This window comes from Cryptomeria japonica, chromosome 10, assembly GCF_030272615.1.
Source record: "Cryptomeria japonica chromosome 10, Sugi_1.0, whole genome shotgun sequence".
NCBI lineage: Eukaryota > Viridiplantae > Streptophyta > Pinopsida > Cupressales > Cupressaceae > Cryptomeria > Cryptomeria japonica.
Window position 1 is genome coordinate 295,387,287 of NC_081414.1, and position 126,026 is coordinate 295,513,312.

Sequence of the window (126,026 nt, forward strand, 5' to 3'; positions counted from 1 at the left end):
TTGGTAGCAAATGTTACAACAAGAGGAGCGAACACCAGAGCAAATTTGATGTGAAATGTGATGAGGGAATATTCCTAGGATATTCCACCAAGAGCAAAGCTCTCAAGTGTTTCAACAATAGGACTCAGAGAATTATGGAAAGCATCAATGTAAGAGTTGATGAATCATCTGAGAAAACTGAGGAAACTTGCAGTGAGCAAGCGGTGAACGAATCGGTTGCAAACTTTTGGGAACCGGTTGACAGCCAACCGAGTACCAGTAACAATGTTCCTACACCAGCAAATGTAGATGCTGATACTAATGGAGATGAGGATGAAGAATAAAAGCAAGAGGAATCCATCAAGACCATTCCTCGGTATGTCAAGCTGAATCATGATCCTAATCAGATCATAGGAGATAAGCATGCAGGAATCCTTACAAGAAGAAAGGTTAGAGAAAACTCATGTATGATCTCTGAATTTGAGCCTAAATCATTCAAAGAGGCACGTAAAGATGAAGACTGGATCAAGGCAATGGAAGAGTAACTTGACCAGATAGAGAAAAATGGTACATGGTCTTTGGTACCCAGACCAAAGCATAAAAATGTCATTGGTACCAAATGGGTCTTCAAAAATAAGCTGAATGAGGATGGCACAGTTATTAGAAACAAAGCTAGATTGGTATGCAAAGGATATGCTCAAGAAGAAGGAGAAGACTATGGAGAAACCTTTGCTCCTATAGCCAGATTGGAAGGGGTCCGTATGCTTCTTGCATATGTAGCTTTTAAAGGTTTCAAAGTATATCGAATGGATGTAAAATCTGCATTCCTAAATGGTGTACTTGAAGAGGAGGTGTATATTGAGCAACCAGATGGGTTTGCCCTATCTGAAGACAGTGACATGGTATGTAGGCTACATAAAGCCCTATATGGACTAAAGCAAGCACCTAGGGCATGGTATGAACGTCTGCATTCCCATCTTGTGAAGATTGGATTTGAGAGAACAAGTGAAGATAGCAATATCTACTTGAAGTTTGAAGGAGATTAGATCCTGATCTGTGAGGTATTTGTTGATGACATTATCTTTGGTGCAAATGACAAGATGAGTGGTGAGTTTGCAGATGAGATGAAGAAACAGTTTGAAATGTCACTCATAGGAGAGATTAAATTCTTCATTGGACTACAAATCCAGTAGTTGAAGGATGGAATCTTTATCACTCAGTCCAAGTATGTCAAAGAGGTGTTGAAGACCTTTGGCATGGAAGATAGCAAACCGGTTGGTACACCGATGGTGACTAGTTGTAAACTATCCAAAGAGGATGACTCAGTATTAGTTGATGAGAAGGAATACCAATCAATGATTGGTAAATTGCATTATGTAGTGCATAGTAGACCGGATATTGCACATGCAGTTGGCATTACTGCAAGGTTCCAGAAAAGCCCAAGAGAATCCCACTTGGTTGCAGTCAAGCGGATTCTTAGGTATCTGAAGGGAACTGTTGACTATGGATTGTGGTATCCATATAGCAAGGATTTCAACTTGAAAGTGTTCACAGATACTGATTGGGCTGGTAATATAGATGATCAGAAGAGCACAACCAGTGGTGCATTCTTCCTTGGTGGTAGACTAGTCTCATGGATGAGTAAGAAGTAGAGTTGTATCTCTCAATCTACAACAGAAGCAGAGTATGTTGCAGCTTTCATAAACTGCACTCAGAAAATTTGGATGAAGCATGTATTAAATGGCTTCAAAGTTCCTATATTTGAACTGGTAAGTATATTTTGTGACAATAATAGTGCAATTAACATCTCCAAGAATCTGGTTTTACATTCTAGAACCAAGCACTTTGAGCTTAAGTTTCATTTCTTAAGGGAAAAGGTTAAGAACAAAGAGATTGCACTAGAACATGTTTCCAGTAAGGAGCAGATAGCAGACATATTCACCAAGCCTCTCCCAAAGACTACATTTATGTACTTAAGAGGTGAATTAGGGGTGTTGCCCCTTCAGGAGGTAAACTAAAAGCATATGCTCCGCATTAGTCAAGTAGTGCATAGTCAAATTTATTTTGGATTGATGTGTTGAAGGATGCTACTCCTCAGGGGGAGCAGCATAATGGAATAGGGAAGCTTGTGCCTCCACTTTGGCATTGCTATCAAAGGGGGAGAAGATGTGAAGTGGAGAAGATATCTGTAGAAAATGGGGAGAAGATGTGAAGCGGAGAAGATATCTTTGTTTATTGCCATCAATGCCAAAGGGGGAGATTATTGGCATTATGTGAACCGGTATGTGGACATAATGATATTGTAAGTTGTCATTGATGTCAATATGCTGAAGAAGTGAGAATCGACATATGACAGAACCGGTAGAACACTGTGAACCGACATTAGTGCCAAAGTGAAGCGGTGTGCTTGTTCAAGGTGAATCAGCATATGGTTATGGGAACCGGCACATGGAAGCGTTGTATGACTACCGGTTGGTAGTCTCAACTTCAGGGTTTCCGATTTAAGTGCTTCAAGCCTGTGTGGCTCAACCGGTGACATTGTGTGATGAATTAGCATTGTAATGAAGAATAGATCATATTGCCACGCCAACCTTGTGCGCGTGAAGGATCTTGCATGAAGGAGATTGTTCCTATCTACCTCAGGAATGTGTGAAGTCTGTAAAATGGTGATAACGTGTGATGGGTTATCAACCACCATGAAATCGGTGAAAATGGATGATGGAGAATATCTTGAGATTGGATCAAGACTGTTGCAATTAATGGAGTGTTCTCAACGGTCAGGATTGAACCATTTGAATTCCTTAACCTAACAGGTTTAGGGTTTAGGGTTTATGCTACTGACCTATCTGTTTTCCTATATGGTCGATGTTGTGTCTCTTTCTGAGGTCGTTGGCAAAAGTTGTGTGTGTGTATCCAAGAGAAGGGATACCTGATTCTTGTCGGACCAAAAGAAGAGAAGTGATACCTACAGAGTGTAAGTGCAGAAGGTGAAGAGGAGCTTAAGCAGATCTGCATTGGTATTGAGTGTTGTTACCAGATCATTGTAATACCTGTTGATCTCTAACCACCTCAATAGTTGGAAAATCCCTTAATAGGGTAGCCTTAACCGGCTTGCTGTAAATCCTTTAACAGGGTAATTCAAAGCTATTGAGTTTGAAATCCTTTAGCTATTGAGTTCTTGAAATCCTCTAACAAGGTAACCTTTAATAGGTTTTAACCTTTAATTGAGTATTGTAGCCATCCCTTAACCGGGTGATCTTTAACAGGATCGGTTCCTAGCAGAATCTATTGTAATGTCTTTAACCGGACAAGGCTCCTAACAGAGCAAGCTTCGAAAGAGTTCAAAAACAGCTTGTAGGTATTCATCTCCACCGTGGTTTTTCCCAGTTGGATTTCCACGTGAAAAATATGTGTGTCATGTGTGATGCTTTTATCTTGTGATGCTTTGCTATTGTTTGTCAAGTATATAATGGTTATGTGTTTTATGCTTGTCAATAAAACATGTTGAACTAGCTGTTATTATGATCTGATAGTAGATTACCTGTTTATGCATAAGGGATAAATGGTAAGGTAGTCTTGAGTTGAGTGAAAAGCTAAGTGAGTAACCGGTTAATGCTTGTCTCAGTCAATCTTATCTTTACCAGTTGCACTGTGTTTCAAATTGGTGTCACTGTTTGCCAGTCATTTGAAGTGTCTGTTGTTAGACCAGTTTAGGACTGTATTTTTGTCTATACTGATTCACCCCCCCCCTCTCAGTACCGAGTTAGTACTATTAGTTCATCATTGAGTTATCACATGGACCTTTAATGGAGCTTCCTCAATGGACTTTGTTATCAGGGATGCCCAAACTTCTTTAGGTGACACACATATGGGCCTACGTAGTTCACACATTAGTAATTCTACCTTAGTTCCTTCATCAAGAAAGATAATAAAGGGAGCAACATATCATTCAATCAAGGAATGACACAACTACAATCATAAGGTAAAGCCTCACACATTTGAGGTGGGTGACTTAGTTCTCAGAGAAAATACTAAAAATCAGCAAGATGAAGAGAAAAAGGGAAAGTTCGAACCAAATTGGCTTGGTCCTTACACCATCACATTAGTCTATGGATTAGATGTGTATCAGCTCTCAACACCATATGGGGAACCTTTGGAGGATCCTATCAATAGCATGCACCTTCACATAGCTCTTCAGAATATCCTAATCCAAAAATATAAAAAATAAAATAAAAAATTGAAAGAATAAAAAAAATCGTTACTTGGTGAAAACTTGGCAAATAGGCACCTTGTGACACAAAAAAATGAAAAATCGAAAAAAGTAAAGAGAAATAAATTCGTCCAATGGTGAAAACCACTTCGGTGGCATCCTGGGCAAGTACCGTGGTGAAAACCAGGTTACTAATGCCATGTGTAGAGACATTTCTCCTCCCTCCTTCAAGATTCAATCTCATCCTTTCAGCTTGCACACACTCACAGCCTATCCATCCATAATAAATTTATCCATTCCCATCATGGCTTGTTATTGATCTACCTAAGATTGGTTAGCCATTCATAATAATCCTCCCTTTTCACCCCTTTCCATCCATAATAAATCAAGTCTAATCTATAACTGGGGCAAAATCCTATCTAGTGATGGAAGTGGTACCCTGAGCATCGCATATTTTGAGGAGCATCATTTTTTCATTCCTCCTTTTTGCGCATAATTCACAATAAAAGGTCATTTGCATCGCCAATTCGCAATAAAGTTCCTTTCTTCTTCACAATAAAGTATCAGTTTCATGGATTCGGTCGATTTTAGATGAGACACAAGCAGTTGTGGCCTTTCAACAAATCAAATCTTTTAACAGACTTTGGCAACAACATGGTTTTCAACATGATCTATCCTTTATCAAGATGACAACATTGTGACCAAATCAAACATGTTAACATATGTGGCAAGAAACACAAATAACTTGAAGATTTAATTGTGTGGTGACATATCTTTTAGCTTTTCCAGGATGTCTCTGACTAGAGATTCTATCTCCAGGATGTCTTTGACTAGAAAGGTGGGGATGAGATATGTTCACCTCCTATTGTTTTGATGTATGTAGATTGTTTCTTAGTAATGCTATGACTTGTCCAAGGATATGAGGACATTGTGAGTCTAGTATGAGGTGGGGCATTCCTTGTTTGTGACTGTCTGATCTCCATGCAAACGGGTACAATGGCTTTCTAGGTCGAACCTATACCTCGATTGTCATAACCTATTTGCCATAATAAAGCTCAATGTTGATAAAGCACAAGAATCTCTTTCACTTCCATATCTTCTACCTTCCATTTACCTTTCTTGATTGACCTCCATCATCCTTCCCTGTCCATGTAGCCCACTATCACATGACTGAGTATAGTGACACACCAAAAATATATGTATTTCATGTAGTCTCCACCTACATCATCACATGATAGCATATTTCATTTCATACATACATATAGATATCACAATCACATCGCATCTTGCATATATCATTGGTTAGTATCTGCATTCTCATTTACAACATAAAATGCCAAAATAATAACACATCATGCATCTCATCCTATACATAATCATATCATATCACTATCATACATCTATCTATCATATATTCACATTTACATCATGCATGACATATTAAACATAAAATAACAAAAACATGTTGCATTTCATCGTGTACATATTTGCATCCATATCATAAGCATCATAAAATATATAGAAGCATCACATAGGAAAACATGCATATAGTTGTCGTAAGGATAGATCATCTCATATATATCAAAAAACAATAAGTGTCATGATACAATGATGTCAATGTCATATAGGGATACAAAATCACCCAAAGGTGTCTACATCATCATACAAAAACCAATACAAAATGGGATCCAAGAGAGCTATGATTGAATCTAAGCTCCCGAAGGACCAACCCCTGGATCATCTCATCTATCCCCTCTTGCAGACCCTGCAGGACCATGTTTCAACAAAGCAGTTAACAATCTTGTACTTTCCCAAATCTTAGGCATATACATAATGTATCTCAATCCCATCACCTTGATCGCGACGTGGTCCCCAGCAGTCAAATTTGTTCGTAACTATTGTGTCACAGGCAATCACTCTCTAGAGTCAATCTGGGGTAAGTACTCCTGCATCCAATCAAATCAATCGTGTCAATCCTAGTGGTACTCAATTTCATCACATAGTGCTTCTTCTTATCCTGTACTAGCCTAGTGGTACCTATGTCCATCACATGATATTGCTCATCAGGCTCTATCCTAGTGCTTATGTCTATCACATGGTGTTGCATCCTAGTGTATATGTTTGTCACATTGCACTATATCCTATCTTGCTAGAGCATTCACCGGATTTTATCAATTTGACGGCTTATCCGACACTCAGCTTAGCAAACCTACCTATTTTAGGGCACTTATTGAGTAAATCCTCTCAGCAACTTATCCAATTGGCAACATATGTTTATCACATAATTGTCAATTCTAGCCTTGTTTTTAGTTGTCTTCCCTAAGGCACCTATTTGAGTGAATCCTCTCAGCAACTTATCCAATTGATAGCGTATGTTCATCACATAACTATCAATTTTGGCCTTTTAAGACATAGACACGATTATGTTGATTCCTCTTGGGTCAGTCTTTTTCCTGCGTGACCTTGTCATCCTATTTTGTCAGTCCTTTTTAGCCTTTCTTTCTTATTGTAGCGTCCTAAAATTGCGACAATTGCAATTTCAACTGCATTTCGGTCTTCACGATGGCGACGCAACACGCAACCTGAATGGAGACCCCGAAACCTGTTTTTGACACTGAAAACTGCATTTTCTTGCACCCTGGCCTGAATCTCCTTTGCACCCTGCTGTCCCGGGAGATGGGACCAGAGCACCCAGCACCCTGGTCCCTGGGTCCTATTTTGGGCCCGGTCTCTTTTGGACTTCGGGTCTTTATGTTTGCAAATTGGAAATTATTGTTTCTTGGTCGGCCTAAGGTCAGGAAAATCAGTCTATCAGCCCTAATTGACAAGTATATAAACTACATTTTTCTCTCTCATTTGGCATGAAGAGGAGGATATGTGTACAAGCGTGGAAACTATACTCAAGCATTCAAGCATTCAAGCATTCATTCCAAATCTCCATTCAAGGCTAAGTGTTGCATTCAAGACAAGGATTCAACCATTGAAGAGGAGATCACTTACTACATGCTACATACAACATACTACATACAACAAACAACAACATCTATACCTTCGCACATAAGGATACAAACATCCTTACAACAAGGTATTAGTACTTGTTTTACATTACAGACATTTACATTTTACAGCATTTCTCATTTCTTGGTTAATTCCAAAACCGGGGTTTGACCTAAAGGCAAACCCCTAATCCCTAACCCCCCAATCGTCTTCGCTTTTCTGTGTGTAGGTTGCAGGTACGCGGCTGAAATTGAAGATCTGGAATCCTTGTGCAGAGACGAACAGATCCCCCTTCGTTTCGCGGATTTTTCGGAGGACCGTGGCGCTGGGCGCCATCGTCCTGACAACTTTTGCTCAAATTTGCAGGACAGCGCCGTATCGACATTTTACTGCTAATTCCAGGTCCGCAGCTTCATACTATATCCCTATCTCAGTTTATAAGCGAATCTTTGTCACTTTCTATGCATTCCTAGCTTAATTCTTCTATCAACATTCTTTACAAAAGAGGGTAGCCTTGCTTTCTTAACCCTTGAAACACATTTAGCATCCAATCTTGCATTGTGTGGGATTGGATCTTGTGGGTTTCAACCCCTCTTTTGAATGTAAAGTCTCTCCCCTAAGTGAAAACCATCAACCCTAGCAACCTCCCTTCTCTCTCCTCGGAGTTGGAAGAGGGGAGAGCAACTAGGGTTCGATCACGATTTTCCGCTTTACATTTTGGTGAACCCGACGTGAACATCCTTTCTGATTATTCATGGTTAGATCTGAAAATTGATTCCTTGATTTCCATGTTTGATCTTTTGCAAATTTTAGAGGTTAATTGCATAAAACCCTAAAATTTTCTTTTTTTCAGTAATTGAGCTTGTGAAATGTTTAATTATTAATGCTTGTTTCAGATCTGCCCTTCTATTACAAATTATCAATTCATATTTGTGCTTTAATTTTGAAAATTAAGTGGTTAAGTGTCAAAACCCTAATTTTTGAAACCCTCTTGATTCAACCTTTGTCCGACAATTTCACTGATCAAAACATCTCCAAATCAGCTGTAACTTTGGATTCCGCAATAAAATCACAATATCTTTCATCCCTGAAAATTTGGAAAAAAGTTGCGAGGACCGTGTGCACTCCGAGCGCCATCGTCCCCGACATTTTTTTCGAAATTTCGGGAGCTAGATCTTACTGTATTTTTCTGCTAAAATCCAAAATTTTGGCTGATTTTATCAATTATAACACTTTCAAAATTACAGTCAAAGTTGGTCTTGTGATTGCTTGGTTTAAGGCTCCTAATCATTCAAAAATTGTTGAAATTGAAGTTTGGTGTCAAAATTGTGGTCTTACTGTCCTAAATCTGAAAAGTGTGTTTGCATTCATCCGAAATTTCAGTGCTTTATTCAAAATTCTTGCAATTTGTGACTTTTGAAATTAAGTGCTTAATTACAACAACTTTGATTTCCGCTTTCAAAATTGAATTTTGCGTGAAATTGAGTCAATTTTTAAATTTCAAAACTTGCATTGCTTTTGACATTCCCTCTAAAATCATAAAATTCAAAATTTCAGTTTCCCTCTCTTTTTCAAAATTCAAATCTTGCATTTTTCGACAATCTTGGTAGGATTCAATTTTGAGATTGCAACTTTAATTTGGCCTATCTACAGATTGTAAAATCACTCAATTTTTTCAGATTAGCTCTAAAATCATCATACCTTTCATCCCTGCAAATTTCGAAAAAAGTTGTTGGGACCGTGTGCACTCCGAGCGCCACGGTCCCTGACATTTTTTTCGAAATTTCGGGAGACTGTCGTGATTGCATTTAACAGCTTAAATCCAGAAAATTGGCTGATTTTACTGAAAATTGCTACCTCTAAATTCAAAATCTTCTCTCCCTTTCTAGTGCATGGTTTTACAACAATAAGCCCTACTTACACTATTCCCGTTAGACGAAGCCGTAGAATTAAGTCTTTCCGAGGTTTAATTACCGAGGAGATGGAACCTAATTTGAGTAGTCTTTTTAACGAGGACATGGGTAATTCCTCTAATCCTCCTAATGATGAAGAAGCTCTCCATGAGGTTTCTGTAGAACAACTTTCGAAATTGGATAACCAATTTGATGATTTTCACCAATGGATGTCTCATGAGTATCCCGATAGTCAAGCTCTTCCTTTAATTGAGGGTCTAAAACGTATGCTTCAAAGTGATAAGAATGGAATTGATATCTTGCGTGGTATTGCACACATTGTGGATTCGAATGTGATGCCTATAAAGAGTTGTGCTGAAACTTTAGGTTATACACAACCTCCTACACAAGTCAATCATTCTATTCCTTTGACAACTTCTGTTGCTAGCATGCCTACCTTTACATCAAACATAATGACTACTTCTATACAAGACATTCCTCCTGTGATCACCAGTCATGGGGGCAATCCCCCTTCTTCAATTAATCCTCTTCCTTCATATAATCCGACTTCTTCATTCATTCCTTCAATGAGTGTCCCTATTACATCTTCACAAATGAACATGACGCAAGGGGGCAATTCATTTAACCATTCCATTCCTCCTTGTAGTGTTCCTCCTGTCCAATCATCTCCTATGATTAACTATCATAGGGTCCCGCCACCTTACTCTCTACCATCTTTCAATAATATAACACCTCCATCTCAATCTAACACATCTAATATGAATTCTTCGACTGAAGCGACCATTAACAATCTTGCACAAACTATCTCTTCTTTACAGCAACAAATTGCCTCTATGAATCAATCTAAGTTTAGTGTGCCCACATTTGATGTTGCGAGCCCACTTTCTCTTGACATTGTTCGAGCTATCCCTCCTAAACATGTTGAAATCCCGCATTTGGAACTTTATAATGGTAAAGGTGATCCTCTAACACATGTTAAGACTTTTCAAACAATATGTACTGATTTTGCTTATGACCAAAGGTTGCTTGCAAAACTGTTTACTAGAACATTAAGAGACAAAGCCCTACAATGGTATTGCTTGTTGCCTTCTTATTCTATTACTTCTTTCGAACAACTTGCAAATGCTTTCATTCAACAATTTCAAAACAATATAAGTCCTAAAGTTACTTTGATTGATTTAATGCATTGTAAACAAGGTGTTAAAGAAAAAGTGACTGATTTCAGTGGTAGATATAAGCATTTGTATGCTCAAATTTCTTTTCCAGTGCCTGATAATGATATTCAAAGAATCTTTATTTCTAATTTACAAAAAGATATTCGAGACAAACTTCTGTTTTCTGAGTTTACTTCTTTCCAATAGTTGTGTGCAACTCTTTACAATTATCAACTGACTGTGAGTCAAATGGAACAATCACATCCTATGGCTCCGAGTGATAAGGGTGATAGCAGTCAACAACCATTTGGGAAGTTTAAACCGAACAGAGATTCCATCAAATTCAATGAAAACATCATCAACAACAATGTGAATGCAGCATCAGGTGTGCCTCCTATTTCTAAATTTTTCAAGAAAGAAAGAAAGTATACTCCTTTGAATGAATCATTGCATAGTATTATGAATAAGTTATTGGAACAAAATGTGCTTACTCTTCCTCCTATAAGGCAAATTGATCCTGCAAAGATTACTTCACCTTATTTTGATAACAAATCTTTTTGTCACTTTCATCGTCAGCCTGGGCATGATACTGAAAAATATTTTTCTTTAAAGGGTAAAATTCAAGATTTGATTGATAATAATACTATTTCTGTTTCTGGAGTGAATGATAAAGGCAACACATCTGTAGCTCCTCCTAACCAAAATCTTCAGATTTTTACTGATCCATTACCTTCCCATACCTCTAATGCGATTGAGGCTAATGATTCCTCTCTCTCATCTGCTGGTCTTGTGTCTATGACTCCGAATGTGGTTAACTTTGTAGAGCAGCAAGAAAACCCTAAAGAACCTTCCATCACATTTGATTCTAGTGAAACCATTAGAGCACCTGATGGTCCTTTATACATAGTTGCAAAAGTTAAGAATACACCTTGCCGTGGAGTGCTTATTGATCCTTCGTGCATGGTTAATGTTATTACTGAAGAATTTCTTTTTACTTTGCAATTGAATCAAGTGATCTATGACAAAACAGATGTGATTGTGAAACTATTTGATGCATTTTCTTCTCCTGCAATTGGTTCTATTACATTGCCTATTGAGGTCCATAACAAATCTCTTGATGTGAACTTTGCTATTATTCCTTCATCCAAACAATTTCGTGTGAAGCTTGGCTATCCTTGGCTATCTTCCATGAAAGCTATTGCTTCTCCTATTCATAAGTGTTTGAAATTTCCCCATAATGGTGAAGTTGTTACTGTCAATCATAGTCTCTTTAAACCAGCTGAAAGAACTTCTAGTGTTCCTATTGATTACTTTTGGCCTAAACAATTCCAATCTCTTCCTCCGCGAAGTGATCATCTTTTCAAATCTTATCAAAAGTGGAAAACAAATATGATCCTATCTTTAAGCGAACCTAGAACACCTAAACTTGATATTCCTATCGTTCTTGAGAAGGAAGTTCTTCCTTTGAAAGATAAAACTAATGTCTTTCCTCAAGAAGATTCCCAACCCGTTCCTATGGATGTGACTATGTCTATGCCTAATAAATCTTCTAAAAATAGACCTATACCTCCTCGTCATGATGGATTTGGTCTTCTTCCTAAACCAAAAATTCCTCCTTTATATGGAGCAGTTCCTCCTCCTTCCTTTTATAGAGAGAAGAGACCTTCTTCTTCTCCTATTATCCAGCCTAAGAGACCACAACCTAAACACCCAAGTGATAAGGATGAGAACATTCCTCCTCCTCAATCTTCTCCACTTCTTACTAAGACTAGACGAAATCGTTCTGCACGTGAATGCCGACGAAAGCATCGTCTTAGGGCTCAAGCAGCTGCTTCTCAAACTTTGCAATCTCCAAAAACACCTTCAACAAGCATTATTCCATTTTCTCCTCAGCCGGAAATTGAGCCTAAATCTCCTAAACATAAGATGCATGATGGTCTTGATCCTGTGCGAGTTAAAGATCCTATTTTTATAAATCTTGATGATGATCTTGATGAAAATGTTATTCATGATGAACATGTTACTCCTCTTGCTTCTGATAGTGAATATGAACTTGTTAATGTTGATAACCATTTATCTAATGAATTTTCTAAAGCACTTATCCTAGCTCCTATACAAGAACAACGTGGCTCGGGACATGAACATAGCCCTTGTTTGGATCTTGTGATAGCTCCATCTGTTGTGTTGGATGTTCCTCCTCTAGCATGTTCCCTGCCTTCCCGAAACATTGATCAACAAGATCGGGGGGTAGATGACGTGCTAGACTAGTTACATTAGCATAGCAGATTCTCTCCTCCTCTCTTTTGTTACTTCTTCTATATGTTATTCTCATTCTTCTATTTGTTGTCCTTAGTGTTGTCTACTTGAGGACGATGCAAAGCATTGAGATCTCTTTTGGTCTCTCTCATGTTGACTCAAAAGACACATGTGTTCCCTTCTTCTAGGTGACCTTCCTTGATTGGGGAATGAAGAACAATTATGCATACATACATATGATATATATACATGACTTATCACACAGCATATTGACCCCGAGGAAAGCGAAGTCACCTTGTGCTTTGTGTTTTGTGTCTATTATCCTTGGGTTTATCTCACACTTGGGGGCTAAATCTTTGTGATAACGTGCTCCTTTCCTTTCTCATTTCTTATGTGTATCACTACGTTAAAACAATCACCCCCGTTGAGGCGTGTGCGATCGCTTTAACGTAGGGGGGCATACACCCTGTCTATCCCTTCAGGATACTTGAAAATTTCTTGGCGAACTTAGCTTTGCCTTGAAAATTTTTGGTATTTCTTTTTGCATGACTCATAGTGAGGGAACCTTACTACTGACAGTCATGGTTCTCCCTCGTGATCTTCCCTTTTACTTTGTCAATCGAAGTCGTAAGATCCTTAGTCCACTGGGGGCTTGGTGTATCTTGCCTCCTTGACGTGGTGAAAGTCTTTCAATATTGTTTCCTTGTACTTTACCGGAAGTATGAGCATACATACTCCTGCTAAAGTGGGGGCTAAATGTAGCATCCTAAAATTGCGACACTTGCAATTTCGACTGCATTTCGGTCTTCACGATGGCGATGCAACACGCAACCTGAATGGAGACCCCGAAACCTGTTTTTGACACTGAAAACTGCATTTTCTTGCACCCTGGCCTAAATCTCCTTTGCACCCTGCTGTCCCGGGAGATGGGACTAGAGCGCCCAGCGCCCTGGTCCCTGGGTCCTATTTTGGGCCCGGTCTCTTTTGGACTTCGGGTCTTTATGTTTGCAAATTGGAAATTATTGTTTCCTGGTCGGCCTAAGGTCGGGAAAATCAGTCTATCAGCCCTAATTGACAAGTATATAAACTACATTTTTCTCTCTCATTTGGCATGAAGAGGAGGATATGTGTACAAGCGTGGAAACTATACTCAAGCATTCAAGCATTCAAGCATTCATTCCAAATCTCCATTCAAGGCTAAGTGTTGCATTCAAGACAAGGATTCAACCATTGAAGAGGAGATCACTTACTACATGCTACATACAACATACTACATACAACAAACAACAACATCTATACCTTCGCACATAAGGATACAAACATCCTTACAACAAGGTATTAGTACTTGTTTTACATTACAGACATTTACATTTTACAGCATTTCTCATTTCTTGGTTAATTCCAAAACCGGGGTTTGACCTAAAGGCAAACCCCTAATCCCTAACCCCCCAATCGTCTTCGCTTTTCTGTGTGTAGGTTGCAGGTACGCGGCTGAAATTGAAGATCTGGAATCCTTGTGCAGAGACGAACAGATCCCCCTTCGTTTCGCGGATTTTTCGGAGGACCGTGGCGCCGGGCGCCATCGTCCCGACAACTTTTGCTCAAATTTGCAGGATAGCACCGTATCGACATTTTACTGCTAATTCCAGGTCCGCAGCTTCATACTATATCCCTATCTCAGTTTATAAGCGAATCTTTGTCACTTTCTATGCATTCCTAGCTTAATTCTTCTATCAACATTCTTTACAAAAGAGGGTAGCCTTGCTTTCTTAACCCTTGAAACACATTTAGCATCCAATCTTGCATTGTGTGGGATTGGATCTTGTGGGTTTCAACCCCTCTTTTGAATGTAAAGTCTCTCCCCTAAGTGAAAACCATCAACCCTAGCAACCTCCCTTCTCTCTCCTCGGAGTTGGAAGAGGGGAGAGCAACTAGGGTTCGATCGCGATTTTCCGCTTTACACTTATCGAGAGATTGTCTGCGATCTTTTCAAACATTTTCATCCAATCTCTCAAGGGGGCATATCATTCCCATCATGGGGTAACTATGTATCAGTTTATCTTATCTTCTTTGAGCCAACGTGACAAGCTGCATCATCTCAAAGAGGGGCAAAATGTAGACACCTAAAATTGTCATGTCTAATTAAATAAATATTTTTATTTATTTGATTATTTTATCCTAAGTCTTCTATTAATTAAATAAATTCTTATTTATTTAATTAATTCATTAATCCTCTTCTAGGCCTTTCCTCATTTAAATAAATACTTTTATTTATTTAAATCATCCTTTTCCTAAATTAAATAAATATTTTATTTATTTAATTGATCCCACTTCCTCTATTAATTAAATAAATCTTTATTTATTTGATTAATTCATTAGCCTTTTTTCTACCCATGACACATGTCATTCATCTCTTAATTCTTCTCTTACCTAGCCCCTTTATCATTTTATTATTTCTTCTACCTACCCTTTAATCCTAGCCGACCATTTATCTTTACACCTCTTAATCTTACCCCTCAATTTCTTACAGTGTTCTCTATATAAGAAGATACTCTCCTTCATTATCAAACGTAATGAGCACTCTAATCATCTAATCAAGGTGTCTAATCAATCTTATGCAATCAAGCCTTCTTATGATCAAGCTATCAACCATATTTTCGTTCTTTGTTGAGCTCTTGTCTACACATAAAATCTGAGAGCAAGTATATCAAGCAAGATCAATGGAGATAGGAAGACAATGGAGATTGAAACCCTACTAGACATGTGAATGGTAATATTTCTTTATTTTTGTTGATTTCCATGTTCTTAGGTATCTCTATTGGTATTGATGAATGTTTCATTATAGGACCTAGATTGTTTGTGGTTGAATCTTTATGGTTTTACAATAGTTTATCATCACTTTTCACCATATACACAAACCATTTAGGTCAGAAAAGCCCAGAGGTAGGCGGAAGGATGTTTTGGGAGTTTCCAATTTGAAGTTATTGGAAAATGCAAGAAAGGAAGGATGGATAGAGGTTAAGAGGAAGAGAGAAAAGAGAGTTAAGGATGAGAGTATCAGCTTGATCATTCACTCTCAAGAGAAGGGGGAGTTTAATTAGCAATGTATTCACTAATCTCTTAATGGATCAGTTAATTTATGTGACTGTAGGGTGGTGGCTCGCTAGTTGTAGCCCCACCTAGTTTAGGCCAATTCAAAACCCGATTTCTCAATAAAATCAACTATTACCAACCCAAAAAAATTGTAAAAAAATATTAATTAAATAATTTTTTTCTTAATTTAAAAAAAAATTAAATAGAAAAATATTTATTAATTAAAATTTTATTCAATTCGGCTTGTTTATGGGTTGTTGAGGGTTAATCCTCAGAGTAAGGGTGGATCAATTCCAAAGTGGACTCCACCAGAAAAGGGGTGGATTAAGATAAATTTCGATGGTGCGTTGAGGGGCAACCCAGGGGTCTTTGGAGTTGGGGCTACTGCTCGAGATGATTGGGGCAATACTCCGGCCATTAGTGCTAAAATATTGGTGGATGGTTCAAATAACATTGCTGAGTGTCAAGTGGTGTTAGAAGCCATTCTCATGGCTAAGAAATTGGGATTGAAGAAACTCCATTTGGAGGGAGATTCTCAGATTGTGGTGAATGGGATAGCTCGAGGCCAAATGGAGCCGTGGCACTTAGACAAGATGGTTTGAAGAATGAAACTTTTGTTGGGTGCTTTTGAAGATTTTAAAGTGTCTCATGTCCTTCAGGAAGCTAACTTGGAAGCTGACAAACTTTCAAATGTGGAAGCGAATGGCTCCTTGGAACATAAGTTTAAATTGTTCGAGGACTTTAGAAATTTTAGTTCTCATGATTTTGATTTTGGTTAGATGGCTTATTTTAGAAAAGTGAACCCGATCTTGTTTGTGAAATGACCATTTGTAGCCATAGACCTGTGGGAAGTAATGATCCTCATGGTGTGTGAGCTATGACGTTACTGCAAGTGGCCTAGCGGTGATGGACGATGATGGAGGCAATTGGTGTGAGTGATTGGTGATGATGCTTAGTTTTCTACAATGCGTGTGGAGTAATCATGACATGTGATGGTGGTGGCTTTTAAAGGCCTTTGTGTTTCGTCCTCAACATTTTGTAGTGGTTGTTTGGTAGTTGGTGGTGTGATTAGGTTTTGGAGTAGTTACGAGCCAGGATGGAAGCTAACTTTTCTTTGATGTCGGATGCGCAAATGCCTGCGTTTCATGGCCTGATCTCGAGGAATAGGTTGATGAATGTCTTCAAAGTGGATGGAGAAGATTTTTGGAGGGCTGTGAGGTTGTTGTTTGGGGAAGAATTCCTGACGTTGGTCTAGCGGCTGAGAACAAACCTTGACATTTCATCGTTGTTCGTTGCCTTGGCTTCGCAAGTGGGGAAGCCGGCAGAGGAAGTGCAATGAGTTACCTCTCTAGTGTTGAGTCCCAAATGGGCAAGTGGCTTGCAAGAAGTGGTGGATCGAGCTGCCATTGGCAAGGGGCTGAAGTTGATGGAAGGGTCGTGGCGGAGGATTGGAGTGGTTGGTGGGGCGTTGCAGCCATTTGTATTTTGGTCGGCTTCCCAGCTGGTTGCATTGTAGATGGAGGATGCAAGGAAAGTTTGGGGTGAGATTATGGAGTTTGTGCGTAAACTGGGGCCGACTGAGCGAGTAAAAATTTGAGGGAAGGTGACCCCAATTCTATCTGAGGCCCCTCTAGATGAGGATGGGAGGCCTCTAGTCTGACATCAGCTTCCAAAGAAGTAGACGAAGGTGGTGGAGCGTGGATCTCTGAGTGGTGGCAAGCCAGGAATAGTGCTAGGTGGAAGGAGCATGTTGTAGGAGGCAGGGCCCAGCAGGGCTATCCCAAATTTCTCAAGGGATGAGGCTTTGGGGTGGTTTGGTAATTAGGAATTTTGGGTCAATCGGGGCCTCCTTTTGGTGGGGGTTGTGTATGTAAGGGGCCTTTTTTGTGGTTGTTGGCCTTATTGGGGTGGTGTCTAGTCAGGTTCCTTTTTGTAGTAGGGGCGAGACCCCATGTTGTGGCAGACTATCTATCTGCTTTTTGGATGTAAATCTTTTCTATTTTAAGCAATATACTATACTGTTATCGATCAAAAAAAAAAATTATTCAATTCTACTTTCAAAATATTATCACATTGGTTAATATTTTTTATATTTATGTCATTTTCAATTTTTTTTCTTTGTTACCCCTAGACACCCTTTTGCTAGTTTGTTGTATAATTCATAGTTTAAAAATATTATTGTGTAGTTCCTAAAATGTATCATTTTGTGAGTTAGTCAAGTAAATTATTTTGAATGGAGAAGTTGCAAAAAAAAATGCTTTTCAGTAAAAGAATTCTTACTAAGCTGACAATTTTTTACAATGTTATTGGTTTAATCCCTTCAATTGAAATAGGATGTACACAAAATCATAGAAATTTATATTTGGTTTACGAGCTTGATTACATTCTATGTTGCCAACATGTAAGATCTAGGCCCCATGCTCTGCTTGAATTGGTCCAAGTCTAGGCTTTGTTACCTCCTACACACCCAATCAACAACAATACAGAAGAAACATTATAAGCCATTTGAAAGCAGGTTATAGCCCTCAAAAGAAGTATAATTTGAGGTTGGAATTATCATTAGAGTTAACATTGATAATAATATAACATGAAGAATACAATAATAAAATTAAAAGAATAATGAACTCATAATGTAATAATAATTAGAATATAGTAATATATTAATTAATAGAATAATGAAATAATAACTAGAATATAATAATGTAGTGCTTACAATCCAATAATACAAAGAAGAGTTCATGCCTCCATATCAAGATCTTGTATGTAATAAGCAAATAGAAATAAAGAGAAATATTCATGTAAAGGAAGAAACTTATAGAAATGCTTTTGTTATAAAAAAAAAACTAAAAAAATATAACTATTCATTTTTTTAAATAAAATTACATAATTTAAAAACACATCAAATTTAAATAAAAATTATAAAAATTATAAGTTTAGATACAAAATAATTATACATCAAGAAATAACTAATAATTTTCAACAAGGAATAATATCTATGCATTTGTATTAGGATACACGTGTAAATGTTTGTTTACAAAAACATGTATAAAAATTGTTAAGTCTTAACTTCCAAATACATGTCACATATATCATTATCAAAAAATGTGAAATCTATTTCATCTGTCCCTTGTATTATGTCTATGTTGAGTACATTTGATATGAACAATTGGAACAATATGTATGTGTGTGTTTAGATGTATGCATATGCAAATTCACTTCTCCGAACACTACATTTTTCATTATATTAAATTGATATCATACATATTTTCTTTACTACTTTTATCCTACCATAATTAGTAATTTAGCCTAACATTTCTAAAATGCAAACACAAAGCATATCTTCCTATCGGCATAACCATTGCACCTTGTTGGAGTGCAAGTGCTAGTGGAATATGTTTCCTTGTGTTTTGTGTTGTTATTGCCTTATGTACTAAATCTTTATGTCAAAATGTAATTTCATGTTTCTAATCTTGTATATTTGAACATGTGGAAATGATTTGTGCTTTTTATGTGTATTTTGTGAATTTGTTAATTTGATATTATGGTGGTCTTTACAGTTTTGGAAAGGAGTTTGGATTTGTTTAGATGGTTTTCTCAAGAAACTTAGAAGTGTAGGGATTTTCTAGGGTTCCAACTATGTAATGTCTAGTTGCAATAAGGGAGCTTTTCAGGTATCAAAAGGATAGAATGTTATGTTGGGTATCATGCACTAAGTGTCTCTAGGGTTGTTTGCATATATTTAGAGAAATATTATTTCCTGTGAAAGTTTTCTCTTAACACAGTTGTTGACATCAATGTGAATATTTAATAACAAGATAATATTTTAAAATATTATAAAAATTGTAATACTCATATGTTCTCTACATCCAGGTTTATGTAATTCAAATTTAAATAATAAGGCATGCTTAGTTGTGTGTATCACTTGTATGGCGGTGTGTTTTATGCCTAGGTCAAGGATTTTACATCTCTATCTTTTATTTTAATTTTTGTTAATTACATGATTCAATAATCCAATGGATAGGAATTAAATTGAGAATTATATGAACTTCCCCATCCTCCAAAATAACTAAAATTGTTAATCATTAGTTGTAATAAGTAGTTTACGTTTCATATATGCTACTCATAATTCAATATTATCAACTAGGGATCCATCTTACACAATCATCAACGTCACATATTTAGAGGATTATGTTCAATGTATCCACACCTTGCCATTGCATAAGAAAAAATAAATGGAATTATTTGTAAGGGTTTATAATATTGCTATCACTTATAGATGCACATGTGTAAGGTGTATTGTAAACTATAAAAATGTCTATTGTAGATATGCATATATGACTTAGTTATAATCTTTGGGACTAAGCAATGCAATGTGGGTATAATTGTTGTGTGTTATTTTTGGTTGTTCATTTTATTGGGTTCAATGCCTATTAATGTATACACCTGGGAACACTTTTTGATGAAGGGCAATCCCCCTCATACACACACATGCTTTGATACCATATGATGTAAAGACTCTTTGCTGCAAAAAAATACATAACTCATAACACACAACATAATAAAATATTACAAATAATTACCAATTTTATTAAGAAAAAAATTTGTAATACAAATTACATAAATGGCCTCTCATGGCCTTCTCACTATTCATTTCTATTTCTCTCAATTTTCTTGCAAACTCTATACAACTTCCTCTACCTTATGTTGGAAAATTGAGTTGTGTTGTTGTGTTGTCATTGATGTCAAACTTGTTCAAATGTTGTTCAGTTGTAGATGGTTTGAAAATGAGTGTTCAGATGCTGTTATGTTGTTTGGTGGTGATGCTGAGTAATTATGAGGTGTTTTCAGAAGGCTAGTGTAGTGGAAGTTGCAATTTGTAGGAAAGAGTATTTTTTGTCTTTGTGGAATAATGCTCCGCATTCCTTCGTTTCTTGATGTTGTTGGCCTATAATTATGGATATAATGTATATGTTCTATAGATGTTGCACTATCATGTTTCCATGTTCTCAATTGCTTAGTTGATGAAGTTGGTTGTGGTAGTTTGTTGACAATGAGGTTGTCAAGTCCGAAGAATGGTTTGCATTTCTCCTCCATGTTGATTCAAGTGTTGCAAATTAGAGGATATGTTCATATGGTTCATGCAATGTTACAGTTCATAATTCTAGAGTTGGTTTGATTGACAAGTGAACTTATGTTGTTTTGTGTTCAGTGTTGTCAGGCAATGTATTATTTGTATCATATACTTTTGGTCTAGATATGCTTTAGAGGTTGAGTAATGATGTTGATATGGGTCTCACCATGGTATGTATATATTTGCATTGAGTATTTTGCATTGAGATATTTTTGGGCCAACTAGTTAACATGTTTCATTGTTTTTCTACACGTTAATTTGATGTCATTTTTAGAGGGTGTTATAATGTATGTGCTTTGTTGGAACCAAATTAGGAAGATTTGTTGTGATGTATTTGGGTCCCCTTTTATCTCCTAGAGTGGACCACATTTTGAATTATTGGTTTGAGTGGTTGGCTTTGTGTAATTCATGTATATTTTATTTATGGCTGACCTAGATGAGGGTATTAATGTATAATCTTGTATAAATGAATATGAAGATGTGTGATTTGGAGTGTTGATCATCATGAATTAGATGTTATTAATGTAGTGAATACTCTTAGGGGGAGTAAAGAAGGTTGTGGTTATCCTTGTTAGAGGGAATGTTGTAGTTATCAGTTTTTTACTCGGAAGGAGGAGAGAGAATTTTTACAATTGGGGAAAGAGTTATTGTGTGTTCCCTTTGCCCTTGATGTCAAAGGGGGAGAAAGATACTCTAGTGTCATAAAATTGTGACCCTATCAATTTTTGACTGCATTAGGGTCCTCACACATGCGATCTTGAATCATCTAGCCTGATCAGAGATCGAAGATTGCTCAACTTGCGAAAATAGCTTCTTCCTTGGCCTCTGCATCACCCCGTCCGCATTCTTCCCTAGAGAAAGGGGTAGGAAAGGGGAATGGCGCCACTAACCCCCCTTGGACAGGGGCATGGCACCCTTTTCCCTGCCCTATTTTGGGGCAGGACCTTTCCTAGAGCATGCATCGTGGGTTGTGCCTCGGGCGGGAAACTCCCCTGATGTCGGCCCGTGACGAAATTCAAATCCACCAACATGTATTTAAGGGGGAATTCACTCTCTCATTTGCATAGGTTCAATAAGTTGAAGTTGGATAAGATTGGAGTGTGTACAAGCGATCAAGCATTCAAGAGCATTCAAGCATTCTTTTCTAGCATTGGGCATTCTCAAGTTTCCCTTCAAGGCTAGGTGTTGCATTCAAGTCAAGGATTTAACCACTGAAGAGGAGATTTATTTCAACATACAATTCCACACAAGCATTTCTATCAACATTACTACTACAACCTCCCTTGAGGTGATTTACAATTCAATCTTTCATTTACATCTACTTGCAAGTACTTTCTTTCATTACTTGGTTAATTCCAAAACTGGGGTTTGACCTAAAGGCAAACCCCCAATCCCAACCCATTTTCCTCTTTTTTATGTGTGTAGGTTGTAGGTACGCAACTGTACTTTCAGATTCAGGCTTCATTTGCAAAGGCAGAAAAACCCTTTTCGTTTCGCATATTTTTCGGAGGACCATGTACATTCCCGCCATGGTCCGGGCAACTTTTTCTCAAATTTGCAGGGCGACTCGCCTTGACATTTTACTTCCAGATCCAGGTGCACAACTTCATCCCATATTTTGATCTCAAGTTATAATCAGTTCTTTGTCACTTTTGTACTACATAGCAATCAAATTCCTTTCAAAATCAAACAAGGAAGAGGGCATCAACTTAGCATTCCCAATTCATTCAGAATTCAATCTACCATCTTTGTGTGGAGATATTGATTCTAGTGAATTATCTTCTCCCCCTTCCTAATGTAATGGTGAAAAGTGCTTGAAGGATAATCAATAGTGAAACTCTCATCTCTCTTTGAGGGAAAGGGTAGTTCTCCTCTTGATCTATCATTCACCATTTTCCCACCATTACATTTTGGTGAACCCGACATCTTGCATGCTTTATTTTGAACAAAAATGCATATTTTTCATTTACAAGTTTCAACTTTCTGCAAACTTAGTGGTTAATTCATTAAAACCCCTAGTTTTTAAATTAAAATTGAACTTGTCATTTGTAAAAATTGCTTTTGGTTATCTTAGATTTGAAAATTGCTTTGTTTGTCAAATTCAATTTCCTCATTGTCTTGTTCAATTTGCAATTTGCAATTTACAAAATTAAGAGGTTACTTGTTAAAACCCTAATTTTCAAATATCATCTTGAACTTGTGCAAAAATTGGATTTCAATTTAATTTTTTAGATTTCTAATTGTTCTCAGATTTGTCTTCAATCCTACAGTTCAAATTTTCAATTTTCCCCCTTTTTCCCAAAATTCAAATTTCAAAATTAAGTGGTTAGGTCATCAAACCCTAATTTTTAAAATTAATTGGATTTTTTGTGGATTTCAAATCAATTTCATTTACATTCAGATTTCTAAACATTTTCCAAGGTGTCCCTATCCATTAGGTTTGACCATTTTCAAAATTGCAATTCAATTCCTCTTTTTCTTCAAAACCTTAATAGGGTCCTATTTTCACATTTGTGTCTTCATTTCGCCCATTTAGAGATCATAAAATTTGCCAATTTTTTGGGGTTAGCTTTAAAATCATCATAATATCCATCCCTGAGTTTTTTTTTTAAAGTTGGTCGAACCATGTGCGTTCTCGCCACAGTCCTCGACTTTTTTCCCAAAATTTTGGGAGACTATTATGACTGTATTTACTAGCCTAAATCCATAAGATTGGCTGATTTTATCAATTTTTGATCCCTCTGGAATCGGAAATACCTTCAAAATTCAACATTTCAACTTTCAAGATTTTTTTAAAAATTAAATGGTTAATTATAGTCTGCCCTGATTTTAAAAATTCTAATTTTAAAATTCCAATTTCCTTTCATTCTTGGAAATTTTGTCATCCTCTTCCTCCAACAAAGTTCAAATTATGTAATCATTATTATTTTCTCGAATTTTGCATTGCTCAATTTGGTAAGCTTTGTTATACAATTCAAAATTCAAATTTTCCCTCTAGTGCATGAGTTTTACCACTATTAGTCCTACCTATCCTATCCCTATTAGACGAAGCATTAGAATTAAGGCATCCCAAGGTTTGATTACCGAGGAGATGGAGCCTAATTAGGGTGACTTATTTAATGAGGATCATGCTAATTCTTCCCATCCTAATCATGTGCCTATTGATGGATCTCATGATGAAGAAGAAGCTTTAACTAGGGTTTCTTTAGATCAACTTTCTACATTGGATAATCAATTTGATAACTTTCAACAATGGATGTCTCAAGAATACCCTAATAGTGAAGCTCTTCCATTAATTGAAGGTCTTAAGCGCATTCTTCAAAGTGATAAGAATGAAATTGATATATTGTGTGGCATTATACATATTGTGGATTATAATGTCATGCCTATCAAGAGTTGTGACAAAACCCTAGGTTATTGACAACCTTCAACACAAGTCAATCCTTCGATTGCTTTGACTACTCCTATGACTAGTATTCCTACTTTCACATCCAATATCATGTCTACTTCAACTAAAAATGGCATCCCTACAACCATAGGTCATGGGGGAAATCTCTCTTCTTCATTTAATCCTCTATCGTTACCTATGACTTCCATGCTTGTTCCTATTATTCTCAACCAATCAGTGTGACACAAGGGGGCAATTCCTTCAACAACTTTATTCCTCCTTTAAGTGTCCCTTTTCCTACCCAATCATCACCTATGCCTACTTATCATAATGTCCCACCACCTTATTCTGAGTCCATGCCTTCTTTCAACAACATCACACCACCTTCTCAATCACCTATGTCTAACATCAATTCTTCTACGAAATGACAATTAACAATCTTGCTCAAATTGTGTCTTCCTTACAACAACAAATTGCTTCTATGAGTCAATCCAAGTTCAGTGTGCCCACCTTTGATGTTGCGAGCCCACTTTCTCTTGATATTGTTAAAGTCATTCCACTTAAACATGTTGAGATCCCTCAAATGGAACTCTATAATGGAAAAGGTGATCCTCTTATGTATGTCAAAACATTCCAAACCTTGTGTACTGTTTTTTCTTATGATCAATGATTGCTTGAAAAATTGTTTACAAGAACACTGAGAGATAAGGCCTTACAATGGTATTGTGCTTTGCCTTCTTATTCTATCACTTACTTTCAACAACTAGCAAATGCTTTCATCCAACAATTTCAAAACAACATTGGTCCTAAAATCACTTTGACTGATTTAATGCATTGTAAACAAGGTGTTAAAGAAAAAGTGATTGATTTCATTGGTAGATATAAGTATTTGTGTGCTCAAATTTTTTTTCATGTACCTGATAATGATATTCAAATATTTTTCATTTCTAATTTACAAAAGATCAGAGAAAAGCTTCTTTTGTCTGAGTTTACTTCCTTTCCGCAGTTGTGCACAACACTCCACAATTATCAACTGGTTGTGAGTCAAATGGAGCAATACACTCCTATGGCTCCGAGTGATAAGGGGGAGAGTGTTCAACAATCGTTTGCAAAGTTCAAACCAACAAAAAGCTACATCAAGTTCAATGATCCAATCAACAACAACCATGTGAATGCTACAACAAGTGTGTCTTCTATTTCTATTTTTTTTCAAAGAGAAAGATAGTTTACTCCTTTGAATGAATCTTTACATAGCATTATGTCTCAGTTGTTGCACATAAATGTTATCAAACTTCCTCCTATAAAACAAATTTATCCTTCCAAACTGCATCTCCTTATTTTGATAATAATTCCTTTTGCCAATTTCATCGTCAACCTGGTCATGATACTGATAAATGTTTTGCATTGAAAAATAAGGTTCAAAACTTGATTGATAACAATACTATATATGTGGCAGGTGTGAATGACATAGGGAATAAATCAGTAGCTCCTCCTAATCAAAATCTTAAGATTTTCACTGATCCCTTGCCATCTCATACCTCTAGCGTTATTGAGATTGTGCCTAATTCTCTCATTTATATGGCTCCAAACTTGGTTAATATGGTAGAAACACAAGATACGCCTAAGGATCCCTGTATTACATTTGACCTTAGCGAGACCATTAGAGCACCCGATGGCCCTTTATACATAGTGGCGAAGGTTAAGGATATCCCTTTCCGTGCTTCCCTGATTGATCCCTCTTGCATGGTTAATGTCATAACTAAAGAGTATCTTTTCACTTTGCGATTGCATAAACCACTTTATGATGCTTCTAATGTGGTTGTGAAGTTATTTGGTGGCTTCTCTTGTCCTACCATTAGCTCTATCACCCTTCCTATTGAATTCCATACTCAATCCATGGATGTTGACTTCATTATGATACCTTCTTCTGAGAAATTATGTGTGAAGTTGGGTTATCCTTGTCTATATTCCATGAAGGGCTATTGCTTCTCCAATCCACAAATGTCTTAAATTTCCTCACAATGGAGAAATCATAACTGTGAACCATAGCTTATTTCATCCATCCGAAAGAAGCCTCGGTGTTCCTATTGATCTCTTTTGGCCTAAACAATTTCAATCTCTTCCATCAAGGATCGATGCTCTTTTTCAATCTTATAAAAAATGGAAGAACAATATGATCTTATCCTTAAGTCAACCTAGATCGCCAACACTTGACATTCCTATTATTCTTCAAGATGAGGTTCTTCCCCTCTCGGATATATCTAATTTCCCTCCTAAGGAAAATTGTCTACCTACTCCTATGGATGTGACTTTACCTTCTCTTAAAAAGAACAACAATATTCCTCCTAAGGTTAGACATATACCTCCTCCTCATGATGGGCCTGGTCTCCTTCCTACACCTAATATTCCTCCTTTCTATGGCGCAGTTCCACCTCCTTCCTCTTATCGAGAGAACAAACCTACCTCTCCTATTTTTCAACCAAAAAGACCTCAACCTAAACCTTCTACTATCAAGGAGAGAAATGTTCATACTTTTGCAGATGTTCCTCCTCCTTCTCAGCCTTCCACTAAGACTTGATGGAATCATTGTGCGAGAGAACACTGACGAAGACATCGTGTTTGAGCTGTTGAAGCTATCCCTCGAAATACTCAATCTCCTCGGACTCTGACAGTTGACATGATTCCCTTTTCTCCTAAGCAAGATGTTCAACCAACATCTCTGAATCATAAGTTGCATAAAACATTTGATGGTTTTACTCCTATTTGTGTTCTTGCTCCTCTTTCTTTTAACTTTGATGAAGAAATGGGTGGAAATTTTATTCATAATTGCAATACAACTCCTAATGCTTTTGATAGTGAGTATGTTGATGTGGACAAACATTTATTAGATGAGTCTTCACAAACCCTAATCCTAGCTCCTCGGATCGAACAAAGTGACTTACAACATGAGCATAGTCCTTGTTTGGATCCTATGATAGCTCCATCTGTCGTTCTCGATATCACTCCTCTGGCATGTTGCTCACCTTCTCGAAAATAGTGATCAACAAGATCGGGAGGCAGATGTCATGCTAGATTAGCGATACTAGCATTGTAGATCTTCTCTCTCTCTCTCTCTCTCTCTCTCTCTCTCTCTCTCCTTTCTTTCTCTTTTATGACCATTCTTCTATGTGTATCCATGTTCTTCTATTATTCCCTTAATGTCTACTTGGGGATGATGCAAAGTATTGAGATCTTCTCTTGGTCTCTTTCATGTTGACTCAAAAGACATCCTCTCTTCCCATTCTTCTAAGGTAGAGTCCTTCTTTGGGGAATGAAGATTATTATATGCACATACATACATGATATACATGAGTTATCATACAACATACTAACCTCGAGGAAAGCGACACTACCTCGTGTTTTGTGTTCATTATCCTTGGATTTATTCCTCGATTGGGGGCTAAATCCTTGCGATAACATGCTCCCTTCCTTCTCTCTCTTGGGTGTATCCTACCTTAAAATAATCACCCCTGATAAGGCACGTGCAATTGCTTTAACGTGGGGGCATACACTCTGCTCATATTTTCCTTCTTGTGATACTTATAATTACTTAGCGAACTTTGTTTTGCTTTGTAATATTTTTATCCTTGATTTCATGACTCATAGTGAACGGAACTTTTCTACTTGCAGTTATGGTTCTCCCCTTCACGATATTCCCTTTTACTTTGTCAATCAAAGTTGTAAGATCCTAAGTCCACTGGGGGCTTGGTGCATCTTGCCTCCTTGATGTGGTAAAAGTCTTTCAATCTTGTTTCCTTGTACTTTACCAGTCATATTGGCATACGCTTATACTCCCACTAAAGTGGGGACTAAATGTGGTGTCATAGAATTGCGACCCTATAAATTTTAGACTACATTAGGGTCCTCATGCATGCGAACTTGAATCTTCTAGCCTGATCAGAGACCAAAGATTGCTCGGCTTGCGAAAATAGCTTCTTCCCTGGCCTCTGCATCACCCCGTCCGCATTCTGCCTTGGAGAAAGGGGTAGTACAGTGGTGTGGTACCACTATCCCCTCTTGGACAGGGGCGTGGCTCCCTTGTACTCCTAGGATAGGGTTGTGGCACCCCTATCCCTGCCCTATTTTGTGGTAGGACCTTTCCTAGAGCATGCATTGTGGGTTGTGCCTCGGGCGAGAAACTCCCTCGATGTCGGCCCATGACAAAATTCAAATCCACCAACATGTATTTAAGGGGGCATTCACTCTCTCATTTTCATAAGTTCAATAAGTTGAAGTTGGATAATATTGGAGTGTGCACAAGCGATCAAGCATTCAAGAGCATTCAAGCATTCTTTTCCAGCATTGAGCATTCTCAAGTTTCCCTTCAAGGCTAGGTGTTGCATTCAAGTCAATGATTCAACCATTAAAGAGGAGATTTATTTCAACATACAATTCCACACAAGCATTTCTATCAACATTGCTACTACAACCTCCCTTGAGGTGATTTACAATTCAGTCTTTCATTTACATCTACTTGCAAGTACTTTCTTTCATTACTTGGTTAATTCCAAAACTGGGGTTTGACCTAAAGGCAAACCCCCAATCCCAACCCATTTTCCTCTCTTTTTTGTGTGTAGGTTGCAGGTGTGCGGCTATACTTTTAGATTCGGGCTTCATTTGCAGAGGTGGAAAAACCCTTTTCGTTTCACGGATTTTTCGGAGGACCGTGTACATTCCCGCCACGGTCTGGGCAACTTTTCCTCAAATTCACAAGGTGACTTCGTCTTGACATTTTACTGCCAGATCCAGGTGCACAGCTTCATCCTATATTCCGATCTCAAGATATATTCCAATCTCAATGTATAATCTTATATAAATGGATGTGTGGATTGTTATGAATTGGATGTGATTGATGGTCTAGGAGTAGAAGTGCAAATTTTAGTTTTTGATGAGCTTTGGTGATCACATCTTTAGTGCGATAGTATGTTGAGACAGTGAATGAAGTCAAAGATGTTTATCATGATATTGTTTTCTTGACACAATGATTAAAGGACAATTTTGTGATCAGAAGATCTTTGTTCATTACAATTCATTAATCCCTGTACCTGCCAGATGATAGTGAGTCTTTTGGTAGCCTATGTAGTTCTTTATACCTTGCCCTGAGATTGTGCGTCTCAGCATTGCAAGTCCTTTATATCTTACCCTAAGTTTGTGCACCTTAGTTTTGCAAGTCAAATCAAGTACAATGAGCTCCTTGGTATTGAGCCTAAAACATTGTAATCAGTTATTCATATTGTGAGTAGGATTATCACCGTGGTATTTCTCTCCTTGGGGTTTCCATGTAAATCTGGTGTTCTCATGTGTGTGTTGTGCTTTGTGCTTTCATATTTTATAATTATAGAGATAAGTTAATTGTGGTTTGAATTTTAAAGGATTATAAGTAAGTTGTTTTAAGGTTTAGATTGATTCACCCCCACCTCCCCTCCCAAGTCCCGTGTGTTCAACACCTTCAACTTTGCATTTTTCTCATCTTTGTTGCTATATCAAATTTATTTTATTGTTGTTATTGAACAACACCATGTGAATAAGATATTCTCTCCTAATTATCATTCCTCTTCCCACTTCTTTTTCCCTCCTAATCACCTCCCATTCTCCCTTAACCTTTAAGCTACTCTCTTGTCTTTATGTATTTTAAAATGTGATTAATAGGGCCCAAAGATGGATGCCAACCTTCCCACTTCAAGCATAGCCTTCATATTTCTTTGGAATTACTATTTTAAAATTTAAAGTATGTATATTTATTCCTCTCCACATAGCCCATTTAAAGATTATTTATTTGTTTTAAAAATATATAAAAAATGGACAGATTCTTCCATTTAATATGCCTCTCATTAAGTTTTTGTTTGTTGTTTTATATCCCAAAAGATGCAACATCCTAAGACTTCAATGTTATAATGAGGATCCAATTATTACTGAGAGGGGGGGGGGAGGGGTGAATCAGTAATAAAACAAATCTGCAACACTTCACAAAACTGTACTGGTAACTACTCAATCAATCTTCTGAGTTGATTTAACAAACCATTCATTTCAGTGTTCATTAATATGCAAACAAAGTAAAGATATCAAATTCACAAATCAACAATGCATCCACCACATAAACATAGAGATTTTTGATGTGGAAACCCAACTAGGAAAACCACAGTGGGAATTAGCACCCACATCATGTATTTGCACTCTTTTGGAATGCGCCCGGTTAAGAGGTTGCAATATGCCCGATTAAGAGCAGACCCTGTTAGGAGTCACCTAGTCGAGGGATTTTGCCTCAACCCTGTTAGGAGCTTTTCCTTGTTAAGAGTAACCTTGTAAGAGGATTTAGAACTCAATTTAATGAGCCACCCAGTGAAAGGATTTATAATATTAGACCTGTTAGGATCTACCCAATTAAGGTATTTCAAACTGTTGTAACTGTTAGGGAACAACAGGGCAAATGATCTGATTACAACACTTCCTTGCTTGCTAGTACAAATCCTTTTCAACACAACTCTTCTACACACATACAAACACTTCAAACTAGTTCAACAATACCTTCTTCTCAAACCACCGACACAAAATCTCTTCTCCAACTAGCCCAAAATACACTTGTTCAGTTAGGGTGGCTACAAACCCTAATTACATCAACAAGATACAATGAATTTACATTTAGCGCAGCAAAACACTCTGCCAAAATACATTACAGATCATTACAACAAATTTCTAGATGATTCTTGTCGTTGAATGATCATCGCACATCGATTTGATAAGCAATCAAACCCTTGTTTCATTCTTCTAAGAACTTTGTTGTTTTCCAAGAAATTCGATCCTTGTACATGCTCAAATACCATCTTTATCATTACACATTGATTATGACATGTCATCACTAAGTAATGATCATGATAAGATCCATTGCCAAAAATTAAATCATTACCCGTTAAAGATCTGATACTGATATTCATTCTTCTTGACAGAGTTCATAATAGTCAATTATAAATGTGCTTTTTGGTTCACCAAACTTGATGCGATTTCAATCACAGACTCATGCCAATGTTATGAACATATATTGTGAACCACAACGTCTAAATCAACACAAATTTTCCAAGTCACATATCTCAACCACAACCATTAATTCTAACCACAATGCATGATTCAACTTCTCCTTCTCTCCTCTGCTAGTTTTGCATCTGGTCAAACTAGTTGACACCAATGACAACATATACCTAATCATATCAACTTTACCGGTCATCTTCTCATCATCATCTCCATCAATTATACCAATATTCAATGCAACCCTTTCTTGCCATTATTTGTTGTTTTTAAATCCACATAAGATAAGACATAACTCTCTCCTTTCTGATGCCTCCTTGTTCTCATTTTTCCAAACCACTTTTTTAAAAATCTACAAATTTTGTTCTTTTAAAAGATATGAAATTCTCTCCTAAATAAGGTGCCATTACAATTTTCATTACCTCATAGAAGATAGTAAAAGAAAATAGTTATGAATTGCAAGAATCTTGCACTAAAAATGGTAATTTGATTACCAAAGTGATTATGAAACCACCAATGCATTGCAATCATTTCATCTTATTTGGTAATGAGTTTTATGGCCTTCAACAATAACTCCATATTTTCAATTTCATAATTTTTAATCTATGGAAGAATGAAATATGTATTATAAACCTTATGTTGCATTAATTTCCTAAAAAAATGGATTTTTATTCTTGAAAAAAGGGAGTCTTCAACAAATTAGGAGTTTTGGTAGTGGCCAAAAGAAGATTTCAATGAAGGACACTAAGGAAGTCGATAGAGCTCTCATAGTTGATGTATGTAATATTGTAAGGTTAAATGCTAAGGCTTGTGTGGAGGCATGTATAAATATTGGATTGTGATGTCACTGTAATGATCTATACCCTAGTTGTAATGATTTCATTGCATTTTAATAAAAGAATGTTTGATTTGTGTGTTTGTGAGTTTGAATAGCTACATGGTTTGATAGTTTCTTAAAACTATTGAACTTGGGACTATGCCACTGATGCAGGGGACAATGTACCCCATACCTACAAACAACAAAACACTAACACAAAATATATGCAAAGGACCTCCACTCCGACACACACTTAAAAAAAAAACTCATTCCTTATTAAATTTGCGATTGCAAGGTTTCCATTATAGGCCTTTCATTGGCCTCACTCAACTCACAAACAACTCTTTATGACAAAGACTCCTTTGTAGCTCTCTTCTTTAATGGGTCGTAGCCACTCCCACTTGGGTCACTACCCTAAACTCTCCCAACTTGTGTCATTTTTTCCTCAAGTTATCAAACCCTCCTTATATCATATTCAGAATTTGCTCCATCCATTCATCTTCGATGACCTTTTTCCTAGGCTGAATCCTTTTTTTTTTCTATGCAGCTCCACACTTATTGGCTGGTCTCCGCCTCTATGTAGATTTTCACTTCCATATTCCCATCGATGCATCATTTGCAATATTTTATTGTTCTGACTCAATTTATTTCTCTTCTATTCTTTGTGTTCCCATTACAAATTACCAATCACAAACTTCTCTACATGTAGGAAGGATGTTGGCAATGGTTGTAGAATTTGGCACTACGCTGCCAAGTGTAAAGCCTTCTTTACAAATCCAATTTGCACATATATTCCATTTTGTTGAGGCATCCTGACAAAAAGTTCACGGTCTTTAATTCCCCATTTTAAATATCTAACAAAAATCCCCTCTCCATTATGCTTTGATAAATGTCCATGCTATGTTTTGATGCTCCCATTTCGCTACAAGCAAGTAGGTTTCTCTACCTCAACCACCCTCTTAGGTTTAAGTTGAACTTAAAGTGAAGGAGAGAATACCCACTCTCAAAATTGACCATTAACCATACCTAATTTGTTGATGAATTATATTTCACCTTCTTATTGACACTCCTAGTCTTGAAGGTGAGACAAACTTCAAAATTTGGGAACTTATTTTTAGGACCTATCAAAAAGCACACATGAAGCTTTTACAGGGCCCCATTCATTTGAAGAGATAACAACATGCAAAGGAATTCTCTACAAAGAGATTAATTTGGTCATCCTTTTTTGTAAGCATCGCGAATTTATTCCCTTCAAGGGGATGTTGGTTTGGTCAAATATAATTATTGAGTGAAAGTGAGCATTACCTGTTATTAATATCTCTCCTTAATAAATCCTCATCACTGAAAGGGCTTTGAAAGTGCTCAGAGGGTTAAGCACATAAAATAGAAGTGTCAATGAAAATATGACACCTAATGATAATGATTAATTATAAAGAATATCTAGGAGAAAGATTCTTGGTCAAGATGATTGATTCATTCTTCTTCACACATTGTTGGGTTCTAGATGGAAGCTCACTAGGTTTATATGGCATGCTTGCCACAAGTTTTCTACTACTCATAATTGTCCAACTAACTTCTTTTAACTAAGCGAGCAAAGGATTTTGCCTCAAACTAGAAAGGTGCTCTTGGCATAAATGGGCATTGCCCTAATCTTATATCAAGGATTATCAACAAAAGCAAGTATTGACAAATTAATGTATGTGATATTTTGTGTAAAATGAAGACCACCTGCTTGAATCTCCACATAGTTCTTTAGGATTGAGGTGAGGTCCACCTCCACACTACAACATTAGGGATGAGTTGAGAAAATTTTCTTAGGCTCATGACAAATAAAATCATTAAATTAAATAATTTATTCCATGGAAGCAGATATGGAGATTGGCTAGCTCAAAAGCTCCACCCCCATAGGATTTTAAGAGAAGCTTGTTCCTAGACCTCGAAATCTTCGTTGCAATTAGATAACACCTGTGTGTTGGAATATGGGGTGATCAAAATATCAACATTGAGATCAAAGGACCAACATACCAATGAAACTTATAAGTATAAATATTAACTAACTTAAACTAGTTAACTTCCAAGATGTGTCTCATTGTTCTCTATCTCATAGGATCCCTAAAGCCAATGTTTTGCTCTCAGATCATTGAGCAAATGACTTTAGGAATGACAACTCCAAGAATGAGTGATATTGTGATCTATATGCATGAATGCATTCAAAGATCTATATGATATGTTCAAACTATGATATTACGCTAGTATGAAGATAATGATATGCTAAAGATATTAACAAACTACACTAACATGATATACTAACATGGATATGCTATGATATGAAATGCTTCTAAATGCTATTCTAACAAAGAGAGGCTAAAATGCTTGATATAATTAGACTATAATGTAGATGCATAAAACTTGGATATGGAGAATGAAGAAAGTGAGCTCTATTTATAGAGGAAATAGGGAAATGGATGGTTACGATTCAATAATCTTAACAATGGCTAGGATTGAAAGTTACTCAATCTATGTTTACAATTTTGACCAATGAAATGGCATCAATTGTCAACAAGAGGTGGCTTGAGAGGAGATGCAAGAGGCATTAAATGTTTGAGAAGACATGAAGGTCACCTTAGGAGGTTGGGTGAGGGTTAGGTTAGGGTCATCCATTGGATAAAGCTTTTACCCAAGGGGTAAACTCTTGTGCAAGGGTTAAATGGGATAACTAGGGTCAAAGCCACGAGTGCTTGATAAGACCCCTAAGTTAGATGAGAGTTAAGTTAGAGAGAAAGTCTCTAACCACGAGGGAATGTTGAATTAACCATTAATGGTAAAAAGGACTTTGGGGACAAATTTGTAAGAGCCTTAAATGCATTTAGAAGTCTTTCTTCCAAATTTGAAGGAATAAAGTCTTAAATGCATTTAGAAGACTTTCTTCCAAATTTGAGAAGTGACCTCCCCAAATTTAGGGATGTGATATGATTGGAAGAATTAAGGCTAATTAATTGGGATTAGAAAGGTTCTAGAAGAAAGATTAGGCAAGTGGGAAATGTAGGAAAGTCATGCAAGTGAGAGAAATATGATTTTATTTAAAATAAAAATGTCTTGTTTCAACTAAAATGGATGCAAATTGCATTTGTAGGAAAATGCAAGTGGGAGGGGATTATAAATAAATTTGATTTATTTATATGTAAAGATGATTTTAATTAAATGCAAATTTAATTAAAATGGAGAAAGATGATTTAATTAAATAAAATGATTTATTTAATTTAAAGGCTAGAAAGGGGTTAGATGAATTTAATTCATTTATTCAAATAGATGAAAAATGGAGAAATTAATTAAATAAGATTTAATTAATAGAGGGATGCAATTTAAATAAATATTAAATATTTATTTAATTAGATGATCATATACGTCTACAACACCAAATAAATGTTTTTCATAAACCAACAATTAGACACTTTAAGAAGCATATTGATTTGCTTATGATCCCTAAAAGAGAACTAATAAATCTTTGGTAAGATTCCTCATCCCAATGAGCTTAATGCCATGACATTTTCAAAAATCCTTAACCTTGACAATTAAAAATTGCTTAAAAGAATATGACAAACATAATAATAAGAAATGAGAATGCAGTTTTTCTATCCATTGGAAGTAAATTCAACTCTTGAACGAAAAATAACACTAAATTTTAAAGGATTATCACAAACCTTCCTAACAAATTTCCCAAAATATTATAAAGCAATAGGTAGTAAGTTCAACTTAGTTCTTCTCCTTCTTGAGGCTATTTTTCTTTTTAAAATGTATTCTCTTATAGAATTTGAAAATTTCCAATGTTGAACTGGCAAACAAAAATTGTTCCCTCAAATACTATTTATTGAGTATCCATGGGCTTTGTGCCAGCAGCTAACCTTCTCCTGGAAGGACGCCGGCTCTAAAACTAATAGGGCTTAATGGAAATTGGGGACAGATTTTCATTGGATTAATTGCGGATCAGGAAAGACTGGAAGTGAAGGGAAAACACAAGGCTTGTTCGGGTTTTGTTGTGATATTAAGATATGAGTGTATATGGTGGTGACAGCTGGGCACCTGAGGCTTATTGCAGGAAGCGCAGAATTGATCTCCTCCTTTCCAATCAACTTGACGAATCTCATTCTCACAAGTTACCAAATGGCAAATACGTTTGTCTCGTCTGCTCAAATCGTCCAGTGCTAGACACTGTCTCCATGCTCACGGTAAACATGTACTCCTTACTCCTTTTCATGTTTCTCAATGTACAGTTCTTGTCTTTCTTCCCTCAATCTGTTTAGATTCGCCATGCTATCCATGGCAATGCACCTTCAAATTACATGTCAAATGGTGGTTTTACTTCTTATAGGGCTGTTTCAAAACTTCTTAAATCTTAGGTTGATGCTGCTGGAATGAATCCTGAGTAGGGTAGGGTATGTTCAATTTTGTAGTCCGAACATTGCCAGCTGTGTTGGGTTATGTATGCTGTGAGCTTTACTGAAATCTAAGGAAAGTTAGGTGCACGGGGTACCAGGATCTTGGAACTTTGATTTCTCTTTTTTAATTGAACAGTGGCATTCTATTGATGGTAACAGCTAATGCTGTTAAGGGCATGATGTGGGGAAGTGATTCCGGCCCTACCGACTGGGCTAGTAAATGCGCAGGTTTGCAATTCAAAGCTGATATACAGCTAATCATGTAAAGAGCTGGGTGATTGGAATCATATTTTCAAGGAAAACTTTGAAAACAAAGTGATATACTGCTAATGAGAAAAAGAAAGAGCGGGGTGGAATAGAATTATACGCTGAAGGAAAACTGCAATACTATATTGGTCTCGCAGACCCAGAAGTAAATAAAAATAAACTCACATAACAATGATTCTAATCAAATTTCCTTTTCTTTTAATCTTCAAACTTTGAAGAAAACCAAGCCTTGCAAATCTATCTCACAAACCATTGTATTATTTTTATTTTCAAGTAATCTTGCAGTGTACCATATTGTCTCAGGCACTTGTAGTCAATTCTATTTATAAATTTTTGTTAGGAATACAATTGACTCCAAAAATCTTAGACGATAATGTATCATTGCCTCAAGTGCTCACTGTCAAATGTAAGTTTAATGGCCAAACAATGAATGGGGACATGCTAATGCATAAATATAGTGGAAGCATTGTGCCTATAGGTCCATTCAGTTGACTTCTTTGACCTTTAAACTGTAAGCTGCCATGTCAAGTTCTCAAAGTTTGTACAAATAGATAGTCGAAGGATGAGATTGTGCTTGACTTTTTGGATTTCCATAGGCACTTCTGTATTGTAGTTCCGGTGAAGTAAATATGTATCTGTTGTCTTATGTATAACCACTATCAAATTACACATACTTGATGTTGTCGAAGACTTAGCTTTTAGGAGATCATACATATAATTTAGTGTTTCTGCAGAGATATACCTTGTGGGTGCTAACTGCTACATATATATTTTAGGGATGTTCTAGATTGAAACTGGTTCCATGAATTCTCCAATCTCTTATTATGATATTGCAGACTATAATAGAAATTTATTTAGTCACCACACAAATTTCCACCTAGCAATATTTTCTTTTACTTCTGTAGAAACTCTTTTTTTTTATTGGTTAATGTGGTGCTATCGGGGCCACACCCGTAAATTAAACCGTGCTGGAAAAATTTATCCTGGCCCGCACCAGGTGAGGTCACAAACAGGGGACCTCCTCCCTGCCAATAGAATCCCAAACAACCCAATCAAGAGGTCACTAAGACGAAAGGCTGCAAGACAGACTTCACTTCACTCCATCCTTAAGCTTTGGATTGGAGCAGCGTGTTGAAAGTTGCCTCATTTTTCTTCCTCTTCCTTTGTGCCACTGTCCAAATCTCTCCAGATTACCTAGCAGTTAGCACCCAAAGCCTCTTCTGCATTCTGCCTGACTTGCCTTTACCCATGAGCTGTGAGAACTGGGCTTGCAGGTTGAACCGTCACCTCCTTACCAACAAAACTCTCTGTTGCCATAACACCATCATTCCCCATTTCAGAGTTCTCAGCCTGATCTGCAAATGCCTCAATTGAAATAGGGGCCGGAACACCCTTATCATTATCACTCCCACTGCAGGGGATTCAACTGTAATCATAGACGTGCCCTGAGTAGGAGGGTCTATAGACTCCATACATCTGCAATTCCCACAAGAATTTTCTGGGCCTGCAACAATGGTACCACCCTTCTGGCTAGAGTCTACTTGTTCCACAATTTAATGATGACAGGGGACCTCTCTCCACCAGGTGGCCTGGCTGATAGTTCTACGTTTTGAACATTGGGCTGCCAAGTGACTAGTGTTAAAGCATCTGCTGCAGTGAAAGGGTAGACCCTCATAGTCTAGCAATTGTTTCTAGCATCCATCAGCAGTTTTCAAAATAGTGGTCACTGGAAGATCTTTGGTAACATTCATGTCCACCAAGATGCGTGCATAAGTATTGTTGAAGTAATTTGAAGAACCCTCATCCACAACCATAAACTTCCCTAAAGAGTTACCTATGGCTTCAAAACATGCCTCAAACCAAAATTGCAAAGGGAGATTGGGGAGCCTTACCCAGATTGGAACATCGTTGAAATTTCGGTGGTAGGATTGAAGGATGTGTACCATGGTTTCAGCATCAACAAGTTCTGATCAAAGTTCCATTGGTAGTCACAAAGAATTGTGTTTCTATCTTGTAGATTGTTAAAACCCACAGCAAAAAACCCTCTCACACAAGGATAGATTTGAAGATTGCCTTCTATAGTAGGGTACCAAGTGGCAGTAATCCATTGTTGTATTTCAGAGAGGCTCGGCCGGAGACCTCTGAATTGACTGATCAAACCTGTCTCAGCAAAATAATCTACATTTTCCTTCACTTCTTTGTTAATATCTTTTCCGAAAGCAACTGTTGGCGAAACACTGGCATAATTTAGGGGTTTTTGTTCAAAACCCTCGACCTCAACATTTACGACCTTCTTCCACTCAAAATCTGTGTGCCCCTCATGCACAGAACACCATGCCACAGAGTGCAGGCCAAGAAGGGAGACCGCAGAATTTCCTATCTGATCAAGTCCCTTGCTATCTCCACCTGAGTGCCATTTACCACCAATCTCATCTGGTCTTTGCTGTGGACCTGTAGCCCGTATGCTGTGGCCAATACCCTGCACCAGATCCGTGGAGGAGGTTCCATCCACTGTGCCCTTCCTTGATCCCAGACCTGCACCCCATTAATTCCCTCTCTGCATAGCTTCTCGGAGCTTCCATTCATAAGCCTAGACTCAAAGACATGAAGCAACGACATAACGGGAGCACTTCTACAGAGTCTTATCCCTCCCTTGCTCTTCAACAAAATAGGGAGTTCAATATTTCTGCTCCAAATTGTATATGTTCTTGTAGTTGCAGTAAATTGCCTTCATGGGACCACATGCAGTGTATGAATACAAATGACAGCACCCTCCGTGGAACCACACATTAAGAGTACAATTGTACATGCCAATTGAAAAATATTGGAACTTTTGTAAGAAAGATGCTTTTCATTCCATAACAAATTCAGTCAATAAACATCAAAATGGAAATAAAAAATGTATTAAATAGGTGATGGACATGGTTCTGGGAGACAACCTCTGGGGCGCGTCCCCTGGACTGGGACGCATCTCCGGCCTGCGAAACGTTTCCAGAGACTACAGGGGTGCACTGGTACTTGGACACTGGCTTCTCCTGACGACTCCAAGTCTCCCACCCATTTTTTTCACATCTTCAGCTCGAAACTAGGGTTCAAAACCTCCAAATCCTGAAGTCTTTGCAATAAGTGCTGGTGCCACCTTTGTTTCCGGACCACAACCACGAACATATGGCCATATGAACCTGGAACAAGAGAAGATGCTACGACCAATGACGGTGACCAAACCTGGTTAGATAGATTTATTGAAGCAAAACCCTATCGGATTGAGCAGAGGAATGAGTGCTTGATTACTGTACAAACATGGCTCGATTAAAAATGCAGCTGCTATATTATCAGGCAAGCATTTTATTTTGATATTCCCTGATATTGCAATATCATTGGGCAAGGATATACATTTTATTAGATTTGGGTTTCTGCAAACATTTATTTAGTCTAAATTTATTTAGTTAATGCTTTTATTAGAAAAAATATTATTTTTTTAATTTTAGGTATTGTATAATTTAATTTTTTTTAATTAATTGTATTTGTAAAATGTTGGATGTTTGGATTTCTGCAAACATTTATTTAGTTAATGCTTTTATTAGAAAAAATATTATGTTTTTTAATTTTAGGTATTGTATAATTTAATTTTTTTTAATTAATTGTATTTGTAAAATGTTGGATGTTTGGATTTTAAAGAAGTTATTAAAAAATAAAAATTTATAAGATATTCATATTATTAAGATTATTTTATTTATAATATGTAATAATGTAAAGATTCTTGTTTTCAAATGTCTATGTCATGATATTTTCTGAAAACTATTAAATTATTAAAATAATAAATTTGACGTCTCCAAGTGCCCCGACTCCTATCTTTGAAAATCAGCTGTACTGGTACAGTGTTACCTATCTTTGGAGTCTCCAGGTACCCCTGTCTCCTGTTAACCTTGGTAATGAATCATCAAAATCAACTGTTTACTTACTGAATTTTCTTCAGTCACTAAGACTACTGCTAGTCTTTAGCTTGTTGAGTTATTCTTAAATTAGGGTTATCAGTTATGTGCTTCATATGTATTAAAAAGAAACATAATAACATGTATTAAATAGGCATTCAACACATAACACAGATTCTCTTTGACTCGAACAATGCTTGAAATTGGATACTATCTTCCTAACAATGTTTTACAATAATTTGCTTTTGCTTAACCAATATGTTTTCTGGTAGATAGTGCTTAAATAACAATGCTGAACCAGATCATCTTCAACAATGATACGTTCAAAATATAAAGATGATTTACTTTCACCTCATTACCCTTGACATCTAAATAGCAAATAAGAATGTGTGTTAGTTGTCTGCTTAAGCATTATTCAATTTTCTTTTCTCTGCCATGCAGATGCACAACCAAGGGGCAAGGCATCAGGCTGCAGCTTCCAAACTAAAAGAAAAGGAAGTCAGCAAGCAGGAGGAGATAACAAAAAGGATAGCTTTGTCTGAAACTTCTACTACTTACAATAATACTTTAGACAATTACTCTGGTTCTTTTAAATGTCCTTTAATAGAAAAAACTCGAAAAGGAGCTGCAGATGTACTTTCTAATGGAAAGAATGCATCAGGCAACACATTAAATCCAAAATTTGATCGTACTTTGAATTATGCAAAAAAGCCTTTCTTTGAATCATTAAATGTCAAAAATGTAAACAGATGTGATCAGAAAACGGATTCTACTGTCTGTCACTCTGAGGTCAACAAAGATGTAAATTCCAACATGACTTCTTTTGCACAGATTAATTCTAATGTAGTTAGTAATGTAGTCCATGAACAGAAGTTGAACATTCAGGAACAGAGAGATAGGGAACTCAAATTCAGAGCAGCAGGCTGGCGGCGTGATGGTAAAGGAGGCTGGTTTAGAGAGGAAAATGTAAGTGCATTCTTGCTCTCTTCGTGTGCCTGCTTTATTTCTTGTCTCTGAACCCAAATGGAGTTGATGCATGGTTTTACACTTTCTTTCCATGGAATAGTGTTGTGTGATTGACTTAATAGTTAATACAGTACAATATGATAACAATCATACTAAGAATTTTGGTAATAAATCCCTGTGCACTAGACAAGAATCTCAGTAAATACAGTTCATTTGGTACAAACAGTTATGTTATTTCTGTTGTTTATTTTGTAACTTAGCTCGAAAAAAAATAATGAGCTAAAATAATATAGGGCTGGGCACTTTTCTCCTTTGATAGCGCACCTTACCTTAGCCTTTTTCAAGGCTTAGTTATATGAAGGAAAAGGTTCTTTACTAAGCCGACTTTATAATGGAAAATCAAATTTGTTATTGGCGCCAAAAGGTGCCTTATTGGGCCGACCCAATAAGGCACCAACCTCCTATAAATACAGCGCACCTAATGTCATTTGATACACACTCCAACCACAAGGCGAAAATACCTCTGCAATACTAGTCTGAATTCTGTCCTCTGCTACTTGCGAATTAAAAGGAGGACAGACCTGGTGCAGATCTGAGCAAGGCCGATTCAATCAGACTTACATGCATTTCCAGATTGATGACTGGTGTGAATACATGTCAGACTAATGAGAACCTATAAAAGACTCATTGATGTTGAAAGGCATGAATCCAAATGGGCTGCAAGCACGAAACCCTTCATCCTTGACGAATCAAATGCTTCAGATTGCTGGCTGATCTAGGCAAGTTGGTGTACAGACCTAGACATCATCATCAAGCTCTAAAAGCTAAGTTTTGTACAGTTACAATTTGGATACAATACATAATCAGATCGGATGATCGTTCTTGCTGGGTTTTTCCTCCAGATGTGGAGGTTTTCCCAGGGTAATTCGTGTTGAGTCTTCTTGTGCATTTACTTTATTGATTTCTTGGTTTAAGTCATCAAATCTAATAATCTGATTTAACAAAATCAACACCTTAATTCTGTTTTCTGTTTTACTGTTAATCTGAGACATTAAAATTCAACAATTTCTTCATGTTTCATATAGGCGATCCATAATAGATGTGTGGTGGAGTACCTTTTAGTAAGGAGTTAAACCCTAGTTAATTTTGTTAAGAATCCTGATCAAGATATTTAAGATATATAATTAAGACTCCAAAAACCTACTGTGAGTTAGGTTTGAAGAACATCTTTCTTGTAATGAAAGAAATTGCACCATAGAAGAAGCTTTGATACCACTTGTAATGAAACAACTTGCATAACAGAAGAATATAATATGAAATATGCTGCAAATATTTGATAATAATATGCCACTGTGGGGGGCAACCTCCTAACCCACTTCGAGGGGGATACCTCATGTAGTCTTCTATAAAAGTACAATACTCAGCATGATATAATAACTAACCTATAACTATATATACCATACACATGCCTTGGATGCCACCCAAGCCGACCTATATGCTTAATTATAACCTAACTATTTATACGATTATAATAATTATTATATAACTTCTTTAAGAATTAAGCTTGTCACAAGCAATTATTCATAACCCAATACACATTATAAGTTTAGGGCATAGCAACCCCTTCCCCTCACCCCTGCCCCCCGCTTTTTTTTTACAAAGTATTGTTCTCAACACTAATACAGCTGGAGTTGGCCTAGTGATGGAGAACTTGCGCTCTTGAAAGAGAGGTCACAAGTTCAAATCTCATAGGGGGTAAGGTATGTATGCCTCGTTTGTAGCACAATTAGGTGCCTCTCGTAAGGAGTACGTAGTGGTTCCATATTGCTATAAGTCATCTATAGACCCATATACAGACCACCCGACATCGTGGACTACAAAAGAATCTTTCTTTCTTCTTTTGTTTCCTCTTCATCTCCTTTTTGCTGCTTCTGCTTCTTCTACTGCTACTTCTTTTTCTCACTTTTGCTCTTGCTCTTGTTGTTGTTTTCTTTCTTCTTTTTCTTTTCTACTTATTGTGAATATCTTATAGGGCCAATTTGTCACTGACCATAATAAATCTTCAATAAAACACTAATTTCGCAATGACTTCCTTAGACATTCTTTAAATATCTTCAAATTAGGAGTGTAGATATATCACTATTTTCTAGTTCAACCCACCAAAAATTAGGAAGAAATTCACTAAATTGTAGTCTTAGGAGTAAAATGGCAGAAACCCTAAATCTGCGATAACTTGCATAATTCTGCTTCAATTTCTCTGAAATCTGGACTGTAGCAGCTTCAATATGTCCTTGAAACATCTTCTAAAAAATATTGAAAACATTCTCCAATATAAGAGAGATAGGTGCTTCCCAAAATGATCTTTTGAGGAAAAAAATTGTCTTGTTTCTTACCTTAACAATACCAAGATCATGCTCTAATGCCATTTGGAATAAAGCAACTTGTACAATAGAAGAATGAAGACAAGAAAATAAAACAAGGATAATAACATAAATATTCAAAGCAATATGGAACCTTTTACTTTGTTTACTCTTTTCTTCTTAAATTGAGCTAGAAGAAAAGTTGCACCCAATACTCTTGACTTGCTTTTTTGATTTATGGAATGTGGTTGCTTATGAAATCGACAACTTGATAGTACAATTGAGATGATGGGAGATCAAATGGATAGCATAAGTATATGATGAAAATGGATTGGATTCGAAAGCAAATGCAACAACATAACAATAGAATAGAGAAGATTGCTCAAATGGGAGGAGAGGCCTCTAATTTATGAAATTTCCAAGGGAGAAATCTAGGGCCCCAATGGATTGGTTGATGGATGGCTAGGATTGATTGAGGATTAGGGTTTGGATCAAAATTGCAATGTGCCAAGTGTCATATGAGGTGTAAGAGATAGGTTTAGATTTGATTAGGGCATATCCTTATGTGAATGGTTGATATTTGGAGATGTACTATGAAATGAATAGTTGAGATGCAAGGCTAATTTGACTTTTGTGCCTCTTATTTATTGATCGTGGCAAGTGTCTAATGAATCTAGACAAGTTCTTAGTCATGTGGCTCAATAATTAATCAAATATTAATAAATTATTCAATTAATTATTAGAAAAGGGTGATGTGGGAGATTAAATTAATTAAATAAATGATTAGATGGAAAAATTGGATTGAATAATAATAATTTATTTGATTAATTTGGAAAATAGGATAAATGTCTCACAAGGTGACATAAGGTGGTTTTAGTAAGATGAATGACTAGGTGATGTCTAGGTGTTTTTAGAAGTGTCGTAAGGGCATGATCAATTTCAATTGTTTACAAGAATATAATAAGAAATATGTTGCAACTATTTGATAATAATATGCCACGTCAAAGGGGCAACCTCCTAATCCACTTTGAAGGAGATGATACCAATAGTCTTCATTAATAATACAATACTCAACATTGTAATAATAATTAACCTATACCTCTTATGTATACCATACTTATTCTTTGGATGCCACCAAGGTTGACCTAGATACTTTACTATAACCCATAGGACAACCTAACTACATATATATGATTATAATAACAATTGTATAACTTATTTAAGAGTTAAGGTTGCTACAAGCTGACTACTTATAACTTATAACCCAATACTCTTAGGGCATAGCAGTCTTATTGTCTGTTTGATGACCTTGATTTTCATAAATCATATTTAGTTGTTGTCTCCCATATGCGAAGAAACCCTTTGAGAAATGAGTCAACATGGGATTCATTTAAAGACTCCTAGTAGTATTCAAGGTATCATTTCAAAAGTTAATAAAGAGTTATAATCTTGTAGATCCTAAATATCTCACATATGAATGCTTTATGCGATCAGCACGATTGTTTTCCAAGCCACCCGCCTATTGAACAATTGTTTGTGAATTAATAAGCATTTTGCATTTTAGCCCTAGAGAAGGTTTCTTCTAAATATTCCAATATTATTATACACATCAATCTTTTCCATACACCTCTAACATATGTATTGTGTTGCACTAGAACTCTTTGTAGATACACCTTGGTGGAAGATTTATGTTTACTATTAATAGTGTGCTACTATCTTATTGGTTAATATTCACTAGTGCTAAATGTATGTCAATTTTCATCCACAATTTTCGTATGTTTGATACTCACTTATAAATTCATAATTAGTATATTGAGTTTCTAATGCAATACACTCTAAAAGATTTATATATTGTGGTAAATTATTGGAACATGTTTTATATTTTGCATCTTGTTTTTAATAAGCACATTTCCACATTTGGATCAAAACATAAGTTTCCTTCTCTTACTTGGATGTGGAAGGAGTACCAAGATAAAATTGTTGTAAACCCTTATTTCTAGAAGGAAATCTTTTCTTTTTGATGCTCACTTGTTGATATATATGGTATGGGTATGGCTATATACATATATATTATAAAAAGTACACAAATGACTATAGAAACTTTCAAATAAATTTGATACTTGATACTAAAAATAAGTTAATTAATAGAATTGAAAATACATTTCATAATTCATTTAATGCTATATCATATATGATATGCCTAAGTAAAATCATTACAAAACTTGAAAACAGTAAATGCAATCAAAAAATTGTATCTTTCTTTCCATTGAAAGTATCTACGTCTAAGTCACCACTTGGTTCAACTTTTCCAACTGTAGTGCTACTCCCATTGGCTACATGGACATATGTGTACAAGCGTTGTCGTCATCTAGATTGTCTCTAGCAAGCGTTAAGACATATGCATGCAAGTTGACACACCTAGGGGCTATATCTCGAATTTTCCTTGCCCCTTTCTTGTAATCAACTTTCTTTTGTGATAGGAGGCTCAAGTTGGAATGGACATAGACTAAATCTTTTGCCTTTTTTGCAGCCAACTAGTTGCACTTAACTAAGTGTATAAAGGAGTATGTACTCCAATTCCTCTTAGTGGAAAAAGAACTCACAACTTGTTGAAATTGGATAGAAAGCCAATACAATTGAAAATGCAAAAAATTGTAAGAATATTAAAATTAAAAATAAAAATACTTGCATGTGTTAGAATTTTGATTGCAAAGGGTTGGGGGAACATATAACTTTGCCCATGGAGGTACCTGTTGTGACCATTTCACACATCGCCCCATTAAAAATGAGGACCCCCTCTTTTTGCTCGTTTTTGCTCGTTTTTGCTCGCCTTTCTCTCTGCTTTTTAGGGTTTTGGTTTAGTATGTTAGTTGTCTGGATTAGGGTCAAGCCTTAGGGTTTCCGTTTTGATGTTTTCAGGCCAGAGTCCAGTCAATCTTGAGAGTCTTTTGAGCTTCCTCCCGTAGGATGCAATTTTGAATAAGGTGAATTCGTCAAGTGGTCAAGTGAATTGGTCTAGGTTCAGTCGGAATTTTGAATGCAAGTCCAATTTTGTCTAAGTGTTAAATGATGGGTTATGGAATTTTGTCTGATTGAATGATTTTGACCAAATTTTGAGAATTTTGATAATTGATTCCGGGCATTGGAAATGACTTGTTTTTGCCTTGTGAAGTGACTAAAGTCTTGAAATCTTGATATTTTGGCCTGTGGAAGCAAAAATCGCTCCTGTCCCTCACTGAAGGACCGGAGCTTGTTTTTCAAAATTTTACTGTCCTTGCAGGATCAAGACGATTTTCGGATTGGAAGAGATAAAGGGAGGCATGTTCTTTCCATTGAATATAATTTGAAGAATTTCGCAAACATGGAAATTTGCCAGGAGCAAAAATCGCTCCTGTCCCTCACTAAAGGACCGAAGCTTAAAATCCAACATTACCTTGTCCTTGCAAAATTTGAACGATTTCGCGATTTGAGGAGAACCAAGGAAGTGCATTTTATCAGTTGAATATAATTTGAAAGCGCAAACATGAGGAAAATTAGACCTAAATGCAAAATCGCTCCTGTCCCTCAGCCAGGGACCAGGGCGAACTTTAATGGTAGCTCTTGTCCCTCTCCCAGGGACCAGAGCAAATTTCCTTATAAGGCATGTTTTGGACAAAAAATCAAGAAAGTTTTAAGTTTGAGGCAAGTAAAGGTGGCGTAACGGACCCATTGAAGATAATTTGAAGATTGCAAAACGCCAGGTGAACTCCATATTGTCCTAGGCGCTCCTGTCCCTCAGCCAGGGACCAGAGCGATTTCTTACTAAGGGGAATTTCTCACCAAGTTGAGGCGAATTTCATGTCAAGGATGAGTGAAAGGGGGCACAACAAGTCCGTTGAAGATAATTTTAAACATGGGCAAAGTGTGATTGAGTCCAGAAAATGAAGTTCGCTCTTGTCCCTCTCCAAGGGACCAGAGTGAAATGTTCAAATGTGTCCAAATTTAAGTTGCCACTCACATTTCAAGTGTTCGAAAAGGAGTGAAGAACATCATTTTGCGCCATGAAGACAATTGCAAGTCAAATTGATGAAGGATTTACACTATATGCCCAAATTCGCTCCTATCCCTCAGTCAGGGACCAGAGCGAAATCTCTATAAAGGCTTAAGTTTTGAATGATAATCACATTTCATACGTTCAAGAAGGACCAAAGGACATCATTTTACATTGTGAAGGCGATTGCAAATTGATAGGAACAAGGATGAGCTCAGGACACCAAGGATCGCTCCTGTCCTTCAGGCAAGGACCAGGGCGATATTCACTACACTAGCCAATTCCTTCAAAAATCACGTCTAGCCAAGGACATGCAGGGTTGTACAAAGTCAAAAGTGTTTTTGAGAGGATGATTTGCGAGAAACCAAACGCCAAAAGTGATCAACTTGAGCAAAGAAGCTAAATCGCTCCTGTCCTTCAGGCAAGGACCAGGGCGATATTAATTAAATCACTCATTTTCCTTCAAAAATCACGTCAAAGCAAGATTATACAAGGTTGGAAATATCATTTGGAAGGTGATGAACAAGAAGTGAACGTCAAAAGATCACAAGTTTGAGCTAAAAATGCAAGTTCGCTCCTGTCCCTCAGTCAGGGACCAGAGCGATATGGTTTGTACCCTTACCTCTCCCAAATTTTGGCGCTAACACATTTTTTGAATTTTATTAAATGCTAAAAAATCGATAAAATTTGAATATTCAATTAATAGCATTTAAAAAATAGCGCATGAGCATCTATTAATTATTTGTTGCCTTTAAAAAATCGAATTAATTAAAAACGAAGGCATTAAATGAATTAATTATGATTTTAAATAAAAATTAAATTGGGGTGAGCGCTTGAATTTTAAATCTTATATTTTTACAAAGTCGGCCCTTGGTTTTTATTTAAAAATTGTTTTAAATTGCCTTATTTTGCAAAGTCGGCCTAGAGGTAATGGAAGGGGTGAGCGCCTATAAAGGAAGGTGAAAATTTTCATTTTCAAATCATCATTTAAACCTTCATTTACATGCGATTTGGAGAGTACTAGGAGAAGTGCGAATTGTGTTCAAGTGGAACGAATTTCATCAAGAATACAAGGTGCGAGTTTCATCAAAAGGAGGTGCGAAGCATCATCAAAGGGGAGTGCGAACTTAGTTTCAAGTGAGGCGAACTTGCTATCATCACGTCAAAGACCCCCCCCAAAGGTGGCGAAATTGCTAAGGGGAACGTTCGTTTGAAGGGAATCACGTTGAAGGCTTCAAATTTTGATTTTTGCCTAGGCGAATTTCCTTGTTTTGCATTTTAGAGTTAAGCTCTCAAGTAAGGTATGGCGATGTGATCCTTTGTCTTGAATTTTGAATGTTGATCGTTATAGCCTTAAATTTTGAATTTTGAAATTTTGGAATTTCAAGTAGCTCAATCGTTTTTAGGAAATGATAACTCAAAGACTTATCATGAAGTTTCCTAAATTTAATTTCTAATCTATAGCTATACATTGCAAAATCTGTTACTTATTATGAAATGTTGTGTAGGTGTTACAATGGCGACCCCGAAGGCGGGAGCATCCACCAGTCATCCAGCTCTCATGAAGGAAGATCAAAAGAACGAAGAACTGGAGACCAAGATCGTGTCTAAGTGGAGCAACATTGGAGATACCAACTTGGGCAACTTCAGCACAAAGAAGTTTCGAGAGGTCCCTTACATTGGCAAGCCCTCACCTGTCGCCAAGAGGATAATTGAAAGTGGCATCATTAAGGCGGCCGACTTCCCTCCAGCAGTTCAGTGCCATGAGTTGATGATCGAGTGTGCTCGTCATTATGATCCTCAGTCCAGAACGATCATGTCCAAGGAGGGAAACACTTTAGCTTATCTTTCAGAGGAAGCTATAAGTGAGGCTTTCCATCTTCCAGAGCACAGAGATATGGTCTACAAAAGCATAGAAGGAGCCAGGTACATGTACGAAGATGATCTAGATGCTTGCCTAAGCATCATCAACAAGAATTGGCTACTTAAGAGTCGTCCTCGCCTGAGCAAGATCCCGAACACACCACATAGGATCGATTTCCAGGAGGAGTACAGAGATTTGATAACGATGCTCAACCGAGTCACAAGAGCCCCTCAAGCCTTCTATTTTGAGAAGTGGATGTTCTACTTCATCCAGGTGATAGTTCAGGGAAAAGGAACAATTCATTGGGCTAGAATGATTAGCCATTGCTTGGACGTACAGTTGAGGAGACTGAAGGCTACCAAGTCCTTCCACATGAGTTCATACGTCATATATGCCTTGATCAGGAGCTTTGAGTATGCAGGACTACCTCACAGAGGAGTAATTGGAAGAGGACCCGACGAGGTCAGAGTTTGTGATTCCTATGTTCACTTGCATCATCCACCAGGAAGTAACTACAAGTTAGTTAATGATACCTTCACGATGAACATCACAAGGACGTTGCAAGGTGGGATTCACAATAGATCATCTCAGGATGCACAGGAGCTAGTAAAGAGGTATGGTGCTTGGTTTATCCAATTTCCGAAGTTCACATATATCAGAGTTCATGGATGTCCTTCACCTCCATACATGTTGCCGAGATATCCGACAGACAGAATAGTGTTACTTGAGGTAACAAGACAGTTGGCAGCTTATGCGAAGGCATTCAGACACAGACATGGAAATGGAGTTCCTGTACCTATCATATTAGGCAATTCAGTTGAGGTATGTCCTAATGCTTTAGCCATGGATGACGCAGAGAAGGAGTTAGCTTTGTATTCTTTTTCATTCTTTGCCTTGAGAGAAAGCTTTGATCCACATGGATATATAGAGGAGACAGTCGGTAGGAAGTTTAAGCATGAGTTTCAGATAGAAGATTTTATGATGAATCTCTTAGATGATCTTGAAGTGAAAAGAAAGATGCATTCTAGATTGCCTTTGGATTTCATCAGGAAATGCAAGATTTACAGAGTGGCCGACCAAGCTCAGGACAGTGGCAGGCATCTCCAATCATCCTATGATCGAGAAAGCAAAACAGTGAGGTTAGATTGGAATGAGCCCGAGGTTGTGGATCTAGATGCTTTGATGGCTCCAGTCTTGTCTTGTACTCGTAGATGGGTTGATGTACAACATCAGAAGTTGAGAGAGCAAGGCATAGCTATGACTTTTACCTTGGAGGAAAAACCAGCTGAAGGTGGAGCCAGTGTAAGCGAAGGCAATCCTAATCCCAGAAATACAAGTGAAGGCAACCTTCGAAGTGCAAGTGAAGGCAATCTCCATCCAAGAGGCTCGAAGAGGAAAGAGAGACCTGAGAAGAGAGAATCTTCCAAGAAGAAGCAAGAGGCCAACCGAGATCGTTCATCCGGTACATCTTCTTGACAAGAGAAGAGGACATTTGAGATAGAGGAGTCTATGGAGTCAATGGTACAAAATGATAAAGAAGGACAGGCACCAGGTGGATCTCTCCAAGACAATGAGTTGCAGGAAGATAGGGAAGATAATGAAGTAACATCTCCGCCCAGAGAAGAATTGCTCAAGGAAATACAGGTTAAAGAGACAAGATCTGCCATCCCAAATTGGTTGAAGGAAAGATTAACGAAGGTGATTGTGATCGAGGATGAGGACAATGTGATCGATTTGGAAAGCCTTGTTGGACATTCCCAGGAAATGACAGAGAAGAGAAAAGCTATCAAGATGTCCAAGATGATTAGAGATGAAACTGGATCCAGAAAGTTGCAGATAGCTACACCGGTCGTGGACAAGTATGAAGGTGAGATCCTCGCAGAAGAATATGATGTAGAAACATTCGAGCTAGGTCCATCCACAGCCGAACAGATGATGGATGATGCCACCGATTCATTTGAGGCATTGAAAGACAAGCTTAGAGAAGAAATGGAAAAGAATAGAAAGCTTGAGAGAGAAGTTGGTGCATGGAGAACATATTTCAGCCATCTCAATCAGCCTTTGGGACGTCAGGATCTAGCAAGATCACCCGTACAGGCACTTCCCCTTCAATCAATTGGTGAGGCAGAGAGATTCAGGAGTATGGTCCAGCGTATGAGCACTTGGATTGACAAATCTCATACAGTTGCCGTAGAATTTGCAGCAAGGATGATGAAGACCATTCATAGGGCTATCCAAGTTCTTGAGATCATCCACAACTTAATGATAACGGTAGCCGCTTTTGCTCATACCAAAGAGGTTATCATTCCTGTCTTGCAAGTAATCAGACAAACCTCAAGGAAGGTCTTAGTGCAGGAAAAGATCATGGATGGAGGACCTCACAGTTTACTTCAGTGGTCAACCTTACTCCAGATGAAGGAAGTTCTCTTTGAGGGCATCAGTACTAGATGTAGCCATGTTGAGGAGGTTATCCACCCGATCCAGGACAGAGTATTTGAGGTACTACGTACCATTCTTGGCAGGAGGATCGAAGTTGAGACAGATGTGGATTTGCAGGAATTGGAGGATAAAATTAAGGTCATCTTTTGCAAGGATGCTAATGTTATCACAGATGAGCAACAGGACCAGATGTTTGCTACCATGCTCCTGATTGAAAAGACTAAGGAACTTGAACCTGAATGGGACGCTGCTCTTCTCAAGGCATTTGATCAGGTCATCCACTTGGAAGAAAGAATGAGGAATCTTCCCAAGATTCCAATTGCTGAGATCGAAGGAATCGTATCAAGATTCATTGCATATGCTAAAAAAGAGCATTGGAAAGGGAATAAGATTCTAGATGAGAGGTTGTTATAAATGACATGGCACCTTAATTGTCATTGGTCTATGTCTCCTAGATTTTTGTGCCAAATTTAATATTTGGCTATGCATTTAATATTGTTCAGTAAAAAGGAGGCTATTTGTAATAAACCCTAATTAGGGTTTAGGTGTCATAATCTTGACCGTTGATCTGCTTTTTGATCTGGACCGTTCATTGTAATTGGGATGCTATTTATACCCTCATTTCATTTCATTTTGTCATTAGAAGATTAGATTATTGATGTATTAGAGAATTGGAGAGAGATTAGAGTTTAGAAGTAAGTTATTTTTGTAGCAAGATTGAGCTTTGAGAAAGGAATTCAAACAATTGTTGTCCATGATGGCTTTGAGATCAATGAAATATTGAAGTTATGGTGTTTTGTTGCAATTCTCTTGGTTATCTTCATGGTTGTTCATTTTCTTGAATCATTCTCAATCAAAGTAATGTGTTAATTCGAAGGACAAAGTGTTGGACTTGATCTTTGGTAGGATTCGCTTTCCAAACCACTAGCTTCTTGCTGATTGTAGGAACGCCTTGCGTGGTCGACTGGAGATACTTGAATCGCTTAAACCTTCAGTCATTATTGTATCTTGGGTATGTACCTTCGTGGTAGTGTCCTTGATCTTTGATGTATTGAAAAATCATTTGTTACCTTAGAAGATCGCATCAATTTCAATTGAGTTGTTAATTTATGGCAATATTGAAGTTGGTAGAATCTCACCAAGTCTTGTCCGCATTGAGTCATTCTTAGGGTTAGACTAGATTAGACCTCTTGCAAACCCTATCCTTTTGATTTTTTTTTGAAAAGCTTGTTTAGTTTAGAAAAATCTTCGGCGACGTAAGGCCCCTTGATGACACAGCAATCACAACGACCACTGGTGCTTATCCACACGTAGAGACCCTACTAAAAGAACATTGGAGTCATCCTAACTGATCCTTCTTGCGATATCTTCAGCAGTTAGCGACTTTATTCAAGAGAGGATAAGATGCCTTTGGGTATTTTATTCTGTGTATGATTGTGTACAAAATACACGTCAACAGTACCACCATGCATGAGTGTTTGTCTTGTATTTGTTTCAAAGAGCCCATATACTATGATCCAAGGTTGCATGGGTACTCATACCCAGCCCCTGCGTACTCGTACCGGAGACTCGTACGCGTATCCGGCACTGGAAACTTGGTTGGAAACGTCTCCATAGAGAGGAGACTTCCCGCTAACGTATTCGTCCGTCTCCCACCGTCTCCAAGCCAAACAAAAAAAAGGAAACCTTAAAATTTTAAAAACAAAACAAAACATAGGCAACAAAATAATCAAAATGTAGTGCAAACGGAAGAAAAACAATGCTCAAAACAAATGCAGGTTACAAAGATTTCTTAAAACGTTGCAACAACCATTACTAAATTATTATATTATATTTAATGTCATCATATTTAATGTTCAATGTCATTATATTTTCAGAATTTCTATAAATTATTGAATTATATTTAAAAGAAATTGGCTTCTCCAAGTAGCCATGTCTCCTATTTTGAAAAAATAGCCGTACCAGTACCAGCACTAGTCTCCAAAGTCTCCGAATACCCCCGTACCCGTGCAACCTTGCTATGATCATGTCTAATCTTATTGTTCTTCTAGGCACAAAAAGAATTTCCATGCTATAATATTTGGGAGACAATGCATATTCGAGGAGATGTAAGGACATGGTCATCTTTTTCGAATGGTTAAAAATGTATTTTTTCACCCTTAGGAAAAATGTTTCTCTGGGGTTATTCTCCTTCTCTGCTATTAGGTTGCTATTTTTTCTATTAAGGAGTCAATGCCATTATAGATTTCTCGCCAAGATGGGTGATTTGTATCAACAAACATGATCATATTCATGATGGGCCTAGTGAAATTCAAGACATACCGCACAAAAGCCCACCAATCATTATCAAGGATCAATGATATGACCATTTGTGCCCTTTGTGAATTTGATTGTCCCCACACACTTCATTAGTTACCAATGACCATGTCGCTCGACACCTCTTGCACCTTCACAAGTTGTCTCAAAATGATTATGTGATGATAAATGAGTCTCAACAAATTAACGTAGTGTAAAAAATAAGCTAACAAATAAAAAAATTTAATAATTAAACATGCTGTATACATTAAATTCAAAATAGATATTGTAATTTTATAAATTTACCTTCAACAATTCAAAATTGGAGAGTTTTGAAGATTCCATGTGACATGATGGTTTGACAAGCATTTGAATCTTCTAACCCTTAGGTGTATAGTTTTTCACCTACTCCATCTAAGTGCCAATCTTTTGCATCACCATGTTGATGGAGTGGACAATATATGATGTCCAAGAAATGTGCTTGCATATTTCCTCAACCAAAACACATACCGCGCTACAATTTTTTGCATTGTTTATTATGACTTAGACAATGTTCTTAGCATCCACCATATTTGTGGAGTCAATAAGGATTTTGGAAATGAAGTTTGCAACTTTCACTTGCCCCTCATTATCGATCACCTTCAAAAATGTTGTTCCTTTAGGGGACATTGCATGACATCTATTAAACACTGGTTTTTACAGTCTTTCCGTCCATTAGAAATGATGGGCGCTCTTGTTTTAACCCACTAATCTCCGATTGGTTTTAAGAGGATGTTTGAATGATTGTTGTCGCTATTTCCCACTAACTATGGTGAGCTCATGATATCACTAGGTTGAAAGAAAGACCATTAGATAAATGTAATGTGCAATGTGTTCATTTGCATTGTTCCTCGCCTCATTCTGAAATGCCTTCTCCAATGGGCCTCTTTCATTGGAAGAAGTATACAAATATTCTTTTTGGGCAGATAGTGTTCCCAAAAAAGGATGTGGGGCTGTCATTATTGAAGGAGACCTTGTAGGTGGCTTCCCTCATCCTCTCTTTGCCAAAGGATGAAATTTAAATTTTATTCTTATTCATAGCATCAACTTCTTCTTGTTCTCTTATATATACCATAATTTTTTAATTTTGAACCCCTTAATGTTTGCCCCTTGCCAAACTATAATTCTTAGGCTAGTCATAGCATAGAGGTGAGGTTTCAATCAACTATACAAGCTCTTATACTCAATTCCACAATGACCACAACACCAAGGACAAGCCCCAAATCTTGGAAATTGTTCAATTAGAGTAACACATATTTCCATAGAGGTGATGCTTGATCCTATTTGAAGTGTCTACCTGTCCTGAGAGCCACTGACCTTGAACTAGTAGCCATTTTGAATAGTTTGCTGTTATACGAAAAAATTAAAAAAAATCGAAGTAGATGTAATATAAACATGATAAAAACAAAAAACAAATTATATTTAATGTTTTTTAAAAAATCCTCAAGTTTTCTTTTTGGAAAAAAATTGAAATAAATCTTCAAAAACTTGAAAGAATCTCACCAATACTTACCTTTGATTGATAAATATCCTTTGTGTGAGCTAGTTCTCTCTCATAGGTTGTAACAAATGCCTTTGGCATCTTTGCAATCCTTCACCTTTCAAAAAAACCAACTAGCTTCACAAATGCAAAAATGGCAAAGTGGAATGATATTGGTTGGTTTTGTGCTTTTTGATTGTGATACTGGTCAATTTTGAAGTTGTCATTCACGTTTTTGGGTTTTGTAGGATTTTAAAATACATTTTTTAACCCAAAAACATTTTTTTTTGGGTTCAAAAGTGTGGGTAGGGCTTTGGGCATGGTTGGAGCTCCCAGTCATGTCACACAATGGCAGGATGCCCTTACTTCCTTGGTAACTGTTGTCACAAAAGTTTGCACCCTTGCTGAGCTATCAACTTAGCAACCTCATGAAACATGGAAACAACCCCAAATTGTAGGACCTTGCGCAATGGGGTTGAATCTCCGGAGAAGGCCGACTTCCTTCTCAATCCAAGTGTAGGTGTTGAACCAACTTGACACTCCAAATTCTATTTCTAAACCCATCCTAACAGCTTGCAAAGGAAAAAGGAAGAAGGAAATGCTAAAATGAAAGGAGGTGATGCACCAAGATAAGAGATGTTTCTCTCCCCACCCAGAAATAGCACAATGAATCAATCGAAATACCCAAGAGATGCACAAACTTCAGTTGCATGAATGACCCCAAACACATGTATGGAGGTTAGAATTAACTGAATGTAAAAGGGGAGAAGGTTTCCGACATGTCACAACCAAAAATAAGTTAACACAGTGTATACATGAGAGAAAACCATAAAACATGCACTTACAATGAAAGTAAGAAAACATACACAACATGCATAAGTTGAAGGAAAGCAAGAATGATAGTTTCAATTCATTTAGAGGCCAATGGCCAAACTTACAGTTGCAAAAATGCAAGATAAATACAAGTCTTCAAGAGAAGCGAAAGAGCATAGAATAGCTCAAGCCAACAGCGAGAGATTCCTTTTACAATGAGGCTTAACAATCTTTATATAGCAAACTAGTTGCGGAGGAGAGACCAATGGTCAAGGAGAGGAAACCTTGACCCTGACGTGCACAAAGGAATGTCAGTTAGGGAAGGCAGGGAAGTGCACAAACTTGCCATGGTCCAAGAAGAAAAGTACTTCTAGAAGGTGGATTGCCTGACATTCCAAAGTCAGAGCATGCAGGCCTTACATAAAGGCCATTAAGTAACCATAAATAAGCATGGCCCTGTACTCCACTTGATGGCCATCCTACAAAACATTAAATGCGCCCTTGTAGCTCTATGAATGAAAGTTTACAAGTTGCAAGAGTTGACGGAGCATTAAGAGCTTTGAGTGTTGATCACGCCATCTAGAAGTGTTGCAAGTCATCCGAAGTCGGAAGTTTGAAATTCCGGGTTTCCGGGTTCATGAAGGGAAGAATTGGGAAACCTGGGATTCTGGGTTTCCAGGTTTGTGAAGGGAAGAATTGGGAAACTTGGGATTTCGGGTTTTTGAGTTTGTGAAGGGAAGAATTGGGAAACCTGGGATTTCGGGTTTTTGAGTTTGTGAAGGGAAGAATTGGGAAACTTGGGATTCCGGGTTCATGAGGGGAAGAATTGGGAAACCTAGGGTTTTGGGTTTCCGGATTTGTGAAGGGAAGAATCGGAAAACCTGGGATTCCGGGTTTCCGGGTTCATAAGGGAAGAATTGGGAAACTTGGCATTCTGGGTTCATGAAGGGAAGAATTGGGAAACCTGGGATTCCGGGTTTTTCGGTTTACCTCTAGACAAGACAACACTTAACTCTTCGTGACCATTGGTCTTGTCCTCGATCAATTGGGGCAGTGCTGGTCCATCGAACATTTCTCTAATCGGTTCTCACTGATAGACCAAGGATGTCATAAAAATGACAAGAAGTACCCTATGAGTATGTTTGGGACATACCATAGGGTATATAGGGTGGCGTAGACATACCCTGTCTGTCTCATCCTCATTCCTGCTTCTTCTCCTGGTCCCATTTGGTCTTGTATTGGGTCTGGTTCCGACCATTTCCAGTAACATATTATTAATGTTATGTATTCTATGAAATATCTTATTTTAAAAAATCAAGATCCAACCTGGTATAAAAGCTTAAAATTTCTTCTATGACCTTTTCAAGTCAGTGGTCCTGCACATTCTTTATTATGATTCAAATATCTTTGCATTGACAAAGTTGGTTCAGGATATCATTAATCCTTCATTAGTGCCATTTTCACTCCATGCACTCTGTACAATCCGGTACAAGGTTCAAAAAATGAAAATGAAACACTCAAGCACAGAAGAAAATCTGTTTGGTGCTTGCTCATTGATATTCCTGCTTTTGACAGAAAGCTCAAGCCAACTTGCATGTATGCTTTTGTATTTGAAACATTAAATTTTGTGTATTCTATAAAACATCTTGTTTTAAAAAAATCAAGATCTGACCTGGTATCTAAACTAAAAATTTCTTCCAAGATCTATTCTAGTCAGTGGCCCTGCACACTCGGTATTATAATTCAAATATCTTTTCATTTACACATTTTTAAGGTTGGGTTTCAAGACACCATAAATCCTTCATTATTTCTTTTCTCTCTATGGACTCTGTTGAAAACTTGAATCCAGTATGAGGTTCAAAATATATTATTTAAATTTGCTGGCAGTTTGAAGCCTCTAATATCAAGTACACCTGGTTACAAACAAATCTTCCGAAGGCATTTCTTGACTTCATTTATGACAGGGAAACCTCCCTATAATTCTTTCTGTTGTTTGTTGTCTTATCTCGACATTCTTTTAGGAATTATAAGCCAATGTGTAACTGCGCATTGCAATATCTTCCTAAGTTCTTATTCTTTCAGAATATATTTGGTATCTAGTGTTCTTAGAAGCTGAATATGTAAGCTTATTTCATTTGGAACTAAAACTGATCATATGCTTTTTCTCATTGGCATTCTGCTTAGCAATTTGTAAAGGATGATTAGCTGAAGATCTCTAGAACACAGTAAAGGGAAGTCTTTACTATTTAGTCCCATGTCCCCGATTTGATGCATAAGAATATAACATTCTTTAGCCTCTAGTTTAAATGTAGTGGAATGAATGTGAAATGATTTTCAGAGGCTTTTCTAATTTATCTTGTGACTTGGAGTGTGCATGTAGCTAGTGTACAATGACTTCGGGACATTTTGTTGATATGTCTGTACCCAACAATGTATTAATTGCTTGTTGGCTTGTTGGTAGTTATTAGTGGTTGTCAATAGTTGTTTTATACATAGCAACTGTCAGGTACTTTAATACGCTTCTCATAGTCAATGACTATAGTTCTATTTGGTACACAATCCTCCTTGGTCTGCATTTGGATTGTACAAGCACTAACCTGAAATTAAGTAGTCATAGTTTCATCTACAATTATCTAGTATATAATGTTATATTCTATTAACATGGCAATAGTTAGTGTTGTTATTTGGAAATAAACATTTGAGGCCATTACCTATAATGAATTCAGGTTAGAATCATAAGATTCAATCCTTGGTCTTGGTCCATAATTATGTTGGAATCCAAGAACACTGAGAGGGTAAAACTAATTTTGAACTTATTGCATATGAACCGGTTAACAATAAATAAAATTAGAGTGCATAAAACAAATAACACATGAAGAAGTACAACCATAACACTAGTATTTATACGTGGAAAACCCTGCAAAGGGAAAAACCACGGTGGGGCTGACCCACAATATCTATATACTTGATCAAGGTATACAAATATTACATAGAGGGGATTGCACATGCAATCAGGCTCACTACCTAGAGCTCACTGCTCAAATGGAAGGCTCACTGACTTACATAACATTACATTGTGATTACAAACAAAAATGAACTCATAAGATGCATCTGACCATGCTGGATAAGTTCTGGTTTAAGCTCTGTTAACCCTCTCTGTGTACCGGTTTATTGATACTCTGTTTTGCCCTGTTCTGCTACTGGTTGAGACTGTGCATGTGAAACTACGCACTAAAGCTTCCTTTCGCTGATAAAAAAGCATACCATCAATTTCTGGCTCATTCGCAACCAAAATCGCATTCCAACTCATATCAAATCCATCGTTAAAAGATCTTCTTAAATACCCTTTTAACTTGTTGAATATGTCGGCCTCAATGAAGAATTATAAACTTGTCGGTTGCCGGATCACAAGGTATATCATGCATAATCCCGATGACCAGGTCGACCTTCACATGCTACCAAAAATTCCATGAAAGAAATTATCGGGGTCACAAGATATCTTAGTCAGGTCCTATCCTTAACTGGGTTCCAAATACACGTTACCGGGACCAAGACTTAACTGGTTGTAAAGCAAAGTGTATATACCGGTTGTGTGTAGTGAGTACCGGTTAACCCAATCAAAGAAAAATGATAAATCAATGAATCCCGATAGAAAATATTTGCACCTGAAGATGAGTTGCCATCAATGACAACCCTAAATGCCATTAGCCTTACCGGATGAGTGTTAATTGCCAACAATCTCCCCCTTTGGCATTGATGGCAACACTCATGTGAAAAATGATGCCATCTCTGAATCTGTCTCTGAATCTGCTCCCCCTGAGCTGTACACACTTGCTATATTCATCTGATATACTCCCCCTGAGTGATATATACATTTTTCATTGTATTCCTCCCCCCTTGACATCAATGACAAAGTGGGGTGCCCACAAGAATTATGTATAGATACATACACATGCCGGTTCTATACAAGTTTCAAAATGTCAGCATACATAGTCTTCAAAAATGAGAAGTAATTGTCCCAACCTTGCTTAAGAGAGTCAAGAATGGAGGTGAATCCATTCAAGAGACTAGCGTAATATTCAATTGCTTTTGATTATGTGGGATTCTCCTTTTGCATGTTAGAGATACATTCAGTCTTATGAAATAATAAGTTATCCAACCAGGGACCTATGAAATTTTGGAGCTCAGTTGCTCGCTTTATTATGCTGTCCCTTTCCTTTTCTAATTTCAAAATTTGATCCATGATTACCAAAATTAGACCATCCAAAGAACTGGTTATATTAACTGCTGGGTTATAAGAATTAGAAATCTGAATTAAATTATTTCTACATTCTGAGATTTGCTTGTCTATGGAGGCTGTACGCTTTGCAAAATCTAGACAAGTCTTGTAAACTTTTCCTCCCTCCGCCAATGCTGCATCAATGGATTGCAAGCAAATTTAGAGTTTACCGTTCTCAGATGCAATCATTTTCAAAAATGTTTGTTTCTGGGCATCAACAAATTTTTCCTTAGCCTCAGTTATTGAAATCTTGAGCAAAGAATCATAATGCTTAGGAATGAAACCAATGATCTCCTGTAATTTACTGGATGAGCTTGTGCTCTCTTGTGCCTGGAAATTAGGTACCAACCGGTTCAAAACTTCAAAAGTGTTCTTAATCAGCTCTTTGTCTTTTGATTCCTCCTGGGCCAATTCTTGAGTTGCTTGTGCCTGGAGTGTCGCTGCCGCCAAAATTTTCTCCGCTGGAGACAACTTATGATAAGGCTTGTCAAAACTGATAGAGAATTGTGACAAATTTCCTTTGGCTATGGATGAAGTGTCAATTGCCAAGCCGGAGGAGAAGTTTGTCACAGTTTCTTTGCCTTTGTCTACCAGAGATGTATCCACTGAATCCTTTATTTCCTGTGCACCGGTGGCTTCACCACTTGGTGCCTTATCCTGTTGTTGTGCAGCCTCAACAACTTTATTTTTAGTATCTTTTTCCTTATCAATATTAACCTCTGTATCCTGTACATTATCTGCCGGGGTATCCTCTGCTGCAAAATTGGACTCACTAGCTGGTATAGTAGTAGCCGATGGAGTGCTAGCCGGTTGATCAGTATTTACATTTTGTTCCTCTGCTTCTACCGGTTCCTTATCCCCTGGTAACTGTATATTCTGTGATTGAACAAAACAGGGGCTCAACTCATATCCTAAACTCAAAAGAATTCTGACCCAAATATCTATGGTCTCCTTCCAGATTTCCTCAAATATTTCTAACATTAAATTATTTATCCGGTACTTTGGATTGAATTCTAATGATCCTGTTTTATTTATTAAATCTGCTATCTTTGGAAGGGTTAATGATGGACAGAGATTGACTAATTTTGTCTCTTTTATCTGCCGGTCCAAAGTTTGAGCATATCATTTTTCTGGCCTCTAGCTTATCATATAATTCCTTAGGCAAAATTTTCTCTAACTCAATCAATGCTCTATTGAAAGAATCAAGATATAAAAGAATAGCTTCCTCAATCTGCTTCTTATCCTTCTCATCAAATTCATCAAAGAATGTAGAAATATTGTCCAAATTACCATAATTAATTATTTGATCAATAATGTCTTGAGCATCTTATTTCTTCTTACCGGTTCTCCTTTTGGCTTCCGGTTCAGACTGCTCATCAGACTTTGGCTTGCGTTTATGTACAATGGTGATCTTGGGTGTCTTCCCGGGAGGTTCCTTAGCCGGTTCTTTCTTCTACTCTTCCTTCTTCTCCCTTACCACCCTTGCAAAAATGCCTTTCTTCTTTGGAGCTACCTTGATCTCTTCATCTGATTCGGTCTCCTCCAAAGAAACTATCATATACTGCCTAGCCGCCTTCTATTTTCTCTTGATTGATTTGGTCGGCTTAGGACTGCCAGGCTCACCTGATGATGCTTCTGGTTGCTTGGAAGTTTTTGTGGATATCGGGACCACATTGGGAGTGGCCTGGGCTGCCTTTTTAGCTTCCCTCTCTTCCTTCCTCTTTTGATTCATTTCCTCTTTCCTTCGGGCTTCAAGGATTTTAACCTTTTGTTCTATTTCTGCCTTGTCATGCCCTTCACTTATTAAAGTCTCACCTGCAACCTTAGTCATTTTTCTTCTAATTGTCGGTGCAACCTGTTCTTGGTGAACCTTTAACCCTTTCTCTTGGGCTGTGCCAAATTTTTCTTCTTTTTCATCAACTAGTGCTTGTAGTAGATGTTGTGCATAAGCATCCAGTGTGGCCTCGTCCACCTCATATCCCATCAGCATAATCCAAACTATTTTGGGCTGGATTGCCTCCATCATACACTCATCTTTATTCACCATAAAACATATAGTATCTTTATTTTTTTCTACTATAGATTTGGGAATTCTAGCCCTATTTTTCATTTCCTCCTGAAAAGTTTTGAAAAATGCCCATAAGTTTGCCTTTTGCTACTCATGCCCTCGTCTATCCAAAATTTGGGCTATCTGAGTGGCTCCCGGTCGATCAAAAGCCCATTGTATCTTACCAAAACTGGGAACAATATTCAAAAAGTAGAATGCTAAGCAGATAACAAAAGATCCATACTGGAAAGTATTTTTCTTGTCCTGTTTAATTTTTTGAAGGTTTGTCATCAGCTCCTTCAGCATCACACTGCAGAGATCATAGTGTGCATCCTCCTTCACCATTTGATGAGCTATAAGAATATTATTACCGGAGACAGAGTTCAGCCGGTTTGACTGGTAAACTTTGTATCTGATTATCATTGTTGCAAATTTGACATCAATTTCCTTTATATCATCAACCCTCATCGAAGGTGGCGCTGGTGAGTTTGCAGAGTTTGGTGTTGGAGAGCTTAGACCTAGGGTCGGGTAGACCTCCAATCTTGTGCAGGCAGGTGATGTTCTTAATCACTTCCTCGGTGATCTTGTAGGGCCGGTCCAACCAGATAAATTCTCCATGAATACGGCTAAGTATGTAACGGACCCATTCTGCTTCGTCGAATGTGGGAAAATCCATAAATTGGGTAAAACCCTTCTTCTGTAAATGGGCAAATTCCAGCTTCAACTAGCTGTCCGTAATGAGATTCTCAGTGAAAACACAAGACAGTTCATAACCTCCGAGCTCCTCGATGTCACAGTGAATATATGCCCTAATGTCTACGGTATGAAGAACACCATGGTAGACGCTTGAGAATGCTCCCAGCGGGTCATCCAAAAGGGATTTGAAAGGGTGCTCCTTGAATTTAGGACGAGGGCGGTTCTTGATTTCCACCACCAAAGGAGTATCGACATTGGATGAAGAAGCCATGATTTACCACAGAAGTGTAGAAACTAGGGTTTCTGCAAATGGTAAATACCTCAAGATACTATCGGAAGATGAAATTGCCTTTCGGAGAAAATGCTTGCACAAATTGCCTTGGACTCTTGAATGCTCTGGAAATCACTCTTTTGAATGCTCGATCACTGTGTGAAGAAAATAACTTAGCTTTTCCCCTTTTAACACCATTAACCCTAATTTTCCACTGTCATAAATGCTGCTGGTAAGTTTGACCGGATCACATAGTTTGTAAGTAGGTTCTAGTAAACACTTGAAATCGCCTGAGTACCCATCCACAATCAGAATTCTCTGACAACAGATCTAATCCGGGGTGTTTGCATGATCTTCAATTATTTGCCTACCCCTAAGGCAGAGTGCCTTAGTTACCGGTTGTTCCTACTTCCGGTGCAAAACCTGATGGATCTATCGGTTGTGTGTCTGATCTCCTTACCCATCTTTTCTCATGTTGTTTTCTGATATTTTCTACTTTTGCCTTTACCTTCTCATATGCTTTTCCATTAGTTACTGGTGGGTTCTTACTCTTGCAATATTTCACAATATGTTCAATCTTGTTGCATGCATAACAGACAATAATGTTCTTCTGAATTGCTTTGTTAAACCCTTGATTTCCTTGATTTCCCTTTGATTTGCATTGGTTAGCCATATGTCCAAATCTACTACATGCATGACATCTTACATTTCCAATACCGGTGACTGATGCATTGTTCTGATTATTCCCATTTCTGCATTGACTTGCTATATGACCATATTTATTGCAAACAAAGCATGTACCATTGAATTTGTGAGCATTAGGCTGTCTTATCGGTGATTTCTGGTTTCGGTTGTTGGCATAATTCTGCTTCTGACCGGATGATTGATCTTGTTGTGCAGTACCGGAGCTTTCTCCTTCTTCATAACCAAGACCTCTCTTGTCATTAGCATCTCTCTGACTCTTCAGTAGTTCATCAAGTTTGGCAGAGTTGGCTTTAAATTTGTCTTTATACTCATTTGCAGTGACTAAGTCATCTCTCATGATTATGATCTGTCTCTCAAGTTCGTGTTCATTGTTCCGGGACTAGATCAACTCAAGTCTCAGCATGTCATTCTCACGTGTCAATCTGTTGCATTCATCAGATTTGTCCTTCAATTCTTGAGCTAGGTTTTCTTCATTCTTCTTTTTGTCTTCAATCTCCTTGCACATTCTCATGGTTAAGGCTTGCATCTCATTCTTCAAGATAGTGTTCTCTTGAGTGAGTTTCTGACATTGATCTTTCATAGCATCTTCCTCATCACTATTCTAATTTTGCAATTGATCACAGAGTTCCTTCCTCTTAGCTTGAACAACTGAAAGCTTTCCTTGTAATGGGATGATGTGTTCTCTGGCTTGCATTAGTTCATTCTTTAGTTTACTGTTCTCCATTTGCTCATTATCAAGATCCTCAAGAGCAAGTTGAAGTTGTTGCTGCAAACCGGTTTCCATTGATTCCAAGTTTCGGATCTTCCTCAAGTGGTTAAACTTCTTTCAAAGAACTAAGCTCTGATACCAATTGTTGGAATCCAAGAACACTGAGAGGGGGGGGAATCAGTGTTCTACTGGTAAAACTAATTTTGAACTTATTGCATATGAATCGGTTAATAATAAATAAAATTAGAGTGCATAAACCAAATAACACATGAAGAAGCACAACCATAACACTAGTATTTATATGTGGAAAACCCTGCAAAGGGAAAAACCACGGTGGGGCTGATACCCACAATATCTATGTACTTGATCAAGGTATACAAATATTACATAGAGGGGATTGCACATGCAATCAGGCTCACTGCCTAGATCTCACTGCTCAAATGGAAGTCTCACTGACTTACACAACATTACATAGTGATTACAAACAAAAATGAACTCATAAGATGCATCTGACCATGTTGGATAAGTTCCGGTTTAAGCTCTATTAACCCTCTCTGTGTACCGATAAACTAATACTATGTTCTGCTACCGGTTGAGACTGTGCACTAAAGCTTCCTTTTGCTGACCAAAAAGCATACCATCAATTTCTGACTCATTCACAACCAAAATTGCATTCCAACTCATATCAAATCCATTGCTAAAAGATCTCCTTAAAAACCCTTTTAACTTGTTGAATATGTCAGTCTCAATGAAGAATTATAAACCTGTCGGCTGTCGGATCACAAGGTATATCATGCATAATCCCGATGACCATGTCGGCCTTCATACGCTACCAAAAATTCCATGAAAGAAATTATCGGGGTCAGAAGATATCTTAGCCGGGTCCTATCTTTAACTGGGTTCCAAATACATGTTATCGGGACCAAGACTTAACCGGTTGTAAAGCAAAGTGTATATACCAGTTGTGTGTAGTGAGTACCGGTTAATCCAATCAAAACAAAATGATAAATCAATGAATCCGGATAGAAAATATTTTCACCTGAAGATGAGTTGCCATCAATGACAACCCTAAATGTGAATAGCCTTACCGGATGAGTGTCAATTGCCAACCAATTATTGATAACCACATTGAAGATTGACAAAATTAATGCCCTTAACCCTAAAGGCAGGAGTACATCGAGTGTAGTTAGGGGGTAGATCATGATATTAGACAATCCCTTTGATTAGTGAAACAAGAAGAATGAAAGAGGTTGTGGGAAGCAACTGATTCGAAAAATCTATTAGTCTTAGGTGCTTTTTGAAGCAAAAATTGGAATCAAAGTGTAAGTTGAAGCCATAATCAAGAGTGAAGACATCAAAACATTCAATTGGCTATGAACAACCGTTCGAGGAAGTGGGTCAAGATTTCTAGACACATTCCCTTGCCTAAGTAAGGGTATGTGGATCTCGTAGACAAAGTTCAGTACAAGGAATTGACAGAGCTTTCTCTCTATGGGAGAAGGCTTTGTGTTGTAATTTTTCTGGTGCTCAATCTTTTTGTAATATCTATCTATACTTTTAAGAGGGAAGATTAATCTTCCTTTATACCTTTTGTGGTACTCCTTTACCAAGGGACGCCACTCTTCCAAGTGGCACCAATTATCATATTATTAATATAATATAATATTTATTATATTATCATATAATATAATAATTATACAATATAATTATAATATAATTAAATTATCACAATAAATAATCACAATAATAATATAATAATTATATTATCAATATAATTACTATATTATCAATAATTATCAATATAATTATTATATCACAATAATTATATTATCACAACGTTTATAATGTCTATGTCGGCCTGAAGGAATCCGACCATAGCATCAACACTCCCTCTTAGCCGATTAGGCCACTTACATAATTGTCTTCCTCAGGCCAGAAGTGATGATTGACGCTGCCAATCTTCAACACTCCCTCTCAACTAGGGAGGATACTTCCAGCTGCACAAGACATATCACCTCATCGAGATGTCAACCACAATGGCTACTCTCATAGGGTGGATCCATTGTGGAGAAGAGATACATATATTAAATATGCAAAGTCGAATGACTACTTGCATATTTATGAGTCGGCCCTTTGAAGGATCCGACCTTAGCTATAACATCATCAACAGTCCCTCTTAGCTAGGGAGGAATCCTTCATAACCTTTAATAAGTTACATCACTTCATTGTGATGATTGTCCACAATGGCTACATCTATATGTGGAAAGGAAAGATATCACCTCATTGTGATATCAAGCATTATGGCTTATCCACAGATATCATCTCACGTGATATCCCCTATAGATATCTCCTCATGTAATATCTACCATTATGGCTTATCCATAGATATCACCTCACATGATATCCACCATTATGGCATATCCATAGATATCACCTCACGAGATATCAACCATTATTGTGAGATCGTCACCTCACAATGATGGTAAGATGCACAAGTGTTCGTCATTGTGAGATCGTCACCTCACAATGATATTCACCATGGCTCATCCAGAGGGTAAACACACTAGTACAGAAAAAAATCACCACGGACTCTCTCACGTGGTATTGTCATGGCGTCACACACATGACATCCACTATGAACCATATCAGAGGGTGGAGATAAGGGCTTTCACCTCATGTCTCTCTCAAAGAGAAATGCATTAATCAAGAGTTTACACTTTAAACATCTTATAAAGAGAAGAATACATTATTATAAAAATATAAACAAATCAATGATGCTGAGACTCAATCTCAGCCAGGGCTTCATTCTCCACCATACCAAGCTTATCAAAAAATTGATGTGACTCCCTCTGAACCTGATATCAACCTTCTGACCTCCTTGTCCAAGGTTGCTTTTGAAGCTGAAATGTCAGGCTTCCTCTGACTGTTGATTCTTCCTCTTCAAAGAGACGTCTCCAGCCACTAACTCAATTTCATGGCAGCAGCCTGTGATGCTTCCTCACAGGATGTATCAAGCTCATCCACCCTTGAATGCAATCTCCGTCCTGATATTTGATACTTGTACTTTTCAATGCAGCGACTTATATAAACCTCTTCTTTATGAAATAGTGAACTCTTTGACCTCTTGCGTTAATATTCAGTCAGAAAATTCTGATCACCTTATCCAACAAAAATTCTGAAACCAACCATATGAAATAGCAGTCCAGAAAGATGGTAACAGCAGATACAGTACTCCTTCATGCACAAAAGACAAGTAATAGCAGGGACCACCATTTGGCACTAATCAATGCAATCACTATGAAGTTCTCACGATGTAAGGAAGACTCTAATTGAGCGAGGGAAAACACGCATTCAAGATAGCTGAGTATGAAGTTATGCCTCATGAAAGTGAACACGGCTAGCAGAGATAAAGAATCAGACATTAATTCCCACAGTAATGCCCAGGTCTCTAAATCACTGGTAATGAGGAAGATGTCCCCTCAATCTACTTTTTATCTTTGTCTCTGAAGTTCATAAATTATATCCTTTCCAAAGTGATATCATGAGGAATTTCTCTTCAAAGTCGCAATCTCTTTTCATTCCCGCACCAAAGAGGAAATACAAGATTATACTTTGCCATGTAAATATTGGCTCAAACTAATGAATTTGATCCACCATTTAATAATATTCATGCCCAACCATAATGAATTTGTTCACAAAGCCCTGTTGATGAAGTGCCTTTAATAACTTTAGCACGGAAATATTATTCTGCCAGAAACCACACCAAGCTTCTGAGATATAAAATGAACACTGGACTGGTGGTATTACACCCTGAGCACTGGATTGAGACAAAGAAATGAATCCATCCCACGATACCCATATGCCTGAGTAAATCCCGACTCAAGAATTATGTTTGTTATATGAAATTGTGCCATGATTTTCTGAAGCTGCGATGAAGGGAAGATGGTCCACGACTCAAGAGAAGGGTCTTGTGTCTTGATCTTTAGAAAGATCAAGTTCTCACGAACTTGCAAAGATAATCCCGACGATTTCCAAAAGAATACTTTATCTCAATGCATAGCTAGAATAATTATTTCCCAATATTTTTTGCTTTTGGCACCACATTATTAATGGCCCAATAATATAATTTCTTTGCAATGCTTTTTGCTTTTTGAAATATAATATAAACTATTCCATGGTGTCCTACAGCAATATAAAAACCTTCAATTTAAATAAATCCTCAAAACTGCATTATATTGCCAAATCAAATAGACCAAACCTTCACAGAAAATGATTCATTCAAGCCTACGCCAAATATAATATAATATAAATTGAAATATCTCCTTAAAGCTGTTTAATGCAACTGAAATAATCATCAAAATTATACGGATTTGCCTCAATATGAAACTGCAGAGTTTTGGTAAAACTTATTTGTGAAACTTCTGTGAGATCTCTGTTCTCTTCCGTCAGATGTTCCCGAGTTTCTTACCTGCTTTGATACCATGTTGTAATTTTTCTGGTGCTCAATCTTTTTGTAATATCTATCTATACTTTTAAGAGGGAAGATTAATCTTCCTTTATACCTTTTGTGGTGCCCCTTCACCAAGGGACCCCACTCTTCCAAGTGGCACCAATTATCATATTATTAATATAATATAATAATTATTATATTATCATATAATATAATAATTATACAATATAATTATAATATAATTATATTATCACAATAATAATATAATAATTATATTATCACTATAATTACCATATTATCAATAATTATCAATATAATTATTATATCACAATAATTATATTATCACAACCTTTATGATGTCTATGTCGGCTTGAAGGAATCCGACCATGGTATCAACACTCCCTCTTAGCCGATTAGGCCACTTGCATAATTGTCTTCCTCAGGCCGGAAGTGATGACCGATGCTGCCAATCTTCAACACTTTGGTGGGAAACAGATTTTGCGAACTTCTTTATAGATTAAGAGAGGGAAGCATATGAGAGCAACCGTTGACACAGCAAAGAGTTGTTGCTAGAAGAGGAGGAAATAGAGCCAAAAAATGGAGGGCAAAAGGATTGAAGTGGAGAAAAGAGAACCTAAATGTGATATGAGTGTGTAGAATGCTGAAGTCTTCAAAAGAATCAAGGATTCTCATGATCAAAGAGTTCTAAAAGAGCATTGGAACATTATAATCAGAGCTTCCCATGGTGTTCTTTTGAGGCATTTATTTTGTATCAAGGTCAAGCCATGGTGCTTCTACTAGCAAGCCTAAGTGTAGAGAGGCAGAAGTTTCCTAAGTTTATAGGAGATGGATCTAAGGATCTAGTGAGGCATTCTAAGACTTGTGAGACCATTTGGGCAAAAAATGGATAGAACAACAAAACATTTTTGGCTATGGTCATTTGCAACCACCCTTAGACATGTGGTATTCAACTTGTACACAAAGATTGACCTAGCTGGCTGAAATATGTGAAAGAAATTGTGGAAGGTTTTCAAAAAAGAATTTAGATTACTTTACATTGATAATGAAATTGTTAGGAAATCTACAAGACTTGACAAGGAAAACATGAGAACATGAGACCTTATAATCTTAGGCTCAAGGAATTGTTAGTAAAATTAGAAAAAGAACCAATTGACAGTTTGAAGAAAAGATGGTTCGTTGATGGTTGTATTCCTTTGTTGAGAAAGAAAACAAAAGTGTCAGTATCTCCATCTTAGGTAGAAGCATGCAATAGAATGATGCATATAGAAAGTGAAGATGAGATGTTTTCCAAAGTTGAAAATACTAATAAAGATGGTGACTAGATGCATATAGTGATAGCAAATTTGGGTTAGTACAAAATGTTGTGGAGAAATATGTTATATATAATGAAGGAATTTAAGGCATACAAAGAATCTGACAAAGAGCCTAAAGATTTATGGTGCAAAAATTGTAGTGGTAAGGGCCACATAAAGCAAATTGCGTGAAGAAAATGTTTTGTGATATTTGCTAGATAATGGCCCGATTAATCAAAGAGTGCCTATATGATTTGAAATGTAAAAGCAAGAGTACACAAGTATTCTTTGCACAAGTAGAGTAGTCTACTCCCAACACACCACTAAAGCTGCAAAACAATAAGAACATTTAATGTCCCCACTTTGAAATATAATTTAATAATAAATGAGAATAATAAAATTAAAATACAAAAGAATAAAAATAAAAATAAAATAAAAATAAAAATATAAAAGAATATAATAAAAAATTGATTAAAGTTAATGAATGGTCAAAAGGCATGAAATGATAAGTTGCGACTCTCCCAAAATATAAGGTATAAAAGGGAGGAGAGAACTCATTTGAAGAGGGGATAATTTGGGAATCAGAAGTGAAGATCTGATTGTGAAAGGTTGTGTCCCTTTCAAAGGGCAGAAATAATGAAGAGTTGCACTATTTCAAAGGGTGCTAATGGTGAAAGGGTGTGTCCCTTGCCAAAGGACATACATGATGAAGAGGTGTGACCTCTCCCTCACATTGAGAGATATATAGGAAAGGAATCAAAAGCATCCATGGATATCACCATGGATCAGATCAGATCAGAACTGTTATTAAGTTACAGGCAGTAACACCCTTGTTCTTGGTGGTATGCATGGGGATGTGTTTAATATGTATGCTTAATATATAAAGCCTGATAACATTCTTATGCAAAATTTAATAGTACTATTAATATGGACTGCAATATGTATGGCAGTCATACTTAATTTCATATATATATTCATAATTCATAAGAAATTAGTATTTAAGAAGATGGTAATGAGATGTTCCAAAGAGGGGTAGTCTAAATCCAAGCAATAGGTTAAGTCCCAAGATAGGGTGGGGATCGGCGACCCATAAGCCTTGAGGGTATAGACCCAAGATAGGTAAGGGCTTGGATCTGTAAACTTTGAGGGAACCTATTGTAGTTGGTTTCTAAGCGCTTTGGTAACATACATAAACCCTTCTCCCTTAAAACAGAAGTAGTAGCAGGGTCTGATATCTATATTAAGAACTATGAATAATGAAATTAATCATCTAATGAGGAAAATAGATAAGCACTTGTTAATAACTAATTGAAGAATATCAATCAATTTTATTATATTGAAATAGATCAGGTAGGGGACATTACATAACACATCTCCTAGTGACAATTCAAATCAAAGGGGAAATAAAATTAGATTTGGTAATACTAGTGGGGGAGCCAGGGATCAATTCAATAGTTTGCTATACAATGCTGAGAATGTAGTTAATGGGGTCTACTTCACAATGAATTGCCTAAGTAGTAAAGTTAGAATACACTACTTCGTAAATGGTATGGACTTTGAGACCATGAGATGCTAGATATCAGAAAACTTTAGGAATCTGTTTCAATTTGGTGAGAACATCTGCAATTTGCTCATCAGTGCTGACATATTTCAGCTGAATGGCACCTCTCTATACCATATCACGAACATAGTGATAATGAGTTTCCACATCTTTTGACCTGTCATGAAACACTGGATTAGCAGACATTTTAATACAACTCCGATTGTCACAATAAATGACTGAGAGTTCCCAAGGTTGTCCAAACAACCCAACAAGAAGCTTGCGAAGCCATACTGCTTCTCTTGTCACCACACTTGATGCAATGTACTCAGCGTCTGCAGTACTCAATGCAACTGAGGACTGTTTCCTGCTGGCCTAGGAAATCATGGCAGAACCCAAATTGAAACAAATTACTGAAGTGCTCTTTCTATCAGTTACACTTCCTGCCCAATCAGAATCAGAGTAGCCCTCCAAGGTGATGATAGTGTTGATTGGATACTTCAACCCATAGCCAATTGTGCCTCGCAAATATCTTAGGATATGCTTGACTGCAACAAGATGAACATGCTTCGACTTGTTCATGAACGGGCTAAGGGCACTCACTGCATAACAAATATCCGGTCTAGTGTTAACTAGATACATCAAGGATCCAATCAACTGCCTGTAAGATGAACTCAATTTCTTCAAGTTAGTTTCCATAGGAGTAAGCATAGGTTTACAATCCAGCATACCAAATCTTTTCAATATATCAATGGTATATTTTCCTTGACTAAGTATAATTTCATTAGATCTTTACCATACTTCTAACCCTATAAAGTAATGCATTAAACCTAGATCTTTCATTTCAAATTCAGTGGCTAATTCTTTCTTACATTTAATGATGAGACTATCTTCACTAGTTAGAAATGAATCATCCACATATAAAACCAGAATTAACATTTCACCATTAAATATTTTAAAGTATAGGTTAGGATCAGCATCATTCTTACAAAACCCTAAACTAACCAAATACTTATCAATTCTTTCATACCAAGCTCGAGGAGCTTGCTTGAGACCGTAAAGAGCTTTTTCAATCTGCATACATGAGTTTCTCTATTGTGAGTCTCATATCTTTCTGGTTGCTCAATATAGACTTCTTCCTCAATGACACCATTAAGGAAAGCAGTCTTTACATCCATTTGATGTAACTTCCAACCCTTAGCTGCAACAATAGCTATAATAGTTCTAATGGAAGTATATCTAGCAACAGGAGCAAATGTCTCTTCATAATCTATGCCACGAGCTACAAATCTAGCTTTATATTTTTCAATACTACCATCAACAACATGTTTAATTTTAAACAACCATTTAGAAGAAACAACAGACTTACCTTTAGGTCTAGGCACAATATCCCAGACATCATTCTTGATGATAGATTGATACTCTTCGTCCATAGCTAGTTTCCATGCTTGCTGGTTCATTGCTTCTTCTATGCTTGATGGTTCAGTCTCAATTATATTGCACATCATTGCAACATAGTTTGAGAATTTCTAAGGTCTTCGGCTTTTTTTAAATGTTCCTTGGGGAGCTGCAAACTTTTCTGCTTCTTGAATTGTGCTCCTAACCCAAAGTGGTCTTTTCTTGCTGATTGCAATATCTCTAGGTCCATCAGTTGGATCCAGAGGCTCAGGAGGATCACCATGCTCAACAGGTTCGGGAGGCTCAATGGACTCCCTTTGAATCTCAGGGTTAGTATCAATATCCATATCTTGATTATCATTAACTTCTTTATCATTATTGACAAGGGAACCTTTAGATTTCTTGAAAGCAATATTTTCTTCAAAAGTGACATCCCTACTTACCTCAATATACCTTTGTCCTGGAATGTAGATACGAAATGCTTTGGAGGATTCACTGTATCCAACAAGGATACCTTTCTTCCCGGATGGCTCTAGCTTAGTTCTCTTTTCCTTTGGCACATGAACAAAGATAGGACTTCCAAAAATCCTTAGGTGGCTGATATCGGGTTTGACTCCAGTGAAGGCTTCTTCGGGAGTCATGTTCTTCAGGGCACGATGAGGGCATCTGTTCTGAATGTACACTGCAGTCTTGGATGCTTCGGCCCATAAGAAGGTCTGCAGATCCTGATCATAAATCATTGCTCTAGCTGCTTCAACAATGGCTCTATTCTTTCGTTCAGCCACACCATTTTGCTGAGGATTGTAGGGAACGTAGAACTCCCTCTTAATTCCTGTCTCTACACAAAAGTCATTGAAACTACTTGAGGTTTATTCACCTCCATTGTCAGATCTTAACACTTTAATCCTTTTACCATACATGTTTTCAGTTAGGGCTTTAAATTCTTTAAACCTACTTAGTACTTCATCAAATTCTTTAGATTTTAGAAAGGAAATCCAAGTCTTTCTATAAAAATCATCTATAAATGTAACATAGTATAGAAATCTGCTAGGTGAAGGAACAAACATGGGTCCACATAAATCAGAATGAACAAGTGCTAATTTTTCCTTAGCTCTACTTTCACTTTCACTTTTATGAAATGGACTTTTAGTGTTCTTACTTAATGCACAACCTTTGCAAGTATCATCATGAAAATGACTAAGTTTAGGCATACCTTTAACCAATTTTTCAAGTGTGGGAAGTGCCTGGAAGTGAAGGTGACCAAGCCTTCTGTGCCATAGCTTGCTAGATTCGGGAGCTTCATGAATGAGTGCTCGGATAGGATTAGCTGAAAGCCTATACAAACTATCATATCTATTTCCAATAACACGAGCAGATTTAAAACTAGATTTCTTAGGCCATGCAAGTACTTTACCCTCAGAAAATGCAATTTGATAGCCTTTATCTTCTAGGGAGAAATAAAGATTAATTTTTTTTTAATTCTAGGAACAAATAAAAGATCACTAAGATGCAAAGAGATACCAGATTCTAGATTTAAAGATGTATTGCCAAAACCTCTTACCGAATACTGAGCATCATCACCAATTACCACATGAAGGTTGGACTCTTTCTCCATTAAGTCTGAGAGGTGCTCTCGATATCCCATGATATGCCTGGATGCACCACTGTCTATCAACCAAGTGTTGCTATCGGTTGGCACATTGTTGGATAAGGCAGAAATGAAGAGGAAGCCTTCATTATTCTCTGAATCTGTAACTTCATTCAGGTTTGCTTCTCCTTGCTTGGGCAGATTTTGACATTCTTTAGCGTAGTGTCCAAACTTATCACATCTAAAGCAGTGGATACGTGAAAGATCCCTTGGCTTCTTCTTTGAATCATGAGCAGCGAGAGGTCTGTAGTCTCTATCTCTTTTGAAGCTATTCTTCTTCCAAAGACCACCCTTTCTTTTGGCATGTTGAGATGCATGCACATGATGGTCACCTCCATGAGTGCCCTTGAGCATTCCTCTTGCAGCTAGGCGTGATTCCTCTTGAATGCAATAAGACCGGAGGCGATCAAACGAGGGAAATTCAGCTCTTCCGCTTATGCTTTGAATGAATGGATCCCAAGAATCAGGGAGAACATTTAATGCAATCATGACAATATCCTTGTCCACAACTTCACTTCCAATGGAGCTGAGTTGGTCCTTCAATTCTGAAATTTTCATGAAGAAGGACATGACTGAATCTCCCTTGCTCATCTTGATTTGAAGAAGTTGCTGCCTTAGAGTAAGTGCCCGGATGATGTTATTGATTTCGTTCATTCCTTCTAGGTGTTTGAACATCTCCTTGGCTGAAGGTAACTTGGAGATGACTGGAACAAGATGATCATTTATAGAATCAATTAGGAACTTCTTTGCCTTAAGAGCATTCTTCTTGAACTGCTTTAACTCATCTAGATCTGAGGGTTCAGGCAGATCCTTGTCTTCCACAAACTGTAACAGCTCAATCTCTTCAAGGGCAAGAAGAACACGGACTTTCCAAGAAGTAAAATTGAGAGCACCATCAAGTCTGTCCTCTACCTTCAATCCTGTAACCATCTTGCAAAACTAAAACAGCAAACTGAAAGTGAAGGATAACTGATAATCTGATTACTTTATAATGAACCTAAAACTTTGATACCATGTTAATTTTAGCAATCAGATTAAATAATAAACAGCAGAATTCAGAATGCAATGAAGAACAAACATAAATCAAACAGAATCCCTGGGAAAACCTCCCTCTTGGAGGTGAAAAAGCCAGCCACTAATCTCAGATCTTTATTATGTAACACCAATATATTTTACAATGAGCTTCACTGTTTAACAGCAACCTAATCACAGTGGTATTTCTAACCTAGGGCATGCTGAAGTGATGAACTTATCTGTAATACAAATGTTGCTGTCATAGGGATGAAGTTCACTAATCCTAGAATGGTGTTAACAGTCTTCAAGGATAGTTCGCTGATCTTCAAAGATGACTGCTCCCACTTGAAACTAGTTCGTAGTCACTCAGTGATGTTCGCTATCTTCAGGAAGGATGTTCGCTGTCTTCAAAAAGGATTCACTGAATAATTAGATGAATTTCTGATTAGAGAAGTAATTCGCTTGAGCGTATTATAACAAGGCATTACCATCTTGTATTTATACATGATTATATTGCCTTATAGGCTAGGTTGGCTTAAGTACACTTGCTGCCAAAAATACAAATATATTACACGTTATATGATGTTTGCCTAACCACCCAATTTGAGTCCTGCCCTAGAACACGCTACACATTGCTTATACACCCAAATAGGGCCAGCCTTTTATGAGTTTAAGTGTATGAATAATGATCAAACTTTAAAATGGTTTTAGCAACATTAAAGTTTGATAATCTGGGCTAGCATAATCCGAGCTAGCTACTAATTTCAACAGGGGCGAGCATCAATATATAGAGAGAATTAACAAAGTATTGGCTATTATTTGAGTTCAAGTAAAGAAGGTTGTGTAATTGAACCTATGTATTGAAAAAGAGAGACTTTGTGAAGCAAGAGCTAAGGTGGAGCATGTTATGAATAACAAATACCACTCAAATGCAAATGCAAGTATAATAATAAATCAAATGAAATTAGATAAAGTTATTGCAAATCGAGTACTTCATAGCATTATACCATTGCACCAATCAAAGTAGTGGATTTTCATTTATTGTATTGTATTCTCAAACAAAATGCAATAACTAATACTATTCGTGAGAGATATGACATAGTGCATGTAACTATCAATTTATTATTTGGAAAGATTAAAACCCAACAATTGGAGCTCCATTGTTAGAAGATTAGATGATTGATCCCATGCTTCTTATGGTGAATTTGGCAAGAAAGCCAACACGAGTACATATGGATATTCTTGGAAGGAACCTAACCGATGTAATTATTGATAGTGGTTCTCTTGTGAATGTATTTCTAGAAGATACTTGGTGAAGTCTAGGAAAGACAACTATTTGGCCACCAACTTTCTAGTTGGTAGGAGTGGATCCACTAGGAATAAAAGTGCTTGATGTCCTTATGGGGCAGCAGGTAATTATTGGTACTCAAGCATTCTACTTAATTTGTTGTCATTATGCGAGAAGATGTACAATGCATTGTTGGTTTAGGGTTGGTTGCTAGCAGCCAAAGTTGATCTCAATTGGAAAAAGAGTGTAATCTCCATTGAAATCATTGGCCATAAGTATATAATGTTAAGAAAATGGTGTCTCAACCTTGCACTTACATGGTATTACTATTTATAGTTTGTTTACATTTAAGCATGGATTGGTTTGAAAATTTCCCTAAAGCTACAGATTAGCTAAACAAGAATGCCAATAACTTTTCTATTGGAGTAATTTGGACATTATCTAATTATCTAATTAATTAGGTTCTTTAATCCAAAGAAACGGGAATCGCCATGAATCGCCTAAACTCAGCGAGTCCGAGTTCGAGTCATGCTCGCCGAGTCTCTGGGACTCGGACTCGGACTCGTCCGAGTCTGGTGAGCTCGCCAGACTTGCCGAGTTGGCGAGTTTGGCTCAAACTCACCAAACTCAGCGAGTCCCGAGCCCCAAACTCGGCTACTGCCTGGGTACAGTAAAATGACAAAAAAAAAAACAGTTTAAAAAGTTTTTTTAAAATGAATGGTCTCGTCTTTGTTCACTACAACCTCCGCCTGAGAATGAGAAAAATTAGGGTTACAACATGTCAACCAATAGAAAAATAACACCGGACGCCTTTATTAAATAATAAGTTTTTTTGGCCCCTTGACCCCACCTTGGGGGCACTGCCCCCAAACCCTCGTCGAAAAATATGGGGGGAAACTACGTTGATAGAAGTAGGGAAAATTTAACCTCTGAGTCTGACACTGATTGGATTGATTGTAGCCATGGCAGAGGAGGAGTGGAGAGCACGAGCACAGACAGGAGATTTAGAGGCAGATAGTGACACGGATGTTCTTGATGTTGGTGAGCATGGCATGGTGTCATGGGGAGTAGCTATGGCTGTCGAATCATCCATCTTCTACCTTAGACGCCTTCGTAGGGGGCTGGGGTCGGAGGGTGTTGCCGTGCAGGCTCCTCTGAGCCATAGGCTTGTAGTTGTGTTTACCTTTGGTATTTGTATGAAACATTTGATGATGATCATATGATGATATGGATTTTTTATTCCATGAGTTTTGTAATATTGTATACATTTGACAATATTTATATATCTATGTTTGTTATTTCCTTCAGCTACAATTTGTGTTTATCCTTATGTGATTGATGTATACTTGTGTATGTAATCAAATGAGCTGAGTTTGATGATGTTTTTGTGTCTTTAAGGTGTATTCAATAAAGGGTGCTTGAAACAAGTTTTAAATATTTAAAAATCTCTAAATTTCTCGAGTTTTTCACTTTCCCGAGTCCAGCCGAGTCTGAAGCCGAGTCTGACTCCGAGTCCCGAGTCCGAGTCCGAGTGCCGTTTCTTTGCTTTAATCACTTTATTCACTTAAGCTAAACTTAGGTGCTTTTTATCTTTTATTAGATTAGGCTAATAATAAATTAAGTTCACTTAGTTGAGCTAATTTTTAATTCTTTGAGCTAATTTTAGTTTCCTAATTTTAGATTAGGTTTCTCTTGTTTTCTATAAAGCAAGTCGTTCATTCATTGTAATCTATCCAATTTCATTACAGGTTAATCTCAATATCGGATTCCTCCTTGGATCAATCTCTCTCAAGGTTGCATAGCATTAATCATGACTTCTTCTTATAAGATGTGATAGGTGTTTTGCTTGTAGGTGATTCATGGGCTTGTTGGGTTGAACAAATAACTCCAATATAGTATTAGAACTCCAAATTTGCTAGTTCTTGTCTAGTTTCTAAAAGATCCAACCTTGAGGAGCAATAGTGGCTCATTTTGGAGAAAAAGATTTTTGGGTTATATTTAGTGTTCCATGGGGATGCGTTTCCCCCCATTTTGGGCCGTGTCTTGGAGACAGGGACGTTTCCGGGACAAGGGGACGAGGATGCGACGTCTCTCGCTGTCCCGCCATCGCCACCATAGCCCCGCTGAAGATGGGGAAACGTCTCGGCATCTCCAAGTTTCCTTGGGAGACGTCTCGGTGTCTCCAAGTCTCCTTGGGAGACTCCCAGGTGTCTCTTGAGGGGCGAGGTGACTTGTAGGAGTCTCTCATCCGACGTCTCCAAGACTCCTTGGGAGACTCCCATACGTCTCTTGAGGGGCAAGGAGACTTGCAAGAGTCTCTCGTTCGAACACGTTAGACTCAAAAAGCAATTGAAATCCTTTTTTTTTAAAAATTTTGAGCGATTTGAGCATTTTGCCATTTTGTCTTTTGTAATGCTATTGTTATTTGCTACTCATTGTAATGGTGTATCATGTAATCATCATTATAGACTTTGTGATATCAGATATTAATATGATATTTTAATAATAGAAATCTCCAACTTGACGATTTCATTTGTCAAATTTTATTTAGCAATTAGCATTCATAAAGTCTTTGTATTTAGATTTAATATTTCAAATTTTGCTAATTTGTAATTTTACTAATTTCCTATAGTTCATTTGAAATGTAATTCTTATCTTGTTATACTTCTTTTCACAACTAGTTTTTCAACTACCATAAGTATATGTATAATTATATCAGCACCACCACCTTGCCACCGTCCCCCCACCGTCCCCAAACTTAGGCCCTTTGTCCCTCCATCTCTGAAACTCGTCTCCGCGTCCACCCGTCCCCAACGGCCGTGGAACATTGGTTATATTCTTTGCCCTAAAAAATTATCTAGGTTCTTAGTTTGCCACGATTTGTCATATTTTGCGAGAAAATAAAGAAAGTATAAAAGAAGCTAAAAATAGTACAAATAAAAACAAAAATCAAGATTCGGCCATAACTTTTTCTCAAAATTTTTTTGAGAAAAAAGTTTTTGGGTCATGTTTTTTGCCCCAATAAACTATCTGGGTATCTGTTAGAATTTGCAGAAAGTGAGTAGAGGGTTGTGTTTGTAGGTTGTTAGCTGGTTAAATTTAGTGTATTCTTCTTTTTATCATAACTTTTCCATACAGTGTCAAAATTCGGCAAACAAGATATCATTGGAAAGGGATTTCTGAGCACTTTCTAATGGTGATGGTTTCACCATCAAATTCAACTCCAAATTTTTTTCATACTTAGGCAAAGTTAGATCTTTAGTTTCAGCTTTTGAGCTCATATCTTTTCACCAGTATCTCCGATTTTCGTGATTGTTGTGGTGTTGGAAAGGTGATTTAGAGTTCTTTAGATTTATTTATGTGAATTTTCTAGATTTTTTTCAGGTATATTTTATTTAGATTTTAGTGTTTTCACTATCTAGTTGATTACTTGGATGTTTTGGCACCTGGAATGGATTTGTTTGTGGGAGAGGGCTTTATTTGATTTGCTTTATATGTATTGAGATTTTTGGGGTTTGATCATTTTATATGAGGAGGTATCATGAGTTTTTCTGTTCATCCTTTGGTTGTTATCTTGGCAAAGGGTAATTATGAGTTTTGGTGAAATGACATCCTGGTACATCTCAAGTGGCTAGATCTTTTGCCTTATTTGTATGGACTCATACCTGATCCAGCCACATCAAGAGGTAGCACAGTTTGTGGTATTATCATAGATCATGTTGTAGGAGTTATTTTGTCTAGTGTTGATCATGACACTACGTGGGCTATATTGGACATCGATTGTCCCTGCACACTTTGGACCAGACTTTGGGAGATGTATTGAGACCCTCGTATCTCTCCATTTTCAGAGGATCTTGCAGCAAATTGTCTAATTCTCCGTGCACATGCAATTTGTATACCCTTTGATAATGATACTTTAGAGGAGCTTAAGTATATCACGGGTCTTGCATGTTTCGATGGATTAGAGATTTGTCTTCCAGTTCCTTCTCTTCACATTGAGATCCCATATCAATCATCTTCATCTTCTATTGTTCATGATGACCTTTGCATTGGCTCATGCATATCCCCCATTGATTTAGTGCAGTAGGACATTGTTCTTTCATGCACAGCTATTTAGGATTCGTATCTTACAAACATATCATCATTGTTTGTGGAGTCTCATATTGCAGATTTGACAGATAATCTCAATGACAATCATCTCCTTTTCATTGATAGCCTCATCAATGTTCTCAACCAATATTCATCACCCATGGAGATTGTTCTACATTAGTTTTCACAGTCTTGGATTGTCACTTTCTACATTGACTGGACACCTACTTGATGAGTTTGTGGCATCATCATCCTTCATGGACATAGCAACATTTGAGTTGTTTCCTAAGGCACACACAATTTGGATTTGGATTCCTACTTCTTTTAGTTTATGGGATTGGCTTCTCATATATCCAATAGATTTGTTTCTTCCTAAGTGCAAAAATGTTGTTTGCAGGCAATGGATCGTGTTCTGTCTTAGGCGTTCATCATTGGCACATGAGCTACTTCTTAATAGGGGTGAGTCCTATCCTCATTTTCTCTCTCTTATGGGGAGGACATTCATTGTACTATCGTGACAAGTAGTCCTTGGGTGGGTTACATTGAGTCCTCCTTTCCTTCTTTCACTAGTGCATTTATTGTATTTTCTCTTTTTGGAGAGGGGTTTTCTCTCATTGGGTTTTTCTCTTTTTCTCTGTTTGTGAGAGTTGCATTGGTTTGTACATGGGTACCTAATCAACATCTTTGCATTCATCATTAGCTCTTTAGCTTATCCCTAAGTAAATCTTAAGGGGGCGGGGGGCGGCAGCGGGGGCGGGGGAGTAATTAGGACATAAGCTAATTACTTAATTAATTAGGTTCTTTAATTACTTTATTCACTTAAGCTAAACTTAAGTGCATTTTATCTTTTATTAGATTATGCTAATAATAGATTAAGTTCACTTAGTTGAGCTATTCTTTATTTCTTTGAGCTAATTTTAGTTTCCTAATTTTAGATTATGTTTCTCTTGCTTTCTATAAAGCAAGTCATTCATTCATTGTAATCTATTCAAATTTATTACAAGTTAATCTCAATATCAAATTCCTCTTTGGATCAATCTCTCTCAAGGTTGCATAGTATTAATCATGGCTTATTCTCTTTAGATGTGATAGGTATTTTATTTGCAGGCGAATCATGGGCTTGTGGGGTTGAACAAATAACTCCAACATTTTTCGTTGTAGGATCATGTCTAGATTTGAAGATATTAAAGTTTCTGAACGAAAGTTTCAAAGTCAATTTTGAAGGCTTTAGAGTCTCCAAAATGGCCTAGAAGTGGTCGTAACTGGCACAATGGGTAATAGCTTGATAGAACACTTCATGAGCTTTCTAGTGCTTCAAATAGTTTGTCAATTGGACTCCTAGATCAAAAGTTATGGCCTCCAAAAGTTGGGTCTCCTGCAATGGAGAATAAAAAAATGTGTTGGACATATAAATGAGCTGTAAAAGGAAGTTACACATGTTGGTGTGTGTTTTGACACATTATAGGGCATCTTGGATTGGAGATAAGTTGGGCGCCACTTTTTGGGTGGCTTTAGCCCATGGTTTTGTAATACCGTCTGACGGTTTCATGTATTGTATCTCCCATATATTAGGGGTGTGAGATGGAGTTTGTGTATGACTTTTATAGCTGATGAGTTACATCTGGATCTTTGGTTGGTGATGCTCCTTTAAGAAGTTTTCTCTGCCAGTATATTGTATTCTATTGTTGATCTCTAAATAACATATTGGGTGGCTTTTGGAGCATGGGATTTTTCTCCTAAAGGGATTTCCTCACATAAATCACTATGTTATGGTATGCATGCTATTTATGTTTATTTCTATTAAGTTTTTGTAATTGTAGTAAAGATTTGAAAAGTTTTGCATACCCCTCCTTTCAAGGTTAGTCTAGGAAGTTGTTCTGCTACCTTAACTTCCTTTCATATATTTGATATGAAGAATCAGGTAATAAATGAGGAAACAACTTCCCCAAATTCATCAAATTTCAATTTTGGAGAAGAGTGGAGAAAGAAGCATGGTTAGAGTCCCATGGAGTTGCACTCTGAAGGAATCCTGGAATTGCCATCATATTTGGAAGATGAAATGACAAGAAGCAAATGAAGATACCATTTCAAGTTGAGGTAACCTAAGAGAACAATTCCATAAAGTTGAATGGTTCATGTGTGTTGGGGAACATACATGGTTCAAAGTTGGAAGTTTATTCTTGAATGCTCTTAGCTATTGAATATGCACATTGGTAAAATTGTCCGAAATGAACTCAATGGGTAACTATATGAGCAAAAATGTTGAAGTTATTAGAATTTTTGATCTCGAACAAATTCGTAGTTGTGCTAACAAACATTATAAAGGACCCTATCCATATTGTGTAAATAACTAAAACAAATAAAGCAATTGAGATGGGTCCCACTTGGAAAAAATAAAGAAAAAATAATATAGGGAAGAGTATTGCTTTGCAATGAGTGGAAAGGGGAAAATAAGAAAAAATAATAAAGTTTTCAATTCTTCCACCATACGACCATCCATGAAGGAGAAATTAAAAATAATAACAACAAAGTTTCTGACTGTACAATCACAAAATGAATTTTTTGGCTTTAATTCTGTTGTATGGCCCTGGCTCTATATTTATTCTTCTTCTAAATGACCTGTTGCCACCATACAGATTTCCGCAGAATGGTTTTTCTGCTGTGTGGTTTTTCGCTGCACGGTTTTCTGCTGCTGCTATATAGTTGGGTAATTCTCTCATTGCAGTCTGCCAAAATCTATATCAATGAACATTATCATGCTCTCCCTAGCACTGCTGTACAAATGCACTTTACCATACAACTTCTTGAAGCTACTAATAAAAAAGTTTACTGATTGAATTCTAGAAAAGAATTGGTGTTTGGATTCTCAAAAAATTTGAAAGGGATTTCCAATCAAGCCATACAATCAGATCTATTCACAGCAGCTTCTGTACACTCATCTGCTTCCACTGGATGTTCATAAGCAGAAGGGTTTTCAACTCAAGCCATAAGGTCAAGACATTCTATCATTACTGTTTTACAATCAGAACAACTATCTCCCATAAGGCTGGCAATCTATTCTACCAAACAACCCTATATAGAGATTGCAAGTTCAGACATTTGTGCAGTCTTAGTTTGCTATAGCTCTATGCTCTGCAGACGAAAGCTGTGTTAAATATTGGCAGAAGGTAAAGTTTATAGAAAGGAATCCATGGTTTGTGATACAATTGCCTATCACATCAGCAAACACCATTGTTCAGCATTAACCTCCAGTCCAATGAGCCACTGCCATAATGACCACAAATTCCGACACTGCCGTGCAGTTACTTAGCAGTGCTGCAACAATGGATCATGTGCATAAAGGGGTTTTTGGAAAATCTGACATCAATTGCTTGTATGGTGCACAAGATTTACTGAAGTCTTGCAAACAAATGCAGTTACATTCACCATACATGGGCTACTTAAGTAGAAAGTTAAATGTTTCCAAGTTTGCATATATATTTCAAATAGAAGAGAAACTGGCTGGGTTTGGAGAGCTATCCATGACACAAGGCCTGCAAGGAGGAGTAATCCATGAAAAGTAGGTTTTGTTAAGTACTTTGGAGTGGAAAATTCTGGATTTTATATGACAGTCATGGCAGCTAAAGGACAGAATTATTAAAATGGTGAGCACACACAAAGATTAAACCATTACTGCATATGAATATTAAAAATAAAAGGGATATTATATTGATTGAAATCTTCACGATTTTTTTGCATTGCAATACTGTAGATGTATGACCATTTACTACACTATTCTCTAGCAATCTCCTAACTGCTCAAATATATAACGGAGTCTCCAAATCTGAACTTTGATTTTCTGAGTAAACTACATGACTTTTCTTGCAACTCCCTTAGCAATTGACAGGGATCTCTCTCAGATATTTCATTGACTTTCTGACTTTCACATCTGCTTCAACAGATTTCTTAGGTGCATGGAGACACTGTAGTTGATTGATTATTGCCACACCAAAACTTGAATTGCAAATTGTCTGTATGTAAAAACTCACGTCACTGTTTTCTGCTTCAAACTGCTCACTAAACTAGAAATATCTAGAAGAAGGGTTTTATTCACCTCTTTATCTTCTTTCTGAAACATTTTGAATTTCGAAATTTCATTAAGAAAGAGAGATATTGCAGTTTTACTGTGATTATGCTGGACTGATATAAAAAATGCCATTTTAAAAATAAAACAATCTTCCAACAAAAAAATTGGCACTGCACTACTCACAAGTATAGGAAGGATAAACTCTCTGATACCTTATTTAAAATTGTGAAAACACAAAGATCAAACCATTGCTGCATATGGATATTATAAAAAAAGGGATAATATATTGATTGAACTCTTCGGGATTTTTCACATTGCAATACAATTGGCTTTGCAAAGCCTTTTATTTTTCCATGCTAAGAATGTAACTTCCCAAAACAATTTTTATTTTATTTACTAACTACAAACTAACCTTTTTTTTTTTTTTTTTGATCGATAACATTATGTATTATATTGCTAATAATAGAAAAGTAAAATATCCAAGGAGCAGATAGACAATCTGCAACACAAAGGGGTCACTCCCCTACTACAAAAAAGAACCCAAGCACCATCCCACCATGACCCACAGCCACAGAAAGGGTCGCTAACAAATACAAAAAACCACACATTAAACCCGGACCAACCCAAACCTAGCTACGAAATCACCCCAATGCCTCCTCTCTTGAGAAATTGGGAATACCCCTGTTGGGTCCAGCCTCCTGCGTCACGCTCCCTCCTCCTAGCACTGTTCCTGGCCTGCTTCCACACAGCGACCCACGCTCCACCACCTTCACTGATTTCTTTGGAAGCTGATGCCGAACCAAAGGCCTCCCATCCTCGTCCAGAGGGGCCTCGGACCGAATGGGAGTCACCTTCCCGCGGATCTTAACACGTTCAGTCAGCCCCAATTGGCGAACAAAGTTCACCATCTCACCCCAGCCATTCCTTGTGTCCTCCTCCTGCAAAGCAACCGGCTGAGAAGCGGCCCAAATGACAAAAGGCTGCAGCTCCCCAACGGCCACTCCAATCCTCCTGCTCGGGCCTTCCGCCATCTTCAAACCCTCGCCAATGACAGCTCGGGCCACCACTTCCTGCAAACCTCCTGCCCATTTGGGTCTTAACACCAGGGAAGTAATCCGTTGCACTTCCTCAACCGACGTCCTCACCTGCAAGGTCAAAGTAGTAAAAAGCGATGAAATGTCAAGATTTGTTCTAGGCCGCCAATCCTGAGTCAGAAATTCCTCTCCCAACAGTAGCCTAACTGCCCTCCAGAAAACGTCTCCATCCACTCTGAAGACGTTCGTTAACCTAATCCTCGAGATCAGCCCACGAAACGCATGCAATTGTCCATTCGATTCCAACGAAAAATTCGCTTCCATCCTTGTGCTTTGCTGCAAAAGATGAAACCCTGTATACTCCGCCTACCACCAAGAAGTCACCACAAAATGCCAGGAATCAAAGCACAAAGGCCTTTAAAGCCACCTCCATCACATGTCATGAGTACTTCACACGCTTCGCTGAACTCAAAACATCATCACCAGTCACTCACACCGCTCGCCTCCATCATCAACCAACACCTCAAGGCCACTTGCAGTAAAATTGTAGAACACACACCACGAGGAACTTAAATTCCCACAGAACCATGGCAACGAATGGTCATTTCAAATTGAGCTTGGGTTCACTTTTCTACAATAAGCCATCTACTCCAAATCATAGTCAAGAGGACTACAATTTCTAAAGTCCTCAAACAAACTAAACATATTTTCCAAGGAGCCATTCGCTCCCACATTGGAAAGTTTGTCAGCTTCCAAATTTGCTTCCCGAAGGACGTGAGTCACCTTAAAGTCTTCAAATTCATTCAACAGAAGTTGCATTCTACGCACCTGCTTGTCTAAACGTCACGCTTCCATTCGCCCTCGAGCTATCCCATTCACCACAACCTGAGAGTCACCTTCCAAATGAAGTTTCTTGTCCCCCAATTTCCCAGCCATTAGGATTGCTTCCAACGCTGCATGACATTTAGCAACGTTGTTCGTTCCATCCACCAATCTCTTGGCACCAATGGCTAGAATGTTTCCCCGATCATCGTGAGCAATCACCCCAGCACCCGAGGCCCCTGGGTTGCCCCTCGATGCACCATCAAAATTAATCTTAATCCACCCCTTCTCAGACGGAGTCTACTCTGGGTTTGATATGCCCATACTCTGAAGATTAGCCCTTAGCAGCCCATTAACAGGCCTGAATTTAACCAGAGGCCAGCTTAACAAAAAACTAGCATCAAACTGTGAAAAAGGAGTCTTGGCTAAATTCACATGGGAGGCAGCATTAGAAACCAGTTCCGAAATGGCCCTCTCCAGTCTAGTCAAAAAATGCTTACAATTTTCCGCTTTTCCTTCAAACACTCTTCGGTTTCGCTCCTTCCAAAGTTCCCATAAAACGGTAGAGGGCAAAATCTTCCATATGGCGGCAAAGATAGAATTTTTACCCAAAATCGGCCAAGATTCCAACCACTCACACAAGTTCCCAGCCATGGGGCCCTTCCAATTCAATCTCTGCAGCCCAAAAAGCCACGCCTTCTGAGCGAACTCACAATTTAGCAGAAGATGGTCCACATCCTCCTCCGCCTTTTCACATAGCACACAGCGAAAAGGGCCTTTTTACAGTTTTATAGACCAGTCTTAGGACCAGATGGAAATGGACGAAGGCAACAAACAGCTCCATCCACCGAAGTATCAATATCTCCAGGGATGTCTTGTGCCCCCTAATATTTAGTGATTTAATTATTTTTGTTCTCTGCTTGTCAGCTAGGAATCTGACTTCTTTGTTTAGGGGGGATGATTTAGTTGTGCAATGTTTTTCTAATATATTTGTATCCAACTATGTATTAATTACTTGTTGGCTTGAGGGTAGTTGTTAGGAGTTCATTGTTAGTGGTCGTTGATGGTTGTGCTATGCTTAGCAACTATAAGGTATGAAAATATGCTTCTCATAGTCAGAGAAAATAGTCTGATTCGGTACATGATCCTCCCTGGCCAACATTTGGATTGTTCAATCACTACCCTGAAATAAAGTAGTCATTGGGTTTTCTACAATTATCCGGTATGTAGTGATATATTCTGTTTAAAGTGCAATAGGTTGTGTTGTTATTTGTCTGTGAACAGTGCAGTTACAGCAGAGTACCAACAAATTCTCTCTTACAATGCTCTCACATGGAATTTTGCAATTATGCTGCTACATTAGAGATATTTGACCATATATATACCTTGTGTGCATGTCAATGCCATTTTGAAATCTTTTCTAATGTTAGTGACGATCTATATTGTAGTATATGGGTCTATTTTCTCCCCAATTAGGGAATAGGTTTTGAACCACAACGTTCAGGATTTCTGCATTAACACTTGCCTTTGTCTTGAACTAACATCGGTTGGTGATTCTCAACCTCCTCGTATGGATGTTTATTTAGAGCTGAGGGGTTACATTTTTTCACTTGAAGAGTGGTTTTTTTTCGTGCTGGAGGAAGAGGCTGGGTCCGAAAGATAATGGAAGCTAATGAAAGAGGCTGGGTCCGAAAGATAATGAAAGCTAGAAGAGGTAATGATAGGATGGTTAGAGGGTAGTTAAGTTGGGTCAGGGTGGACATGAAATATGCTCCTTTTAACTATTGGTTCAACCATAGTTGAAAAGCTTGGACTTAGCAAAAACTGTGGACCAAAAAATAGTTAAAAACTCAGATTCAGAAAATACACATAAATCTATCAAATAGTCTTTAAAAACATGCATATAGCTGAATTTACAAAGGTCATAAGTATTGTTATGGATCCTAGTTCAAGTGCACTGGTTTGGTTTGTGAATATAGTAAAAAAAGGTTGGGCTTGGGTTCGTTTTGGGTTCATCCATATAAAAACATGTACATATTTGCAGCTCAATAACAAAAATACTAGAGGAAGTGTACATATTTCCTAATATTTATCATGCACAGAGATATTTATGAACCTTATCCAATAGTAATAGAACTAATATATAATGTAATAATAAAGTTAATGACGATATTAATAAATTATTAAATAAAAAAATTAATTAACAGTACTTTACAATATGGTGTGCAAATAGTTTGTGTGTATATATTCAAATTGTTAAAGAAGCAATATTAGTGTGCTAACATCACATTAGAGGCAATATCAAAAGTGTGCTAACTTTATGTCAAGAGGCAATATACATATTAAAATTGCGATGGTGGAGTTTTTCATGTGGCCCCTTATATTGAATTCTGCTGTTGCAATTATTTTCTGCTCATGCTGCCACGATTGCATTTTAAATTTTTATGCTAAGGAATTATATCATGGGGGGTTTTGTCCAAGAAAACTACCCCATAGCTTCATGATTTGGCTACAAAATTATAAAATATTGATCACTAGACACAAACAACCCTTGCAAAATACATTAATAAAAATGCCAAATTCATTGTAAAATCCATCAAATGCCCTTGGATTCAACCTAGGTTCTCCCAAGTTCATCTGATATGAACCCATAGGTGAAATAGTGACCCCCTGCCCTCCCCACCCCCTGCCCTCCCCACCTCCCTGCACTAGCCTAGGATCAGGATCTGGAGCAGATTGTTCCCAAACCAGTTAGGTAACAAGGATGGACCGAGATGGGTCATAAGTAGTTTTTCAGATTTCCTTCATTTATAGATCAAAAAGCAAGTTCAATTCACATCATAGTATCATATGATTATAAATTATATATTTATATTCTATTTATATTGATATTTTATAAATTTCATCTATGGAAAAAATGGGTCCAAAACAATTATATATTTCGCTTTCTAAAACCAAAGGGGGCTCTGGGGGTGGCAGTCCTCAGTGAGGCTGAGGGGCAGCTTTCTTGTGGGGTTGAGGGATGTTTACCCTTTTGCAATGTAGGGTGCAGTTGAGGGGCAGAACTGCCACTTCTAAGCCCAAATTAAGGCCGTAGAGGTCACATGAACCTTCATGGAACATGCTTGAAAAAAGGAACAGCTTGAACCCTTGAAAAAAATAAGGCTTTTTTGTCAGTACTGACATATGCAGCTATAGCCAAGTTTTTGACGAGTTGTTGGCAAATAATTTGTGAGTTTCATCCAAAAACAAAACTTGCCAATAATTTGCAGGTGAGTCATCTGCCGACTAACTTGCAATCTTGAATGGTTCACGAGGACTCACAAGTTTTTCTCCTTTTTCAACTATGCTGTAGAACAGATAAGTACCAATGCCTCTGCCGTCCAACCATTGCAACACAATGGAGTGTAATAATATATTCAATTATGGTAATTATTAAAGAGCGGGTATAGTAGTTAGGTATTTTCTTTATTCTACAAATATTATTGTAATGGGTGTACTTTGCAGAAGTTTTTGTAGTCTGTAAATTAAATGTATTGAATCCTTGTAAAACTTACTGGTATGAGATTTTGTGTGATCTATTTATTTATTATCAGATTAACATACAATGGTTCATATGCAAAATCTCATGTTTTCTTGTCCATTGTCTTTTTAGGAGCATACGCTGAATATTTGGCATCCAAAACTGATTTTTGCTAAACAAATAATGGATATTGATTTGCATTAGACATTTCTTGCCCTTCTAGTTTTGATGAGGAGGATATGTAGAAATTTAGGTACTCAACTGATTATTGCCAAATAAAGAATTGAAGTTAATGTGCTTTGTGTTTAAATCTGTTGACAGGTCGAGTTTGATTCAGACGAGGAGGATCCAAATGTTATATTACAGACCAGTTTCTAATGATAAAGTTCAATGGTGCCCAATCCAGGGGCATGATTGTGTATAGCATGCTACGAGTTTATAGCCTGTACAAGGCACGCAACAATAATGCCTTCGACCGTCCAAGGCCTTTAGATAGCAAATCTTATTAAACCAAATGAATGGAAGATCATTGAAATATGAAAGAAGTAATTAAGGTCTTACCATCCAATTAAACTGTATGGAGTGACCACAGATTGTAATAATAAGATCATTGAAATACGAAAGTAGATGTAATTAAGGTATTACTATCCAATTAAACTGTATGGGGTGACTATAGGTTGTAATAATAAGATCATTATTTTTTTTGGTCGATAAACGATAGAGCCAGAAATATTAGTATTACGGAGTAAAAATTTCATATATACATAGACATTAATAGTTTGTCAGCTCTTCTAGGCCTTCCCTGAAGCTAGAAAATTCAAAATAAAGACTTAATCCCTGATGAGAGCTATTTTTCATCCCATAAAAATTTGGGAAAGTTCATCAGAAGTTTTAGAGAGATCAACCTAACTTCTTCCATAGTAGGATATTTTTATCATACAGTTTATGCAAATTTTCCATAAAGACTATTAAAAAAGATTCAAAGGCAAAATAGCAAAAAAGATTCATTTCTTCCATTTTCTTCTAACAAATTCAACCCCTAGGTAGGAGACCCAGGGTGAGGACTATTTTGTTCGCAACGTTGATTATGACCACGACCTCGACTGCCTCCATGGCATCTCTGCGGGCTTGTTGGTTCATCTCCACTTGAATGGGGAGGCTCATTCTCTTCCTTAGAAATAAGAAAGCTATTTAAAATGGCAAAATCCTTGAACTCTTCCTTTGAATCTAGGTCTTCAACATTATTTGATAAAAACTTCCATTTTAAATACTTGTGCATCACAACAACAATGGCTCCATGTCTCATAAGGGCTGGGCCCCTTAGATCCAAGAGAAATGGGTAGAAGGTGATTGTTTCTCCCGAATCATTTAATACTTCCAGGTCCCCAGGCCGTGGTATACCAGTACCATGCAATGCATACTTTTAAAGCTTTATCTAGACCAACCAGTAAATCTGGTTCAAATAAGTGGGTTGCTAGCTCTTTTACCTCTCCCTTTGAGACACCCTCGTCCAACAAGGAGGCCACAAATCTTGAAGTAATTTGAGTATTGTCCTGGGATTACTCCTTTCTGTCTAGATGCACCTGCCCTAGGACCATTTTCACTACCAAAATGACCAAAGGTTCGGTGTTGTGGAGGAGCCGCTTCAATCTCTGATCTAAAACCTCCTTGAAGGTGGATTGACGGTTGGGACTAGCTAGAGACACCAAAGTATCAACTCCAAAGCAACAACTTGAGGAGTGATTTGCTATTCACTTTCCTAGGACCAAACCAGGTGTCAAAATTTGTGAAAGACGACCAAGGAAGAAAGGATGAAGGTTGAAAATGATGAGTCAGACTTAATTAATTTGCAATTCTGAAGGGACTGCCCTTATTAATGAGATCACCTGTCACTCCCGATGTCTACTTGCCATTTTAATAATAGCATTTTTTGTTGATGTGATCTATCCTTTGGGAACAAAAAGGCATTAAATCATCCTCTTGCTTTGTTCGCCTTCTATGACAAGTGGCCAATATTGTTGCCTTGTAGTTGGAAGCCATTAGTTTGTCTGAATTTCGAGATACACTTGCCAAGATCGCTTCAGATCTTGAAGAGCCACCTCTTTGCTAGTCGTATCCATACTATTAATTCTTCCTAGCTGATGTGATTAAGGCGGGGAAGCTTTTGATACCACCAAATTTGGTATTGTCACCCGCCACATTTAAAAAGTAATCTAGTTGGATTTTTATCAAAAGGACAAAAGTTGCCTGAACATCGGTAATTGGTCTCGAGGGGAGTAAAGGGAATGATCTTCCTTGGATCTCACTGATAATTTTTGACAATTTCCAAGTGCCTACCAGATTGTCGCTTGTCATAATTAATTTGGACTGAATATGGTATGACCTTAGCTTCTAGCTCAACATAGAATAGGCCCAGGTCTATACAAACAATGAGCTGGCATCATAGATACATTTAATGCGGCGAACCGTTGGGTGCTGCTCAACAGATCCAAAATTCAATTCAAAAATCAAAATTGAAACAACTCTTTGCAAAAGTTTAGCTGGGTTCCCTTACTAACCGTTAGAATTATTTAAGCTTTGCAAAGACTAAATAATGTAGCAGGAAATATTTCTATTTTATACAAAGGTGATGACGACTTTCATCTGGACCGTCTTTTGTTAGTTGACAAAGAAGATTTTGGTTTGCCAGATCACTCAGAAGGGTATCATCATTGATTCCTTTAGTCCTTAAGTTCATCTGCCCACCATTTCAATTCCAACCCATCTGAAGCTGGTTTGGAAAGATCTGCTTTTGAGTTCCCTTCCCTGTAGATATGCTTGCAAGAAAAGTTTTAAATTTTTTTCCAGCAAAGCTTGCAATCTCCAATTGTGGGTTCTAGTTGTTTTGATAGCATTTATAACAATTGCGGAGTCCCCTTCAACTTCAAGATTCTTAATACCTCTCTTAGAACATTCCATGAGACCCATCAGGAGAGCATTGAATTCAGCAATATTGTTGGTGTCAGGTGGAATGGAGATAGCTAACTTGCCTTTGATGGTTCCTTTGTGGTCCTGTTGATGTGTCTTTTGTATACGACCAAACACAGAATAAAATACCCAGAGGTATCTTATCCTCTCTTGAATAAAGCTCCTCGAATGTTGAAGATTTCGCAAAAGGATCAATCAGAGAAACTCCAAGGTTCTGTTATGTAGGTTCTCTACTCATGGATAAACACTTGCGGTATGATGTGATTTGCTGGAATCACAAGGGGACTTATGTTTGATGACGTGAACGTCTGATTCGCTTTTTAAAACTGGAAGGTGGAATTTCACCGACCCTTGAAATTGAAAAAAGGAAAAAAAGATAAGAGTTGGAACGAGCTCTATTTCTAACGCTAAGAACATAAGAGCAATGAATGGCCTTTGATGAAATTCTAACTAAGTCTTTCTTTGACATCCTAGGATCATCTCCACAAGATTAGTGCGATGTTCTGAGGAAAGCTTTATGATGTTTAGATCACTGCTACAAGCATGGACACCGTCAGGTTGATGCATATCAATGAAAAAACGATAATTGAAGTTAAGCTTAAGCTGAATGATTCCGGTTGACTACGCAAGGCAAGTCTGCAATCAACAAACCGCTAGTAGTATGGATATACGAATTTCACCGTTGATCATACAAATTTCTTCCATTCATCTAATAACATGAAATTAAATTTGAGAAGTATAGAGACCATGCAAATTGTAGAATCGACACATAGAATTCACCATTCCTTCAATGAAGTTTACATGTCTTTTGCAACAATCTCTTGGCAACAATCTTTGCTTTCTCTTTTTACTCTACTCTAACTATTTTCTACTCTCTGACTATTCACTATTAGCTAACTATTTTCTCACTATTAACCTTTACAAATGAAGAGCCAAAGCTTTATATAGAGAGCTCCTTACAAATTGACGGCTTTGATTGACTTAGAACCAATGGCTAGGATTACAAGATAGAAACCCTAATTAGGGTTTGCTACAACAAAATTTCTTAGCCAATTAGAAAATTACATTCCTGGAGCGAGGACCAATAGGAAGCATGGGTAGGTACATCAAAGTTTGTGCCACCTCCGATAGATTAGATACATTGAATCTGGTCCTGCTGAGGTGGACCAATTTGACTAGAGGAATGATGACTGGGATGCCACCTTGCCTAATGCTTGTGACTTGGTTGATCCCCCTTTGTCTTTGATATGATGAATGATGTACTTCTTTTGCTTGACCAGGCTTCCTTATTGTCAAGTCTTCCTTCTCTAGTAGCATCTCGCCCTGAAGTGCTGGCAAAGTCTTTCTTTGTCATCTTGTGGTAGAATGAGGTCTTGAGGCTAACTTGAACTCCTTGAACACCCCTAGTCTTCCAACACTTCAAAGCACCTTGAGTCCTCCCTTTTTGCATGTGGAACGTCCTTGATGATGATGGACTGGAAGAGGTCGTCCTTGCCCTGGCCTGGTCTTCTTCCATCTGCAAAACCAACCAAAAGGTGATTAAGGACACATAATGAATTCATTCTAACATAGCATTTCCTACCTTAAATCATCAACAAGAAGACATTAAAATGAAGTTTGCTCAAAATTCTCCCCCGGGACAGGCCCTATAAGAATTTCGCTCTGGACCCTTTGGAAGGGTCAGGAGCAAAATTTGCATTCCTGGCCTAAATTCTTTTCACTTTGTGACCATGCTTGCTTAGATGCATGCCTAAGGATCCCTTTAATCTCAACCAATACCAAGTTTGAGGTAAAATTGGAGCAAGATGGAGTCTTTAAGGATTTCGCTCTGGACCCTTTGGAAGGGTTAGGTTCGAAATTCTTGTTTAGGCTAGAGTTCTATCACTTCTCCACTCCAAAATGTCTTCCAAAGCAAGCATATACTAGTGTTCTCTCCACCAAGGCCTGGGATTCCATCTCTTGACCTTCATCATGGGCAAATTAGGTGAAATTGAGAATTTCGATCTAGACCCTTTGGAAGGGTTAGGAGCGAAATTCTTGACTTGCTTGTTTTCCTTCACCTAAGTCTACTCTTTTTACTTTTCATACCTGGACTTCCATTTTTGAATCCCTCTCTGAACATGACAAAACTTGCTTGACCCTCAAAATGGCTAGAAAGGAGAATTTCGCTAAGAATCATGGCCAGGGACAAGACCTATTTAGGATTTCGCCCTGGACCCTTTGGAAGGGTCAGGAGCGAAATCCTAGTTTAAGCTCAAAATATTGATCATTGGTGGCCACAGTCAATTCAAAGGCATGCCTAGGGGTCCTTCCAAGCTCAATCTACCTTGATATACACTTAGCTTAACACAAAAATGGAAGGAAAAGAGGGATTTTGGGAATTTCGCTCTGGACCCTTTGGAAGGGTCAGGAGCGAAATTCAAGATTTAGGCTTGATTCTTCATTCCCTTCGCCCTCATTCACTTCCTAAGGCACAAACATGTTGATTTACTTCCAAATACGCCCAAGGGACTAAGATCTTGGTCCAAACAAGGAAGAAATGGGTGTCTTCTTGGAATTTCGCTTTGGACCCTTTGGAAGGGTCAGGAGCGAAATTTGCATTTTAGGACAAATTCTATCATGTCTCTCACTTCAACTCACCTCAAAGGTCGAGGAAACATTGCTCCATTCTTTCCTAAGCCATAAAAACCAAAAGTTTGACTTGATTTGCAAGGGAAATAGGTGATCTTAGGAATTTCGCTTTGGACCCTTTGGAAGGGTCAGTAGCGAAATCCTAGTTTTTGCTCAATTCCTTCAAATTTTTTGATCACTAGCAACTCAAAGTCATTCCTAAGGACATATCCAATCCTATCTCACCCTGACCCACACTTGACTTGGCACAAAATTGGGACAAAAGAGTGGTTTTGTGGAATTTCGCTTTGGACCCTTTGGAAGGGCCAAGAGTGAAATTCCTACTCTAGGCTTGACTCTTCATCTCTTCAACTCCAATCTTCTTTGGAAGGCAAAAATACATCACTCTCCACCCAAGGAACAAGGTTTGTAGCCTAAGCAAGGGAGCAAATGAGGTTTATAATGAATTTCGCTCTGGACCCTTTGGAAGGGTCAGGAGCGAATTTCATCCTTTAGGCAAAATATTCACCTTCCAATGCTTTCAACCACCTCTCAAGGCAAGAACACATCAATTCACCTTCCAACATGCCTTAGAAACCAACACTTGGTCAAAACTAGGAAAGAAATGAGAGTTATGGGGATTTTCGCTCTGGACCCTTTGGAAGGGTCAGGTGCGAAATCTTCTTTCTTGGTTGATTTTCCACTTCATTTATCCAATTCTCTCTCAAACTTGATCAATTTCAAGGTTCTTTCATCATAATCAAGGCAATCCATGTAAAATTCCCTAATAGGACTGATAAATGTATTGCTCGGGTCGCATAAAGTGTTTCATTCAAATTAACAATTTGCCTAAGATGAAATGCAGCGCTTCTCTTTTCAGAAATACCCTCATAGAATTAGCGAATTGACTAGGAAGTAAATAGTTTCTGACATTCTAGAATGAACTTTTTAATATTTCAGTCTGTCAATGAATAACATACAATTGAGGAATTTGGGTGCACCTGCTAATTGTTGTGGCTGTTTGCGCTACTCCTGTGTCTGCTGATTACTCGGACAACCTGCATATATCCTTTGTGAACTCTTAGAATCTGCAGATGTCTATCTGACGAATACAAGGTGCAATCTGGTTCCATGACATCCATTTACGCTTTAACTCTCATCTCGCCATATATTTCCCGTGACTCGTGTTGCTCTGTGTACACAATGCTTTCAAAGTTTATTAGTTTCTCCAGGATACATCTGGTATTATTAACTTCTCGCGAATAAGGGAACTATCGAACAAGGCACACCCGATATCGAGTCTGCTGGAAAAGAACGAAGTCTTTCACCGTCTAGGATGAAGAGGACACGTTGGCAACCCCTCTGCGTGTCCCTCCTCCATCATCCGTCTCACTGGTTTGTTTGATAACGAACTTACTTATCAATAGCTAGTGCCCGATATCTTCAATGAAAGTTCCGCATGGCAAAATGCTCTTATGTTCGGGTTTTTGGCAATGGTAGCACTGTTCTGTCTCGTGTTCCCTTTTACCGAATATCTGTAAAATGCACCAGATTGGCTACAAGCTTCTCGTAATGTTTCAAAATTCCAATAGGCCAATCGTGAATTGGCGAAAGGAATAGTTATGTATCTTTGGTGTCCTGTAGACTATCAAATTGCTTTCTCCAAGACAAGTTCTATCCGTCCATATCCCGTTTCCTCTTGGATGTCCATTTTTATTGATAAAAGTCAGTTTGAAAATTCCTGTAATAGTTAATAATAGTTAGGATTAACTATCGTGAATATTAATTATTTTATATAAGCAAAATGAAGACTTGATATAAAGTAATTAATATCTTTATGCGTTGACACTTAGTTATTATTTCCTAGGGGACATGACAGTCTCCCCTACCTCATGTTGCTTTCCCTCAAGCAACTCCAAAACTCTTTTATTTTCCCAAGTAGCATCATCCTTAGACAAATTTTTCCATTTGATGAGATATTCCCTGATAGTCCTGTTCCGCAATTGCGTGTCACGCGTTTCCAAAATGGCTTCTGGTATCATCTTGAGCTTTCTTTCATCATTCAAGGGAGGTAAGCCTTCAGAAACTGATACTTGCTGTCCCAGAGCTTTCTTGAGACAAGATACATGAAATACGTTGTGTATCTTGCTTTCTACTGGTAAATCAAGTTCATATGCAACTGTACCGACCTTCCGTACTACCTGATAGGGACCATAAAACTGAGGCTTTAATTTTTCAGAACCACTACGTTTGAGAGAAGATTGCCGATAAGGTTGCAACCAGAGAACCACCAAATCTCCCACCTCGAAATGGCATTCAACTCGTTTTTTATCCGCATAGATTTTCTGTTGATTTTGAGCACATTGCAGATTCTCCTTAAGAGCTGTCAAAATGTCTTGGCTTTCTTGAAGCCAATCACGAGTTCTAGGGACATTACTCTGTTCAAAAGCAAGGTCGAGAAACGAGAGTACATCATAGCCATATAACGCTTTGAAAGGAGACATACCAATTGACATATGAAAAGTAATATTATAACAATATTCACCCAGATATAACCAACGAACCCAAGCTTTCTGATGACCGACTACATAATTACGAAGATAACCTTCAATCCACTTATTCACGATTTCTGTTTGTCCATCGGTTTGCGGACGATAACTGGTGCTATGATTCAACTTTGTACCTGTCAACCTGTCAACCTGAAAAGTCCCCCCCAAAATATGCTAAAAAATCTGCTATCTCTATCATTGATTAGAGTCTTTGGTAGACCGTGTAATCGGAACACCTCTATGAAGAATAACTCTGCAACCTGGACTGCTATAAATTCTGTTGGGATAGGAAAAAAATGTGCAAATTTAGTTAATCTATCAACCACCACAAATATACAATTTTTACCTTAGGATTTCGGTAAACCTGTGATGAAATCCATGGATATACTTGCCCATTTTTGATTTGGTATAGGTAGTGGCTGTAATAAACCGACAGGATATGTTTGTTCTGCTTTATTTTGCTGGCAGGTGGTGCATTCCTTGACATAACGTAGGACATTGTTTTTTAAGCCTTTCCAAGTGAACCTTTCTCTTACCTGACGATACGTTTTGAAGTATCCTGGATGCCCTACTAGAGGAATGTCATGCATAGATTGAAGGATTTTTCCCTCTAACTTCGATCCTGGAGTTAAATAAATCATGTCCTTGTAATAGATAACATCATTAACAATTTTATATTTATCATCCTGTATATTACCATCTAGCAAATCACAAGCAAAAGAATCTTTTGAATACTCGACCAACAATAAAGATTTCCAATCGGCTTTTGCAACAGATAGAACATTGATTCCAGGCCTTCTAGATAAAGCATCGACAACCACATTATTTTTACCTTTTACATATTCAATCTCAAAGTCATAAGCTTGAATTTTACTAATCCATTTCTGCTGCCTGTCATTCAAATTTTTTTGTTCCAAGAAATATCTCAGACTGTTATGGTCCGTTTTCACCACAAATCTGCTACCAACCAAATACTGTCTAAATTTTGTCAATGCATGCATGATAGCCAACATTTCTTTATCATAGATGGAATATAATTTCTCAAGTTTATTAAGTTTCCTGCTTTCATAAACTATAGGATGTTTGTTTTGCATTAAAACTGCCCCTATTCCATCACTGGAAGCATCACATTCCAACACAAAATGCTGATGAAAATCTAGAAGAGCAAGTACTGGGCAAGAACTCATTACCTTTTTGAGTTTCTCAAATACCTGTTGAACTTCCTCAGTCCATCTGAATGCCCCCTTTTTGGTAAGATCTGTCAAGGGTGCCCCAAGTTGTGAAAAACCTTTGACAAATCTCCTGTAATAACTGCATAAGCCAAAGAATCCCCTTAACTCTGTAAGGTTCCGTGGTGGAGGCCACTCCAAAATGGCTCTTATCTTCTCTTGATGGACCTGTACCCTTGTTGCACTGATCATATGCCCTAAATACAAAATTTCAGTCAATCCAAATTCACATTTAGATGCCTTTGCATACAATGATTGTGATTCCATAATTCCAAGAATTGTGTCAATATGTTTCAAATGCTCTTCCCATGTTTTGCTATAAATCAATATATCATCAAAGAATACTAGCAAAAATTTCCTTAACTGTTTGTTAAAAATATGATTCATACAGGACTGAAATGTTGCCGAAGCATTTGTTAGACCAAACGACATAACCAAGAATTCATAATGACCATGATGACAACGGAAAGCAGTTTTATGAATGTCTTGTTCCCTTAATTTAATCTGGTGATACCCTGACCTCAAATCAATTTTAGAAAAATAAACGGCTCCATGCAATTCATCTAACAATTCATCGATTCGAGGAATTGGATACCTGTTTTTGATTGTTTTTTTGTTAAGAGCTTTGTAATCAATACACGTTCGGAGAGTTCCATCCTTCTTTTTTATCAATACTATAGATGAAGCAAAAGGACTAGAACTAGGTCTGATATGTCCCATGTCCAATAATTCCTTAATGGCCTTTTCTATTTCATCCTTGAATGCTTTAGGGTGTCTATAAGGGGTGGTAATTACTGGTTTAGTACCTTCTTCTAATTCAATAGTATGTTCAAAACCTCTATCAGGTGGGACTCCTAGGGGAATATCATTAAAAACCAAATGATGTGAATCTAATATTGTTAACAAATCAGCTTGATAAGATTTAGATTCAAATCCTGATACCTTGTTGGAGATTAAACACTGTGCTGACCAAGCCACATCTCCATGTCTGAAAATAGCTTCCATTCTTTTCGCATTGACGATCTTGGGACCACTGTTAGACATACCTCGAAGGACGATCTTCTTATCATCAATTTTAAAAGAGAATTCCATTCTTTTAAAGCTCTGTGTATATTCATCTAATGTTTCCATCCACTGTATGCCCAAGACAACATTAGTGTCGGCCAAATCAATCACATAGAAATCATTAGTAACCGTGTAATTGCTAAGAGTAATATTCAATTTAGGGACTTTGTGAGTGCTAGACAAATTAGTTCCACCTACTACTCTAACATCAAATCCGTCATGTTTTTCAGTCCGCAAACCACGTTTTTCCACAAGTGCTGCATCTATAAAATTGTGTAGAACCACTATCAAGCATAACAATTACCCGCTGTCCATTCACAACTCCCCTAACTCTGAAAATATTATAGTGTGGGGTTCCTGACATGGATGCTATTAATCCTTCTCTTTGTTTGGTACTTGTTTTTGATTCAGTGTTCGATGGTGTTCGTTCTATGATAGGATTAACATTCTCTTCATCCTCACTATCAGACATAACCTCAATATAATGAATTTTCCCCTTCCCTAAACATCTGTGTCCAGGCTGACATGCTTCTCTACAACTGAAACATAATTTTTTCCTTCTGAGCTCTTCTCTTTCCTCTTTATCTAACCTGGTTTTAGGGAAATCATCTTTGTTGAAGGGTTGTTTATCTTTTTCCGGTTTAAAAGGTGGTCCTTTGTTAAAATTTTTCCCTTTAGAAGGTGGTTCCAATTCTCTGGCCCTTTTGACAGCTGTTTGTAAAGTAGGGGGGTTTAAGGATTTAACCCACCCTTTGAGGGAATCAGACAATCCATCTATGAATATCACAATCTTGTGCCTTTCAGAGATTTCAGTGACTAAGATTGCCAATTTTTCAAATTCAAAAATATACTATTCAACGGTTCCAGTTTGCTTAAGTTGAGTTAGATCTTTAAGGTGTAATTCGGGATCCTTAGAGTCAAACCTATCAATAAGTTTTTCAGTAAACTCAACATAGTGCCTATCAAATTATGACCTAAGGTTATTTATCAGTGATGCCACCATTCATGTGCTACACCAGCAAGATGTAATGCAACATATTTAATTGCCTCTTCTTCCAACATAGGATTTAATTGAAAGTATGTATCTAATTTTTGCACCCAAGCCCGAGTAGTTGTCTTACCTGAACCATCAAAATAAGGAATGGACATTTTTCCAATTTTTCTTTGTAATTCATTGTTATTTCCCTGTTGTCCTCTTGGCGTATGTTTCATTCTGACATCTAAGTATTCTCTAAATGTCATTGTTGATCAGAATTCTTCACCGGAATCTAACCAATCCTGATGTATTTCTGCCTGTATTTCTCTTATTGTGGGTTCATTTTTTGGTGGCTGGTGTCTAGCAGTAAATGTGGGCATAAATGGTCTAGTTGTTCCTGTTCTTGTTGGTTGATTATTAACTGATTGTTCATCTCTACCCCCATTATTTCCCTCATTATTTTGATGTTGGTTATTCTGCCTTCCATTATTCTGGTGCTGATTTATATTATTAGCCATAAACAAGGTCATCAAATTGGTCATTCTGTTAACATTATCTTGCATATCTTGCTGACTTCTGATTAATGCAGCCAACAGAGCCCTATTGTTATCTGGGTCTCCCATGTTGGTTTCAAAGATAATTTCTTCGTCAATTTCTGTGTGGCTATTCTCAATTTCAAACGGAATAAACGTACTACTTTGTGCTAAAGGAGAGTTTGTAAATTTGTTTTGACGGGCCCTAGTAATTTAGAAATTATAATTTTCTTGGTGCATACTCACCTGTGCATTAAAGTGTTCTGAAAGTTTGCATTAAATTTTCCGAAAGATACCCTACAGGCTAGCAGGATTTAGAGATTTGATACCACTGTAAAATTCCCTAATAGGACTGATAAATGTATTGCTCAGGTCGCATAAAGTGTTCATTCAAATTAACAATTTGCCTAAGATGAAATGCATCGCTTCTCTTTTCAGAAGTACCCTCATAGAATTAGCGAATTGACTAGGAAGTAAATAGTTTCTGACATTCTAGAATGAACTTTTTAATATTTCAGTCTATCAATGAATAACATACAATTGAGGAATTTGGGTGCACCTGCTAATTGCTATGGCTATTTGCGTTACTCTCGTGTCTGTTGATTACTCGGACAACTTGCATTTATCCTCTGTGAACTCTCGGAATTTGCAGATGTCTCTCTGACGAATACAAGGTGCAATCTGGTTCCATGACATCCATTTACGCTTTAACTCTCATCCCGCCATATATTTCCCGTGACTTGTGTTGCTCCCTGTACACAATGCTTTCAAAGTTTATTAGTTTCTCCAGGATACATATGGTATTATTAACTTCTCGCGAATAAGGGAACTATCGAACAAGGCACACTCGATATCGTGTTTGCTGGAAAAGAACGAAGTCTTTCACCGTCTAGAATGAAGAGGACGCGTTGGCAACCCCTCTGCGTGTCCCTCCTCCATCATCCGTCTCATTGGTTTGTTTGATAGCGAACTTACTTATCAGTAGCTAGTGCCCGATATCTTCAATGAAAGTTCCGCGTGGCAAGATGCTCTTATGTTCGGGTTTCTGGCAATGGCAGCACTGTTCTGTCTCGTGTTCCCTTTTACCGAATATCTGTAAAATGCACCAGATTGGCTACAAGCTTCTCGTAATGTTTCAAAATTCCAATAGGCCAATCGTGAATTGGTGAAAGGAATAATTATGTATCTTTGATGTCCTGCAAACTATCAAATTGCTTTCTCCAAGACAAGTTCTATCCGTCCATATCCCGTTTCCTCTCGGATGTCCATTTTTATTGATAGAAGTCAGTTTGAAAATTCCCGTAGGAATTCCCGTAATAGTTAATAATAGTTAGGATTAACTATCATGAATATTGATTATTTTATATAAGCAAAATGAAGACTTGATATAAAGTAATTAATATCTTTATGCGTTGACACTTAGTTATTATTTCCTAGGGGACATGACAATCCACCATCAAACTAACTCCAGACAAGGCTAACCTAGGGCTTAAGGCAAAAAAGAAGGTCAAATGGAGGATTTCGCTCTGGACCCTTTAGAATGGTCAGGAGTGAAATTCTCCTTCCAGGTTGATTTCCATCATTTCATTGCCTCAAATCTCCTCTCCAAGGCAAATATGCATCCAAGTCTTCCAAACCATGCCTTAGAAGTTCCAAACTCGGTCAAGTTAAAGAGCAAAATAGAGGAAATATGAATTTCGCTCTGGACCCTTTGGAAGGGTTAGGAGCGAAATCCATGTCTTAGGTCAAAATCTTCATTCCTCAATGCTTTCAATCACTTCCTGAGGCAAGAACATATCAATCTACCCCCACCATGTCCAAGGAACAAGGATGTTAGCCCAAACAAGGGAGAAAATAGTGTCTAGGGAGAATTTCGCTCTGGACCCTTTGGAAGGGTCAGGAGCGAAATTCACATTTAAGCTCAAATCTTGACTTCATTTCTCACATTTCTTCATCCAAACAAGTGTTTTGCCCTCAATAATGCATGGAAATGAGTTAGTTCTAAGTTTGGGACAAAATAGAATGTCTTATGGAGAATCACTCACCAACTTGACCTAACTTAGACCTTCAAAGAGGATATTCACTCACCAAGCTTCATTAACCTCCTCAAACTCAAACAAGACATAATTGGCAACAAGAGCAAAACTTTGTCCTAAGGAAGACTTTCAAAGATGACTCTAACTCAGAGCATCCACTGACTCACCTTTAGCTAAAACAGAGCCCGCTCTCTTAGTGATCCCTCTGGCAACACTTAGCATGCAAAGGCTAAAAGACAAAACCCTAAAAGACCTAGAAACAAACCCCAAAAAACAAAAAAGTAGGGGTCCCCATTTGCAATGGGGTGATGTGTGAATACGTCACAACATGTCCCTAACAACACATCCAACACCAGAAGGGCTTGGGTTGCCTTTCGATGCACTATCAAAATTTAACTTTAACCATCCTATCTGAGTGGGGTCCAAACAACTCGGTTTCTTTCTAGATCCTTGTTCCCTGTAAATGGAGGGACATTAATACCATTCCATCTGAATCTAATCTTGCCATCCCAATCTATGAAATCTTTTTTGGTGTTGGAATTAAATGTTAACTTACAATTGATATTCTCCACAATTGAGGTTTCAATAGAATTAAGGACTGATTCTAATTTCCTTGCTTTGTTGTAAAAAATTCTCCTATTACATTCCTTCCATACTTCCCATATGAGACTAGAAGGGCTAATTTCCCATAGAGGACCAAGTAGACCATTATTTGGTCTAATTGGCCAACCTTGGAAGAGAGAGACAATATCATTGAGAAGAGCAGTGATCTACCCTAGCTTGACACATAGCCATCTCCAGCACTTGGCTAAGAAAGGGCAATTGAGAAGGAGATGATCTACAGTTTCCTCCCATGCCTTGCAAAGGACGCACCTTGAAGGGTCCTCAAAGTCCATTTTCTTCAATTTCTTAGTTGTTTAATATTTTCTTTTTGATTGCTAGCCAAACAAAAACCCTAGCTTTTGGAATTAGTTTATTGCTCCAAAATAGCTTTTGTGGGATTCCTAAATCATTATTTTCAGCTTCGTTAGCTAAAAGATAATAACCTTCCTTGACATTGTATTGACCTGATTTAGAAGGAGTCCATATAAGTGAGTCCTGACAATTTCTAAAAACCAACTGCCTATTCTTTATAGTCTCTAGTAGCTGATCAATCTCATTAGAAGGGAGAGGTAGACCTTCAAAGCTCTTCCAAGACCATCCCAAAGTAGAATACTCCTTTGAAAACACTACATAATCTCTGATATGGATACCCCAGTTTTGGTTTAGCCAAGCTCTTCTATTCTGAATTGATATTAAGCTATCTATACTTGGGTAACCACCCCAAGAGTTTTCCCAGAATAGGCATGAAGAGCCATCATGAACATCCCAATAAATAAAGTTTGCCACTAGAAACCTACCCAGTATAAAATTCTAGACCTGGATCCCTTAGGCGGGTTACTTATTCTCATGAAATTTCTTGGTTCTACATCCGCTATGTATTTGGCTTGCATTAATCTCACCTATCTTGTTGTTGGCTCCTTTAACATTTTCCAAACAAGTTTTTCTCCTAATGCTTGATTTTGAAGTTGCTGATTTCGGATCCCCAAACTACCTGAAGCCTTTGGTTTACAAATTTTATCCCAAGCTATTAGAGCTATTCTATGCTTCTCCGTTTTTGCTAAAAAACATTTCTTATTTTCTTAATGATAAAAGCATTCATCCCCGCTGTTAATGCCATATATGACAAGAGATAAATAGGAAGTGCTGAAATGACCACTTGTAGCATAACCAATCTACCTGACCATGATAGCCATTTACCTTTCCACATTTTGATGCTTTGCTCCATTTTTTATTCTAGAGGGTCCCATAGTTTTGAGTTCCTTAAACCTTTGTCTATTGGTATTCCCAAATAGATACATGGTAGTCTGTCCTTCTTACAATTAAGAGTTTTTAAGATTCTTCTCTCTATTGGCTGTGGGGTTGAGAAAAAGTACATTTCTTATTTCTCCCTGTTAACATTTTGACTCGAGGCTTTACCATATGAACTTAGGAGGCTTAGGAATTGTGTCGCTTCTTTAACTTTGGCCACTCCTAGCAGAAGATTATCGTCTGCAACTGTTGATGTGTGACAATGAAATTTATTGTAATCTTGATTCCTTCTATTAACTTTCAGTTTGCATATCTTTAATAGCTCTACCGAAGGCTTCTGTCATTATGATGAAGAGAAAAGGAGACATTGGGTCTCCTTGTTTGATGCCCTTGGAGGATGAGAAATAGCCTTCAGGTTTCCCATTTATTAGAATTGAGAACTTTGGTGTTGAGATGCATTCAAACACCCAGTGGATCCATTGATTGTTCAAGCTGAATGCTTGCATTATCTTTCATAAAAAACGCCAGTTGACATTGTCATATGCCTTTGATATGTCCAATTTTATGATCATCCCCGCTTTATTTGTGTTTTGAAGAGTATGGATTGACTCTTGGGCAACAATCACCCCATCTAAAATTGATCTCCCTAGAACAAACCATGTTTGTTCTTTTGAAATGATACTTGTCCATAATTGGCTTAAGTTTATGAATGATTACCTTGGAAAGTATTGTATAAATAGTATTGCAGAGGGAGATTGGTCTAAAATCCCTCAATCTTGCAACTTTCTCTTTGTTTGGAATTAGGGCTATGAAAGTGTTGTTGATTTTTTAAAGAATATTTCCAGATTTTCTTTAGGACTGTAAAGCCTCCACCAAGGCTGTACCTATTATGTGCCAACATTTTTTGAAAAAACTATTTGGAAAGCCATCTGGCCCGGGGGCTTTATCTGACGGAATTTGGTTGAGGGCCCTAGAAACTTCTTCCACTGAAATTCTTTCATTTAACCATCTGTTTTGATCATTTGTAATAATTTTGGGAATGACTGAAAGAAGTTTGCTTTGTTCCCTTAAGTTTGACCCTGCATCATTATTTAGCAAGTTACTGAAGAAGCGTATGATTTCATTCCAAATAGCCTATGGATCCTTAATGAACTGATTCTCTTGACCCTCCAGTTTGAAGATTTTGTTTATACTTCTTCATTGCTTAGTGACATTATGAAAAAAATTAGTGTTCTTATCTCTAGCTTGAATCCATCCCTCTCTTGACTTTTGTTTCCAAATATTTCTTCCTTAGAAAGAATATCTTCATACTCTACTAATAGCTCCCTTTCCTTAATGCATTCTTCTTGGGACATACCATCCTTGATTACTTTTTCCTTCAATTCCTCCAATTGGGCTTCTAAGTTTCTTTTTGATTCAAATATGTTTTTGAAATTTTCAACATTCCATTCCAACAACTTCCTCTTAGTATATTTTAGTTTTGAGCCTTAAAAAATACCTTCTTTCCACCATTGATCTATAAGAGGTAGGAAATTTGGATCCTTTATCCACATATTCTCAAATCTAAAAGGTGGTTTTGACAAGTTGGAAGCTCCCTGCAAATTTAACATAAGTGGATAGTGGTCTGACCCCGATCATGGTAAGACTTTGCACTCCAAAGAGAAAGGAAAGGAGGAGAAGTCCCCCATCCAAAAGAATCTATCTATTTTTTCTGCAATGTTGTTGAAACCTAGTCTCCTATTATTCAAAGTATAGATATTTTACCCTAATTTGACCTCAAGGAGGCCATTTCTTTCGACCCAATCATTGAATTCTTGTTGGGATTTACCAAGTCTAATCAGACCACCTCTTTTGTCTTTCAAACATTTGATGGCATTGAAATCCCCTCCAATAAACAAGTTCTCACTCTGATTTTGAGATATCACTCTATCCAAATCTAACCAAAAGGCGTGGTTTGTGGCCATAGAAACATGACCATAGACATTAATCAATAGGAAAGAAAAATTTGAATCTTGACTACCACCATCAACCTGTTTTTATTTGAGGCTACCCTCTCAATCTGCACCATAGAAGGTTTCCATATAATAAGAAGGCCTCTGGAAGCACCATCTGATTGAATTGCTACATGTTTGCAGCCATTATATTGATTCCTAAGATCTTCTCCAAAGGATTCTGCTTGTTGGAGGTTGAGTTTTGTTTCTTGGAGCGTGATGATCTCTACATTGATTAAAATGATTCTTCTTTTGATCAAGCATCTCTTGTTAGGGGCTTTGAGGCCCCTAACATTCCAAGTTAGGATTTTCATTTTTGTTCAGGAAGGGATGATCCCTTCCTTACTTTCAATATGTCAGTTATCTTGATTTTCCCTTGATCTTCTCCCTCTATTGATTGGTGCTCACTCAAAGTTTTTGTCCCTCTCTTAGGTTAGACAATACCAAAGTCAGGCTTACCTTTGCAACAAAAACTGCTTAATGCCCAACTTCCTCTTTTCTTTCACTTGTGAGTAGAGGACAACAAGAGGAGTTTGCATAACTTGATCAGAGTCCTCATCCTCTTCCAAATAGTCTTTTAAAAGACTATGAGTATTTGAATCTAACCCCATGTCTAGAGAACTGAATGGGAAATTTGGGGAATCAACAGAGGGATTTGGATTCTCTGAAGAAAGATTGATATTTCTTGTCTTCATAAATTCATTCCTGGGAGGGGAGGAAAATGGCAATAGTGGGTTCAAGAAAGGGGAATCGACAAAGTTGTCTAACTTCCACCATTCTAATTTGAGGAGGTTGAATCTCTGAAGACTTTTCTTTGTTTGAACCCTGATATGGGGCTTGTTGGTTGTCTTTATTTGGGGTCTCCATGTTTTGAAGTAGAGCTCCATCTCTTTTAGAAGCATTCAATTCTTGTATTATATCTACTTTTAGGCTTTCTATCTCAGAAAGGAGTTCTGAGAGGGCTTGTTCCTTTGATTTTTTAAGATCCCTTTGATTATGATTAGTGCTAGCCTTGGCATTCCTTGATCGTGTCCTTTTCCTGAAGACCTTCTTAGATTTGGTTAGAAAGGCTTTGCAAGCTCCCCATATAGGGATGGTCCTCCTCTTTAAGGCTTTTTCCCTTTTGGATCCACCATCTAAGGACTTGATGCCAGAGGGACAACAAGGGTTGAGTATAGGTGAATTTTTTGTGGTCTCTCTATGAGCAGGATTCAAAATATCTAATGAGGGGGAGACCAAAATTTGTATCCCATTGTGTGTCAAGTCCACCTTATTGCTTTCCTTGATTCCTAGGCCTTCTCCTGACATTTGCAGTCAGGTCTCATTTGCTTGGAATAGCGGGCCAATTGAACCTTTCAGAGAACAACCGAAGATAATCTGAACTCTAAGATGGCATTTGCCAACTGTAGACTTATAAATCTGACCACCTTCCTAAAATAAATATTTAATATTTATTTTAACCCCATTCCCCTTATTAATTAAATTTTATTTAATTAAATTCTTCGCATTCATCTATTTAATTAAATAAATTACTCAATTTATATAATCAAATTCACATAAAACCTTTTCTAAGCTTTTAATTAAATAAATCACTTTATTTAATTAATTCCCTCTTTTCCCTTTTTAATTAAATTGATCCTTGCAAATAAATAAATCTAATCTATTTATTAAATCCCCCCACTTGTATTATGCAAGTTGCATCTATTTTTGGTTGAAATAAAGTAATTTTATTTTAATTAAAATCATTTTCCCTCATCCACTTGCATTTTCCTACATCTCCCACTTGCCTCCTAAACCCCTTCTAGATTCTTCTAATCACTTCCAATTTAGCCTAATTCATCTCCTAATTATTGTCACATTCCTAAGTCAATTGAAGTCACTTCTCAAAGCCTCCAAAATCTTCAATAACCATTAAAGGCTTTGTGTCTTTAAATGGTTAACCTCTAAAGTCTTCCAAACCATTAAAGACTCTTACATAACCATTTATGGTTAACTCACCTTTAACCTTTGGTTAGAGACTTTCCTCTAACTTAACCATCATTTTGACTCAAGGGTCTCATCAAACACTTATGGCTTTGACCATAGTTATCCATTTAACCTTTGCACAAGAGTTTACCCCTTGGATAAAAGCTTTATCCATTGGATAACCCTAACTTAACCTTAATCTTTACCTCCTAGGGTGACCTTCATGTCTTCTCAAACATTTAATGCCTCTTGCATCTCCTCTCAAGCAACCTCTTGTTGACAATTGTCACCATTTCATTGGTGAGAATTGTAAACATGAATTAATTAACTTTCAATCCTAGCCCTTGTTAAGATTATTTAATCTTAATCATCCATTGCCCTATTTTCCCTATAAATAGAGCTCTCATTCTTCATTATCGATATCTCCAAGTTTTATGCATCTACATTATAGCCTAATTTACTAATCATTTTAGCCTCTCTTTGTTAAAACATCATCATAGTATTTAGAAGCATTTTTCATATCATAGAATATTCATGCTAGGCTAGTATTTCATGTTAGGATAATTTATTAATCTTTTATCATATCATTATATTCATCTTGACTTAATCATCATAGCTTTAACACATCATATAGATCTTGGAATGCATTCATGCATGCAGATCAAATATCACTCGTTCTTGGAGTTGTCATTCCTAAGTCACTTGCTCAATAATCTGAGAGCAAAACATTGGCTTTAGGGATCCTGTGATATAGAGAACAATGAGACACCCCTTGGGAAGTTAAACTAGTTCAATTAGTTTATATACTTGCACCAAGAGTCTCATTGGTATGTGGGTTTGTTGATCTCAATTTATTCGTTTTGATCACTGCATTTTCTAGCGTACACCAACCTCTTGACTTTTTTCTTCCACCTGCCTACTTCAGAGACGATTTCTAGTTCCCCATAGAAACCTAAATCTAAGTCTATTTCTACATAAATATTGGCCACATCCCCCTGTTTCCCATTCAGAAAATCCTCTTCTATTCCCAACAGAGAACCTAGAGCATCTTCAATCTTCAAGAGGGCATCAACACACCAGAACTTCGAGGGGAGTCCAAACAAACATAACCAGACCAGGGATCTCCTAATTCTATAGGTTTGAGGGTCAAAGCCAGGCTTCCAGTCTAGCAAATGGAAGGAGGAACCGATGTAGAAAATTGGGCTTCCCTGAAGAATGCAGTGTTTCAGGGTTGAATCTATGCATTCAATGAAGAAAAAATCATTCTACAAGGGTCAAACAGATACCATACTTGGGAAAAGAAAGAAGCCACCACTCTATGATATCTTTGTTGCTTCCATTGATGCCACACCATTTTGCAAACAAAGCTTTGTCTTGAAGGTGACCGATGGTAGGATTGATGGCATCTGAAGACAAGAGAAAGAGTTTGCTACCAAGAAGCTCGTTCTTTCTCCATTCTTTGATTGTAGACTCTGTTCGTACTCCATCCAGGAAGAGAAAGGACCCACTCCTTCTGAAACCTTGATTTGGTATGAGGACTTTCCATCGCAAGTTTGAGCATTTCTTCATCTGCGAATCATGGGTTTGACCCAGAGTTTTGGTATTGGTTGAAAGCACTTGGCCTCGCGGTGGCATTTGTGATTTATCCCCCTGCCACTGCAAACCATACCCAAGCTTTCTGAATCCTTCCATGCCATTTGAGTGTGGTTTTGCCTCGGGTGGAAGGCTTTTTCCATTATGAAAACCCATGTAAACCTTCACCTTCCCTATAGGAATTATGTTTGGACCCGTGGTCACTACATTAGGCCAAGCCCTAGGGTTTAATGGAGAACTCGAAAACCCTGCTTCCATTCTTGGTTGAAATCTATTGTTTGTTTGTAAATTCTTCAACCACGACCTATGATCACCTCTATGAAGCATAAATCTTGATTTCCTTTCAAACGCGTTACCATTCACTAAAGAAAGGCCCTCCGAGAAACGATTGTCGCTTTGTTTTTTCAATCCAGGATCCCACCAACTAGGGGAAAGGACCCAGTAGTTGAGCATGTTCCAATTGTTGTGAGGGTTGTTGATACCTTTTGTTTCAAAAATTGAACAAATAAAACCTATTGTTTGAAACAAAAAATATCATTTTTTGTTAAGAAATGTACCAACAATTGTTAGGAAATGTACCAATAGTTGTTAAGAAATGTACTAATATTGTAAAAAGTAACCAATCAGGTGATGCCACATTAGTTGCACAACTATTGGGGTCTCTTTTGCACGCCTATTGGTCTCACTTTTTTTGGGGGCTGTTTTGGACACCTTGGCAAAAAGCATGCTGATGTGGCATTATATTTGATGATGTGGCCCTAAAACCTTAGTTATAAGTAGGGGACTTGCCAAGTAAGCTGTTGTTAAAAAAATCGGAGTGATTTGAAATTTCAAAGTAGGATTTTGAGAAGCGCGAAGTTAGGGTGCACAACTACTGGGTCCTTTCCCCTATTTTCCCGCAGGCTCTATTGAGCGTGACCAAGATTCGCTTTAGACCGGAAAAAAGGACCGACAAACAAATTTGAATCGACTCTGTGAGGCAAATTAGTGTGTGGGAGCTTGGAAGCATAAGGGAAGGGACACTGAAGATGCAGAGACCATTCTTACATTAATTTTTAATAATAATAAGATCATTGGAATTTGAAAGTAGAAGTAATTAAGGTCTCACCATCCAATTAAATTGTATGGGTTGACTACTTGTTGTAATAATAAAGATTCAGTAAGACTAACGAACGACATATGGAATGAGAAGTGTTGATAACATCAAAGATTAGCTGCCACAATATATGATAAAAATATATATTTGTTGTTGTCATTAGACTTTGGAGTAATTCTGCTCAACAAATATACTTCCTAAATTCGTAGGGGCTAAATTATGGTGAGGGCGTAGCTTCCCTTTTTATATGCAATTATTGCAATTCATCAAAGTTAAGTTGATTTTCATAAACTTAAAAAGTAGTAATATTATGTCTTTCATAGTTCTTCTCCTGCTTGAAGTAAATACTAGTATAGATATCTTAAATACATCTATATAAAAAATAGTAAAAGATATTAATTTGGAGTTATTTTGAAACTATTATGTTTATTGAATATTATCATTTTGATGCTTAAATCATTGTCAAATTTGAATTTAAGCTTTGAGTTTTTGACATTAACTATCAATATTTTTAGCCACTATTCCACTTCAATTTCAAGAAAGATCAATGCAATATTTGCATTTTACAACCAAATAGCTCCACTTCTATTGTGGGAATTCTTAAAAATATGTTTGGCCGTATTGTTCATCAATTTATAAAGTGGAAGTAATTTACATGTCGAATTTAAATTGACTTTATGACAACATTATCAAGATTTTTGTGCTTATTAATAATTAACCATAAAATATTAATGCAATATTTACATTTTACAATCAATTAGCTCCACTTCTATAGTGAAAATACTTAAAAATATTCTTGGGCATATCGTTTATCAATTTATAAAATGGAGGTAATTTACATGTCAAATTTGAATTTACTTTGTGATACAATTGTCAAGATTATTGTGCTTTATCAGTAATTAACCATAATAATTGATCACGAAGTACACTATAAATAATGGGAGGCATATTGCTAATTGAGTGACAATTGATACAATTTTTTTTGTTTGGAGCAATGCATATGTAAAACAAGTGCATGAGACTTTTGTAAGACATCTTAAAAAAAATTATGATCTGCATGATACACATACGAAAATTGATCCTATATGTAGAGCTTTATTCAATTATATAAATTATATATATATTTATATTATAAGGGGTAAAAATTTATTAATCATAGAGCAGATACAAAGCAACAAGACAAGAAGCCTCAACAAAATCCAACCATTAAACTACCCTATCCTTATCTAATATTTGATCTAACATAGTAGAAAGATTTGAAGGCAAAAGACTCTTGTCAACAATATGCCATCCCTCCAAATGAGAAAACATCCACTTAGCCAAACAATCTGCTACACCATTCCATTCCTGAGGAATATGGGAAAAAGAGATAGAATAAAAAAATCTAGTCAAATTGAGAATCTGTCGAAGAACCTGAGCTAGACACCAATTAACCCCATCTAGCCACCTCTCATTCAACATAGAAACCAGCACATGTGAATTTGATTTACAAATAATAATCTGCCAACCCAAAGCATAAGCTTGTTGTACTGCATACCAAATAACAAGGGCTTCCATAAAGTTATTAGTGTGAGGCCCTTTATACACAACTATCTCTACCAATACCACCTATCCCTGCTGGACTAGGATTCTCTCTAGAAGAACCATCGGTTTTAATCTTGAGAACTCCAGGAGGAGGGCACCATCAACCATCTCTAATAATTTTTTGAGCCTTAACTTGCCTAGGCCTTGTCCTACTAGGAGTTCCAACCACGTGAGCAGAGAAACTCAATCTCTTATAAACATTTGAGTCACCAAGGTCCACAAGACCAAAAAGATCACACTTAGTCTGAATCACCTCGTAAAGAACACAAAGAATTCGCTGCCACAGTTGCTTAGCAACCAATTTTTTGCCTTGAAATATCTGTCGGTTCCGTTCCAGCTAGAGATGCCATAAAATGAAAGAAGGCTTAATCACCCAAGCAAATTGAAGAAAACAAGTCGGAACTGGAGGCAATCCAAGACGATCCCAGAACTCAACCAAATATGCAACACGTAAACAAGGTTGATTTCAAACCCCCACCAAAGATGCCACACCTATTGAGAAAAAGAGCATTGAAAAAATAGGTGAGAAGAACACTCCTCACTATTATGGCACATAACTCAAATCAAGGGCCCATGGAAACCTCATTTCCATAAATTATACCAAGTGAGGCATCTGTTCTGAATCACTAGCCAGAGAAAAAAGTTGCATTTGGGCCAAGAAAACTTGTGCCACACTTGTTTCTACCAAGGAATGCCAACCCTCCCAAAGAGTTGTCTATACAGTGCCAAATAGCCAGACGCTAGTGAGAACTAACCAGATGGATCATTACCCCAAGCTAACAAATCCCTCTCCAAAAGAGACGTGCACTCCCTATGCGCAAGGATTCTAGCTAACTCTTGTCGCTCCCCCTTTGTCCCACCAAGAGGCTAGTCTTGAGGATCTTTCCACCTGCATACAATCCCCTGACCCACTTGCCGAACCAACTTGTAATCAACCACCCTATGCCAACCATCTCCAATATGATGATCACAGAGGGAGTGCAACTAAGGATTCTTAGAGAGAAGAGGAGGATGCCCATCCCATGAATCAACCCAGAACAAAGCATATGAGCCCCTATAACAAATCCAAAGCAACCCCTGCTTAATAAGACAAGCTCCAATTTTTAGAGTGCTCCAAATCACATGTCCTTTCCCTTTTGAACTGCATCTAGGTACATCAACACTATCAACCCCCCTAAGGTACTTATGAGTAAGAATTCAAGCCCAAACTTTATATGGACTCGCACACTAATGCCAATACAATTTGGCAACAAACACTTATCCATTCATAGTAGTTGAGCAAAGACCAAGCCTACCCTCACACCAAGGTCTGCAAACAGAATCCCACTTCACTAGACTCCACTTAGAAGCAAGCAGGTTATTGCTCCAAAGAAATTTGCGAGAGAGAGCATCACAATCTTAAAAAAACTTCGAGGGAGCCAAATATATGAAACACCTATAAATAGGCAGGGCCTAGATCATAGAGTGCAAAAGAGTCACTCGAGAAGCCGTTGACAACCATCTATGTGTCCAATGATGGACCCTTTGTCGCAACTTATCAAGCGACCCCTTCCAACAATCCCTTAGCTCGCAACCTACACCAAGAGGAATGCCAAGATAAACCATAGGAAATGAACCAATTTGAAACCTCAAAATCTCATCAATCCTTGTTTGAATACAAACGAGGTTGTTAAAATGTAGATCAAAGATTTATGCTATTAATTTTCTGACTAGAAGCAGCTAGATAAATGTCTATTTTATGAAATTCTTAGCTTCTTGAATGCGAGCAAGCCCCATTAAAACTATATCATCAACAAATTGCAAATGAGAAATAGGAGGCAACCCATTGCCCCAACTCCAGCCCTAAATCACTCGTTGAGAAACTTAAGCTTGAAGGAATCTTCCTAAACCTTCAACCATGAGAATAAATAAATAGGGAGACAACGGATCCCCCTAACGAAGTCCCCTAGATGACCTAAATAAATTAGAAGGTTCACTAATAATGATAACTGAAAAGGAGGAAAAAGTAATGCAACTCATGACCCAATACACCCAATCTTGATAAACCCAAAAGCTAACAAAATTTGTTGCAGGAATTGCCACTTAACCCTATCATATGCTTTAGCCATATCAAGTTTAACAAACATGGCCTTTTCCTTAGACACAACCATGGGGTGAATAACCTTAGTAGCAATTACCACCTCATCAAGAATCTATCTACTAGCAACAAACCCTCCTTGCTACTCAGGGATCAAAAGATTTAACCAAAGCTTTAGCCTTTCAGCAATTAGCTTAGTAATAATTTTGTACACCACATTACAAAGGGCCATGGGTCAAAATTGGTCCAAATTATTAGCCATATCTTGTTTAGGAATAAGAACTAGAAAAGTAGCATTAAAGGCTCAAAACATTTTCTTATTTCACTGAGACTCCTGGACCAAGTCGAACAAATTATCCTTAATAACATCCCAAAACTCCTGAAAAAACTCAACAGAAAATCCACCAGGACCATGAGCCTTTCCTTAATTCATCCCAAAAACAACCTTTTTGAGTTCTGGTAGAGAGATAGGTTGAAATAAAGTTGCATTCATCTCCCTGGAAACTAGAGAGGGCATACAACTCAAAATCTCATTAACCTCAAAATCTACAGGAGGGGAATCCAAAGTAAATAAAATAGAATAGAAGCGAGTAGCCTCTTGAGACATCTCTCGCAAGGAGGACAAAGAAACCCCATCCGGGGTCACCAGAGAGGAAATAAAACTCCCTTGCCTCCTAGCTTTAACAAAATTATGAAAGAAAGTTGTTTTCTTGTCACCTTCCAGAAGCCAATCCACTCTTGCTTTTTGTTTCCAAAAAATCTCGTCCTGAAGCTCCCACTCCTCCAAATTCTTCAAAAATCGAGCCTCATCCCTATTGAGATCCTCTGTAAGTCCCAAGTCATAAATCTGACGGGTAAGTTGATCTAACCTCCCCTGAAGAAGCCTCTTCATAGCATGAAGATTTCCAAAACATTGGTGATTCCACTGCTTAAGTTTATAATTGACAAACTGCAATCTTTTGACAAAGGAATACATCATTGTCCCATAAGATGGACACCCCTGAATGCCATCACTCACCCACCAAATCATGAAGCGAGGAATCTCTAAGCCACATGAGCTAGAACTTAAAAGAAGGATTTTTAGGGTCAGAATAACAAAGAGCTGCAAGTTTAATTGACCAATGATCCGAACCTCACCAATCAAGAATTTATGAGTCGGTGGTCCACTTGTCTCCAACACAGAAGCAAGAAAGAAGAAACCTATCCAACCTCTCAGAAATAGCATCAACACCACAACGTCGATTATTCCAAGTAAAATTGTCATTACTCGATTTCACATTAATCAAATTAAGGAGCTCCACATTATCTCTCAAAAGACCTGAAGAAGGCTCTAACTTGGCAATTCCTCTCATGTTTTCTTCCAAGTTAGGCACATAAAGAAATCCCCCAACAATAATCCAAGGGAGATAGGAAGCAAGAGAACGAGCATATCAAATGTGAGACCAAAGCAAAGATTTACCTAAGAAATCAGTCAGAGCGTACACATTTGTGAGTAAAACAAGCTCACCAAAGTCCAAACATGAAGCAACCAAAGAGATAGAGGAGTGACTAGAAATCCACCAGATAGGAGAAATCTTCCTTGGATCCCCAAAATAAGCCACCCCTCCAGAGAAACCAAAAGGTCCAATGCATTGACACTGACCCGCCTCCAGATACTAGAAGCACACTGTAACATGCCATCCATAGATAACTTGGTTTCTTCAATACAAACAAACTAAGGAGAATGAGCGATAATCAAATCAGGAATAGCCTTTTGTCCAGGGATGCTATTCAACCCCCTTACATTCCATGAAATAACAATCATGATTGGGAGTGAGAGTCAATGGTACGCATTGACCTAGATTCCACAAACGTCTCACTAACCATTTTAACTTTCTCTTGATCCTTCTTCCTCCCCACCTTAGACGGTTTCTTAGAAAGGGCTTGTTTGAAAGATTTTTGTTGCAACGCTAGAGTGAAAGAAAATACTCATCACATTTAACAAAATGTTGGGGAAAACACCAAGGCAAATACTTAATTTGTTCTTTCTCGATCCTTACCTTGAGTTGGTAAATGACGATGATATGTTGGAGGCCATAAGTTTGGTGCATACTTCAATGTGTTCCTATGAGAAGGCATAATGAAATTATTAAATTGCAGAGGTGAAATAACTGTAATAAATCACAAATCCACAAGTTTGCAAAAGGAAAATCATCGAATTAATGTATTACTAAAAGCATAGTAGATTAAACCAAATGATCAATTGAAAAGCAAGCAAATTATTTTGATGGTAACTTTCACGAGTCTCAGAAAAAAAATTGTAACATGATATTAAAGGACCAAACCAAATCTTCCATGTATAATATAATTAGGTTGTAATGATTTGAAGATCTCAATTAGGCCAATAATAACTTTAATTATAAAATCTATGAACTATTAAGTGATCAAGTGAAAGGATATGTGTGTCACAAATCAATCACTTCAAAATCAAATTCATCCAAAAGGGTAAGGTCCTAAATGCCTCCTTCAAACAAGTAGTGTCCTTGATGCTTAGTTACGGGTGTTATTGAATGAAGTCTTCATCTTCTCTTGGAAAGTTATCTTATTCAATCATTGCACATGATTCAACTATCTAATAGGAGAAATACCAACTTTTGAATTGGTTGGTCATTTTAAGACAAAAAAACTTATCTCGATGAACAACTCATATATGGTCAAGTGGAGTTGGCAATAACCTTTTACACCATTTATATAGCCTACAAAAATGCATGGTTTGGACCAAGGTTCCATTGCCTTGCATTTTTGTGTCAATATGCATGCCATGGTTAGAGATATGGAGACCTTGAATTGCTCAATTGACGATTTCCTTCTTGTCCAAGTTTTAAAGGGAGTAATACGTTGCAAGGCTTTATGAAGACTAGCTCTGAATGTAACAAACACAATTGATTCTTAGTATTGTGATGTAAAGCCCTTGGAGTGTATCATGTAATTGGCCATCTCTTTTAAGGATCTATCCTTAAATTTTGCAACAACATTCTATTGGGAAATATAAGGAACTATGAGGTGCAAGTATATCCCCTTTAATTTACCAAACTACTCAAACATGATGTTTACATATTCACCTCCATTATTAGTTCCTTGACTAATTTTCAACAAGAGCCTTGAAGTCTAGAAAGTTGTTAATGACTTTGGATTTCTATCAAAGTAGACCCATTTGTACTTATAAAAGTCATCTATGAAAGTGAGAGAATATCATGTCTTAGTAAAAGATGGATGGGGAAATGGCCCTGATACATCACTATGAACAACATCCAAAGCCTATGTAGCCCTCATTTTTTCTCCTTTGTCAATTTTCTCTTTAGGATGCTTCCCAAGGGTATAACCCTCATAAAAATGTTTAGAAAATATAACTCTAGGAAATCCTATGACCATGTCCTATTGAATTAATTGCTCAAGGTAGTAGTAGTTAAGATGACCAAACTTCTCATGTCATAGTTTACTAACTACATTTTTGTGAGTATGTAAGGCTATAGGAGAACCATTAGGTACAAAGTATGAGAATTTGTACAACTTGGTCTGGTGATGTGCCCTTCTCAAAGTTATCGAATTGTTTGTGTATGTCTCTAATCTCAACTAAATCTAGAGAAAATTGAACTATCATGTCCTTTCCTATGTGAATAATCTAATATACTAATAAGAGTTTAGTTGAAAGAGAAAGTACACTTGGAACATTTGTGAATATCCCACCTTCAAGTCCAATAGACCCTTTCCCTATGTAATTGATGTTGGAATGTCATCACCCAAGATGATGGAAGACATGCTAGAGAGTTATAATGAACAAAATTCAACCTATAAAGAACCCATGTAGTGTGAGGCACTTGAGTCAATGATCCTAGATAGAGTTTATGAAGATGATGCAACAACTAAAGCCTTCCCCTTATGTTTCTCTTATTATCTATCATTTCTCTTAGTAGGTTCTTGAGTGGATGAGGATGGTTTGATAGATTTAGGACACCCATGTTATTCCTCTCAAGAAGATGTTTGAGGTGGTATATTTGTTTCTACGTACATTTATGCTCATCATGCATGCATTTCTTACAATAGGAACACTGGAATTTTCTTTCCTAGCTTTCCCTTGATTTGAATATGTTTCATTGATATTTTTAGTGCACTTGGGTTTTTAATCTTTCTTAATCTCCTTGTCCTACAAAGTGTTTTTACTATTTCCTTTGTTTGAATCGTTTTGTTTCTCATTCCCAACAATAAAGTGCCTGAGGTTTTGAAGGCTTCTATTGGTTAAAAAGCATAATCTTGTTTGTTTTGAATCCTATTTCATTTTAGGGGGGTGTAGTGGGGCATCCACTCTAGAAGGTCTAGGGGGAACAACCCCTCAATGGAGGTTTGGGGGCAATATCCTTGAAGCCAAATTTTAGATATATATTTAAATCATTAAATGTTATTTTTATGTGGTAAATCTAGATCATTCATCAATATGTGACAAACATAATGATAAAGGTTTTGTTGTCTTTCCTACCATAGGAGGAAACCTCGCTTTATGAAGACATTGTATTATGACCATGGATTGTATTTTTGTGTTTTGTATAGAGACTATGATAGAGAGAAGAGGAAGTTGCAATGGATATGTTGTAGGTTTTATCCCTTCATTTTGCTAGATAAATAAAAGGAAGGATTGATTGCTTTTTATTAGGAAATCTTGTATTAAAACCCTTGTTCGTCAAATCCATTTCCTACATAACACCCTGAGGGAAAAGGATATATATAAGCTTACAAAATAACCACGATGTATATATCAAATATATAAGCCACAAGATAACACAAGATATACCCTAAGGAAAACCCTCAAGAGGGAAAAAACCAACCTCCAAAAGCATCCATACTCCACCTATTATTTAGCAATAAAGCAATACATGTACTTAGAGAGTAACAATGAATACTTCTAAAACATCAACCTTGATCTTACATCCTTCATGTCTCCAATAATGAATCCACACATCACATGCCATGCTTCACATATGCAGTCCTCATAAAGACCCAATAATATGCCAACCCATTCACATATGCAAGGTGTACAACACAAAATCTTAGCATTCCATCGCTTGTATAAATTGTACAAGGGTCAACCAACGAATACTTCATCATAGACATACATGAAACCACATGAATCTTCATCATTCTCTTGTACTTCGTCAAGATACCTACAATAAAATAATACCAAATATTATGGTTAAGAAAATATCTAGGTGTTGTGTTTTTAGTACATTAAAATTGACAAACACATTGAACAACCAAACAATATACAAAGAAGTAAATATATTGGATAAAAATCAATTTTAGTTTTTAAAGATTTTAAAGATGCTTCTATGGCAACCTCGCCACTGACAACACTAACCCTTGGGCTTTCTGTATGGTGTGCACATTAGAAATTTGAATGCTATAAGCAACAATGGGAAAAAGAAAAAGAATGAATTAGGGTCAATTATGAGGTAGAGCTGGAAGAAAAGGACTCAAAAGTGAAAAAGTTGAGAGTCAATTTGGAGAAGATGGTTGATCTAGCAAACCAACTCGGAATTTGTAGGCCACCTTCCTGAGTGTATGCCTTGTATATACAAGAAAAGTTTTTTATGTTTTCAAATAAGTTAGCTTATTAGTGATGCAACTATTTCCATTATTACACCTAGATTTTTTTAGTCGGTTATTCAAAGGTCACACCAAGTATGCGAGACCAAATGTGTAAATTCTACCAACCTGGTGGTCTCTTATAATGCAAATTAGAATTTATTAATATAAGTGAGAGATGTTTAGCTAAAAGCCCTTACATATTACCTTAGGAATGAATAAGAAAGGAGAGAGTTGTCTCAAGCATATGAAGAAAGGGAGAAATCATATCCACTATAAATCAAAGCAGAATAAATTGAGCTAGAAAAGATTGTAGATGAATGGGTTGAACTTATCAACAAATCAAATATGGCTAAGAAAAATAGTCAATGTAGGACATAAGATTATAATAGGCTCAAAGAATTATTGGTCAAGTCAGGTAAGGGTATAATGGTGCATTGTCAGAATAGATGGAGTAAGCTTACTCCTGAGCTTAAAAGAGAGGAGCCCTGCTCAATTCACAACTACATTGCACTAGAATCAAGAGAAACTAGTTACATCAAGGCTTCATTGGAAATCGAGTTTATATGGCTCCCACTTTCATCCTCCACTCCTCCTATATCTAGTTCCACACTGGTTAGGAAGGAGGTTGGTGGATATGATTAAAGAAAGAGAACAATAGGAGAAGATCACAAGACAAAAAGGTTTTTAAATAATACGAGGTGTAGGTGCCAATGGGTTCATAAATTTTAGACATGGTGTGTTGCGATTTAACCTTAGGCCTTAGTTTTCTTAAGGACAAGCAAATGTGTGGTTGAGGGAGTGATGATTCTTGCAAGTGACACTGTTTAATCCCTTCTTTCATCAAAATTGTACATGTTTAAGACTATATCTTGAACCATAATTTTACTTAATTAATGATATATATGGCATGTGATGAATGAATATACTGCGTGTATTTTCATGGTTGATATAATATCATAATTTTGTAAGTGGTGTTAATGTGAATAAATTCTTTCTCTAAGACACTAACCTACAACTTAAGGATTAGTAGCTAGCCCGCAACCAAAGCAGAATGTGCCACTGCAACCGGCGTGGAAGAAAATAGAGGATGCCAACTAGAACATAGTTGTTATGAAGATTTTTTGACCTTGCATTTGAAGAATACATGCAAGAAGGATATAAAAGAGCTCATAGGATAATGAAGTTATGATTCATTAAGTCATGCATAAGGATTCTTGCATGTTCTTATCTTTGTGTTTACCGTTTGAATAAGAGTCCAACTTGGAATGAGACTCCTATTAAGTTAGTCGTCTTTTTTAGTTTTATAGTAGAATAAGTCATCCTCATTGTTAAGGAGACCTGACAAGTATTCTTAGCATATTATGAGATGTGATTAGCCCACTCTCTCAGATTGTGATTGAAGTCTAGTTTTGCCATAGTTGAGAGATCTTTTGTATATATGATACAAGCTAGACTCTTCTTAGATACTTGATTAATTACAAAAGTTACTACTACTATATGTTATGTATTGATTAAAGTGAATTGTTGATGATGTGTTGAGTTAAGATTATTTGGTGATCCAAGGTTACATCCCCTTAAGCAAGGGCCACTTGAGGTAGTGTAATCCTCTTATAGTTAGTTTCATTTATTTATCATTAGTTATACTATTCATTAATTTCATCGATTAGTTGTTATGCCTATTTTTCTTTAGTTAAATGAATATAATCTATTAATTGAGTTGCCATTTCACATTGTATGTTAAAGTTGCAGCCTAGTCACAACATTGTTAACCCACAACCATTGCTAAGTTAACTTGTAGTTAGATGGATTCTATGGTAACAAGGATTACTTCAACTTTGATAAATTTGAAGATGGTCGTAGTGTGAAGGTATACCCTTATACTCTCTTAGATCATCAATGAATCCAAGTCAACATTCTTATGAGAAGTAATGAGAACAATGTCAAGATTAGAAATAACAACTTCATGCTCAATACTAATCTTCTACAAGATGAAGACTGCAACAATTTGTTAGCCCCCAGTTATTTTTCAAAAAAATACCCGCCCCTTTTTAAAATGGTCATCCTTATCAATCCTTGCTTATCGGTCAAACCCTATCGGTCGAATCTTAGGGTATCAAAACTTTGCTTTGAGATCGCCAAGTTCTATTTCCACCCGATGTCACGATCCTTGGGGAAAAGGCCAATGTTTATTAGATGACAACCAAAAAACTTCACATGATAGATTTCTAGTTTCTTCCCGATGCCCGATACTCACTCAAAGACCGATATCAGAGCGTCAGAAACTTTTTGTCTCCCTTCTAGTCACCTCAAAACTGGCCAACAGTCATGTGATGCATGATTCCCAATGAATGAATCAAAGGGAGATTTGCTAGTACCATCATTTATGACAGGTTAAATAGTCGAGGTCATGTAAAGGTGGTGACGTGAGCTGTAATTTTTGATATTATCACCTTTTTGTAAGAAAACTAAATGAAC

At 37.3% G+C, this 126,026-nt stretch overlaps 1 protein-coding gene across 1 annotated transcript; it reads left to right on the plus strand.

Annotated features, from left to right (window-relative positions):
* Positions 1-35,739: 35,739 nt before the first annotated feature.
* Positions 35,740-92,451, plus strand: LOC131029354 (uncharacterized). Its single transcript, XM_057959818.2, has 3 exons — positions 35,740-36,223; positions 41,074-41,598; positions 92,132-92,451. The coding sequence occupies exons 1-3, from the start codon at positions 36,047-36,049 to the stop codon at positions 92,186-92,188; spliced, it is 759 nt and encodes a 252-aa protein (XP_057815801.1). The 5' UTR covers positions 35,740-36,046; the 3' UTR covers positions 92,189-92,451.
* Positions 92,452-126,026: the final 33,575 nt, after the last annotated feature.

Bases quoted from the DNA above. Each gene is read 5' to 3' on its own strand.
- LOC131029354 (XM_057959818.2), top strand. From the start codon at position 36,047: ATGAGTGTATATGGTGGTGACAGCTGGGCACCTGAGGCTTATTGCAGG. The intron at 36,224-41,073 runs GTAAACATGTAC...TCTGCCATGCAG, and splicing joins ACACTGTCTCCATGCTCACG to ATGCACAACCAAGGGGCAAG. The intron at 41,599-92,131 runs GTAAGTGCATTC...ATCTGTTGACAG, and splicing joins GCTGGTTTAGAGAGGAAAAT to GTCGAGTTTGATTCAGACGA.